Below are 135323 nucleotides of genomic sequence, written 5' to 3' on the forward strand. Positions count from 1 at the left end.
GGCTCCCCCCACGCCCGCCCCACTGAGGCTTCCCAAGACGGTGAAGTCACCTCCCCCGGCGCCCGCCCCCAGCTGCACAGGAAGCCCCTTCACCGGCTGGGGAACAAGGCTGCCCTTCAGGGCTCGCGGGGGCGGCCGAGGACGGAGGGCAGCCAGCCATTAGCTGCCGTGGGGTGAATGGGACCTGGGGGGCGGGGGGCAGGGCGAAGCTGGTTAACGTGGGAATCGATGCTGCAGCCCGGCCGGCTTGGCCATGGGGCTGTTCACTCGGGGAGGCTGGCCCTGATCCAGCCCCATTTGTGTGACGAGTTGGGGGCCCTCAGACCAGGGCCTAGAGATGAAAGTGGATGAAATGCCCTTGATCCGGCCCCCTGAGCGACGGCCACAGAGACTGGGCTGCTTGCAGTGGGGGCTGGCCCTGTTCTCTGTCCCCCAGCTTGGACGCCCCCCACCCAGGCTTGCAGGGACCCGTGGGGCTAGGCCAGGGCTGTCTGCTTCCAGATGCCCTCTACCGACCTTAGCGCAGGGCTGGTGCACAGCAGCGTTCAGGGGCTGCTCGCACGGGTCTCTGAGCTTGTGAACTGGGCACGGTCCTTCCCTGCTGCCCCTCCCTCAGCCCCCTTCTTTCACCCCACCCATTTGGCCTCCCACACGCCATGTCAGGGCACACAGCTCCGGGCTGGCCCCTACGGCTGTGGGCCCACCCTTGCTGCCCGTCCGTTCGCTCACGACTGGAGGAAACCCCGGTGGCCAGAGCTGGGCTCACATGGCCACTCACGGGGGCTGCCTGCCCCCCTGCGTCCCCACGGGGCTCCGACCCAAGCCAGGGCTGGGGAGAAGGGCACCAGTGAGGACAGAGGACAAGCCGAAGGGCTGCTGGGAGCGGGGGCTCCGAGGGCCCAACTCCCCCCGGGAGCCAGCTCTGGACAGGACGCGGCCGGGCTGGGAGTCGTGCAATGGGCAGGCCGCAGCTGATGGGAGAGATGGGGCATTGCCCCGGCTGGGGCATCGGAGGGCAGAGCCCCAGTTGCCAGCCAGGTCCCGGGCAGAGCCAGGCTGGCCCCGGGCAGCTTGGCTCCAGGCTCCTTCCCCAGCTCTGTCCCCAGTGTGTTTGCCTGCCAGGCTGGAGCGAGCGGGAGCAGCCGCTGCCCCGGGGCAGGCAGAGAAGGGCAGTGGGAGCTGAGCACCAGCACCCGTCCATCCTGGGGCAGCCTGGCAGCTGCGCTGGGGCTGTTCTCCTGTAATTACAGGCCCAGCAGACAGGCTGCCTTTGTTGCTTGGGGTTAATTGTCTAATTCTCCTGCCTGGGGGGATGTGGGGGGAGGGAGGAGCATCCGCTGCCCGATCTCCCCGCGCTCCCGGGGATCCCCGTCCGAGGGGCCCTCGATCTGCCCGCCATCGGGGCCTTCACTTTCCAGGGGAGCGCGCTCCCTGCTCGGCTCGTGTCCTGGCCCCCGCCGGCTGGGAGTGTCAGGGGAACTAGATTTGAAATATGAAAATAATCGCCCAAGGAATCCGCGTGTGTGTGGGTGTGTAAGTGGGTGTGTACACGCATGGCTCTGTGTGCATGCTGTGTGTAAGGGGGTGTGCCTCTCGGGGTGTGCATGTTAGTGCCCGGGTGTTCTGCCTGGCAGCGTGAGCAGGCCGGGCTCTGCGTGTGCCCACAGGGGCTGCGTTACACGGGGGTGCCTTGGCCCATCGCCCGGTGGGAGGCGCGTGCTCACACTCACCCAGCTCCCCGGGCCGGGCTGCAGGGCCCGCTCTGCTGGGGCAGTTTCCTCACCCGTCCTGTCCTATCCCCTCAGCACTCGAATTGTGCAAGAGTGTAACGGCCACCACGACAGTTAGAGCAACGCCCAGCCCGTCGGGGCTCCCCAGGTCGCACGCTCGCGTGCTCCTACACACTCCTCTCTCACAGACACGGGCCGGCGCACCCTCCCTCCCCCCATGCTCACACTCACAGCCTGACACACTTGTGTGCTCCTTGACACGCTTGCATTCTTTCACCCTCTTCCCCCGGTTTCTAGCCCCACTCACCCCACTGCCTCGGTGACTCACCAGCCCCAAAGCCCGGGGCTGGGACGTGCCTGGATCAGACTCTGGTTCCCGCCGGGCGCCCTGGGTTGGGACACGATTCCCAGGCAGGTGCCCCCAGCGCAGATGGGGCCCAGCCAAGCAGCGCGGCAGGAGCCTGGCGGCTCACACCACCTCCCGCCCCACGTGAGTCACTGTAGACACCCAGCTCTGGGCGTGTGCGTGTGACTCTCTGAGTGCGTGTCCATGGCGCTGTGTGTGTGTGTACACGTGCGTGTGTGCGCGTGCGACGCACCTGGGCACCAGCTTCCCAGGCTCTGGCCAGCCGCCTGCCATCTCCATCCCCACGGCACCCGGCAGCGTCTCCCATCTCCCCAGGGGTGTCACTCCAGGAGCGCAGCTACCGGGCAGCCCCCTTGCATTCCCCCGGTGCCGGGGCAGATTCCGGGTTAGGACGTCGGAGGGGTCAGAGCAGCCAGAGGGGGACGGGCAGGGCCCTGGTGGTGGTGAAGAACTGAAGGCTCGGTGCTGGCTCTGGCCTGGGAGGAGAACCGGGTCAGATCGGATCGCTGGCCGGGGGCTTCTCTGCCTGGGAGAAAATCGATTGTTATGGGAATTGTACATTTGGTTTGTGTGTTGGGAAAGGGGGCACTGTGGGGGGAGGGGGCACGTGCGGGGCACATGGGGGACAGGGAGCACCGTGTGTGTGTCGTGGGGGTGGGAATATAAGGGTATATGTAACTGGGTGGGCCTGGAGCAGCATCCTTGGCTCCCCCACCCCCCCCGACGAGTCTCAGCCTTGCAGGTCATGTTGTTTCTGGTCCTACAGCTTGGATTTGTAACTGAACAGCTGCCAGAGCGTGGGTGTATGGGGGGCAGGGCTGGGCTAGCGGGGGCCTGCGAGTCAGGAGAGAGGGGCCCTGGCAGAGCTGGGGAGAGGCCAGGGCTGGGCTGGCAGGGGGCTGCGGGTCGGGAGTGAGGGGCACCAGCAGAGCTGGGGTGGGGGGAGCTCACTTGATACCTGCCTGTCACTGCGAAACCTTCGCCGTCCCAAGCCCGTGATCCCTGTGGGCGGGGAGGCCGCTGGCTGTGACTTTGCAGCTAAGCTGCTCCCAAGCCCCTTCCTGCCGCGCCCGGCTCCAGAGAAGCCGAGTCCCCAGAGAAGGGCACTGGACCCGTTCGGAGCGTTCTGCGGAGCCAGCCCGTGGCCCCGAGAGACCTGGGGGGGAGGCTCTTGTCTGGGCCAAGATGTTTCCTTCCCTGCCATGGAAACCCCGAGCGAGGGCAGGGCCCTGCCTGGCAGCGCCGGCTCCCTGCTCTGGCCTGGCCTGCAGCTGCAGAGGGGCCTCGCTGGCTGCCCCGGCGGGTCCCTGGGGTTCTGTGGGGGCCCCGGCTCCGGATAACGCCCCGAGCTGGGCTGGGCCCAGCCAGCTAGGACAGGCCACTTCCCTTCTTAACTGCCCGTCTCTGAGTCTGGCTGCTGCTGGCGATGCTGGGAGCCCAGAGACACCGGTGATGGGCTAGGATGCCCCCAGGTGCCATGGGGAGGGCTCTTGCAGCTTGGGGGGGCAGGTAATTCCCCCCCAGGTTTGTGCTTATCTCTGAGAACAGGGCGCTGGTGGATAAGCCAGACAGCTGCCTCTGTCCCATCCCCGGCACGCACCCATTGTGTGGGGGGGAGCTGTGTCATTTGCACACTTATGCAGACACACCCACATGCGCACACCATGCATACCCTCAGACATGCACACTCACATGCACACACGTGCCACTGGGCTCGTGAGCGCTCATGTGCTCACACACGTGTCACACACTCACACACACGTGTCACACGAGGCTGCTCTGGCGGGGCTGGCTGGGAGCTGAGCAGCATTTTCCTGAGCTCTGGCCGGGGGGGGATTTTTAGGCAGACTACGACGTGCTGCCCCTGCCCCCTGCCCCACGTTACCGCCTTGGCCTTCCCCCGGTTACGCCTGTTTAACCCTCCAGCGCTGTGCTGGGCTCAGCTCGGGCAGCATCCTGGCTCTTGGCTGAGCTGTGGCTCCGTGAAACACCAGGGCCTGGGGGTGTCTGCCCCAGAGAGCTTGGCCGGGGGATGCTCACCCCAGCCCCATGCTCAGCACCCGGAGAGCCAAGACTGGATTTGTGCTGGAAATGGCCCAACTTGATTATCATACACATTGTAAGGAGAGTGATCACTTTAGATAAGCTATTACCAGCAGGAGAGTGGGGTGGGGGGGGAGGTATTTTTTCATGCTTTGTGTGTATAAAAAGATCTTCTACACTTTCCACAGTATGCATCCGATGAAGTGAGCTGTAGCTCACGAAAGCTCATGCTCAAATGAATTGGTTCGTCTCTAAGGTGCCACAAGTCCTCCTTTTCTTTTTGCGAATACAGACTAACACGGCTGCTGCTCTGAAACCTGACATTATAGTCATTTGGGTACCCAGGTCCCCCCCTTAGCACAGACTGCGCCGGGCGCCTGATCCTGCCCCACGGCCCAGCTGGCTCAGCACCGCCCTCCCCCCAGTCTATTTAAACCTTGCGTGAAGTTCGTTAAGTGAGCCGCTCGTCCGGAACGGATCCAATTTGTGCCGTGGCTGCGTGGCTGCCCGCAGGGCTGGTGACGCCTGCCTGGGCCGAGAACAAGGGCTCCCCTGTGCGTGAGAGCCCCACGCTATGGGCAGGGCTGGGCCAGCGTGACCCCTTCGCTGCGTCTCCAGCAGCTGCCTCGCGCAGCCTGGCCTGGCCTTGGGCCCGAGCACTCGGGATTAAGGCTAAAGCAGACCAAAGATAGCCCCTAAAGCCGCGTGGGCCGGGCACGCAGGGGGGGCTGCACCGAGACACCAGGCCGGCCCCACATAAGCTCCGGTGCTCCCTGGGTGCGGGCTGCACACGGCTGAGGACTCGGAGGAGCCTCCATGTCTGGGAAATACCCCCCCGCCCCAGCCCCCATATCCAGCAACCACCTGGAGACCTGAGGGGCTGGCTCCTGGGCCATCTCGCATCCCACTGAAGCTGGGGAAGGGGACTGGGGTCCCTGCCCCACTGCATGCACTGGAGGGGGGGCTACTTAGCCCTGCCCTGACTGCACCCCCACAGCCTGTCCCCTGTGTGTGCTCACTTGCTCCCTTGTGTCTCACCCTAATGCAGAGCTGCTCTGTGTCTGTCCTGGCCAAGGCCTCTGCCCCCAGGGTTCCCACTGTGCCTGGTGCTCGGGGGCAGGAGACATCCCTGGCGCTTGCCAAAGGGGTGCTGGGTAAATGCGCTGGCTCTGTTCTGGGCACTGCTGCCTAGAGCGGAGGTGGGGTGGCACCGGGGTTAGCGCCCTTGCCTGGGACCTGAGCAAGCTCCTCCCCCTGCCTCACGGGATCTCCCAGCTGCCCAGTGGGGCGAACAGCCTCAGTACAGGGGGCCGGATGGATGGATGGGAAAGGGCAGCTCTGGATTATTACAGCCGGGCCCCTGGCGCAAGGTGCTGCACGTATCTCTGTGATGAGTAGACGGTCCCGGGCTGTTCACAGCACACAGAGAAAGGAGAGATCTCCATGCTCAGGCTGGGAGGCTGCAGCGTAACACGACTTTAGTGCTTTGAATTCAGAACAAGGACGCGCGAGAACCCAGGCCAGAGAGAGAAAAAACAGGCTGCTCCACGCCCCCACCTAGCTGTAGGCAGCCTGACTGCTCCACAGCCCCGTAGCCTGCAAGGAGGGCCAGCAACCCCACTCTCCCCCCAAAAAAGCGATAGCAGGTAATTGCAGCACGGTCCAGGGGGGCACCCTAGGTCCCTGCCCTGGAGAACCTGCAATTGGCTGCTGAAGGCAGGATACTGGCTCCGGGCATCTAGATCCTGCCAGGTGCACACAAGTACGGCTGCCAACAGCACGCCAGTGCCATGGCACCTTTCGCACCAGGGCAGCGGGGAATCACCCCACAGCCCCAGCCTCTCTCATTGGGGGGTCCCCCGGTGTCGCTGCATCCCTGACCACATCCCCTCCCCCTGCCGGGCACCTGGCCAGTCTGTCATTGCCTCCAAGGGAGAATTTGCCTCTGTATTTCCTGTGAGGCTCCTCTCTCCATCCCCCTTCTGACAGCTGGGCAGCAGGGTCCGGGGCTGTGTGCTCCCCCACACGTCCTGGCCCGGGGAAGGTTGGCCCCTGGGGGAGAGGGGCCCCTGGGAGGGGGAAGGGCAGGGTCACTGGAGAAAGGGGGGATGCTGGTGTCCTGGGGGGGAGGAATGGTCCTGGTGGGTGCGGAGGGGTCCTTCCCAGAGCTGCCAGGATTTTGCATACTATGCAAATCATGGAATGAGGCTGTTTGTATATATTTGGGTAATTTAATCTGCTGGGGGGGCGGGGGGAGACAACACTGGAGCATGTTGGTGGTGTGGGGAGGGGGGCAGACCAGGAATGTTGGGGGGCTACTGGGGATTGGGTGCTGGGGACCCTAGTGCGGCAGGGGAACCTGGGTGGCAGGTTAGGTGGGTGCAGGTGTTTCTGGGGGGTCACAGTGTGTCTGAGGGGTTGGCTAGAGCTGGAGAGTATGGGGCCCCAGGAGGGGGTCGGTGGGTGCTGGGGTGTCTGGGGGGGTCGGTGGGTGCAGGAGGGGTCGGTGGGTGCAGGAGGGGTTGGGGTGCTGGGGTGCCTGGGGGGGTCGGTGGGTGCAGGAGGGGTTGGGGTGCTGGGGTGCCTGGGGGGGGTCGGTGGGTGCAGGAGGGGTTGGGGTGCTGGGGTGTTTGGGGGGGTCGGTGGGTGCTGGAAGGGGGTCGGTGGGTGCAGGAGGGATCGGGAGGTGCTGGAAGGGGGGCGCTGGGGTCCTTGGGGGGCAGCCTGGCGTAGCTGGTTGCAGGGCTGCGGAGAGATCCTGGGCCGATCTCGGCCGCCCCGATTTTGGCAGCCCCGCCCCGCCCCACCCCGCCCGACGAGCGGCCGAGCCCGGCGCAGGGCAGGGCAGGGCAGGGTTCGCCCCGCTGCGCGCACCGGGGGCCGGGGCCGGGGCCGGAGCCGGGCGCGGAGCCGGGTGCCCCGAGGCCCGGCCGGGCGGGGGGTGCTGGGGGGCCGGGCCAGGCTCGGCTCCTCCCGCCGGGGGCGCAGCTACAGCCCGCGGGAACGGGGGTGACGAATCGCTCCGGCTGCGCCTTGGCCACGTCTCCGCGGCGCGGCCGGCGGGAGGGACCCGGGCTGGAGCCGGAGCCGGAGCCGGAGCCGGAGCCGGGCGCCCCAGCGTGAGTAGCCGGGCGGGGAGCGGCCGGAGCCGGGCGCGCTCCGGGGCTGGGGGTCCGCGGCGGGGCGGGGCGGGGCGCGCTGCCGGGGGGCCTGTGGGGCTGGACCTGCAGCAGCCGCCCCGGGCTCCGCCTGCCCCCTCCGGGGAACCCGCTCCGGAGGGGACATGGCTCCCCAGGCTGGGGGGCGGGCTGGCTGGCTCGGAGGGGAATGGGGTGGGAACGCCCCAGGCTGGGGGGGCCTTTCCCCCCAGCAGGATCTGGAGAATCGTAGCCCAAAGTTGTACCCGTCTAGCCATTTGCTTGGCGCTGGGCGAAGCAACTTTGCAGGGTCTCAACCCCTGGTTCCTCTGGGGCAGTTGCCCACAACCCCCCCCCCCCATTTTCCCGTGGCCATTCCTGCAGCAGGGAGGCTGGGGACTGAACAGCCCCCTCCTTCCCCCCCCGTGTATTTCCAGGTCAGGGGGTGGGACTGTACCAGTTTTCCCAAACCCACAGGGCCCATGAGCCTTACTGCTGGTCAGGGGGATGTTGGCAGCCCCCATCAACACCTGGCAGGAGCTCCCATCACTGAAGCCACACCCCCCCCCATCCCCATGTCATGCCAACCCCCCGGGTGGGGCAGGGCTCTGGGGAGGCTGAGAACACAGGTGAGCCCCTCCTGGTCCAGCAGCTAGGCTCCCCCTCCACCCCCTGCTCTTCTCCTGGAAGTGCCCCCTCTTGGCCTCAGGGCCCCTCCCCCCCCAAGCAGAGCCCTCTCCCCACCGGGACCCGGAGCAGGCCGAGGCCTTGGGGAAGGAACTGGAGCTGCAACCCTTAGAGGAGGAGCTGCTCACAGGCCAGTCCTGGGGCTCCCACCAGGCTCCTTCCCCAGGAGTGCCATTGTACCCCCAGGGCTGCCCCGGCAGAGCTGCTCGCAGGGCACTGGGGTCCGGCATGGAGAGCCCCCTCCATGCAGGCCTCGGTGCAGGGGGAATGGCTGGGCTGGTGCCTTATGTGAGGGGGCAGGAGAACTGGCAGAGAGGAATCTGAGACCTTGACTGGCTCAGGGGAGTGGGGGCAGTGAGTCTGTGGCAGAGACAGGAAAAGAACCCAGGAGTCCTGGCTTCCAGCCCCCTCTGCTCTAACCACTCTACCTCCCTCCTTCATGGTTCAGCTTTAGCACAGGGCATTGGAAAGTGCAGCTGTAGTGTTACCTGGTTCAGGGTTTGGTTCTGAGTCATCTCTGTCCTGCGGTAGACCAGGCCATGCAACCCCCCTTCCCCCCCCGCCCCCCCCCCCGAGCCATATCCTGCCCGTGGGGGCGAAGTGCTTCTCAGCATCCGCTGCAGCCCAGACTGAGATTGATGGTGCCTGTTGATAGCGGGGGGTTTCTGGTGCTGTGCAGCCGGGTTCCGGGCATAGAAACCCTGGGAAACACGCGTTGCTTCTGGGGCCCCCACTGTGCCAGGTCTGGCTGAACCGGAGGAGCTAAAGGGGACGGGGGTAAACCGGCGAGACTTTCTGGGTCCCACCCGCTGGGCTGTTGAGGAGGATGAAAGTCTTGGGGAAGGAGAACGTCCAATTGGAGTGGCGGGACATGATCCCCAGGTGGGAGGTGGTGGTGTCCTCTCGCACCAAGGACACCCCTCCGGCAAGCCATGGAGACAGTTTATGTGCAGAGCTGGGGAGGAGCCAGTGGTCGTGGTACACGTAGGGGTCAGTGACCTAGGGAAGGCCAGGAGAGAGGTCCTGGAGGCCTTTTGGGAAAGGAGGAGCCTAAACAGGCAGGATGGGTTCCACCTAAACCGAAACCGAACCAGATTGGTGGCCTGGAAAATGAAAAAGGTTGTGGAGGAGTTTTTAAGCGAAGCTGGGGGAGAGCCGACGGGCGCAGAGGAGCACGCGGTTGGGACAGAGCCATCCCATAGGGAAGGGTTTCTTGAAGGGGATTCTCTATTTCCTAGTACCGAGGAGAGGATAGAAGTTGATGAAGTGCAGGTAGGAGGAGAAGAGAAACAGTCAAATGAAAACGAGCCCCAGTCGGTTACATCCCGTGAAGGCAGATGCCTTTAGTTAGACTTCTAGCACTTGTACACAAGCGTCTATAAAATGTGTCAATATTCCGGCATCACAGACTCTCGGTGGAACAATGATAATCAGTGGGACATGGGAACACCGGGGTGCCAATAGATAGGAATGACAGAGCAGGCTCAATGTCTAGTTGGCAGCCGCTATCAAGCGGAGTGCCCCAGGGGTCGGTCCTGGGGTTGGTTTTGTTCAACATCTTTATTAACGATCTGGAGGATGGGATGGATTGCACCCTCAGCAAGTTCACGGATGACACTAAGCTGGTGGGAGAGGTAGATACGCTGGAGGGTAGGGATAGGGTCCAGAGAGACCTAGGGAAATTAGAGGATTGGGCCAAAAGAAATCTGAGGAGGTTCAACAAGGACAAGTGCGGAGTCCTGCACTTAGGACGGAAGAATCCCATGCACTGCTACAAACCAGGGACCGAATGGCTTGGCAACAGTTCTGCAGAAAAGGAACTAGGGGTGACAGTGGACGAGAAGCTGGATATGAGTCAGCAGTGTGCCCTTGTTGCCAAGAAGGCTAACGGCATATTGGGCTGTATTAGTAGGAGTGTTGCCAGCAGATAGAGGGACGTGATCATTCCCCTCTATTCGACATTGGTGAGGCCGCATCTGGAGTATTGCGTCCAGTTTTGGGCCCCCACTACAGAAGGGATGTGGACAAATTAGAGCGAGTCCAGCGGAGGGCAATGAAAATGACTCTGGGCTGGGGAGCATGACTTACGAGGGGAGGCTGAGGGAACTGGGCTTGTTTAGTCTTCAGAAGAGAAGAATGAGGGGGGATTTGATAGCAGCCTCCAACTACCTGAAAGGGGGTTCCAAAGAGGATGGATCTAGACTGTTCTCAGTGGTACCAGATGACAGAACGAGGAGTAATGGTCTCAAGTTGCAGTGTGGGAGGTTTAGGTTGGATATTAGGAAAAACTTTTTCACAAGGAGGGTGGTGAAGCACTGGAATGCGTTACCTAGGGAGGTGGTGGAATCTCCTTCCTTAGAAGTTTTTAAGCTCAGGCTTGACAAAGCCCTGGCTGGGATGATTTAGTTGGGGTTGGTCCTGCTTTGAGCAGGGGGTTGCACTAGATGACCTCCTGAGGTCCCTTCCAACCCTAATCTTCTGTGATTCTCTGTGTGGCTCTATATGTGAGCGAAAGCATACAGTCAAATATAGTAAAAATCTTAAATGAATCTAACGGTACCATAGAAAATTGCCTGCTTGAATAATAAGAGTCTAGCAGCAGGAATGTACTTCTGACCCCCGACCAGCATGGCCACGGTGATTGTGAAACAGCAGGGAGAGCAGAGAGGCTACAGAAATAGAAAACTCAGTAATAATGAGGGATTGCAACTATCCCCATATGGACTGGGAACGTCACCTCAGGATGGGATACAGAGATAAAATTTCTAGACCCCATTAATGGCTGCTTCTTGGAGGGGCAATTCTTGTTTTAGTCCTAAGTGGCGAACAGGATCTGGTCCAAGAGGTGAACGTAGCTGAACGGCTCAGTCATAGCAGCCATGATGAATTAAATTTAACATCCTTGCAGTGGGGGAAATACCAAAACAACCCACTGCAGTAGCATTTGACTTCAAAAAGGGGAACTACACATATTTGAAGACACCTGTTAAAAGGAACAGTCCCAAGAGTGAAATGCCTGCAAGCTGCATGGAAACGTCTGAAAATCACCATAATAGAGGCTCAAATGAGCAAGATACAGCCCAAATAAATGCCACCGTGGCTAAACAGCAGAGTAAGAGAGGTGGTTCGAGGTAAAGAGGTGTCCTTTAAAAAGGGGAAGTCAAATCCTACCGAGGAAAATAGAAAGGAGCGTGGCCTCGGGCCCGTCAGCGAGTGCCCAGCTACAATCAGCCAGGCCAAAAAAGAATTTGAAGAGCAACTAGCAAAAGACACAGAAACTGACAGCAAATTTTTTTAAGTGCATCATCAGCAGGAAGCCGCCAAACAGTCAGTGGGGCCCCTGGACGACCGAGGTGCTGAAGGAGCCCTCGAGGAAGCCAGGGCTGTTGCAGAGAAGCAACATGAATTCTTTGCATGGGTCTTCACTGCAGAGGATGTAAGGGAGACTCTCACATCTCAGCCATTCTGGTTAGGTGGCAGATCTGAGGACCTGGCCCAGACTGAGGTGTCAGTAGAGGAGGTTTTGAAACAACTTGATACGTTAAATAGTAATAAGTCACCAGGACCAGATGCATTCGCCCAGGAGTTCCGAGGGAACTCCAGTGTGAAACTGCCGAGCTACTAACAGTGCTGTGTCACCTCTGGCTTAAATCCGCCTCTGGACCAGGTGCCTGGAGGGGAGCTAATGTGATGCGGATTTGTAAAAAAAGGCTCCAGGGGCAATCCTGGCAATTCCAGGCTGGTAAGTCTGACTTCGGTACCAAGCCAATTGGTTGAAACTACAGCAAGGAACCAAATTATGAGGTATAGAGATGAACTCGGTATGTTGGGAAAGAGTTAAGACAGGAAGTCAGGCCTTACCAATCTATTAGAGTTCTTGGAGGGGGTCAACAAATGCGGACAAGGGGGATCCAGTGGATACAGTGTACTTAGATTTTCAGAAAGCCTTTGACAAGGTCCCTCACCAAAGGCTCATAAGCAAAGTCAGCTGTAACGGGATAAGAGGGAAGGCCCTCTCATGGATCAGTAACTGGTTAAAAGACAGGAAACAAAGAGTAGGAATAAGTGGTCAGTTTTCACGGTGGAGAGAGGTAAATAGTGGTGTCCCCCAGGGGTCTGTACTGGGACCAGGGCTGTTCAACATATTCATAAATGATCTGGAAAAAGGAGTAAACAGTGAGTTGGCAAAGTTTGCAGATGATACAAAATTACTCAAGATAGTTAAGTCCAAAGCAGACTGTGAAGAACTACAAAAGGGATCTCACAAAACGGGGTGACTGGTAGATGAGATTCAGGCCTGATAAAAACAACGAGGGGTCCTTGTGGCACCTTAGAGACTAACAAATATATTTGGGCATAAGCTTTCATGAGCTATAACCCACTTGATCAGATGCATGGAGTGGAACATACAGTAGGCAGGTATAAATACACAGCACATGAAAAGATGGAAGTTGCCTTACCAAGTGGGGGGTCAGTTCTAATGAGGCCAATTCAATTAGGGTGCATGTGACCTATTTCCAACAGTTGACAAGAAGGGGTGAATATCAACAGAGGGAAGATTACTTTTTGTAGTGCTAACAAGGCGAATTCAATCATGGAATTGAATTGCACTTGAAAAAGTAATTTTCCCTCTGACTGGGACTATTCAGCTTGGAACAGAGAGAACTAAGGGGGGATCAGAGAGGTCTATAAAATTATGAATGGGGTGGAGAAAGTGAAGAAGGAAGTGTTGTTTACCCCTTCTCGTAACAAAAGAACCAGGAGTCACCCAATGAAATTAATAATCAGCAGGTTTAAAACAAACAAAATGAAGTATTTCTTCACACAATGCAGTCAACCTGTGGAACTCATTGCCAGGGGATGTTGTGAAGGCCAAAAGTATAACTGGGTTCAAAAAAGTATTAACTACATTCCTGGAGGAAAGGTCCATCAATGGCTTTTAGCCAGGATGGACAGGGATGCAACTCCATGCTCTGGGTGTCCCTAGCTTCTGTTTGCCAAAAGCCGGGACTGGATGACATGGGATGGGATACTCTATAATTGCTCTGTTCTGTTCATTCCCTCTGGGGCACCTGGCACCGGCACTGCCCAGAGACAGGACACTGGGCTAGATGGACCATTGCTCTGACCCAGTCTCGCTGTTTTTATGGGCTCTGCCCAGACCCCAGCCGAGATCTGGGCCCCATTGTGCCGGGCGTGCACAGACCCACAGGGAGAGACGACCCCCTGCCCTGAAGAGCTCACACTCTAAGTATATGGGAGGAGGGGAAGAGGTTCAGAGAGGGGCAGGGACCCCCCCAAGGTCAATAGCGGAGCTGGGACTAGAACCCAGGTGTCCTGACTCTCAGCCCATCCCCCCTCCCCTGTCAGATGGAAAGGCTCCTCCCCTCACTGGGGTCACCAGCCCAGCTCTGGTGCAGGGGATGTGATGCTGGTTGACCCCAGCTGAGAGCCTGGCCCCTTACTGAAAGGGAGCAGCGGGGCGTCACTGTGACAGGGGGGGCAGCTCTACCATGGCCCCCCCTCCCCACTCGTGCACGGCTGCTGCAGCTGCCTGGGGCTGGCAGGAGGCCGGGCTGAGTGTAGGGAGTGCAGAGCTGGCTGCCAGATGTGTGCTGGACGGGGCGTCCCTGCTCAGGGGGACGGGACCCGCCCTGGGACAGGAAGCTCCGGTAGCAAAGGCAAACAGGCGTCCCCCGGGGGCGACGGGACAGTCGTTCCGGTCCCAGCCGAATGCCCGGCCCCAGTGCCGGGATGGCAGTGCCGCCTGCGGGAAGATGCACCATGGCTGGGGGGAGAATGTGCCTGGTCCCTCGCGAGCCAGCCGGGCCACTGCCCAGCAGTCGGAGAACTGGGAGGGGTGGGGGTGAAACGAAGGTGGAATGCACTGTACGTGGGGCAAGGAAACTCATGCTACCCAGTGGGCTGTTAACCTGCAGGACTCACCTCCGCAGGGTGACGTTCCTCGGGCGAGGGACTCCGTGAGTTTGGACAGGTGAGGTGTTCCTGTGCCCTCCGCCCCCTTTCCGCGGCTGGCACCCAGCTGGGGCGTGGAGCTGTCGGCAGCGCAGGACGGATGGACGGAGGAGGGAGAGGGAAAGAGATGGGGGGGAGACGGACGGGGAGGAGGCGGCATGCCGGAGGGCAGGATGGCTGGCTGGCTGGAGGACAGCCAGTGGGGGGTCAGTCCCTCCCCTGTTCTTGCTCTTACTGCGCCGCTCATTGTCTCGGAGCCGCTTTGCCCCCCGCCCCAGTCAGCGCTGACGCCGTCTCTGCCTTTGCCTCCAGGTGCACCCGCCCCCAGTGACGATGCCATGGCCTGCGCCCCGTGACGCCGAGCTCTGGGGCCGGGCCGCGCTGTGACCGGGGCGGCCCACGGGCAGCCATGGGGAGCATCTACAAGGATTACTTCAACCCGCTGAAGATCCGGGAGCACTACAACTACACCAAGGGGCTGACCGAGAGCCAGCTGACCCCGGGGCGCGACCCCGTCTCCGTCGCCATTGTCGTCCTGTGCTGCCTGATCGTGCTGGAGAACCTGCTCGTGCTGCTCTCCGTCTACCGCAACAAGAAGTTCCACTCGGCCATGTTCATCTTCATCGGCAACTTGGCCTTCTCCGACCTGCTGGCCGGCCTGGCCTTCATGGCCAACGTCCTGCTCTCGGGGCGCTACACCTTCTCGCTGACGCCGGTCCAGTGGTTCGTGCGGGAGGGCACGGCCTTTGCCACCCTGGCGGCCTCGGTCCTCAGCCTGTTGGCTATCGCCATTGAGCGGCACGTGGCCATCACCAAGGTGAAGCTGTACGGCAGCGACAAGAACTGCCGCATGGTGCTGCTGATCGGGGCCTGCTGGGTGATCTCGGTGGCCATCGGGGGCCTGCCCATCATGGGCTGGAACTGCATGGGGCAGCTGGAGGACTGCTCCACCGTCCTGCCCCTCTACTCCAAGCGCTACATCCTCTTCGTGGTCACCGTCTTCACCGCCATCCTGCTCTCCATCGTGGTGCTGTACGGCCACATCTACTGCATCGTCCGCTCCAGCCACGCCGAGATCGCCAGCACGCAGACCCTGGCCCTGCTCAAGACAGTCACCATTGTGCTGGGGGCCTTCATCATCTGCTGGCTGCCAGCCTTCATCATCCTCCTGCTGGACACCTCGTGCGCCATCAAGGCTTGCCCCGTCCTCTACAAGGCGGACTATTTCTTCAGCTTCGCCGCCCTCAACTCGGCCGTCAACCCCGTGATCTACACGCTGCGCAGCAAGGACATGCGCAAGGAGTTCCTGCGGGTTCTCTGCTGCTGGGGCGGGGCAGGGTGCGGCAAGCCGGCCAAGTGCTGCATGGTGCCACTCCGCAGCTCCAGCTCCCTGGAGCACGGCACCCAGAAGCAAGAGCTGCCCACCTCGCCCATCCTGCGGGAACGCACCACCTCGGTGTGAGGCGCTGCAGAGCCGGCTGATCGGTACGACGGGAGCCGGCCCGGAGCCGGCCGTCCCACGGGCCGTGGGAGGCTGCAGAGCGTGGCTTTGCCGGGGCAAGGGGGGCGGGGACTCTCCGGTTACTGGCAATCTGGTTCGCGCGATGCCGTCTTCCCGAGCGCCGCCCACTCCTGCCGGGATCCCGCCTGCTCCCAGCACGGCCTCACCCAAGCCGCACGCCCACGCTCACTTGGCGCGCGCCCGGGGGCTGGGCGGAGGCTGCCTGGGTCCATGCCCGCTGGCCCAGGGGCCTTTCCGGCGGCTGCCCTGCCCTGCTGGGAGCTCAGCTCCGCCCTGGTCTGCCTGTGGGGTGGAACTGCCACCTGCCCTGCTGGGGAGGAAGCCCTGGGGCGGGAGGAGGGGTTTGCTGCCCTGAGCCCGGCCTGGGGGGCGTGGAGGGGGGGTCTGTGCACAGTCAGGACCAAAGCCTCACTGCACATATTTTCCCTGGCCAGCTGGCAGCATCGCGGCACCAGGTACCCCCGGCATGGCGCCCAGCCCTGTGTGGCGAGCAGTCGCTGTCATGGGCAGGATGAACTGGGGTCCTGCTGCAGCGCTGTCCCCGATGCTCCTCTCCCCCCTGGGACGTGCAATTGAAACCCGTTGGGGTGGCCTCGCCCGCCGACCTGGGGGTGGGATGGGCTCTTGCAGGGGCCAGGAGCGCTGCTGGGCTGTCCATCGGCCCCTCCCCATCTGTCTCTCCCCCTCCCTGCAATCTGTGGGCCTTTCTGTCCCTGGCTGCCTCTCTGTCCCTCCGTCCAGCCCAGACCTCGCTTCGACAACAGGGTCTGTTTGCTGGTTGTCTTCAGGTCTGTGTAGCTGTCTGTCCGTCCCTACAGTACCTAGCCGTCCGCCTGCCTGCCTGCCTGGGGTCCCCTAGGGCCCCGCTCGCCGCAGCCTCGGAGCCCCCAGCTGCAGTCGGAACAGGCTGGGTGGGGAGCGGGGCAAGAACCCTCCAGGGCCCACGCCTGGTTCGAGCGAGTGTGTAGAGTGTGTGTCTGTCTGTCTGTCTGTCTGTCTGTGTGGTGCACTGTCTGTCTGTGTTGTGTGGGTGGGGGGGGGTGTGGGGCGGGGGGGTGTAGCTCTCACGTGCCCCCCGCTAGGCCTGGCCCAGTCTCTGCTCCGCCTGGCGCTGGCAGCCCAGGGGCACAGGCCTCTCCTGGCTTGGGGCTTCGCTGGGTGCCCTCGGCGGGGGCCGCTGGGCGGGCGGGCGGGCGGGCCTGTCCCCGGGCGGGCGGGCGTGTCCCCGGCCTGACTGGGAGAATGAATCACGGCCCGATGTGCAGCAACGTGCCCGTGAGGCGCGGGGGTGTGGGGTTGTTTTGTGAATGAGAATGGAAGGCGGGTGTGGGAACGTCAGCCCTACCCAGCACGTGGGGCGGGGGGGGGGGTTTAAGGTTTTTAAAATAACCCGCTGCCCCCGCCCTGTCCCGGGCACAGCCTGCGCCCCCGGCCCCCTCCGGACGTGGTGCCGGCAGGGACCTGGCCAGTGGGTCTGGGGCGTGCGTCCTTGTGTCCCGGCGTGTCCCCAGGGCTGCTGGAACCGTTTGTGCAGTGGGGGGCTGAGAGCCAGTGAAGTGATCGAAACCGCTGCAAGCCAGGGGTTGCAGGGCCCCCCCCCCATTCCAGCACCTCTGCCTTCCGCTTTCACACCCGTCTGTCCGCTTCTCCGGCCTCGGGGTGCTCTGGCCGAGGGGGAGGCCCAGTGTCACGTGAGTGCGGGGTCGGGTCCTGGTTCTTTAGGGCGCACGCAGCGCCGTTGGGGTGGGGGGCAGGGAGGACGCACCCCGTCCCTGGCAGACACTACAGGAGCCCCCAGGTCTGGGCCGCACGAGCCACCTCTGGACAAATGGCCCTTGGCACCAATGGGATTAAAAGTTTGCTTCTGTAGTGGCCACTTGTCCGTGTGATTCCTCCTCCCACCCCGGCCACGTCATTGCCCCCCACGCGCTGTGGGGTCCGGTGCTCTGAACCCGCCCCCGGGCCGTGAGAGCAGCACCCTGGGGTGGGGAGTGTTCATGGGGATCAAGGAGAGGAGTCGCATTGTAGAACCGGGACCCAAAGGGTGGGGGGAGGGAGGCCCCGGGGGGAGGGGGGTCCTGGGGCAGGGATGGTTCTGGGGGCAGCGGGGTGTTGGGGGGAGTCCAGGGTGTTGGGGGGCAGGGCCCGGGGATGAGTGGGAGGTTGGCTGGCAGGGGCCGCCCATGGCGCGGGGGAATCGGGAACCTGTGGTCAGGCCACTTCCCCTCCCACTTTGTTTCGGGGCTGACAGATGCTGTTCTGCTTGCCATGGGACCTAGTCTCAACCCCCCAGCTGCTGCAGCGAGTTGGGGGGACAGGCTGGGCCCCAAATCCCCTCATGTCAGAAGCCAGGGCTGGGCTAGCAGGGGCTGCGGGTCAGGAGTGAGGGGCACCAGCAGAGCTGTGGGGGGGTGGGGGGGCAGGGCTGGGCTAGCAGGGGCTGCGGGTCAGGAGTGAGGGGCACCGGCAGAGCTGTGGGAGAGTGGGGGGGGGCAGGGCTGGGCTAGCAGGGGCTGCGGGTCAGGAGTGAGGGGCACCGGCAGAGCTGTGGGAGAGTGGGGGGGGGCAGGGCTGGGCTAGCAGGGGCTGCGGGTCAGGAGTGAGGGGCACCAGAAGAGCTGCGGGGGGGTGGGGGCGGCAGGGCCGGGCTAGCAGGGGCTGCGGGTCGGGAGTGAGGGGCACCGGCAGAGCTGTGGGAGAGTGGGGGGGGGCAGGGCTGGGCTAGCAGGGGCTGCGGGTCAGGAGTGAGGGGCACCAGAAGAGCTGCGGGGGGGTGGGGGGGGCAGGGCTGGGCTAGCAGGGGCGGCAGGGCTGGGCTAGCAGGGGCTGCGGGTCGGGAGTGAGGGGCACCGGCAGAGCTGCGGGGGGAGCCCAGGGCTGGGAGAGCAGGGGCTGCAGGTCGGGGGTGGGGGGCTCGTGTTAAGTTGCCCCTTTGGCCACAGCGAGTTTCCAAATAGCGCCCGTGGCTGGAGCCGGCTGAGCCCCTGTCGCTCTGGGTTTCCCGGGGCTCCGGGCAGGGCAGGTTTTCCAGGCCCGGGGCCGGCTCAGCACTTGGCCTGCTCTGGCCTGTCCCGCTCTCATGGCTCCTTTCGCTGCGCCGAGTGGCGGGAGGGGTGGCTGCGTTGCTGGGGCCGTGACCGGGCCGGCTGGGGCTGCTGGCTCCGAGTCCATCCTCTGCTTTCTCAGAACAGGACGTTTCAGACGGAGCATCGCTTCCTGTTGATGCCTCGGGGACCCGCTGGGCAAGGAGCGAGGCAGGGGGAGGTGCAGCTGGGCCGATGGACTCAGCGTCTGCACCCGCTTCCCGGGGCTCTGCATGGCCCCCGGCCCCCTCTGCTCCAGGAACGGCAGCCCGGGCTTCCCCGGCTGGCCCTGCCCCAGAGCTGCTCTCCTCACCCCCGAGTCGCTCCCTCTGCCCTGGGAAAACGCCTCCACCCATCCTGTAGCGCTAGCAGGAGGCTGGGGGCGCCTGGCCAGAGAGGAAAGGGGTATGGGCAGGGCTGGGGGCCCTAGCTGGAGAGGGAGGGGGGCATGGGACAGGGCTCGGGGTGTTAGCGAGGCCAGCCGGGCTCAGCAATTGCTGATGTCTTACGTCGTCTTCTCTCTATGAACAGCCCCCTGCCCCCCTCCCTGGGCCCACGTCGGCTCCTGCCAGGAATCGTGCAGAGCTCCGTGTTTTCCACGCCCCGGGAAGGCTCCGTGGAGCAGCTGGGGCAGGGGAAGGCAGGATTCGCACCGCTGGCTCCACCCTCACTCCTGCTGGGGCGAAGCAGGATTCAAGCCCCTGGGGTCTCATGCTCCCCCTGCCCCCCCCCCCCAAAGTCCATCAGCACCTGATTTACCCAAGACAGGGCTCAGGGAGACGGTGCCTATGGGGCTGGGGTTGTGACCTGGAGGGAGGGACCCCGGGAGCTGCTGGCCAGGAACGGGGGCTCGCAGGACTGGGTGGGGGGAAAGCCAGCGGCTCAGATCCCCGGACACCCCTAGCGTGGCGCAAAGAATCATCCCCTCAAGCCTCCTGGCCTCACTTGCAAGCATCTCTCTGGGGAACGGGGGTCTCCGGCCCCTGTTGCTGGCAGCCCCGGGATGGATTTGGCCCAGGGTGCGAGATGCTGGCACCCTGTCTGGGGGAGAGGGGTGTATGGGAGATGGGGCCGGGGCCCCGGGACCGAGGGTCTTTGCTGTCAGTGACAGGAGCTGGGCCCCTGGGACCGAGGGAAGGTATCTGCAGGGCTTTACCCGGCCCTGGTGTGTCGGCTGCATTAGAGCCCCCAGGGCTGGTGGGTTCCTCCGGCACTGGGGTGGGGGGTGTCACCCTGCTCAGGGCGTCTCTAACCCCCGCCCTCGCCCCCACTCCTAATGCTGCCCTGGCAAGGGGGTCTGGCGTTCCCTCTGCTCGCAGCCAGGCTGCGCCCCCTTGCCCTCAGGACTCTGCTCCCCACCGAAGCCCAGGGCCCTCGCAGCCCGTGGCGGGGTGGGGGGTCAGTTGGAGCCATCAGGGGCCTGGTGCCAGCAGTTCACAGCCGGGTGCAGCTTGTCCCCGGCCAGGCCACTGGCTGTGGTTCACACCCTGGCTTCGCACAAGGGTTAGCGGCTGCAGCTAGAGCCCTTGGCCAGGGGTGTGCCAGGCACTGGTGGGGGGGCATTTCCATGGGTGCTGTGCACCAGACGGGGCCGGGTAGCAGGGAGCCGGGCCCCCAGGGCAGAGGGTCTTTGCTGTCAGCTGGGTCTGCAGGGGCTGGGGGGCTCTGGGGCTGGAGCTGCGACTTCTCCTGCTGCTTTCGTTTCCTCCCAGACTCGTTCCCCAGCCATGGCGTGGCCCAGGGCCCCATGTGCTGAGTGACAGAAACAAGTGGAAACCCCCCCCCCCCCACCAGCCGGTCTCCGGTTCTGGGTGAGCATTGGCGGCTCCAGCCCCAGGCAGCAGGACAGTTGGACCTTGCCAGGTAGCGGGGGGGGGGGCAGGTAGGGGGGTGACAGCCTGGCTTGGGGCTGGCCCTTGGGGGTGGGGGGCAGGCAGGCAGGCAGGTGCCAGCCTGGCTGGGGGTGGCCCTTGGGGGTGGTGCAGAGCCAGGGGAAAAGCAGAGGCTCAGGGAAGCTGCGGACGTGCGTCCTTGCTCCATCTGCCTGCTTTCCCGGGGCTGGGGGACAGCACTGCCTGGAGCCCTGCGAGGAGCCGCTGGCCCTGCCCGTGGCCCTGGGAATGGCTTTCAGTGGGGTTGGGGTCTCGGCTGCTCTCAGCGTCCTCACGCTGAACTTTAAATAACCGCAGGCAGGGCCCTGCTTCCCCTGGCAGGGTCCCCGGCAGCTGCCGGCCTTCGGTGGGGGGCCCGGGCGGGTCTGGCTCCAGACCTGCCTGGGCCCTGCCTGCTCCAGCCTGGGGACGGCCGGGGACGCCGCCCCCGCGTGGGCGTTCGAGCCGCTGGGGCAGCGTTGCCAGCGTGCCCAGCACCCGAGGCCGCTTCTGCCGGCAAATGTGGCCCGTTAGCCCCGGCCACCCTCCTCAGTCTGGTCAGCAGCTGAACCCTGCTGGCAAAAGGCTGGTTCCCCTCCTCGGTTAGAGCCAAGCGTGTGCCAGCCGCCGTCAGGGAAAGGCCAGAGGGTTTTGTCATTGTGTGAAAGCAGCCCGAGGGTGAGATCAGGGCCACGTCATGGCGGGCGCTGTGCAGACCCCACCCGTGGCCAGGCCCCCGCGGGGTCGGGCGCTGCCCAACACACAGGGCGAGATGCTCCCTGTTCCAAAGACCTCCCAGTGTGAATGAAGAAAGGGTGCAGGGGAAAGAAAGGGTGCAGTGTGAATGAAGACAGGGTGCAGAGAGGGACAGGGCCGTGGCAGAGCTCCGACTAGAGAACCAGGTGTCCTGACTCCACCCCAGGGCCCTCCCCACTAGCCCATGCCTCCGGGCGGGAAAGGGCTGTTCCAGCGGGTGGGGTCAGCCCCTGCCAGCGCAGCCTGGTGCTGACTCACAGCAGCGGAGACCCTGGCCCCGCGAGCGTTTCCCTCTGGGGGGTGGCAGGACGCGGACCCCCTCGGGGGGGGGCGTCCCCTGCAGCAAGAGGGAAGCACGCTGAGTGCCTTGGTCACACGGAGTGCAACCCGCCGATGCTACTGAGCCAGCATCCTTCCTGTCTGTGCTGGGGATATTGCGGTGATCCTGATCAGCGTGGGCGGAGGGCGGGGAGCGATCCCTGCCGGGGGCATTAATAACACGCAGAACACGCTTCCCCCGGCTCCTCGCCCTTGGGGAGCTGAAATCCTGGCTCTGGCCCAAGTGTCCCTGAGCTCACAAGGGTTCAGCAAAGCACCATGGCCCAGGGGCTGCGAAAACCTGGGGTCCGTGTCACGGCAGGAGCTGGGCACTTCGGCAGCTGGGAGCTGTTCTAAAATGGCCCCTCCCTGGGGGGCTCTGCCCTGGGCCCCATTTCCCCGGGGTTCAGTTCCCACACGCTCACTCGCCCCAGCGACAGCAAACGGCTCAGCCAGAGAGGAGGTGACAGCGCGGTCCCCACGCTGTGGCAGGAGCCTGCAGCGTGGTACATTTCCTGTTTTCTGCATGGCTGACTGATCTGGGTCCCTCTTTTCTGGGCCTGTGCAGTGCCTCACATCTCACAGCTGGGCCGCGGCAGGGCCACCCGGGGAGCCAGCGCCTGGCGAGACAGACAGTGAAACTCGCTGGAGGGCCTGTGCTCCCGCTATGAGTCGACGCGTGGGCCCGGGGCAGTCTGCCGCGTGGGGTTTGGGTTTGACTCCAGCGGTTAAAGAATTCTCTTTTTAAAACCTGCTATGAACAGTTAATAAAGCTTTTAAGCTGCAGGCCAGAGGATCTGCTGGTCTGAACTCTCCTCGACCCATTTACACCAGACCTGGAGCCTCACCGCCGGTCCGGCTCTTGGCCCTTCCCTGTCCTTGCCCGGGGCTGCCGGGTGATTTGGATTTTTTGTTTTATTCAACCCCGAGTCAAACACAAACTGGGCTCGTTCCACTAAAAGAGGGAACAGCCTGGTGTCTGCCCGGGACACGGAGCGTCTCCTTCACTGCCCTGTCTGTCCAGCCCCCAGAGCAGGGGCTCACGGTCATGGCTGTGAGGGCTGCATTCCAGCTCTGGCTGCGGGGCAGGGCATACACTGAACTTCCATCATCCTCCCTCGCTGCTGCTGGGTTCTGACAGGGAGAACAGACAAGGACGCTTTCAGGCCAGGGTTAGCAGAGGACCTGAGGGGTTCCTTGATTTTCGGTCTCTAGTTCTCTCGGGGCCACCTTTACTCAGGTTTTTCTGCACCTCACACTGCAGAGCAACCCCCCGCCCCCCGTCCCAGGGCCTCAATGCAGGTGCCTAACTCACCTAAGTTCTTTGTAAACCCCACCAGGCGCCTAGCTGCATCTTCAGGCACCTGCTCCCCTTTGCACATCTGGCCCTCTGGCCCCTTCGTGAGCCCCCTTCCCTCCCCCGGGACGTGCAGAAAGCGCAGTTCGGGGACAGCCAGGCAGGCGTCGTTATTCCTGCCCAGTTTGATCCTCCAGCCCGTGGGGCAGGGCTCTCTCCCGGCCCCTGAAATCAGGGCTGCAGGGTGCATGGGCCCAGCAGAACAGCCTTCATCCCCACACCCCGCAACCACATCCGGGAGGGTCCCCAGAAGGAGTGCAAAGCAATTCCTCCCGCCCACACCCCTGCCAGCTCCTGCTGGGCCGGAGAGGGAAGTGGTCGGGGCCTCTTGCTCTGTCAAAGTGCAGCTGGCTGGAGTCTGGACTCGTTTAATAGCGGGAGGCCTTCGCAATGCACCCCTCCCCCCCAGTGTCTTAATTTAAACAGCCGTCACCCCACCCCCCCACCCCTGCTGCAGTCAGCACACAGCTCCAGGAAATTAAAAACCACTCCGCATTCCAGCTCTTGCCACTCATCTCCTGCGCCTGGTCAATGTCGTGAACCTCCCCCCAGAGCGCAGGGCGGGTTTGGGGTACGCAGCTGGTGGTGCCCGGGTCTCGGAAGGGCGTGGAAATCAGGCCCTGTGAGGGCGAAGTGGGTTGGGAGCTTGGAAAAGGAGTCACCCCAAAGCGCCAGGAACTTGGAAACACAGATCTCGAATCTGCAGGCCAGACTCCCCGGGAGGCCACCGGGCAGACGGTCCTGGCTGCTTTCCTTACTTGAGCCTGGCTTTTTGAGCTAATGGGAGAGAAGCAGCTGAATGGAAGGCCAAGCTGTGATGGCGGGGGCTGGGGAAGGGACCAGCTGTTGGAAGAGCAGATGGGACCATGGGCAGGGAACGAGAACCAGGGCATGGAGGAGGGGGTTTGCAAACCCTGGGTTCTGGCTTCTCACTCTCTTCCTCTGCGTTCCTGGATCCGGCCAGGACAAGGCACGGAGCTCCCAGAATAGCCTGAGAAAGGCTATTCTTGGGGCTTGGGCCCGGCACCCCAGGGAAGCAGGAAGTTCTGGGACTCCTGTGGGAAAGGTTGCTCTAATGAGACCTCTTGCTCCAAATCGGAACCCACAGGGTCAAATTCATCCCAGATCCAGCTCCAGAGTGTGACAGACCTGGGGCTGAGTCACCCTGGGAGGAGGTGGCTCTGAACCACCTTTGTGCTCCCTGTGTCCTGACACCACACCGGGGCCTGGTGTCAGAGCAGCCTTGGGGCTGCTCTAACTTACACTCGGCCCTGGGGAGCAGACAATGACCAGGTCCCCCCACCATCACACTTCATACCCCCTTTGTGCAATCCGCCGTGGGCTTACAGCATGTGTACACGCATTGCAGCATAGACAAACCGCGGGGAAGGAGTGATGCTCCCTGCGCCCTGGCCAGCTCGGGAGAAGTCGTTGTCCCTGGTGTGGACGCTGGCCTGTGGGATTGTTCTGAAATCCTGCTGCTCTGACGCACCCCTTGACTTACTGCCTCCCACTGCTGCCTTTTCGGATCCTCCCCCAGCTCCCCAGTCATTCCATCCCTCGCGCCCACATGCAGATTCTGACTGGAAATTACTCATGGCCCTTGCGAGCAGCTGCAGACACGAGTGGTGTGTGTGTGATGCCAGGGTCACGAGGCTGGCTGTGGAAAGTTGGGCAGGCAGCGCCCTTGGGAAGGCTGCTAGCCCAGCCCCCAGCGCTGAGGCAGGGCCAAGTTACACCTAGCCCAGCCCTTGCCAGGCATTTGGCCACCTGCTCTTAAACCCACTGGTGACGGGGATCCCACAACCGCCCCGGGGAGCCTGGCCCACAGCGTCACCACCCTGAGCATTGGATCGTTTCCCCGGATCTCTAACGAACCCTCCCCGGCTGCAGACGGAGCCCCGGACTCCTTGTCCTGCCCCAGTGGCCCTGGAGAACAGCCCCTCTCCCTGCCCCAGCCCTGCGCGTGTGAGGCCAGTTCTCAGGGCCCCCCCAGGCTTCTCCTCTCCGGACTGAACAGGCCCGGGGTTTGTAACGTTCCTCGCACGCGGGTTGGCCGAACCTTCGCTCAGTCCGGCCGCTCTCCTCTGGGCGCTCTCCAGCGTGTGTTAGAATCACAACACATTGAGATACAAGGCCAGAGCCAACAGCCATAACGTCACCTACCCAAACGACACACCCACACAGACAGCATCCTCATACCCAGCAACTCACCACCGCTTCATAGACCCCGCCCGGGACCTCCTTTGCACAAGATTTGGTGCAACTACAGGACCTTGGTTGCAACAATGATCTACACGGTCCCAGTTCATGTCAATAACGTCACACCCTTCCCACGTGCAGGACTCTGCACTGGTCTTTATTGAATTTCAGCTTGTTGATCTCAGACCAATTCTCCAGTTTGTCACGGTCGTTTTGAATCCCAAACCTGCCTCCCGAGTGCTCCCAGCCCCTCCCACCCGGGTGTCATCCGCCCATTTCTAAGCGTGCTCTGCACTCCGCGATCCACGTCGTTAATGAACATATTGGATAGTCCCAGACCCAGGACTGACCCGTGCAGGCCCCCGCTGGATACATCCCCCTGTTTGACAGGGCCCTGTTGAGAACTGCTCCTTGAGAACGTCACACGGGACAGTGTCAGATCCAGATTGTTCCCGTCTGCTGCTCCCCGCTGTCTGCTAGGCCAGGAACCCTGCCCACAGCTAGACCCACTCCCCTCCGTAGTGCAGCCATGTCACGCCAGGGCCAGCCGCACCCTGTGGAGTCCCCGGCAAGCGACTGGCCATGTGGTAAGACAGCGAGGCCTCTTTGATTAACCCTTCCGAGAGCGGAGCGTGGCCCTTTGAGCTCGCTGGGCTAAGATCACTCGCTCCCTGGACTCCGGGGGCAGAGCGAGCACTACGATGAGGGAGAAGAGCTGCTCCCCTCAAAGCGCAACGGGCCGTGTCTGCGGCCAGCCTGGGCTCTGGTCAGTAATAACCCCCTGACGTCAACGGGGCGGTTTGTGGGGCAGAGGAGGGCGGCTGGCCGAAGAAGGGCCCTGCACTGAGACCTGGCCACTTCTGGGGTGGAGCACGGCCACTGAAGAGCGCACCGTGCTGCAGTGGGGGAGGGGGTGACATTTTGCCTGGAGATGCTTGGGCAAAACCTTGACTCTTGAGCAAAAAAACCAAAGCAGGAGCTTGGTTCGAAGGCGTCTCCCAGAGGCCCAGGCATGCTCCAGGGCGTGACCCAGCCTCTAGCTATCCGGGGTCAGGAGGGAACCTCTCCAAGAGGCAGGTTACCCCTTGGCTGCCTCCTGCAGGGCTTCACGCCCCTGCCTCGGAAGCAGCCGGTGCTGCCCCTGCCAGCGATGGGACGCGGGGCTCGATGGGCCCGGACAGTCCCGCATTTGGAGCGCCCGGTGTCGGCATGCGCGTGGCTCTCCCCTCGAGAAGGATGAACACTTGAGCCCCAGAGACCCCCCCCGAGCAGCCGCTGACGGCAAGGTGGAGCCACAGCCCCCAGGGCGGCCCCGGCACGGTCCCTGCAGGGCGCTCGCATCTGGGGCTCTAAGGACGGGGATGGGGCGCGAGCCCTTAGCCGCCGGGACTCAGGCGCTAGTGAACGCAGGGCGCCACCTGGTGCATGCCAGGGAGCACGGCACCAGGGCCCGTCCCTCGTGCAAACCTCCTGCTGGCACAAGGATGCGCCCACCCCCTCATACACCCCAGGCCCATGCCCCCCCCGGGCAGGTTTGTCGGGGGGGGGGACGTTACTTGCTCTCCCTAGTGGCATCGCACGTCGCCCCCCTCCATCTGTTCGCCGCGATGCCCCCAGCCTTCGGGAATTGCGGAGGATCGTGGACAACGAATGTCTCCCCCTCCGCCGGGACCATCACAACAGCCCTCGCCACCGCCAGGAGCCGCGGGAGCCCTTTCGGACACAGGCGTTTCACCTTCCACCCGGCGGATGCTGGGAAAGCCAAGTGGCGTTCACAAGCCGTTGCAAATCAACCCCTCGTGAAAGGCCCCACGCAGAGGATCCCCGGGTTCCATCTCCCACTAATCTCGGCCCTGAACCACAGCCACACGAGCCGTGCCGGATGCGGACGCTTGCTGCACGGAGAGAACATCGGAGACTCCCCAGTGTGCGGCTGTGGCCGCGGAGCACAGAGTGACTCAGCGCCGGGTTCACAAATACGCAGGAGGCGTCCCAGCGCTTCTCTCCGCGGCTCCAGACGCGGGTCCCTGGCTGCGCCACCCCAGGGCAAGGTTAGCTGCTGCTCCCCGCTACGTCCGCCACACGAAGAAGAAGGAGAAGAAGAGGAAGGAGGGTCTAGGCCTCCGTTTCTCCGGGCTTCCAGTCCTACAGCCCGTCCCGGGGTTCAGGTAGCTTGGGGTCTTTCCCAGCTCCAGACGGGTCCAGGTCAGGTCTCTCTGGTTCCCCGCCTCCACCATGGCTGAGGTGCAGGGCTGCCACCTCTGAGGCGCAAAAGAAACAGGACATCAAGGATGGTCCTGGGGCCATAAAATTGTCCAGCCCGCTGTGTGCATTGAGCACCCGGGCAGATTCCTCAACAAAGGGACGCTCCTGGGGAAACCTGGCCTGGTGGCAGCTCCCGGTGGCACAGCCCCTGCGTAGCGGAGCCAGGGCCTTTCCTTCACCCCAGGTTCAAGCCCAGAAATGCTCTCGCTGTGAAGAGGCAGATCCCCGCTCTCAGCATCCTGCTCTGCTCCTGGGGCACTTCGTACAGCCCTCAGCCTCTCCCCAGCTCCACACCAGCCTCCGCCATCCTAGCCCAGGACTCTGTGGTCACAACACCCCCACCCAGCACCTCCTGCCCCCACCCGCTGCACCTTATGGATCTGATCTGGGGCTCATGGGTCCCCTCTTAGTCAGTTGTGCTGGGGTGACACCTGCCACCAGTCCCTCCTGGGACATCAGACCCCCTCCGGAAAGGACTGAGCAGGGCCGTGGGTCTGCGCCCCAGGAACTGGCCTCTAGGGCTTTGTCCAGAGAGAGCCACGTGTAACCATGGCTGCGAAATGTGGCTGCGTTGGAGCCGGGGGCTGTTATCTTTGCCTGTGCGGACAGGAAAAGAAAAATGTTCAAATACATCTGGCCTGACCCTCAGCTACCCCATTCCTGGGCTTCGGGCAGGGCTGCGGGGGCTGTGAGGCCCTGCCTTAGTGTTAGTTAGAGCAGCTGCAGGGCTGCTCTAACACACGCTCTGCCCCCGTGGCCCTTGGGAGGCAGAGAATGGCCACAGAACAGTGGGCTCGGGCCATGCCCCTCATTCAGCCCCTACACCAGGGGCTGGGAGCAGGCCCTTTCTGCCAGCTCCACACCGGCCATGCAGGGGGACCCTTACGGGGTGGTTTGGCCATGCTGAGGCCCCTGTTACATGGCTGGAGTAGCCTGAAGGGGCCTGAGTGTTGCTACGAGCAGGGGCCATGCCAGGTAACCCTGGGAGGGTTGTGCCCCCGTAACATGGTTCTTGTGCCAAGCTAGTGCCCTGAGGGTGACCTCCGTCCTGGGCAGGGCCCCATAGCCCTCCTGACGGCAGGAGGCCTAGGCATCACGTCCGGCCCAGCTTAGGCCTCAGAAGGAAGCCGACTGAGCCCTTCGTTTTCCCTGCAGCCGGCCCAGGTCGTGACGCTCGCCTCCCCGCTGCGCGATGCGTCCGTCAGGGTGCTCCCTGGTCTAAACACAGCAGGTGTCCCAGGAATGCCTCTGCCCTGCCACCAGAGCCGGCCTCTGCCCTAGCTCCGAGGGGCGGGCCGGGGCTGGGGGCTTGTGTCTGCAGCTGGCTCCTGCCCTTGGCGGGCACTGCCTGGGGGGGAACGGGGAGGATGTGCTGGATACAATTGGCCCCTGCTGGGCCTGCGGCCGGAGAAAGCAGCCCGGCTGCTGGCTTTGCCCGCCTAGGGGCACGCCTGGGATTTGGCACCCGCGGCTTGTGTGTCCTGTGATGGAGCTTGTGCTGGGGGACACCGAGGGCTCAGCCCCAGCCCCAGGGTTCGGGGAATTCCACCCCGGCCCCAGAAACCTGCCATCAGTTCGCAGCTTGTGGGAGTGAGTGTGGGCGACCACGAGTCTATCTAAGGGATTTGTATGTGTGGGCGTGTCTGGCGGTGCGTGGGTGTGTCCGTGTGTGAGTGTCACTCTGTGTCACGGTCTGCACGTGTGTCTGGCGGTGCGTGGGTGCGTCCGTGTGTGAGTGTCACTCTGTGTCACGGTCTGCACGCGTGTCTGGCGGTGCGTGGGTGCGTCCGTGTGTGAGTGTCACTCTGTGTCACAGTGTGTGGACGTGTGTGCGCGTGTCTGGCGGTGCGTGTGCGAGCATCACAATGTGTCACGGTCTGCACGTGTGTCTGGCGGTGCGTGTGCGACTGTCACTCTGTGTCACGGTGTGGGTGCGTGTCTGGCGGTGCGTGTGCGAGCGTCACTCTGTGTCACAGTGCGTGGACGTGTGTGCGCGTGTCTGGCGGTGCGTGGGTGCGTCCATGTGTGTCACTCTGTGTGCACGTGTGTGTGTGTGTTTCACAGTGCGTGTCTGCGTCCGTGTGTGAGTGTCACTCTGTGTCACGGTCTGCACGTGTGTCTGGCGGTGCGTGTGCGAGCGTCACTCTGTGTCACGGTGTGGGTGCGTCTGGCGGTGCGTGTGCGAGCGTCACTCTGTGTCACGGTGGGCGCGTGTGTCTGGCGGTGCGTGTGCGAGCGTCACTCTGTGTCACGGTGGGTTCGGGTGTGGGCGCGTGTCTGGCGGTGCGTGTGCGAGTGTCACTCTGTGTCACGGTATGCGCGTGTGTCTGGCGGTGCGTGTGCGAGCGTCACTCTGTGTCACGGTGTGCACGTGTGTCTGGCGGTGCGTGTGCGAGCATCACTCTGTGTCCCGGTGGGTGCGGGTGTCTGGCGGTGCGTGTGTGTGTCCGTGTGCGAGCATCACTCTGTGTCACGGTGTGCGCGTGTGTCTGGCGGTGCGTGTCTGGCGGTGCGTGTGCGAGCGTCACTCTGTGTCACGGTGGGCGCGTGTGTCTGGCGGTGCGTGTGCGAGCGTCACTCTGTGTCACGGTGGGTTCGGGTGTGGGCGCGTGTCTGGCGGTGCGTGTGCGAGCGTCACTCTGTGTCACGGTGTGCGCGTGTGTCTGGCGGTGCGTGTGCGAGCGTCACTCTGTGTCACGGTGTGTGCGTGTGTCTGGCGGTGCGTGTGCGAGCGTCACTCTGTGTCACGGTGTGCACGTGTGTCTGGCGGTGTGTGTGCGAGCGTCACTCTGTGTCACGGTGTGGGTGCGTCTGGCGGTGCGTGTGCGAGCATCACTCTGTGTCCCGGTGGGTGCGGGTGTCTGGCGGTGCGTGTGTGTGTCCGTGTGCGAGCATCACTCTGTGTCACGGTGTGCGCGTGTGTCTGGCGGTGCGTGTCTGGCGGTGCGTGTGCGAGCGTCACTCTGTGTCCCGGTGGGTGCGGGTGTGGGCGCGTGTCTGGCGGTGCGTGTGCGAGCGTCACTCTGTGTCACGGTGTGGGCGTGTCTGGCGGTGCGTGTGCGAGCGTCACTCTGTGTCCCGGTGGGTGCGGGTGTCTGGCGGTGCGTGTGTGTGTCCGTGTACGAGCGTCACTCTGTGTCACGGTGTGCGCGTGTGTCTGGCGGTGCGTGTGCGAGCATCACTCTGTGTCACGGTGTGCGCGTGTGTCTGGCGGTGCGTGTGCGAGCATCACTCTGTGTCACGGTGTGTGCGTGTGTCTGGCGGTGCGTGTGCGAGCATCACTCTGTGTCACGGTGTGGGTGCGTCTGGCGGTGCGTGTGCGAGCATCACTCTGTGTCACGGTGTGGGTGCGGCTGGCGGTGCGTGTGCGAGCGTCACTCTGTGTCACGGTGTGCGCGTGTGTCTGGCGGTGTGTGTGCGAGCGTCACTCTGTGTCACGGTGTGCGCGTGTGTCTGGCGGTGTGTGTGCGAGCGTCACTCTGTGTCACTGTGTGGGTGCGTCTGGCGGTGCGTGTGCGAGCGTCACTCTGTGTCACGGTGGGCGCGTGTGTCTGGCGGTGCGTGTGCGAGCATCACTCTGTGTCACGGTGGGTTCGGGTGTGGGCGCGTGTCTGGCGGTGCGTGTGCGAGCGTCACTCTGTGTCACGGTATGCGCGTGTGTCTGGCGGTGCGTGTGCAAGCATCACTCTGTGTCACGGTGTGCACGTGTGTCTGGCGGTGTGTGTGCGAGCGTCACTCTGTGTCACGGTGTGGGTGCGTCTGGCGGTGCGTGTGCGAGCATCACTCTGTGTCCCGGTGGGTGCGGGTGTCTGGCGGTGCGTGTGTGTGTCCGTGTGCGAGCATCACTCTGTGTCACGGTGGGCGCGTGTGTCTGGCGGTGCGTGTCTGGCGGTGCGTGTGCGTGCGTCACTCTGTGTCCCGGTGGGTGCGGGTGTGGGCGCGTGTCTGGCGGTGCGTGTGCGAGCGTCACTCTGTGTCCCGGTGGGTGCGGGTGTTGGCGCGTGTCTGGCGGTGCGTGTGCGAGCGTCACTCTGTGTCACGGTGTGGGCGTGTCTGGTGGTGCGTGTGCGAGCGTCACTCTGTGTCCCGGTGGGTGCGGGTGTCTGGCGGTGCGTGTGTGTGTCCGTGTGCGAGCGTCACTCTGTGTCCCGGTGGGCGCGTGTGTCTGGCGGTGCGTGTGCGAGCGTCACTCTGTGTCCCGGTGGGTGCGGGTGTCTGGCGGTGCGTGTGTGTGTCCGTGTGCGAGCGTCACTCTGTGTCACGGTGTGGGTGCGTCTGGCGGTGCGTGTGCGAGCATCACTCTGTGTCACGGTGTGGGTGCGTCTGGCGGTGCGTGTGCGAGCATCACTCTGTGTCACGGTGTGGGTGCGTGTCTGGCGGTGCGTGTGCGAGCGTCACTCTGTGTCACGGTGTGCGCGTGTGTCTGGCGGTGCGTGTGCGAGCGTCACTCTGTGTCCCGGTGGGTGCGGGTGTCTGGCGGTGCGTGTGCGAGCGTCACTCTGTGTCCCGGTGTGCGCGGGTGTCTGGCGGTGCGTGTCTGGCGGTGCGTGTCTGGCGGTCCGTGTGCGAGCGTCACTCTGTGTCCCGGTGGGTGCGGGTGTTGGCGCGTGTCTGGCGGTGCGTGTGCGAGCGTCACTCTGTGTCACGGTGTGGGCGTGTCTGGTGGTGCGTGTGCGAGCGTCACTCTGTGTCCCGGTGGGTGCGGGTGTCTGGCGGTGCGTGTGTGTGTCCGTGTGCGAGCATCACTCTGTGTCACGGTGGGCGCGTGTGTCTGGCGGTGCGTGTCTGGCGGTGCGTGTGCGTGCGTCACTCTGTGTCCCGGTGGGTGCGGGTGTGGGCGCGTGTCTGGCGGTGCGTGTGCGAGCGTCACTCTGTGTCCCGGTGGGTGCGGGTGTTGGCGCGTGTCTGGCGGTGCGTGTGCGAGCGTCACTCTGTGTCACGGTGTGGGCGTGTCTGGTGGTGCGTGTGCGAGCGTCACTCTGTGTCCCGGTGGGTGCGGGTGTCTGGCGGTGCGTGTGTGTGTCCGTGTGCGAGCGTCACTCTGTGTCCCGGTGGGCGCGTGTGTCTGGCGGTGCGTGTGCGAGCATCACTCTGTGTCACGGTGTGGGTGCGTCTGGCGGTGCGTGTCTGGCGGTGCGTGTGCGAGCGTCACTCTGTGTCCCGGTGGGTGCGGGTGTCTGGCGGTGCGTGTGTGTGTCCGTGTGCGAGCGTCACTCTGTGTCACGGTGTGGGTGCGTCTGGCGGTGCGTGTGCGAGCATCACTCTGTGTCACGGTGTGGGTGCGTCTGGCGGTGCGTGTGCGAGCATCACTCTGTGTCACGGTGTGGGTGCGTGTCTGGCGGTGCGTGTGCGAGCGTCACTCTGTGTCACGGTGTGCGCGTGTGTCTGGCGGTGCGTGTGCGAGCGTCACTCTGTGTCCCGGTGGGTGCGGGTGTCTGGCGGTGCGTGTGCGAGCGTCACTCTGTGTCCCGGTGTGCGCGGGTGTCTGGCGGTGCGTGTCTGGCGGTGCGTGTCTGGCGGTCCGTGTGCGAGCGTCACTCTGTGTCCCGGTGGGTGCGGGTGTTGGCGCGTGTCTGGCGGTGCGTGTGCGAGCGTCACTCTGTGTCACGGTGTGGGCGTGTCTGGTGGTGCGTGTGCGAGCGTCACTCTGTGTCCCGGTGGGTGCGGGTGTCTGGCGGTGCGTGTGTGTGTCCGTGTGCGAGCGTCACTCTGTGTCCCGGTGGGCGCGTGTGTCTGGCGGTGCGTGTGCGAGCATCACTCTGTGTCACGGTGTGGGTGCGTCTGGCGGTGCGTGTCTGGCGGTGCGTGTGCGAGCGTCACTCTGTGTCCCGGTGGGTGCGGGTGTCTGGCGGTGCGTGTGTGTGTCCGTGTGCGAGCGTCACTCTGTGTCACGGTGTGGGTGCGTCTGGCGGTGCGTGTGCGAGCATCACTCTGTGTCACGGTGTGGGTGCGTGTCTGGCGGTGCGTGTGCGAGCGTCACTCTGTGTCACGGTGTGCACGTGTGTCTGGCGGTGCGTGTGCGAGCGTCACTCTGTGTCCCGGTGGGTGTGGGTGTCTGGCGGTGCGTGTGCGAGCGTCACTCTGTGTCCCGGTGTGCGCGGGTGTCTGGCGGTGCGTGTCTGGCGGTGCGTGTCTGGCGGTCCGTGTGCGAGCGTCACTCTGTGTCCCGGTGTGCGCGGGTGTCTGGCGGTGCGTGTCTGGCGGTGCGTGTCTGGCGGTCCGTGTGCGAGCGTCACTCTGTGTCCCGGTGGGTGCGGGTGTCTGGCGGTGCGTGTCTGGCGGTGCGTGTCTGGCGGTCCGTGTGCGAGCGTCACTCTGTGTCCCGGTGTGGGCGTGTCTGGCGGTGCGTGTCTGGCGGTGCGTGTGCGAGCGTCACTCTGTGTCCCGGTGGGTGCGGGTGTCTGGCGGTGCGTGTCTGGCGGTGCGTGTGTGTGTCCGTGTGCGAGCGTCACTCTGTGTCCCGGTGGGTGCGGGTGTCTGGCGGTGCGTGTCTGGCGGTGCGTGTGCGAGCGTCACTCTGTGTCCCGGTGGGTGCGGGTGTCTGGCGGTGCGTGTCTGGCGGTGCGTGTCTGGCGGTCCGTGTGCGAGCGTCACTCTGTGTCCCGGTGTGGGCGTGTCTGGCGGTGCGTGTCTGGCGGTGCGTGTGCGAGCGTCACTCTGTGTCCCGGTGGGTGCGGGTGTCTGGCGGTGCGTGTCTGGCGGTGCGTGTGTGTGTCCGTGTGCGAGCGTCACTCTGTGTCCCGGTGGGTGCGGGTGTCTGGCGGTGCGTGTCTGGCGGTGCGTGTGCGAGCGTCACTCTGTGTCCCGGTGGGTGCGGGTGTCTGGCGGTGCGTGTCTGGCGGTGCGTGTCTGGCGGTGCGTGTGCGAGCGTCACTCTGTGTCCCGGTGGGTGCGGGTGTCTGGCGGTGCGTGTCTGGCGGTGCGTGTCTGGCGGTCCGTGTGCGAGCGTCACTCTGTGTCCCGGTGGGTGCGGGTGTCTGGCGGTGCGTGTCTGGCAGTGCGTGTGCGAGCGTCACTCTGTGTCCCGGTGGGTGCGGGTGTCTGGCGGTGCGTGTCTGGCGGTGCGTGTCTGGCGGTGCGTGTGCGAGCGTCACTCTGTGTCCCGGTGGGTGCGGGTGTCTGGCGGTGCGTGTCTGGCGGTGCGTGTGCGAGCGTCACTCTGTGTCCCGGTGGGTGCGGGTGTCTGGCGGTGCGTGTCTGGCGGTGCGTGTCTGGCGGTCCGTGTGCGAGCGTCACTCTGTGTCCCGGTGGGTGCGGGTGTCTGGCGGTGCGTGTCTGGCAGTGCGTGTGCGAGCGTCACTCTGTGTCCCGGTGGGTGCGGGTGTCTGGCGGTGCGTGTCTGGCGGTGCGTGTCTGGCGGTGCGTGTGCGAGCGTCACTCTGTGTCCCGGTGGGTGCGGGTGTGGTGGGTGCTGACGCCCAGGGGCAGGGCCATGGTGCAGCCCAGGATCGGGCGCCACCTCCCATCCCGGCCCGGGGGGCAGGAGCCTGGTTCCAGAGGTGGCACCCGCCTGGCCCCTGCCAGGCCCCTCGAGGTGTCGCCAGCCGGGATCCCGCCGACGCCGTGGCCGCCGGCACCCCCAGGCCGCCGGTCTGGGTGTCATTTACCCCCACCCTCCTGTTGCCGAGCAACGGCCTGGGGCCCTGGGAGAGTGGTACCACCCCCCCATCCGCGTGGTACACCCCAAAGGCCTTCCTCTACTATCCCCTTGATGGTATATCCCAGCTCCCCCTCTGCCTCAGTTTACATGGCACATTCCCTCCCCCCCGTAAAGGATGGTACATCCCAACTGTCACCCCTCTGCCGTAAGTGCACTTGGTACCCCCCACTCTCTCAGGTGTGGTACGTCCCGTTTCCCCGCAATATGGTACATCCCGGGTCACACACTTCCCTTCCGCGCATCGTTCTTCCCGCCCCCCGCCCATTATGGAAATTAGGGCGTCCCCTCGCTTTGCCCCCCTCCCCGGGGAGCACGTGTGCCATCCGGGTTCCTGTGGTGCCCCCCATCCCACCTCCAGGATGGTACATCCCGCCACTCACTTCCACCTCCTGCCCTGGGCGAACATGGTACATCCCACCCGCTCTGTCTCCGGGACCCGCCTGCCGAACCCCGGCTCCCCTCCCTCATGGTTTGTCCCACACCCCCCCATAGATGGTACCGCCCCCCCGCAAGTGGTACCTCCCAGCCCCGGTCGGATGGTATGTCCCTGCCCCCGTAAATGGTACCGCCCGCCCCCCTCCCGGATGGTTTGTCCCGCCCCCTCCCCCCCTCCCTCCCCCCGTGGCTGGTTTCCGCGCGAAATCGTCTCCCGGCCCCTGGCTCCCGCCCGCCGCCCCCGATGCCGGCCCGGGCCGCCCCGCTGCCCCCCGCCCCGCTGCCCGCCGAGCTGCGCAGGCGGTGAGTGCCGGCCCCGCCTCCGGTCCGCGTCCGGTCCGAGCCACCCCCCCCTCCGCGCCCCCGCCAGGTCCCCCGGTCCGCGCCCCCCGCCCGGTCCGAGCCGCCCCCCCCCCTCCGCGCCCCCGTCCGGTCCCCCGGTCCGCGCCCGGTCCGAGCCACCCCCCCCTCCGCGCCCCCGTCCGGTCCACCGGTCCGCGCCCCCGTCCGGTCCGCGCCCGGTCCGAGCCACCCCCCCCTCCGCGCCCCCGTCCGGTCCCCCGGTCCGCGCCCGGTCCGAGCCACCCCCCCCTCCGCGCCCCCATCCGGTCCCCCGGTCCGCGCCCCTGTCCGGTCTGAGACACCCCCCCCGCGCGCCCCCGTCCATTCCCCCGGTCCCCGTCCGGTCCGAGACACCCCCCCACCCCGTGCGCCCCCTGTCCGGTCCGAGACACCGCCACCCCGTGCGCCCCCTATCCGGTCCGAGCTGCCCCCTGTCCGGTCCCCGTCCGGTCAGAGACACACAACCCCCCCCCATGCGCCCCCGGTCCGCACCCCCCGTCCGGTCCAAGGCACCCCCCCGCGTCCCCGTCCGGTCCGAGCTGTCCCCTGTCCGGTCCCCGTCCGGTCCGACACACCCTGGTCTGCGCCCCCCGTCCGGTCCGAGCTGCCCCCCGTCCGGTCCCTGTCCGGTCCGAGCCACACACTGTGGGGACCAGACTCCAATGGGGGACCCCCGCACCCCCCCCCGCTCCGAGACTCCCCGCGCCCCCGACTGGTCTCCGTCCGGTCCGAGACACACACACACACACCCCCTGCGCCCCTGTCCAGTCCGAGCCACCCCCCCATGCGCTCCCCGTCTGGTCTGAGCCACCCCCCCCCCGCGCTCGTCCCCCGGTCCAAGCCCCCGTCCGGTCCGAGCCCCCTGCACCCCTGGTCCAGTACCCCCGGTCTGAGCTGGTCCCCCCCCGTCCGGTCCGAGCCCCCTGCACCCCTGGTCCAGTACCCCCGGTCTGAGCTGGTCCCCCCCCGGTCCGGTCCAAGGCCCCCTGCACCCCCATACAGTCCCCGTCTGGTCCGAGGCCCCACATCTGGTCCGAGACACCCCATCCGCACCCGCCATCCTGTCCGCCCGGTCCGTGACCCCACCATGCACCCCCTATCTGGTCCGAGACACCCCCGTCCGGTCCCCCCGGTCCTAGACACCCCCCCAGTGCTCCTGTCCAGTCCCCCCCGTCCGAGACATCCCCTGCACCCCCCTGTCCGGTCCTCCCCCAGTCTAAGTGCCCCCCCGGTCTGAGACCCCTCTCCTCCGGTCCCCGCCCATGCGGCCACCCTAGTCAGGTTCTCCCCCACAGACCCCCCACATTGAGGTCTGATTCCCCCCTCAAGAGGGCAGTGGCCCCCTACAGACCGTTGCTGTGGGGAGGCTATTGGGGGGCTGGGGGTTCCCCCATTGGAGTCTGGTCCCCACAAACTTAGGCCATCCCTTGGGCTAGTGCATGGGGTGAGCCCTGCTGAGCTTTGCCCCCTGCGGCTGACAGACCCCGGGTTGGGGGGCCGGGTCTGTTTGCCCCCAGGGGCTGAGCCCCGGCCTGGGAGGGGGGAGCGGAGGCGGGGAGGGAAGCATGTGTCTCACCCGAACGGGGTCCCCAATCACGTGGGGTGGCACGTCCCCCTGGGCTACGTCAGGGGGTCTTAGGAGTTATTTTATCTGGCCCTGCCTCCCCGCACCTTGTCCTGTGCTCGGGGCCCCCTGTCCTGCTGGGAGCCCCAGAGCCTATAACAGTGGATCCAGGAAATGGGAGGGGGGGTTAGACCCCATCCCGTTTTCCCCACCCCTGTATGGCACCAGGATGCTTTGTCTTTCTCCTTCCCAGCACCGCGTCCCCCGCACACGCAGCTGTTTAGGACAGGAAGTGAAGGAGAGCCCAGCATCCGGTCAGAACGTGGGGGGCATGTGGTTGGGGGGCAGCAGGCAGCTGCCTGTGCTGTGCAGGAGGCCAGGGTAGGTGATCCTCCAGCTGCCCATGGACACCCGTCCTTCTGCAAACAACGTGCCACGGGCCGGGCAGGACCGCCCTGCCCTCCATTACGGCGCCTCTGGGCTGCCTGGGGCTCCCCGCTGCTCTGGCCAGGCCAATCTGCTCCCAAAGGAAATGTACCCTCCTGCCCGTCTGCAATTAACCTTCCTCGTTATTACCACCCTCACCCCTTAGGCAACTGCCTTTGTCTTGGCACGACCCTGATTCAGCAGGGGGCGGATCTGATATATGGGGCAGCCCCTTGGCGCCAGGAACCTGTTTCCTGTTAGCTGTTCGGCCTGACGGGGCAGAAGTCTGCTGGCTCTAGTGTATCCAAGGCCCTATAAAGCTCTTTTTATTTTCCCCAGGCCATTAGGGGAGAGGAGAGGGAACCAAAGAAAGTCCAGAAAACGCTCCCGCTCCCTCTCTGCACCCCCACCAAACAAGTAGGCATGGGGCTGAGTGGTTTAGAATTGCAGGTTGTTACTTCCTGAGATCAGAGACTCTGTTTTCCCCTTTGGGAGGGTCTGCCCGTGTGCAGGATATTAACTGCCCAGGCGGGTGTGTTCTGCTCTGGATCTGGGGTCAGACTGGACGCTCGTTCATTAAAATAAATGACTTCTCTTGATGCTGGTCAGATCCGCTGTGCTTCTCCTAGGCCCCTTAAATCTGCTTCCCTTTGTCACTCTCTGGGGCCCCAATCCTGCTGTCCAATCCACCCCTGCTTGTGTGCGGCTCTGGTTGGAGAATGGAGGGTGTGTGGCTGGGGTACAATATTCTAGTTAGCAAACCAGGCCAGGGATGTGCAATTAACATCAGCGGTGGCTGCAGAAGAGGGAATCTGTTTCCTTCTTAATTTTGCGTCGAGCTGCTTGCGGGCCCGACCTCCTGTCTGGAAGAACGTAACTCTCCTGTTTTCCTCTGCAGCGAGCAGTAGCAGGGCCTGTGGCGGCGATTGTGTGTAGCACGTGGCGTGTGTGCACTTCCTGTGAGAATTTAACCCAGGTCCCTCACTGCTATTGTCCGTTCCGCTCGGCTTCTGTCTCCCCCCTTGTTCTTGCGGTGCCTCGTGCTTAGTAGAAGAGGAGACGGTTCAGAGGACTGCGTATGCTGGTCTTGTTGCTTTGCCAGCAGGCCACAAAGTGATCCAGGTGCACTCGGTGAATTGTGGGGGGGCTGCGCTGGCCCAGTTGTGACTCTTGGGTTAAAGGTTTGCTGCCCAGAGCAAACTGAGCCCGCTGAGCATGGCTGTGCAATCCTGAGAACAACCTTCCCTATCAATAGTGGGAGCAATTTTCCCAAGTACCTGTGAAGGGAGCAGAAATGTTGGAGTCAGACCCTTAACTAAAAAGATGGATCACAGGCAGCCTGAAGCTACTTTCCTCTGTTTAACTACGGTGCCATTGGTCCGTCCTCCCCCCTCCCCTTAAAATACTGGTTAACGAAGCAAAGGGAATCGGGACTAGTTGCCTACAGTTAAGAGAAGCTGCAGGAAGAATGCGTAGTGAGGCTTTGCGGGGTGTGTGGGGGGAAATGAATGGCTTTGATTCCTGGTACTGCTGCTTAGCCTGGCGCTTTCAAAGCCCCTGTGCTTATGAGGCCTTTCGTTTGCATTCTGCTGCGGGGGGGCCTGGGGCACCTTAGTGGGAGCAACAGCCAGCTGGCTTTCTTAGCAACTCAAACCATGGAGCGGGCACTGAGAGAAACTGACAGGCACTCAGTTACTCATGGTCTAGTAACAGTCCCTGTAACTTAAAGAAAACCCTGCCATACAATGCGCCGTGGGTGGGGCGCTGAAGCTCAAACAGTATCCTGAGGGCGCTGGATTGCGAGTCATCCAGAGCTTGCTGTAGGTGCACATGAGGTGAAGTTAGGGAGACAGGCTAGCTGCAGTGTCAGTAAATGCAGGATGGGCTTGAGTGGTGGGACCCAGCCACACGACGTGCCCAGAACCGGGAATAAACGCCCCATGTCTGCGTCTACGGGGTCTTGTCGCTGAGCAGTAGTGTTCTGTAGGACGCGGGCCAGCCCTAGGTAACCAGGGAGTGGCTCTTGGCGGCGGTGCTCTGGGACGCTTCCAAGGGGCGAGATTGTTCCTCAACGGGGTTGGGGAATTATGCCATTCCCTGGTGTAGCTGCCCCTGTCCAGTCGTGTTCTTGCATGTGTATGTGACAGAAGCAATCCAAAGTTCGGGGAGGTTTGCGTGTCCTTCTGCAAGGCCTGTTTGTGCATGTGGAGGGAATGCTGGGGCACTGCTGAATTGCGGCTCCTCTCCTGGAAATGGTCTTTCCTTTGTTTTTGCTAATGGCTCCTGATAAGCCTCTCCCCTGTCTGGGCAGAGACCTGGTGTCTCCATTTCATTTCATTTGAACTCTGTGTGCGCCTGTAATGAGTCATTGACCTTAGTAATTAACTCTTAATTGATGAAAGGACAGCCAATGGCATTGCTTGGCAACTGATGCCTGGGCAGCAGCTAGAGGCGAAACAGGAGAGTTGGGGTTGAAATACACATTGTGCTGAGCCGTCCATTTGAAGGTTGCGAAGAACTGGCTGGGCCAGGGACCGGAGGCTGTTTCTGGCGTCTCTGGTGCGAAGGAATGTCCTGTAGGGTCAGTTGGTGGCTGGTGAGTGTATGGCCAAAGTCATCGCTGTTCTCCCTCCTCTAGAAAGTCACCATTGTTCCGGAAATCCGTGTCTTGTCACGGGCTCCATGCATCGTATTGAGAGAGATCCCTCTCTGCTCTGAAGCACTAAAAGGATTTCTTCTATCCCCAGCTTGGCTCTGGCTCAGACGGAGAGCTTTCCCCAAGGGCCAGACGCTATCCTGCGTCCGTTCTGCTCTGTCCAGGCCCGTATCTGAGCCTCATCGCCACAGCGTCCACACAGCCAGGCTTGCCGAGGCAGGAGGAAGCACTCCGACGGGGTCTCCTGAGTGTGTTCTCTTCTAGAGCATGGCCAAGGGATTTCTGATCCTTTGCCCTTAGCTGTTGGGTTTTGTGCAGTCCTTGGCAAGAGCCGCGATAAGGCGAGGCCTTGGCAGTGAGTCACGGCGTGGTCAGGGACGCAGCGATGTTGTCAGAGCATTGGGACAGCTATGTAAATAGTGAGATATCCATGCAGACCTGGAGCCGAAGCATGGCCCTCCGGTGCAGCATTCCCAGAGCGTTAGAAGAGTATCTCGGGGACAGATGCATATACCTTGTCCGTCGTGGGCCTCACTCGCTGGATGGAAGTCTTGTGGCAGCCTTTGCTGCTTAGAACCAGGTCTGCCACATCTCATAAAGGAGAGGGTGATGAGACACCCCTTGCATTGGAGATTAGCGAGCATCCCGGGAGGCCAAGCCCCTTTCCCTTGCCTTTGTGTGGGCAGCTGAAGGGACCTTTCCATTTGTTGCTTGAGCTGGGATTTTCCCAGAAGCCAAGGGAAGTTAGGCATTGCAATCCCAGCCCTAGAATTTACTATCGCTCTTTGTTTTGCAGGGGAAAAGTTTGAAAAGCGGCTTAGACTCTCTAAGTTGTTCCGAGCCCTAACAGCTTTCCAAGAGATGCTGGCTCCCAAGGGCTCTGAAGTCACGTAGTGGCTTTTGAAAACTGTCCGCAAGCCGGTATCTGTTGAGCTTGCACTTCCAGTGTCACCATCCACTATGCCAGAGACCTTTCCCATCCCTTTCCTGCAGTGGGAGGCCATAGAAACTGTACCTCTTCCCCTGTTTCTAGTTGGGGACGCAAAGGAAATGTCCCAATGGTTACCTTGTTGCGTTGCAAGTGGGGAAAGAAACTATAACAAGTCACAATTCTCTTGCAGGCTCCAAGACTTGGAGAAGGAGGAAGATGGGCTGAGTGAGAAGGTAAGGTTCTCTTTCGATTCTTGGTGCACTACCCATTTCTGCTGATCAACGCGTTTCCAAAGAGGCACCCACACTTTTATGGACTGTCTTGAATTGTAACTTTCATGAAAGGGGCTTTTGGTACTGCGCACACATGGCTTTTATTCTGGTGCTGCTCCCCAGTGCCCTTCTGTACAACAGTACTCCTTCTCTGCAGCCACGCAGTGGGTATTTCATAAGGTGTTTCTGTCCTCCTGAATTTGCCTGTGTATCTGAGTCAGGCCTGCCAAGCAGTGTTAATTTGCAGAAGTGACTTCAGTGGAGTTTAGCTGATTTCTCAGCTGTATCCTGCATACTTGGCCTAAGAGTCATGTCCTCTCTGAAGTCTGGCTTAAAAGTGTGATTCATTGGTGTGGCATGGCAGCTTCTGGGGCCTCAGTTGCATTGTCTGTTTGTATTACAGAAGGTCCCAGAGGCGCAACTGAGGTCAGGCCCTTTGTGCCTGGTGCTGCACAGACATAGTGAGAGAGGGTCCCGGCCCTGGGTCGCAACAAGGGTTTGGCTAGTCAGGCCTAGCGGTCAGGGCTGGTTCCGGAGACCAGGGGCCTATGTCAAGGGTCAGACCCGGGGCTGGCGCCTCAGAGTGCTAGCCGGAGTTCAGGACTGGGGTCAGGGTCCGAGTACTGATGCCAGCGGGTGGCAAGGAAGCCAGAGATGGAGGAGAAAAGTCAGGGTCCGAGTTCAAGTACCAAAACCTGGGGGCAAAGGTGACGTTAGAGTCCAAGTACCAAAGCCAGGGCTCGGGACCGGAGTCCCAAGTTCAGTAGTGGAAGCCGAGGGTCCCGCTCGTTGCACGGCTGCTTCCTGGAACTCCCCCGGACCAATCGGTACTGCAAGGGAAGCTGTCAGTCTGGTCTTCCGAGGCGGTATTTCCTGTAGTCTTCATCTCCGCAAGGTCCATGTGGTCATGTCCACAAGCAGATGGTGGCTGCCAGGTGGTGACATGGAGGCGCTGGCCTTCCTGCATCCCGCAGACCTGGGTTCTAGTCCCATCCCTGCAGAGCCTCGCACCTTGAAGAGCTCAGTCTAAGTAGACAAGGGCTGGGAGGGGAAGAGACTTGCCCAGTGGCACCCAGCAGGTCGGTGGCAGGGCTAGGAAGAGAACCCAGGTGTCCTGAGTCCCCAGCCCATGCCCTCCCAGCTGGGTCGTACTGCTCACCCTGCCCTCATACTGAAAATCAGCGCGATAAATGCCCCATTGCTGGGGGGCTGGCTCTGGAGTCCAACTTAATAAGGAGCTAGGAAAACTTGGTGAGAAGGGAAGCCGCCGATTGCCCCACCGGAGCAGAGCGGTGAACGCTGCAGACTTGTTTCAGTAAGAGCCTCTCTCGCTCATCCGCTCCCGGCTCCTCAGACACATGCTCCTGCAGTGAGGTCATAGCCTGTATTTATTCTATCAGTCCGTTTCCATAGAAACTGCTGTCATGTCACAAACTGGGCTTCGTGACTTCACTACAGAGCTGGGTAAGAGGAGGCTGGAAACTCGGCCTGCACCATTAATCCTGGGGATGCGCCACAGTGGCAAGAAGCTTGTAGGGGGCGGGAGGGTTCCCAGGAGGCTCAGATGAGGGTCGACATGCCCCAGGGCAGGGTGGATTTCGCAAAGGCGTGGCTGAACAGAGAATATGCTGCCCACAGGTTGCGTTTGGAGGCTGCATTGGTAATGATCCCTGCATTAGGGATATTGCAGCTGTAAACCCCTGAGCAAGAGTAAATATTATTGGGATAACCGGGTGTTCTGGAAGGGCCATAAACGCTGCTGCTCAGAGTATAGGTTTGGACCTCTTAACTACTGGGGTCAGGAGGGGAACCCCCCCCCCCCCTTACTGTCTCTCCCAGGGCTTCATGTACCATCTTCTGGCACAGCTGGTGCTGGCCTCTGCTCTGGCCCAGCCTAGCAACTCCTCTGGCAATATTGCTATGAAACACCAAGGCTGCTCTCCGCTATTGTAGTGAAGGAGGGTGTCCCTGCATACGGCAGTAAGGCAGCCCAGTTCTCAGTAATAGGCTGGCTCTTTCTCCTCCACCATGAGCTTCGGGTCGCAGAAGCTGCGTGTGCCCAGAAGGGAAGGCATGGGAGCAACCGGAGTCTGTGCGGCTGGGGGAACTGGCCGCAAGCTGGTTGCTTGTAGCACACGCTCCTGCTCCTTGTCCCCTCAGGAGTGCGTGAAGGAGAAGCTGAGTCTGGTCCATGGCTTCCTACAAGCAGATGCACAGAATCAGCTGAGTGACCTCGAGACCAAGCTGCACAGAGAGGAGCTGTCGGAGGTGGGGCATTGAACACAGCTTCTCTTCCTTCCATGTGTGTGCGTGCGTACACGCACCCCTGCCTGCCTGCATACATGGGAAGGCGGGACCAAGACATAGGCGCTCAAGGTTCCTGCCTGGGGGCCCTGGCTTCTGTAGTCAAGTGATGGCTCAGAATCTCTGATTTTATTTAAAAAAAAAAAAAAAAAAAAAAAGGAAGATAAACCTGAAAATATGAACCGAGTATAACAGATGTCTGTCTGAGTCTGCAGGCAGCCTGAAACAGCCAATAGCTACAAGGAGTGTGAATTGCCCCATTCATCTTAACTCTGAAGCCTGCTGCCACCCAAGCAGGGGCAGGACCGCGGCCTGTGGCCAGGGTGGGGTATGTGTTGGATTCAGCCCTTGGAGGGCCAAAGGGTAACTGGGGAGCTTTGTGGTAGTCCTGTGTTGTAACTGTGCCTTGCTCCTGTAGGAGGGGTACCTGGCCAGGGTGAAAGCCTTGCTCAGCAAAGAGCTGTCCGTGGAGAATGGGGACGCCTCAGCGCTCGGCCAGAAATCCAACGGGTGCTCTGAGAATGGCGCCTACGGCAGTGACGAGGACTCAGAGAGAGCTGGCCACGAGGGGGAAGAGGACAGCGCTATGGAGACGGAGGAAGCTGTGGCATCCTCCTCGTCATCGGCAACCATGTCAAAAACCCGCAAAGCCAGGAGGAGCAAATCCAACGGCGAGAACAAAAGTAATGAGCTGGCATTGTGCTGCCCTAGCAACCGAGACAGGGTCTGCGGGTTCTGCCCCTCGAGCCTTGCTTCGCAGTGGAGTTCCCTTGCTGATTCAGGGCAGCCTTACTGAATCCTTTCTAGACCCTCAGCTGAGATGGGGCTGCCCCTCACCCAACGCTCCTCAGTGCTTCACCTGAGTACGACTGGCTCACCACTTCCCTTGGGGAGGCTTAGGGGGAATGGCTTGGCTAGCAAACTCCCCTTTGTGGCTGCCTGGGCGGGATGGCCAGCTAGTTTGCATGATCGCCGCGCCCCTTGGGAGCTCTTCCTTGGGCTCATGTAAAAGCCTGCTTGGCTGTAGGCACCTCTCAGTGTAGAAGTGGGTACAAATTTCTCCTTGGCATCCAATAGCAACCTCACCCCACTTGCTGTACCCTGCTGCAATGCAGGGGGTCAGACTCCTGGGGGCAAGAGACATGCTGCCCTGTAATGTTTGGTTTCATAACCTCCTGGTCGTGCTCTGTTCACTCCTAAAGCAAATAAAAAATAAGCAGAAATCTCTGTTGCACAGGAGCTTTGGAAGCAAACTGCTCCGATTAAATGCTGGGTGGTATATTGCCAGAGCTCTTCAGCACAGCAGAGGCGCTTATCCCTGCCAGTTAAAGAATGGGAGGCGGGCAGGAGCTGTGCTCGGGTTTGATGTGTCGGAAGGAATGTGGCATAGCCTCATTTCTCCACTTGGGCACAGGGGAGTGCTCGAGCACATGGCGCAGGAATGGCTGGTGTCAGACGTTGATGGCCAAATTCTCAGCTGTGCTGAGGCCCTTCTGTGCGGCTCTGGCTTCAGAGCAGGTGGAAGCAGACCTCTAGTATCCCCCCTGCGCACAGGGTCCTCCTTGGTTGGTGTGGAGCTGGTATCTGTCCAGTTCCCAGAGGTGGGGGCTGGTTGGGGGCATGGCTGGAGTGCACAGCCCTGTGGCTATTCTGTCCATCCCCGGGGCCCGTGGGAAGCAAAGTGTGAGCTAGAACAGCCTCGAGGTGGGGAGTGACCCAAATCTGCTGCTGCCCCATAGGCTGGTATGGAGTAAAGGAAAATCGGGCCCTCAGGGTCGTTGGTGAGTGTGCTTGAGTGACGCAGGGCCTGGGGTTTTCTCGAGCTATGAATGACAACAGTTCTTCTCCCTGCAAAGTAATGATTGCTCTTTTTCTTCGGACAGAATCCCCAGCCAGCTCAAGAGTTACCCGGAGCTCTGGCAGGCAACCAACCATCCTCGCCCTGTTTTCCAAAGGGTCAGTACATCCTGCAGCTCCTGGTTGTGCAATCCTGGTGCAGCTGGACTTTCACAAGCGATTTTTGTTGGTTTTGATATGTATACGTGTTTTTTTAATCTCCTAACAGTTCATTGGCGTTCTCCCTCTTCTTCGTTATTCTCTTTGCATGGTGGCTCATTGAGTAGTTGGTACGAGTTCTTGTGAAAGATTCCCAGTGGGCTAACAAGGTGGATCCTAATATTTGCAGGTCCATGACAATCTAACAGCCTCTAATTTGCACATACTGTAACCATCAGGGGAATGACCTGAAGCTCAGAAAGGGACACCTCACCCAACAGATTCTCAAGATATCTTAGCACAGTGGGGTCCCAGTCCTCGATGGGCACGTCTCTAATACACCCAGTGTGCAGTGCCTGACACCCCAGGGTCCTGGTCCATGGCTGGGGTGACGGTAATATCAGCTGATAAATGTTTCATTTTGATAGACTAAGTTATGTTTATTAGGGTGAGAAGGAAGCTGATGTTCTCTCTATGAAGGTCAGAGGTGTGGTGTGGGCTAGTGGGTAGGTCTCCGGGCTGGGACTTGGCAGAACTGGCTTATGTCCTGGCTCTTCCACTGGCCTGCCTTGTGACTTTGTCAAAGTCACCTCCCCTCTCTGCCTCTTTCCCCTCCTACCCATTGTCTGTGTAGATTGTTGAGTGTGTTTGGGCAGGAATTGTCTCATGTATTTGTGTAGAGCTTGGGCCAGTGCGGCCCCGATTTTAGATGCTACTAAAATGCAAACAGTTAAGAAAACCAAGGTGTAGTGGATCAGAACAGCTTAGCTGTAGCTTGTTCCACGATCAGTTTTGTAACAGCAGCTGCTGCTATTGGCAGTGCCTAGACAGCCCATTAAAGCTCCTTTCACAAACTTTAGGCAGACTGTGCTGTTTGGGTCTATTTTGCCATGGTCTTCTCTGAAAAGCAATTTGCTCCTTTCAAAGAATTGATCTTTCTGTTGGTTTTCACCTTTAAATCCAACAGATCCAACAAACGCAAATCGGATGAGGTGAACGGAGAAGTGAAGCAGGAAACGAATCCAGAAAAGGAGGAAGAAGAGCTAGAAGAGAGGGTACGTCTGGTGCATGTTTGAAAACAAATTCTTAAACAGACATCTCATTAGGCTGTCAAGGAAGAATAGTCAGGCATATTATTTCTGCTGCGACTCCCATTTCCTTAGTTTGTAAAGCTGATGGGCTCTTACATGCATTTCTTTCTTTTACCTCTACTTCAAGGAGCAAGATGAAAAGAGAATTAAAATTGAAACCAAAGAAGGGTAAGAGCAGCTAAAATTTCTTTAATCGGGTGTTAGAATGTTCTGGCTTGTGTGTGCATGGACTAGATGACCTCTCGAGGTCCCTTCCAGTGCTACGATCTGTGTATGTGCGTGTGTGTTTCTCTTTGCAGAAGTTTGTCACGGGGTCTGTTGTGGCAAAAGACCAAACAAAAAATCAAAAAGATTTCTCGCTGAGTTTTCGTGTTCGTGTTGGACTTCATCACCCTAAACGTGGGGAGGCAGAGAAAATGCTAAAGAAATGGAAGCAATTTAGTGTCTGAAAGAAAAAATGTTACTCTGGTAGTTTACTAATTTATAAAGCGTCTGAAAATAGAGATGAGTGATTGGATCTGGCTCCGTGAATCCCTTTTTTGTGCTTCCAGCTGAGAAGTGTTGCTGTGAAAGGGCCTCATGGGGACCGTTTTCAGCAATGCCCAGGTGTCCTGTTAAGCAGGGAACTTCGGGCTTGTCTGTATGCAAAAGTTGTATTTCTTTGTGCCTCAGTTTCCCTGTCTACATACTGATGATGATGAGATTGAGCTGTTTAGTAAAGTGCTTTGAGATCTGCGGATGCAAAGCACTCAAGAAGAGCGAGGGATTATTATTATTTAACTCTACGGGTATAGTTAAAGCGGTACAGCAGCCCCCTCCCCAAGCGTGAATGCGGTATTCTGGCATAGCTTTCCTTGTACGGGGATTGTTTACACTGGTGTAAAGGCTTGCCTGCACTTGGAAACCAGCCGGAACATCTCTCTGTGTGGATGGTTTTATTCCAGAATAAGAGTGCCTTTTTCCGGTTTAATCTGCTTTCAAAGTGGGCTAAGCGGAACCAGAAAAAGGGCTTCTTCTGCTTCCTGGGCCGAGGGCTGGCATGCTAGAATCTGTGAGCGGATGGTGTGTGAGGAGTTCAGTGCTTTCCTGTAGCACAAAACCGCTTCAGCTAGAATGGCACATTTGTTTTGTGGGGCATCGGCAATGAAACATTTGCGTGTATTCAGGTCTCTCGAACAGCTGAGAGCACTAGGTGTGCGGGTGGTGGAATAGCCTCGATTGGCTTTTTTGCCCTATACCTTCATTCCTTGTCTTGATGTATTTTGTGCCCAGGTCTGAGATAAAAGAGGAAGCTACGCAGGTTAAAACCGCACCGCCTGCTAAAGTAAGTGGTTGTCCCTGTTCTTGTCAGCACTTGGGCCCTGTCCGAGCACCGCTGACAGCTTTTCGACTGCCCGGAGTGGCAGTGAGTCCAGAAAAAATACTCCCTAGCGCACATGTCACTCACGGCTCCGCGTGATCTTTAAATGCAGCATTTACAGCACAAACAAAACGTACCAAGAGGGCATGTGTGTGTTGTCGGTGCAGCGAGCCCTTCCTCATGCCACGCCTGGCCAGGTCAGAGAAGTTGCTAAACACCTGGTCCTAGACACCGTGTGAGGCGCTGGGGACTGTTTTACTGCTCCAGATTCCTGGTAGATACAGGACTGGCCGTCAGCGTGGGAACATATAGTGATTCTTACGGAGGGCTGAGGCTGGTAAATGGCAGAACTGTTAATGGGGAAAGCTCCTGATGTCTTGTGGTGTTTCCCTTGCAGACCACTCCTCCCAAGTGTGTTGACTGCAGACAGTACCTGGACGATCCCGATCTCAAGTTCTTCCAGGGGGATCCCGACAATGCGGTAAGCGGCTCGTCGCTTGGGTTTAGAAACGTGGCCATGCCGCTGGGCGTGCGGGTCCAACGTGCCCCTCTCTCTTTCTCAGCTGGAGGAGCCGGAGATGCTGACGGATGAGCGCTTGTCCATTTTCGATGCCAACGAAGACGGGTTTGAAAGTTACGAGGATTTGCCCCAGCACAAAGTGACCTCCTTCAGGTAAAGGCTTCTTGCGCTGATGCACCATCAATAGTTTGGCAGGGCTGCATTTGTAACCCCTGGGGCAAATCAGACCCCTGGGGAGGGGGCGGCGCGCTCCTGCACAACGCGGAGAGGCTTTGTTCTGCCCTGAGCACTACTCTGGACGGTGAGACTGCTTCCCCGGGCATGTAGCCTGGAGCTTGGTTCGCGGGCGAGCAGTTCCTGCTTGGTCAAGGGAAGCGTGTCCGACACAGGATGTGTAAATGCAGAGCTGTTTGCAGGGAGCCCTGGGTGCTGGTTTAGGCTGAATATTAAACGTAACATCCTTGAGGTGTTGAACAGCGAGCAATCGGGAAACCTCCTTTCTCTTCTCTCGCACAGCGTCTACGACAAAAAGGGTCACTTGTGCCCGTTTGACACCGGCCTCATAGAGAGGAATATAGAACTGTACTTCAGTGGTGCTGTGAAACCGATATACGACGACAACCCTTGTCTAGATGGTAAGTGTCTTTCGGCGCAGAGCTGGGGGCAGACACCGGCCTGCCTGGCACCCTGGGGCTTTCTCAGTCTGTGTCCTGAGGATCAGTCCAAAGGCCTTTGTGCTGTCAGTGGAATCCTGGCAGAGCGAGGAACAACCTTTCCTCTCAGGTGACGTTGCTCGCACTGGGTTACTGCCGTGGAGGACGTTGCTCGGTTATGCTTGGGGTGGGGTCCACATGGCAGGGCTGATTCTGAACAGAAGCTCAACAGCCTGTTAATGGCAAGTGTTTTAAAAGCAGCTGTCCTCTGATCTGGGCCAGTAACTCAGTGTGAGGGCCTGGTTCCCCAGGGGTCTGCAGTGGGTGCAGTACGCTCCCACGGTGAGCCGGTCGCACTTCTCACCCACTCTGCTCTGGTGCCAAGGGCTGCACGGTGTGCAGCAATGGAGAATCTGGCCTCTGGGCAGCAAAATCCGAACCCTTGTGGTGTGTTCCTGGGTGGGGGTGGGTGGGTGTATGTGTGAGAGAGAGAGAGAGAAAGAAACATCCTTGCTCTTCCCCGCTCAGGTGGTGTCCGAGCCAAGAAACTGGGTCCCATAAACGCTTGGTGGATCACTGGGTTTGACGGAGGAGAAAGAGCCTTGATTGGCTTCACTACAGGTAGATCCGCAAACTGGGGGTTGTCAGGGGGCTTCTCCCTTGCGGGGCTGGTGGGATCCCTGTGTTCTGAGGGTTAAAGACTCGAGTACCCATGAGGGTACGAAGCTGTGGGGTGGGGAGTGGGAGCCAAGGCACTCGATAACCACCGAAGCGGGTTGCTGCAAATTAATTGCTGATGCTGGGGGGTCCCTCCTGTTACGCGAGCCACGCAATGCTGATTTTACTCTGGGCTTGTCCATACGCAGCTGCCCCAGTGTAACTTGAGAGGGGTTTTTAACTCTTGCCAAAGATCATGTGGATGCTCCCGATTAGGAACAGGGTGATGCTAAACAGAGCTAAGCCACTCTTGAATTGAAGTGTGCATAGATGCTTGCGGGACCGACAGGACTCTGCTCCTGAGAGTCCTTTACACTTTTCCCGTCGCACGTTCCTTAGCTTATTTGGGCCTTTCAGCTGTTTGCTAACCTGTTCCGTAAAGCCCCTGCGGTCACTGTCTCTGGCAATCTCTCTCTGCTTCAGCCTTTGCGGATTACATTCTCATGGATCCCAGCGAGGAATACGCTCCCACCTTTGCGTTAATGCAGGAGAAGATCTACATGAGTAAAATCGTTGTGGAATTCCTCCAGAACAATCCCGATGTCAGCTATGAGGACTTGCTGAACAAGATCGAGGTGAGACAGGGCGTGCCCGTCCTCTGACTCGCAGGGTCTCACCGTTAGGTTCCCAGCCCCCGGGGCATTGCGGACAGGAGCCGAGGGGTCACGGCCGTGTAAATGGCTGGGGGCGCTTGGCGAAGTGACAGAAAGATTCCAGGATGCTATGGGAACTGCTGGACTAGTTGACTCTGAACTCTTGGGCCTTTGACACTGTCTGTCCTAGGGTGTGTCCATCTGCTCCTCCCCCTTGAACGGGGTGTGGGTGAGAGGCAAGGAGATCGACTTTTATTCTACTTGTGGTTTGTCTCAAGCCACATTGTAGGTTGTTCCTCTTTACTAACCCCTCTGGCGGGTGGAGCTCTGCCTCCGGTTCTTACCCTCTGCTCCACCGTACGGTGAAGGTGAATGCCGCTTGTCCGCACAGCTCTCCTACAAGGCCTCGGCCGTGCTCAGGCCTAGTCTGAGAGCTGATGTGACCTGTGGTGTTGCACTAGCCCCACTGCATGAGGGTGACACTGGGCCTCGCGGAGAGCGTGAGAGGCCTGCCTTTTCAGTCGCTATTGGCGAGTTTGGGGGTCCGCCCTGAGTGGCCTGCGGCCCTGCGTCTGAGAACCAGGGACCCGAGACGCTGGCTACCTGTGAAAACGTCCGTGCCGTTGCGCGTAGAGCTGCAGTGCTCTCGGGTGCTGTATGTGGGAATGTCCCATGACCCTCCGCTGCGTCTCTCCAGACAACGGTGCCGCCCGCTGGGCTGAACTTCAACCGCTTCACGGAGGACTCTCTGCTGCGGCATGCCCAGTTTGTGGTGGAGCAGGTGGAGAGCTACGACGAGGCCGGAGACAGCGACGAGCCGCCTGTCCTCATCACGCCCTGCATGAGAGACCTGATTAAACTTGCGGGGGTCACCCTGGGGAAGAGGTAGGCGGGTGGGAGCACAGCGAGGCGTCCTCCAGCTGCTGCCACCCTTGGCCCATGCTCTGTTGGGGCTTATGCAGGCACGGCATCTCAGGCCTTGCCTCGGCCCAGCACTATTCCACTTTGAATTCACGCCCTACCTTGTTCCGGGGTAACTTCCCTGTCTCTAGACAGACCCTCAGGGATCTATATGCCTGCACTGGGTGAGTTGCCGTAAGGGGCTTGGTTAGAAATGAGAAATGCTCCTGAACTCAGCTTCCTAAGCCAGTCTAGTCTGGTGCAGAGAAAATCCCCTCTGCGTTGCTGTTTAGGGAGCCAGGGCGGTCTGGTGGTTAAAACAGTGGGCCGGGACCCAGGAGTCCTGGTGTCCATTCCCAGCCCTGCCACCGGCCCCCCATGCAACCTTGAGTGAGTCCCTGCATCTCTGGGCCTCAGTTCCCCATGCGATCCTTCTGTCATCGGTCTGGATTGTGCAGACCCTCTCTTATGAGTGCGTTTTCAGTGCCTGTTAGGGGCTTTTACTGCCAAGCCAACAGTTACAACACGGTTTATCACGAGATGCTGTAGCATGTATTGTGCCGGCTTGCTGCAGCTGGCAGAAGTGTGCGGGAGTGTGTGTGTGTGAGGAGACTGGTCAGTGGCGTTGCACGTAGCCAGAATTTTTCTGTCCCGGTCTGTGGCGGGAGGGGGTAATGCCACCAGTGTGGGACCCTGCTGCAGAGGATAGTGTTTGAGCTGCTCTCCGTTCCAGGCGAGCCGCGAGGAGACAGGCCATTCGGCATCCCACCAAGATAGACAAGGACAAAGGGCCCACCAAGGCCACCACAACCAAGCTGGTGTACCTGATCTTCGACACCTTCTTCTCGGAGCAGATCGAGAAGAACGAGAGAGAGGAAGACAAGGAGAACACCATGAAGCGCCGGCGTTGCGGCGTGTGTGAGGTAACCAGCAGGTTGGGCCAGAGCTGAGCTGTGTCTGACCCCTGGCTTTGGGGCTCTGGATGCTGGGAATCAGTCTTGTCTAGCTCTGGGGAGAGTGCTGGGGAATGGGCAAGGCTGGCTGGCTTCCCTCTGCCCCTTGGGCTGTGTGGCTGGCTGGAAGTGGTGCCCCGAGGGGAAAGGCTTAGCGGGGTGAAGTTCCCCTTTCTGGGGGCAAAGCGTCCATTTCCCTGCAGCCTGAGAAATGGCTGCATGCTAAGGGCGAGAATTGTCTGGGGAAAGGAAGGAAGCTGTGCTGTGTCAGGGCAGGCTCTGCTGCACTTTCAGGGTGGCCAAGCAATTTTCCTTCAGGCCTGGTTCTCCCGGAGGCCCCTTTGGCACCTCCTAAGCCAGACAGGGCTGCTCCGTGGCAGGAGGATGCTAAGGAGCAACATGTGGCTCTCCCTCTTGGCTCCAAAGCCTCTTCTAGTCAATGTGAGTCTTTCCACGGGTTTTGCTCATGCCCACAGTCTCCTGTTGGCTGCGGTCAGGAGCAAGCCCTGATGGAGCTGAGCTCCTGCTTCCTCTTGAGAGCGCCACGTCCTCGGGGACAAGTTACTCCTACGGCTCCTCCACCGTTCACAGGCACTCAGCCTTCTCCTTTCTCTCCTCCTCCTGCAGGTTTGTCAGCAGCCCGAGTGTGGGAAGTGCAAAGCCTGCCAGAACATGATCAAGTTTGGCGGTAGTGGCCGGAGCAAACAGGCCTGCCTGCAGAGGAGGTAACTGTCCCAGAAGGTGGTTCTGAGCGCCTGGGGGCAGTGCAGAGCCCAGGGGTATGGGTGCTTGGGGCCAAGCAGGGGGTTCCTCTACTCCTGGGGACAGTGGACTTGACTGTGCAGGGAGTCAGCAGTCTCCTGGCAGGAAAGAATCAAGAGCTGATACTACCCGGGATTGGAATGACCAGACAGGATCAGAGGAGGGGCCCGTCTGGTCTGGTCTCCTGTCTCCAGCAGGGCCAGCACCGGCTGTGTCAGACAATAGTGCAAGATCCCCTGCAGCAGACAGCGATGGGATAACCTGCCCCTGGGGGAAATTCCCTCCCGACCCCCAGTCACTAGAGTTCAGCTCATGCCCTGAATCACTAGAGTTTATGGCCCTTCCAAAATGCTCGGTAGTTTGAGAGCTTTCCCGGTGTAAGTCTGGATACTCGTTAGCCATTCAAATGTGCTCTCATTACGTTGAACCCGCTGTGCTCTGTGTCGATGTGACGAAGGGATGTAATACGCACGCTAATCTCGGTGACAGGTCCTTTCTGTATCAAGCCAGACCAGACCCAGATAGTGATGTGTATGTAAAACCGGAACAGAAGGGAGTGAAATTCCCTCCTCTCCCACTTCAGAACTGGCAGTGGACTGAGTGGGGCAGGGAGGGGACAATCTGCCCGTCTCCAAAGGGGGTGAGCGTGGAGGACGCAGCAGACTTGCTTCGGCAGCGTGTCACAGTGCGGGCTGGGCTGGAGCTGGGAATGATGGTCGGAGTCTCGGGGTGCGGGGGGTGGAATCTGGGGCTGCAGCAGCATCTCTGACGGGAGACGGTGGAAGCCCCGGTGTTGGGATGGGCTGGACAAAGCACTGGGGAGCCTGTTGAAGGAGCCGACCCTGCCCTGGCGAGCCGTGAGGACCGAGTGTGTGGCCCAAGAAGGCCCTGTCAGTCACCAGGTGCACGAACTGTCACTCCCACCCTAGGTGCCCCAATCTGGCCGTCCGAGAAGCAGATGAAGACGAGGAGGTGGACGATAACATTCCCGAAATGCCGTCACCTAAAAAAATGCTACAGGGAAGGAAGAAGAAGCAGAATAAAAGCAGGATTTCCTGGGTGGGCGAGCCAATCAAGGTAGGGCTGGAGGAGATGTCTCACTGGCAATGCATGTTCCCACCCTAGTAACAGGGCTCGTTGTCTGGCATCGATGTCGTGAGCAGATCTCCCCAGCGGGTGTATCCTAGGCTTGTGGTAACCTGCCAGCTGGGAAACTGCAGGGTTCTCGCTGGTGCCCCATTGCTGGGCCTTTAACTCAGCACTGACAAACAGCCTTCACTTTCCTGCTTTCCTTGATCGACGTGGATCTGCTGCCCTGTGTGTTTGCGCAGCTAACGCCACTTGCATGCTGCTTAGGGGAGGTGCAGAGAGAGCCGACGTGCAGGTCTAATGCCTTTTCTCTGTGACGAGCGCGAGAGCGTTTGCGATGTACGGGCCGCCTGGGGGAGTTGTGGCTTTTTAGCTGCACCTCTTTTGTCCACGCTAGTATGTTTGTTTTGCCAGCACACTGTACTGGGAGCAGATTTGAGTGGGAGTTTGTGGGCCTGTCAAGGTTAACCCTAAATCTGAACCTTTCCTTGTCTCTGCGAGGCTCAAGGCCTTTAAAACCTAGCGTCACGCAGGAAGTGTCGAGTCCCTGTTGTTTGCCGGCTGGGGTGGTGGCTTGCGTGATGGTTGGGCTGTAGCCAAGGAGTAGCTACAATGCGGGGCCCAGAACCCCCTGTCTCTGGGAACAGATGAGGCTCAGGGTTCACGGCTTCTCCAGCCCCACCAGCCAGGAGCTCTGCTGCGGTCATGGCGGGGATGCTCAGTGAGGCTGCCTAGAGCGGAAGGCTAATGAAAGCCCTCCACCTCCCTCGAACGGGCATGCGATGGCTGCCCTCATGGCCAGCACACCAGGGACTGAGCCAGGGACCTCTATAGCTAAAAGCAGGAGTTGCTGGAGCCAGAGCGCTAAGGCTCCTTAGCCGGGGCTGTCCACTCGTAGGCTCTGTGGGAGGGCATGGAGAGGGACCCGTAGCACGCTCACCCGTGGGTTCCAGGTGCTGTCCAGCAGGGAGGGGGAGGGTCTCTAGCTACGTGCCACGAGAGAAATGAGAAAACACTGGGTAATGGGGTTTCTGCCGGTTTTAATAACCAGCCTTTGTCCGCAGCGCGACGGGAAGAAGGACTATTATCAGAAGGTGTGCATTGACTCTGAGACCCTGGAGGTGGGGGACTGTGTGTCCGTCAGCCCCGACGAGCCCTCCAAGCCTCTGTACCTAGCCAGGTTTGTGGCGGTCCGGGGATGAACGCGCAGTGTGTGCCAGAGGGGTTCTGGGAAGGGGCTGGTGCGTGTCCTGCAGCAATCACACAGGGGCGTTTCCTGCATTGACTTTGGGGGGTCCCTGTCTGAGTGGGGCTGTGTTTCTGCTGTTACTGATTTGTGCGATGGTGGGTCCTAGAGGCCCCAGCCTAGAACAGGGTCCCCTTGTTCTGGCAGCTGCACGTATGGACATGTGGGAAGAGACCTGCCCCGAGGAGCTCGGTCTAAATACACGGGACAGACAGGTGGGAGGGGAAACCCAGGCTCTGAGAAGGGAGGTGACTTGCCCACGGTCATCCAGCAGGGCAGTGGCAGAGTTGGGAAGAGAGCCCAGGTCTCCGGAGTCCCAGTCCAGAGCTCTCCCCTGAACCTTCTCTGCCTGGGGTCTTGTTAGCCCCGGCCTGCTCAGGGTGAAGCTTTTGTAGTCCGTCCAGCGATGAGGAAAGCATCTTTCCCTTGGAAGCCTGGGGGTGGTGCTAAAACATAAGCCCTTCCCTTGCAGAGTCACTGCGCTGTGGGAAGACAGCAGTGGGCAAATGTTCCACGCCCACTGGTTCTGCCAGGGCATCGACACTGTCCTGGGAAAGACCTCGGACTCATTGGAGCTCTTCCTGGTGGACGAGTGCGAAGACATGCAGCTGTCCTACATCCACGGCAAAGTGAACGTCGTCTACAAGGCTCCCTCAGAGAACTGGGCCTTGGAGGTGGGTGGTGCCGTCCTCTTGGCGGGCCTCCTGTGGGAAAGCTAGCCTAGCGGGAGAGCTCTGCGTGGATCGGTACCGAATGTAGGCAAGCAGGGCCTAGTTTGTTTATCTTGGAGCATCTGCAAGTGGCAAATGCTTCAAGTGCACTGCTGATCATTGAGCTAGTGTCCCCTTGTATAATTCCTGCTTGGAGAAAACAGCTGTCTGATGAAACTGACTAGATTGCTTGTGTCCTAGTGGCTCTCAGTGGCCCCAGATGAGGTCAGGGCCCCGTTGCACGAGGTGCTGTATGCCCAGCCAGTGAGAGATGGTCCCTCTTCTGAGGAGCTTGCAGTGTAAACGGATGAGAGAGATGAAGGGTAGGAGGGGAAACAGAGGCACAGAGAGAGGAAGTGCCTTGCCGAATGGCACGCAGCAGGGAATAGAACCCAGGCGTCCTGGCTCCTCTCGTTCTCGGAATTCTACACAGGCTCCGTTTGTGTAACTTCCTTCAGAGAAGTTTGCAAGGGGAAAGGTTCTTCCCTTCTCCCACGTGTGATGCTACTTTTGGTTGTTAAGTATCCTGGGTATGTCACAAGGTTCTGTCTGGCAGCGGGATCCGGCCAGCTGCTCGACCCCTGGCTGCGGGGCCCCTACAGTTTGTCTTTCCCCACAGGGGGGGCTGGACATGGAGATTAAGATGGTGGAAGACGACGGCAGAACCTATTTCTACCAAATGTGGTATGATCAAGAGTATGCCAGGTTCGAGTCTCCTCCAAAGACCCAGCCCTCGGAAGACAACAAGTACAAGTGAGTGCGTGAGGCTGGCTGGCTGGCGGGAGCTTCTAGCTGGGCCGGAGCAAAAGGCTCCATCTTCTCTCTGGAGATGGGTTTAGATTCGCCTGAGCTCTGGTTTATCTGTACTCGGTTTATTGCCCAGCTCAAGGCAGGCAGATTTTGCTCATGGAGAGTAGCTTCAAAAGAACTGGGGTGAACTGGCTGGTTCCTGTTTTCTCTGCTCAGCTCAGCGGTCTGGGGGACTGTGCTAACAGTAACTTGGGGTTTATTGGAAGAATGTTGTGGGCTAATACACAGGGAAAGAATGATTTTATCTAGTAGTATTTTCAACTTCTCTCTTGGCTCAAATAGGAGTGCTGATTAAATCACTCTCCCTCTCCCCCTCCCCCCCACTCCCCCAACAACTCTCCCCCACAGCAGTTTGTTTAAGCCCGTGGGGGATATGTGTGAAAACCAGCAGGTGTGGTGCTTGTCTTGCAGGAATCAGGCCCCCATTGTGTTAGGTGCTGTGTATACAACAGAGGCAGCCCCTGCCCCCAAGAGCGTGGAGGCCAAACAAATGGCAATTTACAGCAGATGGGCCCATGCAACCTCTACTCGTGGTCCAGCCGCCTTTTGCATCCAGCTCCAAGCGCTCTCCTTTCCCCACAGGTTCTGTATGAGCTGCGCTCGCTTGGACGAGGTGAGGCAGAAGGAAATACTCAAAGTCATGGAGCCTCAAGAAGAGGTGGACGGGAAGATGTTTTACGGCCTGGCGACAAAGAACGGAGTGCAGTACAGGATAGGAGATGGCGTCTTCCTGCTGCCAGAGGCTTTCTCCTTCAGGTTGGTTCTTGCCAAGTGGGCAGGGGGTGTCCCTTCTCAGCAGGGTTTATTCACAGCCCCCATGGCAGAGTCATCTTCAGTATCTCCCATAACGGAGAACACGCCAGTCTGCTTCAGCTATAAATTAAGTACCAAACAAGCCAGTTGTAAATGGATTCCTAGATTTTTAAGACCAGAATGGACTGTGATGATCATCTGGTCCGACCTCCCGCAGAGATCCTTCCCTGAGTTTGGGCTAGAGCAGTCTCTACAGAAAGAAACTTGGTCTTGATTTAAGAGCATATGTGATGGAGTATCCACCCTGTCCTTGGGCAAGTTGTTCCCATGGTTAATCGCCCTCCCTGTTTAAAAAACAAATTTGCACCTTAGTTCTAGTCTGACTTTTGTCTGGATTCAACTTTTGGCCGCTGGGTCTCATTCTGCCTTTTTTTACTAGACTAAGGAGCCCTCCACTGTCCTAATCTCTCCCCAAGTAGCCACTTGTAGCCTGGGATCAGGTCACCTCTTAATCTTTTCTTGGGTAAACTCCATAGATTGAGCTTCTTTAGTTGGCTTATGGATGTATAAACCCACTACAATTACAGGGTGAGTTGGAATAAAATTTCTTTTGGGGGCGGGGGGATATAGTAGCCAGACACGGTGCTGGTTTGGCTGACACTCAGGTAACCTGGTTCTGTAGACTGACTGGCACGCGGCTCGTCAGTAGCAGAGGAGGAAATTCTCACGGATGTGTATCAGCCTCCATCAGGGAGTGGCTGCACCGAATCACTAGCCATAATAAAGGCCAGACCTAAACGTCATGCAGCTGCCTACAGGAGGGTGTTGTCTTTGTATTTGGGTAGCGCCGAGGAGTCCAGCCTGGAGCAGGACCCATTGCGCTGAGTTCTGCACGAACACCCAACAGTTCCTGCCCCGAAGAGCTTCCTGCCAAAGTGAATCTAAGTCTTGCACCTTCCTCTGAAGCAACTGGTCAGAGACGGGACGCTGGGCTAGAGAGCGCACTGCACCTGAGACACGCTGGCAATTCAGGAGACGCGTATCCCGGCAGCATCGGGGCTTTGCCGTGCCTCAGAAAACGCAGGGGCCGCACATGCAGGGGATCGCGTACCTCCCTGCTGCAGGCAGGCTCTCTGCCTTGTCGGAGGGGCTCCTGAATTGGAGAACAGCCCCTGGTTCAGAAAGCAGAGTCGCTGCCAGGCCGGGGGCGCTTCGGGGGGTTGCGTTGGGTTGTCCCCTGAAGGGTGGGTCGGTGGGCAGCCCGGGCGTCCGTGTTAGCACCTCTTACCCCCTGCTCTGCTCCCCCCCACCCCAGCATGAAGCTGGCCAGCCCAGCCAAGCGCCCCAAGAAGGAGGCGGTGGATGAGGAGCTGTACCCAGAGCACTACCGCAAGTCCTCCGAGTACATCAAGGGCAGCAACCAGGACGCCCCGGAGCCATACCGCGTGGGCCGCATCAAGGAGATCTTTTGCAGCATGCGCAGCAACGGCAAGCCCAACGAAGCCGACATCAAGCTGCGGCTCTACAAGTTCTACAGGTGAGCTGGGGCTGGGCGCGGGCGGAGCCTCCGTAAGGTCCGTTTGGGGAGGAGGAGCAGGGGCCTTCTCCACCCTGTCCCCAAAGCAAAGCCAGTGTGCCGCGCAGACAAAGGGGAACTTTCCCTGGGGTCCGTCCACACTCAGCTAGGAGGCTGCTCCCTAGCTCGGCCAGACAGACGCGCGAGCTCTGCGGCCAGGGATAGCTTGGGCGGGCGGCTGCCCGCGTCCAAACCTCCCCGGGGCACGTACTCCAGTGGCTAGCCCGAGCCGCTCCTATGCTACGCCCAGCTACGCGGCTGTTTTTAGCATGCTAGTCTGAGCAAAGCTAGCGCCTGTCTGTCCGTCTGTCTGTCGGAGGTGGGAAGCACACTCCCAGCTGCAGTGTAGACATACCCTAACCCGATGCTCCATTCAGGCCTACCCAGCTCTGCAGTGTTCCTCGCTTTCCTCTCAGCCCACACTCTGGTCATCCATCAAGAGCTACTCCCACCTCCTTGTGTGTCCTGCTGGGATAACAAACCAGCTGCTTTGTTTATCAGAACGAATCTAACTTCTCCAGCAGGGTGAGCTACGGGGTAGGAGAGATTTGGGTGAGCGTTCCTGTCTGTCTTCTCTAAGGGGACAGGCTTAACGCGGTGGATGTTGGGATGCAGGCAGTGTGCGGGGGGGAAGCAAGGGTATAATGCACAGTCTCTTTCCTATTCCCCCCCCCCCCCGACCCCCCCAAGCATGCTCCCTAGTGAAAGTGATCTGTCTGCTGCAGGCCTGAGAACACCCACAAGTCCATGAAAGCAAGTTACCACTCGGACATCAACCTGCTATACTGGAGTGATGAGGAAGTGACACTGGACTTCAAGGCCGTGCAGGGACGCTGTGCGGTGGAGTACGGAGAGGACCTGACGGAATGTATTCAGGACTATTCTGCCAGCGGGTCGGACCGTTTCTACTTCCTTGAGGTAACCGCTCGTGGTGGGCACAGCTCTGCTTGGAGACGCACTGGGGCGGGGTGGGTGGCTGTGGCTAACCAAGCAGGTGACGTGAGGCGTTGCTAGAACTGACTTGCACGTCATAAACATCAGTATCCAAGTTCTGGGACACATGCTCCAAATCATTCTTCATCACAAGTCTCAGGAACTCTTTCTACCTGCCAGGGGAGCGTGGTGCTGGGTACAATGAGCGTCTCTTGCAGTGGTGACAGGCGCTTACCAAACACTGCGCTGCTTGACTCTGCCAAGCTTTTCTGAAAGGGAAGCGGCCCCGTCTGTCCTGAGCAGGCCAGCGAGGCACGTGAGCTGTTCTCAGGGGAGTCTAGAGAGAAGCATAAGAGAGCCCTCTCTCCAAGAGCCGGCAGAAGCGCGTCACAGTTCCCGAAGAGGATTGCTTCGCTGTGGAGATGAGGGCCCGATCTGCTTACAGTGGGCAGTTTGCAGGATCACATGGGGGCTTGCGACCACCAGGTTTTGACAAAGGGGGTGGGTGGATTCTGGCTCTGCCCTACATGAAGTGAAGCAACGTAGTCCTCACGAAGGCAGCGTCCCCTGAAACTCGCGAACACCAGCTGTACCCGTGGCCTATAGGGCACGTGGGAGCCTTACGTCCGTGTGCCGGATTAACCCCTTCTCTTTGCAGGCTTACAATGCAAAAACCAAGAGCTTTGAAGACCCTCCGAACCATGCCCGTAGATCTGGGAATAAGGGCAAGGGGAAAGGGAAAGGCAAAGGTAAGTCTAAATCCTGGTGCTTTTGTCTCTTGCAAATTTGGTAGCTGCTTCTGCTCCATATTATCCCCCAGCTTGCCCGGAACTTTGCAGGGAAAACAGAGCATTGGCCTGTTGTGAAAGCTGCATTGTACATTAACCAGACACTGGAAATGCCGGTTTGAACTAAGCCATACAGGGTACAGGTGTGTCTCCCACAGCATTTTAAAGGGCCAGCGATGTGAAACCGTAACCCAGTTCCCAAAGCTTAGAGAAGTTTCCTGTATCAGACGCCCGCGTCATGGCCCAGGCCCCCCGGGGCTGGGCACTGCGCAGACTCTGAGTCGAGGCGCTGTCTGCCCCAAGGAGCTCAGCCTGGCATCTGCCCAAGCTGTTGTGCTGGTTTCGTGTTTCTTCTCTCCCCTGTTGCGGCTTGGGTGCCAGCCCGCCCTTTAGAGAGAAGCCCCTTAACCCTTTCTGCTCGTCTTAAGATCCACGCGTGCCTGCTAGAGAGTGACTGACCCGGAGTTCTTGCCCCCTCCTGACTGCGGCTGGAGAGGCTGCCGGGTGCCGGCACAAACGGTCTCTCCTTTCTCCACACAGGCAAAGGGAAGTCGGTGTCTGCCTTGGAGCAAAGCAAACAGGAGGCTGCCGAGGTGAAGCTGCCCAAACTGCGCACCCTCGATGTGTTCTCGGGCTGCGGGGGCCTGTCTGAGGGATTCCACCAAGCAGGCAAGGAGAGGGGGTGGGGGCAGCTCCAGGGGTAGAGCCAGGGCACTGGGGGACCCTTCGTTCTTGCGTCTCTTTGGTGTGAATTATTTGTAGTACTGTGGTGCCTGGAGGTCCCGGCACGGGTGAGTCCCAGAGGGGCCCCCTGTTCCTTGGCTTTTGCAGGTGGGCAGCCCCTTATTTGAAAGCAAAATGTGTCTCACCTCCTTAAGTTTATAGTGGCAAGTAACCGATGGCATGTATGTGCATTTTCCGAGGGTGGCGGAGAATACGGGACCTCGAAGCAGGGGGAGGGAACGGGATGGGCAAGATTTGCTTTACTTTATAGTAGATTGTAGCACTCACTGACCACGACCACCTGGGGGTCACAACCCACCAGTCTAGGCTGCCCTCCTGTGAGCAGGCCCTGGAGTGCCATGGCTGATTTCCTGCCTCCGGACACAACCCCCACGCTCTCCTGCTGGGCGCTGCACAGATGCTCGTATGAATCAGTCCCTGGCCAAAGAGCTCACAGCCTAGATAGACCCGGGGGCTGGAGGGAAACTGAGGCACAAGGGAGGGAAAGGGACTTGCCCAAGGTCAGTGGCAGAGGCGGGAATAGAACTCAGGTGTCCTGAGTCCCTGTCCAATGCTCCTCTCACTAGACCACACCACCTCTCGCAGCCACACACACGCTCCCTGAAAATGACAGAGCTGAGTTGGGTGGAACTGGTGAGAGGCGCCTGCCGGGTCTAACGCCCTCTGCTCCCCCTCCGTCCCCAGGGATCTCGGAGACGCTGTGGGCCATCGAGATGTGGGAGCCAGCCGCCCAGGCCTTCCGCCTCAATAACCCCGGCACCACGGTGTTCACTGAGGACTGCAACGTGCTGCTGAAGCTGGTCATGTCTGGCGAGAAGACCAACTCGCTGGGCCAGAAGCTCCCGCAGAAGGGGGACGTGGAGATGCTGTGTGGTGGCCCGCCCTGCCAGGGCTTCAGTGGCATGAACCGCTTCAACTCCCGCACCTACTCCAAGTTCAAGAACTCCCTGGTGGTCTCCTTTCTCAGGTGAGGGGCCAGGCCTTCCCGCTGGCTGCCCGTCCCCTGATGCCTGGGTGCTGCTGGCGCACCTGAGAAGCCCCCTGCGTATGTTTATCGGAGCAGGTGGGCTCTGGCCAGGCGTGCCCCGCCAGGGAAATGCAAACTGGGTCTGCAGGTGCTGCCAGGGCTCTGGGCCCCACCTCTCCTCCCAAGGAGGCTTCCCGGGGCCACGTGTGACCTGTGCTTGGCGGGCTCTGACCTTAGGGTAAGGGCTAGACATTCATGGGAAACTAAGGCACAACAGTGTGGGGCTGGTTCTTGCCCCAAGCTCAAAGAGCCCAGGAACCCTAGCCCTCTGCTCTAATGACTGAACTGTCCACCAGGAGGGAGTGAGGGTAGAAGGGGCTGCTGAGGACTCTCAACGGCCATGTAACCATCAGTGGGGTAGGGCGGGAGGAGTAGGGGTAGGGCACTGGACTGGGATTCAGCAGACCCAGGCTGGTCGCTTCGTCTCCCTGTGGACTCGACTCTCTCTTTCCCCCACCCCCCCCGAACCTCGGGAGACTCGCATGGCCCTGTGCCCTCCCTCTGAGAGGGGCTTGAAAGCTCTGGGCGTTTTGGCATGAGAGAGTCACCAGAATTGTGCCAAACCTCCAGTGGGGGAGGGTTAGTTTGTGGCACTGGCTCCAGGGGTCTGTCTGCTAGCCCGGCAGGAGCCCCGTCTCTAATCTCGCTTGTCCCCCGCCCCGTGCAGTTACTGTGACTACTACAGGCCCAGGTTTTTCCTCCTGGAGAACGTGAGGAACTTTGTCTCCTTCAAGCGCTCCATGGTGCTGAAGCTCACCCTGCGGTGCCTTGTGCGAATGGGCTACCAGTGCACCTTCGGGGTGCTGCAGGTAGGAGCCAGGTGCCGGCCGGGATCTGGGGGGGGGGTGCCCCACTCCGATGGCCAGAGACTTTGCCGAGCTAACCCCCCCTCCCCCCGCCAAACTCATTCCCCTCTGGGCCAGAATTGCAGCAGGGACTCCACGGCTGGAACACTGCCCCACTGAGCCCTTTGGCTCTGCTCCCCAGCGGCTGTTCCCACCCTGCCGCTCTCCTGGCAGCTGGTGCGTTCAGGCTCAGGATGCCATGGTCGTGTCTGGGCTGCAGGGGACGCAAGCCCACGTTCACGTTTGCTCAGGACACTCTCCCTCGGTCCAGGCGGGCCAGTACGGCGTGGCCCAGACACGCCGAAGGGCCATCGTCCTCGCTGCGGCTCCTGGAGAGAAGCTGCCCATGTTCCCTGAGCCCCTGCACGTGTTCGCGCCCCGGGCCTGCCAGCTGAGCGTCGTGGTGGACGACAAGAAGTTTGTCAGCAATATAACCAGGTGAGTGCGTCCTTGGCAGTGCCGCACCCAGGCCTGGAGTGTGGATGGGGCCCCCGGAGCGACAGCTCTAAACGCCCGGGAGAGGAACAAGCTGCTCTGAGACATGCCAGGTGTTCCCCTGTGTGAAGTGGGTTGGTCAGTGAGAAGGGGCGGGGGCAGTGCCGCGAGGGGCGAGCTGTGACTGGCTAGGTGACAGCTTCCTTTATTCCTCCTAGAACGTACTCGGGGCCCTTCCGAACCATCACGGTCCGGGACACCATGTCCGACCTGCCGGAGATCAGGAACGGCGCCTCGGCCCTCGAGATCTCTTACAACGGGGAGCCCCAGTCCTGGTTCCAGAGGCAGATCAGGGGCTCGCAGTATCAGCCCATCCTCAGGGATCACATCTGCAAGGTGAGGGCTTTCGCGGTGGTGCAGTGTCACCCAGACGCCCCAACAGGGATCAAGCCCCTGTTGGGCCGGGCCCTCACAGACAGCGCGAGGGACCAGCCCTGCCCGCAGCCACGGGTGGAGTTATTACCCCTTCTTACCGACGGGGGACCTGAGACCCAGAGAGATGCCGTGACAGAGGAGAGCATGGAACCCAGGGCCTCGTGTCCTGGCCCCCAGCTTTTACCCCAGGCTAACCTGCCTCTACCTGCCCCTGAGTACCCAGCAGCAGCAGTGCCCTGCGTGCTGAGACCCGGCCGTGGGGCGGCATCGGGTGAGCTGCGGTGGAAGGGTAATGCTGGATGCCGGGCTTGACCTTGCAGGATATGAGCGCGCTGGTAGCTGCTCGGATGAGACACATTCCCCTGGCCCCGGGCTCGGACTGGCGCGACCTGCCCAACATCGAGGTGCGGCTGTCGGACGGCCCCGCCACCCGGAAGCTGCGGTACACTCACCACGAGAAGAAGAACGGGCGCAGCAGCACCGGAGCGTTGCGGGGGGTGTGCTCCTGCGCGGAAGGTACAGGGGGGTGCCCGCAGGGAGCTGGGGGCTGCTGCAGGGTCTGTCACCCTGTGGGTGCTGCAGAGGGGAGGGCACTGGAACTGGCTGGCGGGAGAGGGGGGCTGCTAATTAGTTCCTCCCTCGAAGTCTGAGAGCCCTCCTCATTCTAAGGAGCACAGACTGCAGCTGCTCTTCTCAGACCCATGTCTTGTCCTTGTTCTCAGTTTCCATCTTGTGGCAATGAGTTCCACAGGATAAACACTGGGGATGGAAAATGTATCAATTCTGTGCTGCTTAAATTCATAGGGCCCATTGCATTGGGTACTGGGATGGGACGTAAGGGAACCAGGCTATCCGCCCAGCTTCCTAGCCATCCTCCCCTCGAGTCTGCTCCTTGGCCCGTAGCTCAGAGGAAATCCCTGTGCTCTGTTCCCTCCCGCAGGTAAACCGTGCGACCCTGCAGACCGACAGTTCAACACCCTCATCCCCTGGTGCCTGCCCCACACCGGCAACCGGCACAACCACTGGGCCGGGCTGTACGGCAGGCTAGAGTGGGATGGCTTCTTCAGCACCACCGTCACCAACCCAGAGCCCATGGGCAAACAGGTGCGTGAGCGTGTCCCTGACAGCAGCTGGTAAGCCCTGTGGGTGGGCTGGGGCTCAGCCGTGGCTGCCGCTGCATTTTGGGAGGGGCATGAACGTGGGGGCTCCGTTGTTCGGGTGCAGAGAGGGGGCAGGGAGATGTCTGCACAGCTGGTCGCTGTGGGTTAAATCACCTGTGAGCCAGATCCACTCTTGCGCTGAGTCTAAACTCAATGGCCCTTGGGGGCGTGTGCAGCACCTACCGCAGCACCCCTTCTCGCTGCCGTCCAACCGACCTTTGGCCTTCGCGGGCTGGGAACTCACAGCTGCCTCAGTGTCCCCGTTCCCTTTCCCAGGGCCGAGTGCTTCATCCGGAGCAGCACCGGGTGGTGAGCGTGCGGGAGTGCGCGCGATCCCAGGGCTTCCCGGACACCTACAGGCTCTTCGGCAACGTCCTGGACAAACACAGACAGGTGGGTGACTGCGGAGCAAGGTGCTGGGCGAGCCCGGTTTCCCCTGCACCTGGTGGGTATGGTGCAGCAGGGCCAGTCCTCCATCCCCACTCCTCTGTTCACATCGGCTTGTAGACGTGCTCCCATGGGGCCAGTGTGAATTACGGCACAAAGTGCAGTCTGATGGAGGGTCAGAGCCCCGGCCTTTAACGCAAGGCTGAGGTAAGGACCTTTCGCCAGGGAATCGGCAGCTACTCTGGGTTCCTGTTTGCAAGCAGGATGCCCAGATAAGGAAGGAGAGGCTGGCTCAGAATGGGGTCATTGGGCGGGTGATTGCAGCGGAGGCCGTGAAAGCCGTGCTGCTCTTTCCCGATGTAACGTGGCCCGGAACTGCACAGAGCTCATGGCTCCCCTGCCTCTCTTCTCAGGTCGGTAACGCCGTGCCTCCGCCTCTGGCGAAATCCATCGGGCTGGAGATCAAGTCGTGTGTGTTGGCGAAAGTGAAAGAGGAGGCCACAGGTATCTCGGGGCACGTGGACTCCTAGCTGGTGTGTGCTCACTACTATACGCTCCAGTGCAGCTGCCCTCCTGCGGGCCCAAACCAGCCAGGGCATGAGCCACTTTGCCTGGCGCATCTCGGTTATCGAGGGGAGCTTCAGTTCTGTAACTTACAGCTGACTGCTCTCAGTAACTACTGCCCCCTTTGTGTTCAAGGCACGCTGGGCTTTGACGCCGTACCAAGCTGGAATTGCCTTTTAATAACAGGCCCTTTTTGGGACCATTTCATTCCTGGGATCAAGTCTTACTCTCCAGCTGGTGCTGGCGTTTGCCCCTCGTGTCCATCAGAGCAGCTCTAGGTGGGGAGGTCACGTTGGTGGCAACTTTTGGAAGGCAGGGGATGAACATCCCTTAGCGTGACTGGCTGAATGTAACAGGAGGGGCTGCTAGGCCAATGGTGTCTCTTGTTCCTTCACAGATAACAGCAAACCAGAAAAGATGGAAATTATGGACTAGCGTGTAAATCTCCCACCTGGCCCCTGGACTCCCAAACATGCACTGATTTTTGTTTGTTTTGTTTGATGACATGATGAGGTCTGTCTCCGTTCAGCTGCACTCATGACCAGTCTTCATCTCCTTGGCTGACCTTGGAAGCTGTATGTGATGGTCAAATTATCAACTAATAATCATTTTAGTGATCGGCTGTGCAGTGCCCCCACCGTGCATTCTGGATTTTAAGGATGATGTTTTTATTATGCATTGTATTGAAAATAATCAACCACTTTATACAAGTGGAAATTAATACTTTATGTAGTTTTTATATGTTGTAATATTTCTTCAAATAAATCTCTCCTATAAATTATACCCTGGGTGTCTCTCCTGCTTCCCCTTCCTGGCATCGGAGGCTGTGCAGCGAGGGGCAGCCTTGGCTCTGTGCGTGTTAAGAACCAGGAGAGCCTAGGTAGTGACTAGAAGCTGCTGCTTGGCTGGAGTGTGCGTGGCTGAGGAGCCCCTCCTTCACGACTTCCACGCCGCCACCTCTCCTCCAGACACGCCTGCGTGCGACCGTCCGTGAGTAATGCCCCGCCTCTGCCCCACGCAGCGCTGAGGTTCCCGACAGGTGGCGTTCCTGGGGATGAGGTCCCCACGGTGTCTGTGTGGCGCGTGGGGGCTGCTCCTGGGAGAAGGGGCCTGACCATGTAGGACATCCCATAGAATGCTGGGGAGGGAAGCCTCTGAGCAGCGAGATGTGCCTGTAAGGAGACCAGGCGCTGTAAATCTCCAGTTCGTGTCTCTAAAGCTTTCCAGTGGACTCCAGCGGGACTGCTTGCTCGTGGGGCTGTCTACGCAGGTGAGGGTGGGAGATAGTCGGCCCTTGGCTGGGCGCTCGCTAGGCCTCCCACATGGACACAGAGAAGAGCCCCAGGGTCAAGGGGATATGTGGTTTAACAGGAGCAAAGTCCAGCACCGTTTGCTACGGGTCTGGCAGACTCTCAGGACTGATGTCTGACTAGCTCCTCTTGGGGGTTGGTCACACACACGTAGCATTCACCTGTTGTTTGCCACCCGGAGGCTGTGCTGTGTCCACAAAGGGAGGAATGACGGGGTTTGGCTAACTGAAGCTGGCTGTTGCCGTGGCGTTGTGCATCCTTAAACCACGTCTCACGTGCACAATGTGCTGAGACACACCGGTGAGTGTGGGGTGCACGTCCCCACGCCTGTGCTGGCCTGCGTCTGTTCCGGCCGGACTCTTGTGCACACTATAGCAGCTCCTGCTTCTTGCTCTCCGGCTCCTCCGCTGTGTTGGCCACAAAGGCGGCTGTCAGAGCGGCACAGTCAGAAAAACTTCCCTTTACACCCGATCCACTTTACCACTTTACCCCCGCTGACCCCCCCATGTCCTGGGATGATTGAATCCTTGTATCCTAGCTACATTACACGATCTGTAGGATTGTGGTGCATTTCTTAATAGCTGCCGAAAGGAAACTGGACACTAACCTGCTTCAGAACATGGGAGCAGGGCTCCCTGGATCTTCCTCATTTAGAAACATCCCTCGAGTGTTTGTTCAAACAACGCTCTTGTCTGTCTTAGTCTCTTCAATAAACCTGCCCAGTGGGATGCTAGGGTTACAGAGCCTGGTTAGCTACAGGGGGAAATGTAGTGTCCTTTTATTTCCAAGGGACATTGCAGATCAGCACTCAGCTGTCCCAGAGAGCTTCAGAGTTTGACATCCAGACAAATCCAGACTGGAAATAAGATGTACATTTTTCACAATGAGTAATTAACCCCGGACCAACTTCCCAAGGTTTGGGGTGGACTCTCCATCACCGACCGCTTTTTTAAAATCAGGACCGCCTGGTTTTCTAAAAGCTCTGCTGGAGAAAATGCCCTGCACAGGGTGGTTCAGGCTCCTTAGATGATCACAGTGATCCGTTTGGGCCTTGCAAGCGATTAATCCAGAACTCTCATGGTGCCTTCTATGCAAGTCTTGATCCAAAAGGGGTCAGGAGCGAAGGGCAGACTCTGCTGTGTGTTAGGTAGCTTGTGGGTGTGGTGTGGGCAGTATAGGCCACGCAGGCTGGGATTCTCAGAGGGGCTCTGCTGGGTGTGAAGGACTCATCCCAGTGAAAATCAGTGGGAAGTGGGTGCCTCACTCTTCAGTTCCCTTTCAAACTCCCCATCGGTGCAGAAGGAAAGGTTCTGCTCTTTTCCACGCCGCTTCAGCGAGTCCCAGAAAGCAGCAGACGCTCCGCACGGCAGCATGACGACTTACGCATGTTCTGCTGCCATCTACCCTTCAAAGGAAAGAGAAAAATAGTTACATTCGTGTTGTAAAGAGAGAAAGTATCCTGGTCCAAGAGAGGCTGGTCACACCTCCATTTGCTTCCCGCTTCCCAGGGGGAAGGAGCGGGTGGGTGGAGGTCAGTGGGTGGCTGGGCTCTAAACGCTTAATGAGAGTCGGAGAGACTCATCCAGCTTCCTGCAGTGAATTGACAAAAGCTAGCGCTCCTGCTCGCGCTGCCTGTGTAACGTTGTGTGTGGTAGGACAGGTTATCAACTGCCTCAGTGACGGAAAGCTCCCCTAAGGCCTATTCTCAGCCTGGGGCAGAGCTGTCCCTGCACTAGACTAGTACCCCTGGGGAGGGGTTGCAGGTGCAGCACCAGGCTGCAGCTAGGCAGCTCCCGAGGGGTCTCAGCAAAGTTGTTTTTCAGCTGCTCACTTTCTTTCAGACGCATTTTCCCTGCCCCTGGGTTCCCAGCGGTTCTCGTGTCCCGTTTCTGCCCCTGCTGGGAGAACTCCTGGGGCTGCGGGGCCTGTGTGCTGGAGTGATGACGGCCCTAGAGCAGCCTGGGCCGCGCGTCAGGGCTCGGCTCTAGCACCCCCAGCCCGCGTCCCTACTGCCCTGGCTATGCGCCGCACGGTCGAGGCTGGATCCAGGGGTGCCAACCCCCCGGGACTGTCCTGGACTCTCCACGAATTAGCGACTGTGGGGATGAAACCTCCAGGAATGCGTCCAGCCGAAGCTGGCACCCCAAGTGGGATCCAGCCAGGAGCCCTTCCCGGGGCGTCTCCCCATTTTGGCTGGGGGGCTGCGGGGCGGGGGGCTGAGGGCTGGAAGTGCCCAGACCAGCCGCATGGCAGCACAGGCCCAGCTCTGCAGGGGGCGCCCCACCTGTGCTCCCTCCCCTCCCCCCGGCCAGGTGCGGCTCCCAGCATGCAGTGCGGCTCCCTCTCCCCTCCCCCGGCCAGGTGCGGCTCCCAGCATGCAGTGCAGCTCCCTCCCCCTCAGGTGCGGCTCCCAGCATGCAGTGTGGCTCCCTCTCCCCTCCCCCCGGCCAGGTGCGGCTCCCAGCATGCAGTGCGGCTCCCTCTCCCCTCCCCCGCGGCCAGGTGCGGCTCCCAGCATGCAGTGCGGCTCCCTCTCTCCTCCCCCCGGCCAGGTGCGGCTCCCAGCATGCAGTGCGGCTCCCTCTCCCCTCCCCCGCGGCCAGGTGCGGCTCCCAGCATGCAGTGCGGCTCCCTCTCCCCTCCCCCCGGCCAGGTGCGGCTCCCAGCATGCAGTGCGGCTCCCTCTCCCCTCCCCCGCGGCCAGGTGCGGCTCCCAGCATGCAGTGCGGCTCCCTCTCCCCTCCCCCCGGCCAGGTGCGGCTCCCAGCATGCAGTGCGGCTCCCTCTCTCCTCCCCCCGTCCAGGTGCGGCTCCCAGCATGCAGTGCGGCTCCCTCTCCCCTCCCCCGGCCAGGTGCGGCTCCCAGCATGCAGTGCGGCTCCCTCTCCCCTCCCCCGGCCAGGTGCGGCTCCCAGCATGCAGTGCGGCTCCCTCTCCCCTCCCCCCTCGCCATGTGCGGCTCCCAGCATGCAGTGCGGCTCCCTTCCCCCCCTTGGGAGCTAGGTGCGGCTCCCAGCATGCAGTGCGCCCCGGTGCCGGGCTAACGGCCCGCGGGACTCCATGTCCCAGCAGGCGCCGCGGCTCACGCCGTGCGTCGCGGCCACCCCGCTCCCAGCATGCACCGCGGCGATTCCCCTTCCGGTCGCCAGGGCGGCTCTCTGGGCCCGGTTTCCGGCGACGCTCTAGCCTGGGACTTGCTGCCCCACGCGCCCTTCCGCTTCCGGTCTGCGCGAGCGAACCAAGTCGGGTCCTACTGCGCGAGGCGCCGCGATGCCGACGGGGGACTACGAGTGAGGGGGGGGCCCGGGGGGCGGGGTGAGGAGGGGGTCGAGGGGCCCCGGGGGGGGACTTGGGGGGTAGGGTGAGGAGGGGGGCTCCGGGGGGGCCTGGGGGGCGGGGTGAGGAGGGGGTCGGGGGGGGCCCGGGGGCCGGGGGGGCTCCGGGGGGGCCTGGGGGGCGGGGTGAGGAGGGGGTCGGGGGGGGCCCCGGGGGGCAGGGTGAGGAGGGGGTCGGGGGGGGGCCCCGGGGGCCGGGGTGAGGAGGGGGTCCGGGGGGGCCCCCGGGGGGCAGGGTGAGGAGGGGGTCGGGGGGGCTCCGGGGGGGGCCTGGGGGGCGGGGTGAGGAGGGGGCTGGCGGCCTCTGACTCTCTCTGTCTCCGCAGCTCGAAGCCCAGCTGGGCCGACCAGGTGGAGGAGGAGGGAGACGACGGTGAGAAGCCCCGAAGCCCCGCCCCCAGCACAAGCCCCGCCCCCAGCTCGGAGACCCCGGCCCAGGCCTTGGTGCCCCCCCACGCCCCCATCACATTGTTCTGCCCCCCGCCCCGGCTCTAGTGCTGGGGTGGAGCCGGTAAATCACTGGGGGAGGCTGGGCCCCCCGTCCACCCCCATTAACACTTCACTTGTTGGCCTGTTTAACCCTAAGTTTCCTTTAAGTTGCGTGGCCCCGGAGAGGCGCCTCGGCCCCAGGCTGCTGCGGGGAGAGAGCTGGGGAGGGGGTCCAGTCTCCCTGCCAAAGCCCTGGGGCAGCCTGCACCCCAAAACTCTCTTCCCTCCCCCGCCCAGAGCCCACCCCCACCCAAACCCTCTGGCTCTGAGCCCCCGCCACACCCCGAACCCCTCAACCGTGCCCCCACCTGACCCTTCTCCCCTAGCCAGAGCCATCACCCCACCCAAGCCTCTACCCCAGCCCTGAGGTCCCCCCACACTCTGAACCCATGGGCCCCACCCCTGCCACACATCACCTCCATATTGGTGCACGTAACACAATTCATTTCGCACGTGGATGTAAAAAAATTAGAGAGGAACATTGGTTTAACCTGGGGGGGGCGGGGATTAGACACGTTGCTGGTTACGCTGAGATGCTGTAGGGATGAGTGCAAGGTCAGCGCCTGCTCAGGGGGCTTTCCCCCACCCCCCAGGGCAGCTCTGCTCCTTGGTCCCCCCTCATGGGGACCTGATGATTCCCCATTGGCCCCCCACACCCTGTTGGGATGTGAGATTCATGCCCATGCAGTCCCCCAGGGGCTCTGTTGCAGGACTTGAGTGTGCCCTGTACCAGGATGGCAGTGCAGCCTCTCCGATCCCCAGCCCCCAGGGTGGGGGGGGACTTCATTCCCAGCCCTCCACCCCTATTGTTAGCTCAGCTCTGAGACCGTGCAGTGGCATAACAGCCGCTTCCCCTCCTCAGACAAATGCATCACCAGCGAGCTGCTGAAGGACCTCCCCTTGAGCGGCGGGCTGAAGGACACCCCCTTGAGCGGCGGGCTGAAGGACACCCCCTTGAGCGGGGGGCTGAAGGACACCCTCCTGAGCGGGGACCTGAGTGCAGATGTTGAGCTGCTGAAAGCAGGTAAGAGTCGGGACGTGGGACCCTATGCTGGGAACACCCAGTCACGCAGCTGTCTCACCAGCCTCCCCACTTCCCTCTGCAGGTCCCCTCCCATCCCCAAAAGAGCTCATCAACGGGAACATCAAAACCATCACAGAGTACCGGGAGGAGGAGGATGGGCGCAAGGTGAAGGTAAGTGGTGGGACTGGGGAGCGGGCCCCACAGTGCACCGGGCTTCAGGCTGGAATCCTCCCCAGCTCCCGCTGGAAAATCCACTTGGTCCAAGCCAGCCTGTTCCCGTCCTGGGGGCAGGATCGCTCCCCACAGCCCCTTCCCCGGGGCAGGGCCGTATATCTTAAGCAGTGGAGCTCCCCTGACTGGGTGGCTTTGTCTGCTTTTCCCTTCCCCTCCGCTTTCTCCTAATTGCAAGGCCTAGCCCCCAAGGAATACCCCAATTGCAGAGCACCCACGTGTGGTGTTCCACCCCATTGGAATGCAGGCGCGGCTGGAGCCGGAGCGAAGCAGCCAAGCATGTCTCCAACTGGAGCATCTGGTTGCGGGCCCAGCTTCAGCACCACTCCCCTTGGCACGCCATGACCCCGCCTGCCCCCATGGCACTCAGCGACTGGTACTGTTGTTCCTCTGCAGATCATCCGCACCTTCCGAATTGAGACCAGGAAGGCCTCCAAGGCTGTGGCGCGGCGGAAGGTGAGTGGGCTCCGCACTGGGATAGCAGGGCCACAAGGCGTTAATCCGCATAGGCTGTTCGCCTGGGGGGTAGCTTAGCAGATGTCTATGCAGGGAGCTGGGAAATCCTTCCCAGCCCTGCCAGCTCACCCCAGGGCTCTGCCTCATCCCTCATCTTGCTGCCAGGTCTCCCTTGTCCCTCCAGTTCTGTGTCCCTCCTTCCATCCCCACTGTGCTCCTGGAAGCCTTTTGCCCTTACCCTGGCTTAACCCTCTGCTGGGCAGTGGGGGCTGCTGAGCCGGGGCAGGGGGTCAGAGACAGTGGGGCTTTCCTGGGGCTACTAGGGGCTGGCCTTGCTGGGGCTCCCATGCCTGCTGGGCACTTGGTGTCAGGTCCTGCGAGAGGGGGCAAGGCCCAGGGAAGTGTGTGTGTGTGCGGGGGGGGAGAGCATGGCCCCATCAGCTCCTCAACACCCACTGTGACCATTGGCTCTCGCCCAGAACTGGAAGAAATTCGGCAACTCTGAGTTTGATGCTCCGGGCCCCAATGTGGCCACAACCACAGTGAGCGATGATGTCTTCATGACCTTCATCACCAGCAAGGAGGTGAGTGCGGGGGTGGGGGCTGGGCTGGCCAGGGGTCTGGGGGGTGAAGTAGGTCTCTGGGTGGCTAATGGGATCTCGAGGGGACCCAGCGGGGGTGAGGGGCACAGGGCTCTGACAGCATCCGACAGGTCTGTCTGCCCTGGGCTACTCTGAGACGGGGGGGGAGCCTTGGCTCGCCGGCTTTGGGGTAGTGGGGTGGGGAATGGGCAGGAGGATGTGGGAGTCCCAGGTGGGGAGGGCTTCCTGGGGCTGATGGCCCTGCCCCGTCTGCTGCAGGACCTGAACTGCCAGGAGGAGGAGGACCCCATGAACAAGCTGAAGGGGCAGAAGATCGTGTCGTGCCGGATCTGCAAGGGTGACCACTGGACGACGCGCTGCCCCTACAAGGACACGCTGGGCCCCATGCAGAAGGAGCTGGCTGAGCAGCTGGGCCTGTCCACGGGCGAGAAGGAGAAGCTTCCAGGAGGTGCGGGTGGACCCATGCCCCGGGGAGGGCAGAGTCCCTGCACGGGGGTTGAACAGGGCAGGTGGGAGCCCGGGAGTACAGTGGGGGCACTCTGGATTAATCAAGGGGATGGGCAGGGGGAGCAGCAGGGTCTCCCCAATGGAGGCTGAGGGGTAGGCAGGTCCCTGGAGGAGGGGGATGGGTGGGGAGAGCCGGTGGAGGGGGGCGCAGCGGGGGCGTGACTCTGCCCCTTTGACTGTCTCTTGGTTAAATCGCCCGCCCTACGCACGCTCTGACTCAGCTGGGGCTTTGGGGGGTTTGGAGTCTGTTGGAGATCTCGGCTCATGCGTGTATTTCAAAGCCTGTCTGCGCCCTCTCGCTAAGTACACCAAATGGGTCACCCAGCGTGGGGACTCCCTTGTGCTGGATTCTCAGTATCAGAAGGGCTGATGGATTCTTCTAACCCCCCCGCCCGGTTCCAGTTTGGTCCACTGGGGCGTGCCATGGGGATAGGGAATACCTGGGAGCCGTGCCCCCTCGTTCAGCTTGGCTGCCTTTCCTTCTCTGGGGCTGCTGCTGCTTGCAGTCCATAGTTCGCTGGTGGGCAGCTGTTTCCTGCCTCCCCGGCTCTGCTCTCCTTTCAGCTCCTGCAGCCCCCGCCTCTGTGCAGCCCCCGCCTGGCCAGCTCCAGCTTTGGGGCAGTTTCGCCGCTGCTCGTTTTTATACTTTTTTCGTTTTACTGCCTCACCCAAAATCACCAGAAACCCCCAAGCTGAGGCCAGCTCTGCTCTGAGTCACTTCAAAGCCAGTGCTTGAAGCGTGAGCCCCAGCCCCAGGTGTGTAAATCCTGCGACGGCAGCATGCCGCTCTCCTTGGGGAGCCCAGACCCAGACGCCCTGTGTTACCCCGCAGCTAGAGTGCAGAGGCTCCCTGCTGCCCCAGCCCGCCTGCCTCTCCAGCAGACGTCCTATTCTGCCACTCCAAACCTTGCCTGCCCGGAAGCATTCACTGCAGCCAAGGATCCAGGTGTTGCAGAGCCAGAGGGTGCTGACCCCTTTGTCCCCTTGGATGGATGCTGCGGGGCCCCCCTTGTCCCCTTCCGTCATCCCGAAAACCTCTGAAAAGTGAACCCAGGCAAAGCCCCTCTGCCAGCTGCTTATCCTTTGGGGGCAAGCCCCAAGCCTTGGGTTCCTTTGCCCTCTCCGCTGGCTTGGTTACTTCGGTTGCCTTCGAGGCACAGATCCTTCTGTTGTCCTTTGCTTGTCAGCAAGCTATGGAGCTTTCTCTTCCGCTTGTTAGCCTGGTCCCTGCAGACAGGGCAGTGCCCATCCCTTGGCCTCGGGCAGGCGGGTTGATCTGCTGCCTCCACAGGAGATTTTAAGAACGTCTTTTCAGTGCACACAACTCATCCTATGCAGCCCGACCAGCCGGCGGGTCGCTGGTGATTGTAGAGGTTACAAATGCCGTTTGGGTGCTCCTCTGCCAACTGGCTTCAAGGGCTCTTAGTAGGGTGACCAGATAGCAACTTTGAAAAAACGGGACAGGGGGTGGGGGGTAATAGGTGCCTATGTAAGTCCAAAAGAACGAGACTGTCCCTATAAAAACGGGACATCTGGTCGGTCTTAGGGTCACAGGGTGTGTACAGCAGGGCCACCCAGTGGTGGCTGAGGGGCAGGCAGGTCCCCAGGGAGGGGGTGCAGTGGGGGCTCCCCAGTGGTGGCTGAGGGGCGGGCAGGTCCCTGGGGAGAGGGTGCAGTGGGGGCTCCCCAGTGGTGACTGAGGGGCGGGCAGGTCCCTGGGGAGGGGGTGCAGTGGGGGCTCCCCAGTGGGGTCTGAGGGGCAGGCAGGTCCCTGGGGAGGGGGTGCAGTGGGGGCTCCCCAGTGGGGTCTGAGGGGCAGGCAGGTCTCCGGAGGTGGGGGATGGGTGGGGTCTGGGCACTGCTCAAAGCCCCATGTTTCCGGCTTTCCCAGAACCGGAGCCGGTCCAGGCCCAGCAGAGCAAGACTGGGAAGTACGTCCCGCCCAGTCTGCGGGATGGAGCCAGCCGCCGCGGGGAATCCATGCAGCCTAACCGCAGGGGTAAGTGCTGGGGCCTGGCACCCACCATGGGGCAGGGCTGAGCTGCAGACCAGCGGCCTTTTCGCTTCTCACTGCTAGCTTGGAGGGCAGCCTGGACTCAAGGTCCCACCCCCAGCTCTGTGCCTCAGTTTCCCCATGTGCAGTGGGGCCGACGGCACCTCCTGCACGGTGCGTGTGACTCGTGCCGGACAGTTCCCCGCTTGCCCAGCCTGTGGTCCCCAGGGCTCTGGGAGCACCACCCTGCTGGCTGACCTGACCTGCCCCCCTCTCCCCAGCCGATGACAATGCCACCATCCGGGTCACCAACCTGTCAGAGGACACGCGGGAGACCGACCTGCAGGAGCTGTTCCGCCCCTTCGGCTCCATCTCCAGGATCTACCTGGCCAAGGACAAGACCACGGGGCAGTCCAAGGTGAGGGCGAGGGGGGAGAACCAGGCCGTGCCAGGCACTGTCCCACAGTCCCTTATTTCTGGGGGTCCCAGGGACTGGAGTGAGCCCCCACCCTGATCTCACCACCTGCTTCCTCCCCCAGGGCTTTGCCTTCATCAGCTTCCACCGGCGCGAGGATGCTGCCCGTGCCATTGCTGGTGTCTCCGGCTTTGGCTACGACCACCTCATCCTCAACGTGGAGTGGGCCAAGTGAGTGCCAGGCCTGGGGCGGATGCCGGGGGTCCCCTTGTCGCTACCCCCCTCGGGATCCTCTCTGGCTGCTGCCCCATCTGGGGCGGGGCGGAGGGAGGTTGGAGGGCGTGGGGAGGGGGAGGTTAGAACTGACCCCTGGCTTCATTCCCATTCTAACCCCGCTCTTCCCCACACAGACCCTCCACCAACTGAGGCCGGCGCCCTGCCAGCTGCTGCTCCAGGAATGGCTGCTGCTGTTGAGAGACTTGGTCGTTAATAAAGGTTCATCCCCGCCGGGCGTGTGGCGGTCTCACTTCCTCCCCCGCCTGGGAGGGGCTGGCAGGAAGCTTGGGGTTGCAGGGGCTGCGCTGAGCTGCACGGCTTTATGCGATGCAGCTGGCGGGAGTGGGGGCTGGGCCGGGCCCTTGTCCTGACTCAGCCTCCAGCACCCTGTGGCCATGTGATGGGAGCAGAGCAGCGGGGGGGGGCGTGGTGACATACACAGGAACCAGGCAGCTCTGGGCCTGCTTCCCAGCCCTTGCAGGGGGGTTGCGGCTGCAGCCGGCCCCAGGACCTATAAGAGAGTGACAGGACACGGAGCAGGGGGCTCAGACTCTGCTTTAATGGCTGATCTCAAAGGAGCCCAGCCCCCCCTCGTGGGGGCAGGGTGCGTCTGCCAGGCTGGAGCAGCTGCTGTTACCCCGCTGCTCTGCATGGTCGGCTGGCCCCGGGGGGGCAAAGCTCGTCCCGTGGGCCTGCAGCACAACGGTGGGGGGCTGGTTCCATCCCCGGGGTCAGCCACAGGCCTTTAGCGCCATGTTCTCTGTGGGCTGGGCCCTGTCCTGCCCGCGGGGGGCCCTGCACCAGGCCCGCATGCTGTCGGCCAGGGCGGCGTAGAGCAGCGGGTGGGTGCAGATGTTGAGGGTGACCAGGAGCTTGCTGAGCTGGTAGGCGGAGTGGATGAGCAGCACGTGCTGCTTGTCCTGCCCCTCGGCCTGCCGCTGCCGCAGGCCCAGGTTGAGGTTGCGCAGGGTGTGGTAGGGCAGGTAGGAGACAGCGTAGAGAGCCACCCCCACGCTCACCAGCCACCCCACCTGGCGCTTCTCCAGCGGCGTCAGGTGGGGGTTGCGGCAGACGGTGCGGAAGATGGCCCCGTAGGAGAAGAGCGTGAGCAGGAAGGGCAGCCCGCAGCCGAAGGCCGCCAGGAAGAGGCTGTAGGGCAGGTAGCGGGGCAGCTGCTCGTCCGTGGCGCTGCCCAGGCACTCGGTGCAGTTCCCCTGGGGCTGCAGCTCCGAGAAGTAGAGGGTGGGGGCGGAGAGGCCGGCCACCAGCAGCCAGCCGGCGCCGCTCAGGAGCTTGGCGTGGCGGGGCTCCAGCCGGCCGCGCACCAGGAAGGGGTGCACCACGCCCAGGTAGCGGTTGAGGCTGATGCAGGTGAGGAAGAAGATGCTGCCGTACAGGTTGCAGCTGAAGAGGAAGCGCTCGAGCTTGCAGAGGGCCAGGCCGTAGGACCAGTGCTTGGGCGGGTAGTAGTAGGCGGCCAGGAAGGGCAGGGAGAGGGCGTAGAGCAGGTCGCTGACGGCCAGGTTGAAGGAGTACACGATGCCCGGCTGCCAGGTGCGCTCGTGGGCCACAAAGCGGTAGATGGCGAAGGCGTTGCCGGCGAAGGCCAGGAAGAACTCGACCACCAGCGCAGGCCACATCTGCTGCTGGAACGTACTGAGGGAAGCATTGCAGGGCCCCGGCCCGTGGTGGCCTGGTGCTGCCATCCTGGGGCAGAGGAAGCGGGAGGCTGAGTTTGAGGCTCCCTGCCTGCCTCCCCTCCCCCCTTCAGGCCGGATGCTGGTGCAGTGTGGTGTGAAGTGGCCCTAGGGTCCCAGCCTAGGCTGGGAGAGGGGGGAATTTCACAGCTGGGGGGTGAGACCAGGCTGCACCTGCCACATCTGTTCCCCTGCTTGCTGCTGCTGGGGGGCCCTGGACCTCCTGCCCCCTGGCAGCCAGTACAGCTTGAACAAAGGTGGTGGGACTGGCCACATGGTGCACCCAGCGCAGCTGCCGTAGCCGGCCCCCCGGATCGTGTTCCCTACCCCCAGGCTGCTGCAGGGCTACTGGGAGCAGGAGCCAACTGCCCCCCCTGGTTTTCTCTGCCCATGCCCCTGGGGGAGAGACGCTGTCATGGTTGAGAACCCCTTCCCAGCATGTGCTTCCCTGGGCCTGCTGCCTGCCACAGAGCCAGAATTGCTCCCCCCACCCCCAAGAAGGCAACTCTGGGCCACCAGCCCAGGGGCCAGTGCCCCCGGCTGCTACACGGCCAGCCCCTGTGAAGTGTCTCCACGCCCACCCCAGCATCCTGCTTTGCTTCCCCCACAGCTGGTCGCTCATGCTGCAACAGAGGGCTCAGCTCTGCCCGGGGATGAGGGTTTAGGGACAGAACCATTCCCCCTCCCGCCCCTGACCCCACACGCTGTGCTATGAATTGCAACCGTGGCTAGTTGCCTCCCCCTGCCCGCACCTCACCTGGCACTGCCCTGGCCCAGCTCGGTGCTGCTGCCCAGCTGGGGGCAGGAAGCAGTGGCAAGTTCCTTCCTGCTCACAGCTGGCCGCAGAAGCTGCTCCTCCCCTTCCCCCACAGCAGGAGGGTGGCGGGAGGGCCTTGCACCACCCTTTTGGGGAGGGGCAGGGAGGGTGGGGTAACCGCCCACAGATCCCATCCTGCCCCCAGAGAAGCTCCGAGGTTGGCAGCACTAGGCTTGTGCCTGAGTGGGGTCCATAAGAGATCAGGCTGGGAGGGGAGGGCACCCGCATCTTGGCTCAGAGCAGGGGGCCCCCCCAAACACAGGACCAGCACAGACAGACGAGAGGAATGCAGTGGTGTATTGCCCAGCCAGCCAGCACAGGGCCAAGAGCCCAGGAAATCCAGCACCCACCCACCCCTTCCCCCAGTCTATGCACAAGGTTGAGAGTCCTGGAGGAGCTAGTGCCACCCCTTTTTGGGGGCCCTGGGCCTCTGGAGCACCCCCTTCCCCCGGGCTGCCTGCTTCCTCTGCAGTCCCGGCTTCCCTGGCCCTTTGAACTTGGAGCCAGGGACCCTAAGGCCCCGCTTGGTTCCCTGCTGCGTGGGTCCTTTTGGCTTCAGACTCCGTGCTCCTTCCTGCCGCCTGTGGGCCTTGGGGCTCCGTGGGTCCTTCTGCTGGCCAGGCCTCTGTGAGATCCCCGGCTCCCTGGGGCTGCGCTCACCCCTCTGCTGCTGGCCAGGGAGTCTCCTGTGCTTCGCCTTGCGGCTGGCTCTGCTTGGCTGGGGGCTAGCAGGCTGCCCCCCAGCCTGGCTGGTTCGGAGTCTCTTGCTGGGCTGGGGGGAGCGCTGGGGCCCATGTTTCCTCTTAGCACTTTTGGGGAACAGATCTAGAGCCAGGGGAGAACCAGAGAGGAGAGTCACAATCCAGGACCAGCAAGGCCCCTTGGGTGGGGAATGGGAACAGCCATAGGGCAGGGGAGATAGGGCGCCGGGGCTGTGAGATGGCCCCAGGCTGGGTTACCAGAACCACCCACCAAGGGATCCGTGCTCCAGAGGTCAGAGCTGGCTGAAGATGGGACCCCAAAACTAGGCTTCAATACTAGCTTAGGCTTCAATACCAGCCTAAGCTAGACCCAATGCAAGGCCACTGCTGCCAGGGGCCAGGCACTGCAAGGCCGGGGGGCTAGGCGCAGTCCATGCGGCAGGGCTGGGGCTCTGCTGGGGGCCGGGTGCATCAGTGCGTTTACTTTGAACTGAAATCACAGCACACGCTCAGGAAGATTCACATCATCAGCTGCTCCCGGCATGGAGACTCGGGGGCCCTGGCTCCCCCGTCCCGGGGCCGGTGCCAGCAGCCCAGCTCTGAGCACAGATCATCTGGGGTCACGACTCACCTTGGTCGGGCTCCGAGCCCACCTCCTGCCGGTAATATTCCGCGTCGTCATCTGATTGGTCAGCCAGGTCCTGGTCCTCCGGCATCCCAGGATCCTCAGCACCGCTGTCGCCATCCTCCCCCTGCTGCTGCTGCTGCTTCCTCTTGATCCCTGCCAGGCTCTGCTTCCTGCACCCCAAAGCACCAGCGTCGGGCCCCGAGGGGACTACAACTCCCAGCATGCACCGCACCGTGGGGAACAGAGCTGGGCTCAGGGGCCGTGCAGGCTCCGGGGCTGCAGCCGGCCCAGACCCATGCTGGGGTTCCTGGCCCGTCTCCCTCAAGCCCACCCCCATCCCCCAGCGATGGGGGGCCTCCCGCTCACCTGTGGGCCTCCCGCTGCGCCTCCTTGCGCTGCACATCGGCCTCCTGCCGGCGGCGCCGCTCTGCCTTCAGCCGCAGCCGCTCCTCCCTCCGGGCCAGGGCCGCCTGGAGCTGCTCCTCCGTCTTGAGAACTGGGGGGGAGGGGGAGGAGCTCAGTGGGGATGGACCCCAGGGATTCGAACTCGCCACTCAAGGGCAGGAACGGGAGTCACGTGGGGCCTGGAGCCTGCGGACCCGGAGGGGGGCCGGGTCGGGCAGGGCACTTACTGAAGCTGTGGTAAAGCACGTTGCCCTGGCTCAACCCTTCCTCCACCTTGATGAGCTGCAGGGTCATTCGGGGACCAATCTGCGAGGAAGGTGACAGAACCCATCAGACCAGGGCCGGCCCCAGGCCCCTGCCCGGTTACAGCTGGGGGCAGAGCAGGCAGGGGGTGTGGAGCCCTCCCAGCCTCCCACGCAGCCCCATGGCCGGATCAGAACGTTTACTTTGAAGATCACGGTTCTATCAAGGTCTCTGTGTTCATCACGCCCTGCCAGCCGGCTCCACCCCCTGCCCCTGGCTGCAGCACATACCTCAGTGAGACGCACGGCACTCTGCTGGGCCTTCATGTTCCCTCGGCCCGCGTAGGCCTGGGGCAGCTCCAGGATATTGTGGGTCCCGTCCTGCTCGGCCTCACTCTCCGACAGGTTAATGTCCCTGCAGAGAAAACCCAGCCGGTCACAGGACACAACGTGGCAGAGCCCTGCACTGACCCACTAGACACCGCTCCCCTCCCAGAGCCGGGGAGAGAACCCAGGAGTCCTGGCTCCCAGCATCCCCTACTCTCACCACTAGACTCCCACTCCCCGCCCAGAGCTGGAACAGAACCCAGGAGTCCTGGCTCCCAACTGCCCACCCCGGCTCTAAGCCAATCTCTGCTCCATTGCAGAAGTGCAGCCTCAGAGGCCCCTCCCCTAGTTCCGGCCCGGTGGGCAAGTCCCCAAGCCCCGGGCACTCAGCTCCTGGTCCCAAGCTCAAGAAGGGCGACGTGGGGTGAGCTGCCAGTGGGAGCAGTGGGCAGGGCCGACTCCGAGCCGCCAAGCACTGCACGCAGCTGCAGTGTCTCAGATCCCAGCCCGGCCCCCGGCGCGCAGGGCCCAGCGCTCACTTGGCCAGCAGCTCACTGATGTCCTCCAGCCGGCTCATGTTGGGGAACTTCTCCTGCAGCAGCTTCTTGAGGCCTTTGCTCGCCCCTACAGGCACCACCTTCAGGCTGCTGGGGGAGAGGAGACGGGAGGGGTCATGCACCAGTTCAGCAGGCAGGGGGTCTCTGGGAGCAGGAGGGGCCGAGAGGGACCCAGCTCGTGCACCAGAAGGGGCTCAGGAAGGAATCACGGAGCTCAAGGGCAGACGGGACTGAGCAGCTTCGCTGGTCTGCCAGCCGGGGTAGCCTGGCAATGGCAGGGAACTGACTGAGGGAGACAGCGCCAGAGGAACTGCAGTGGGATTCGAACCCAGCGCTCCGCAGCTGCTCCCGGGCTGGCACTTCGCCACACGCTGCACGGCTCCGGTCAGGCCGTAGAGATGAGGGGTTGGAGCCAGCAGAGCAAGAAGCACAGCCCACCCCCACACACCCTGCTCTCCCCCGCTGCTGGGACGGGGCCGAGTTCTACGCCAGGCGCTCAGCACCATGCTCTGAGCTGCTGGGGATGCAGGTGACCCCCGGGAAGGAGGAGGTACCACTGTCTGTCAGCCATCCCTGCCGGTTCCCGCTCGCTGGATGCCTCAGAGCGTTTACTGTAGGATGAAATCACCGAACCATCAGCAGACTATACCCTCATTGCCAGCATCCAGAGGCGTAGGGGTCACCTGCCGAGACAGAGCCTCCCTTCCCCTCTCACACAGCCCAGTTGATCTCCCTTGGTGCCCAGCCATGGAACCAGGGAGCCCGGAGAAGCCGTGGTGCTTGGCCCCTGACGGTCCCCAGCGCAGACCCTTACTAGTGCCGGAAGTCCAGGAGCTGGGTGTCCACGTCGTAGCTGATCAGCAGGCACCGCTTGATGGTGTTGAGGTTGACCTGGGGGCAGAGCCGCACGGCGGTGAGCACCAGAGATGAGCACTAGCCACAGCGGGGCTTCCCCCTACCCCTGCCAGCCCCCAGGGAACCCCATGCTTCCTGCAGCACGGGCTGGGGGGCCTCAATCCTGCTCCCCAGGTGCCTCCTCCCCCCACGCACCCACCTTGTGCACGTTGATGGAGGGGAACATGTTCTGGAACATGGTGGCCATCAGCTTGACGTGCATCTGCTGCAGCCCGAAGCTGTTGAGCACCAGGAGCGGGTGGTGTGTGAACTGCTGCTCGTGCGTGCGGTGGCGCTTGAGTGACGACACCACGTCCTTGATGAGCGAGTACTGGAGGGCGGAGGGAGCGGGAGGTTGGGGCGCTGGCGAGAGGCAAGGGGGGCTCTGTGCTGACTAGCTGGACCAGGGAGGGGGCCTCACCTCTCCAGGTGCCAGCGACCCTTGGCATCCCCGGCTTGTGCTCAACAGCGCACGGGGAAGCCAGGGCAGCAGCGTGATCGCTGTGCGGGTAACATATCCCCCCCCCCCGCCCCCAGAGGGGACACACGCCCAGCTCTGGCCAGGGACAGACTTGGACACCCACAACCCACACAAGTTGAGCTGGCCTGGGATTTAAGGAGGCAGGAGTAACTGGCCCGCGCTAATCCCAAACTAACGGGCGGGGGCAGCTCCGGACCCCCGGCCCAACGTGCCCAGCACCCACCTGCGTGACTTTGAAGGTCAGTGTTGGGCCTCCGGGGAGACGGACAAGTTTCTGCGGGAGAGAGACAGAGAGACACAAGAGTCAGGGCTGGGCACGGTCAGCACCTGCCCACCAGGGCAGTGCCAGGCCCGGTGCTGAGCAGGCTGCCGTGTCTGCTCCTCTCGCTCTGCCCAGCGGGACGGATGCATCAGTGCGTTTACTTTGGAACTGAAATCACAGAGCATGCTCAGTAAGATTTGCTTCATCAGCTGCATCCGCCATAGGAGACCCCAGGAGAAGGAACGTCACTGGAACTAGAAAGAGGGGCACCCAGCCAGGCACAAGCCTCCCTGCACCCCAGCTTGGTGCAGTGCCGGACAGTGCCGGCTCTGTGCTCTGGACCGGGCTGTAGGGGAAGGTGGTGGCAGGCACAAAGAGGCTCAAGCAATCAGCAAAGGCCCCAGTAAGACCCTTCCTAGCCATGGGGAGAGGCCTGCCCCTTACTGAACCCAGAGAGGTGTTCCAGCCTGACCAGGCACGGAGCTGGGGGACTGAGGGCTTTCCCTCCGGCCCCCATTGCACCACTTACGAAGTTGACATTGGTGGGGGATTTGGTGAAGACCAGGAAGTGTGTCACGCCCAGAGGCCCCGCCACCGCCACAAAATCCTTCAGGGAGTTCTTCTTCCGCACCTGGAAGACAGCAAGTGTCGCACTACGCTCACCTCGGGGCTTGCGGCCTGCACTTGGGGGGCTAAAAAGGGGTGTTCCCAGAGACTCTGCTCCCCTCCCAGAGCCAGGAGAGAACCCCGGGGTCCTGGCTCCCACCCCACCTCCTCTCTAACACACTAGACCCCGCGGCCCTCCTGGAGCCGGGACAGAACCCAAGCGTCCTGCCCGCACAGCCTTGAATTCAAAGCCCAGCCTCCGTGGACCGGCAGGCTTCACGGGACCCCGGGGCGGGGGGCGGCCGGGACCCCGGGGCGGGGGACTCACCTTTAGGGTGCTGGCTGTGAACGGCTCCATCACCCGCCGCACGTCCAGGATGAGCTGCTGCAGGCTCCGGCCCACGCGCCCCGCGGTGGAAGACGAAGGAGTGAGGGACGGAGGCGAACTGGTCCTGAGCCCGCTGCTGGGCGGCCCGCCCGCGCCCGCTTCTGGTTCTTGGTCTGCGGGGGAGGGGCAGGGGGTCAGCAGGGCCCCCCACGTCCAGCCCCCCCACCTTCCCCCCTCGCTCCCCTCCCTCCCACGTCCCGCCCGCCCCACGCTCCCCTCCCCCCACGTCCCGCCCGCCCCACGCTCCCCTCCCCCCCACGTCCCGCCCCCCCACGCTCCCCTCCCCTGCCCCTCACGTCCAGCCCGCCCCACGCTCCCCTCCCCCCACCCTGCCACCCACGTCCAGCCCCCCACGCTCCCCTCCCCACGTCCAGCCCCCCCCACGCTCCCCTCCCCCCCCGTCCAGCTCCCCCCCACCTTCCCCCCTCGCTCCCCTCCCTCCCACGTCCCGCCCGCCCGCCCCACGCTCCTCCCCCCCCACGTCCAGCCCCCCCACGCTCCCCTGCCCTGGCCCTCACGTCCAGCCCGCCCCACGCTCCCCTCCCCCAACCCTGCCACCCACGTCCAGCCCCCCCACGCTCCCCTCCCCACGTCCAGCCCCCCCACGCTCCCCTCCCCCCACGTCCAGCCCCCCCACGCTCCCCTCCCCTGCCCCCCACATCCAGCCCCCTCACGCTCCCCTCCCCTGCCCCCCACATCCAGCCCCCCCACGCTCCCCTCCCCACGTCCCTTCCCCCCATCCAAGCCCCTGGTGCTCCCCGCCCCCCGCGGCCCCCCGCACCTTGCCCTCGCGCCCCATGCCTCCGCCGCCGCGTCCCCGTCCCCACGTGGACACGACACTTCCGGTCCAGCCCGTGCGGCAACCTCTGCGCGCCGGGCACTTCCGGCCGGTGCCGCCCTCTAAAGGGTCCGGGCGCTTCCGGTAGCTCAAGGGGGGCGGGGCTGACCGCCCTGTGCCCCACCCCCCATGTATCCCCTGTGCCCCCCACATACACTGCACCCCCCACACCTAACCCCCGTGCCCCATACACCCCTGTGCCCCCCACATACACTGCACCCCCCACACCTAACCCCCGTGCCCCATACCCCCCTGTGCCCCCCACATACACTGCACCCCCCACATCTAACCCCCGTGCCCCTTACACCCCCTGTCCCCCACATACACTGCACCCCCTACACCTAACCCCCGTGTCCCATACACCCCCTGTCCCCCACATACACTGCACCCCCTACAACTAACCCCCGTGCCCCATACACCCCCTGTCCCCCACATACACTGCACCCCCTACACCTAACCCCCGTGTCCCATACACCCCCCCGTCCCCCCACATACACTGCACCCCCCCACACCTAACCCCCATGCCCCATACACCCCCTGTCCCCCACATACACTGCACCCCCCACACCTAACCCCCATGCCCCATACACCCCCTGTCCCCCCACATACACTGCACCCCCCACACCTAACCCCCGTGCCCCATACACCCCCTGTCCCCCCACATACACTGCACCCCTACACCTAACCCCCGTGCCCCATACACCCCCTGTCCCCCACATACACTGCACCCCCCACACCTAACCCCCGTGTCCCATACACCCCCTGTCCCCCCCACATACACTGCACCCCCTACACCTAACCCCCCGTGCCCCATACACCCCCTGTCCCCCCACATACACTGCACCCCCCACACCTAACCCCCGTGCCCCATACACCCCCTGTCCCCCACATACACTGCACCCCCCACACCTAACCCCCGTGTCCCATACACCCCCTGTCCCCCCCACATACACTGCACCCCCTACACCTAACCCCCGTGCCCCATACACCCCCTGTGTCCCCCACATACACTGCACCCCTACACCTAACCCCCGTGTCCCATACACCCCCTGTCCCCCACATACACTGCACCCCCTACACCTAACCCCCGTGCCCCATACACCCCCTGTGTCCCCCACATACACTGCACCCCTACACCTAACCCCCGTGTCCCATACACCCCCTGCCCCCCACATACACTGCACCCCCTACACCTAACCCCCGTGCCCCATACACCCCTTGTGTCCCCCACATACACTGCACCCCTACACCTAAGCCCCGTGTCCCATACACCCCCTGTCCCCCACATACACTGCACCCCCTACACCTAACCCCCGTGCCCCATACACCCCCTGTCCCCCACATACACTGCACCCCCTACACCTAACCCCCGTGCCCCATACACCCCCTGTCCTCCCACATACACTGCACCCCCCACACCTAACCCCCGTGCCCCATACACCCCCTGTCCCCCACATACACTGCACCCCCCACACCTAACCCCCGTGTCCCATACACCCCCTGTCCCCCCCACATACACTGCACCCCCTACACCTAACCCCCGTGCCCCATACACCCCTGTGTCCCCCACATACACTGCACCCCTACACCTAATCCCCGTGTCCCATACACCCCCTGTCCCCCACATACACTGCACCCCCTACACCTAACCCCCGTGCCCCATACACCCCTGTGTCCCCCACATACACTGCACCCCTACACCTAACCCCCGTGTCCCATACACCCCCTGTCCCCCACATACACTGCACCCCCTACACCTAACCCCCGTGCCCCATACACCCCCTGTGTCCCCCACATACACTGCACCCCTACACCTAACCCCCGTGTCCCATACACCCCCTGTCCCCCACATACACTGCACCCCCTACACCTAACCCCCGTGCCCCATACACCCCCTGTCCCCCCACATACACTGCACCCCCCACACCTAACCCCCGTGCCCCATGCACCCCCTGTCCCCCACATACACTGCACCCCCCACACCTAACCCCCGTGCCCCATACACCCCCTGTCCCCCACATACACTGCACCCCCACACCTAACCCCCGTGCCCCATACACCCCCTGTGCCCCCCACATACACTGCACCCCTACCCCTAACCCCCGTGCCCCATACACCCCCTGTCCCCCCACATACACTGCACCCCCACACCTAACCCCCGTGCCCCATACACCCCCTGTGCCCCCCACATACACTGCACCCCTACACCTAACCCCCGTGCCCCATACACCCCTGTGCCCCCCACATACACTGCACCCCCCACACCTAACCCCCGTGCCCCATACACCCCCTGTGCCCCACATACATTGCACCCCCCACACCTAACCCCCGTGCCCCATACACCCCCTGTGCCCCCCACATACACTGCACCCCCACACCTAACCCCCGTGCCCCATACACCCCCTGTCCCCCACATACACTGCACCCCTACACCTAACCCCCGTGTCCCATACACCCCCTGTCCCCCCACATACACTGCACCCCCCACACCTAACCCCCGTGCCCCATACACCCCTGTGCCCCCCACATACACTGCACCCCTACACCTAACCCCCGTGCCCCATACCCCCCCTGTCCCCCCACATACACTGCACCCCTACACCTAACCCCCGTGCCCCATACCCCCCCTGTCCCCCCACATACACTGCACCCCTACACCTAACCCCCGTGCCCCATACCCCCCCTGTCCCCCCACATACACTGCACCCCTACACCTAACCCCCGTGCCCCATACACCCCCTGTCCCCCCACATACACTGCACCCCTACACCTAACCCCCGTACCCCATACACCCCCTGTCCCCCCACACACACTGCACCCCCTACACCTAACCCCCCGTGCCCCATACACCCCTGTGCCCCCCACATACACTGCACCCCCCACACCTAACCCCCGTGCCCCATACACCCCGTCCCCCACATACACTGCACCCCCCACACCTAACCCCCGTGTCCCATACACCCCCTGTCCCCCACATACACTGCACCCCCCACACCTAACCCCCGTGCCCCATACACCCCTGTGCCCCCCACATACACTGCACCCCCCACACCTAACCCCCGTGCCCCATACACCCCGTCCCCCACATACACTGCACCCCCCACACCTAACCCCCGTGCCCCATACACCCCCCCGTGCCCCCCACATACACTGCACCCCCCACACCTAACCCCCGTGCCCCATACCCCCCTGTGCCCCCCACATACACTGCACCCCCCACACCTAACCCCCGTGCCCCATACACCCCCTTGCCCCCCACATACACTGCACCCCCTACACCTAACCCCCGTGTCCCATACACCCCCTGTCCCCCACATACACTGCACCCCCCACACCTAACCCCCGTGTCCCATACACCCCCTGTCCCCCACATACACTGCACCCCCTACACCTAACCCCCGTGTCCCATACACCCCCTGTCCCCCACATACACTGCACCCCCCACACCTAACCCCCGTGCCCCATACACCCCTGTCCCCCACATACACTGCACCCCCCACACCTAACCCCCGTGCCCCATACACCCCCTGTCCCCCACATACACTGCACCCCCTACAACTAACCCCCGTGCCCCATACACCCCCTGTCCCCCACATACACTGCACCCCCCACACCTAACCCCCGTGCCCCATACACCCCTGTCCCCCACATACACTGCACCCCCTACACCTAACCCCCGTGCCCCATACACCCCCTGTCCCCCACATACACTGCACCCCCACACCTAACCCCCGTGCCCCATACACCCCCTGTCCCCCACATACACTGCACCCCCACACCTAACCCCCGTGCCCCATACACCCCCTGTCCCCCACATACACTGCACCCCCCACACCTAACCCCCGTGTCCCATACCCCCCTGTGCCCCCCACATACACTGCACCCCCCACACCTAACCCCCGTGCCCCATACACCCCCTGTGCCCCACATACACTGCACCCCCTACACCTAACCCCCGTGCCCCATACACCCCCTGTCCCCCACATACACTGCACCCCCCACACCTAACCCCCGTGCCCCATACACCCCTGTCCCCCACATACACTGCACCCCCTACACCTAACCCCCGTGCCCCATACACCCCCTGTCCCCCACATACACTGCACCCCCCACACCTAACCCCCGTGCCCCATACACCCCCTGTCCCCCACATACACTGCACCCCCCACACCTAACCCCCGTGCCCCATACACCCCCTGTCCCCCACATACACTGCACCCCCACACCTAACCCCCGTGCCCCATACACCCCCTGTCCCCCACATACACTGCACCCCCCACATCTAACCCCCGTGCCCCATGTGCCCCCTGTGCCCCCCGACCCATCTCCCTGTGCTGCACGCAGCTCCCATTGTACGTTCTCATCTTCTCGTCCACACACTGCACCTGTCCCCCAGGTATCCCGTGTATCCCCACTTGCCCACTGACTATCCCCTGAGTGCCCCTCCGCTGTCTCCAGCCCCTGGGGGCCCCTCGTATTATCCACACCCAGTGAAACCTTTGCAGAGACGCTTGCAGGCCCCATCGTGCCTCAGGTTGGCCGGTGCCCAGAACGTAAAGCCACCGCTGAGCGGGCCGTTAAGAGTCCGGCCGGCGGTGCAGCGGGGGCCCGGAGCTAAGACAGGCTCCCTGCCTGCCCTGGCTCCACGTGGCTACCGGAAGCGGCCGCCAGGTCCCTGCAGCCCCTCGGCACATGGGTGGCCAGGTAGGCTCCGCACACTGCCCCTGCCCCGAGGGCCGGCTCCGCAGCTCCCATCGGCCGGGGACCACCGTGTGCCTAGGGGCTGCAGGGACCTGGCGACCGCTTCTGGGATCCAAGGTACGCCACTGGGACCCCACACCCCGAGGCCCCTCCCACAGCCCAACCCCCTGTCCCAGCCCAGAGTCCCCTGCCGCACCCAAACTCCCTTCCGGAGCCTCCAATACCCCAGCCCTCTCCTGCACCCCAAACTCCCCATCCCTGGCCCCACCCCAAAGCCCACACCCCCTCCCACACTCTGAGCCCCTCAGCTCCAGCCCCGGAGCCCCCTCCTGCATCCCAAACCCCTCATCTCCAGCCCCACCCCAGAACCTGCACCCCAGCCGGAGTCCTCACCCCCCTCCTGCACCCCAACCCCTGCCCCAGCCCGCTGAAAGTGAGGGTTGGGGAGAGCAAGCGAAGGAGGGAGGGGGATGGAGCGAGTGGGCGGGGGGGGGCGGGGCAGGGGCATTCGGTTTTGTGCGATTAGAAAGTTGGCCACCCTAATGTCCGGTCAGATGTACTGCCCAGCCCCTGCTCAGCTGGGACCACTGACCAGTGGGCAGCGGTCCCAGCCCGGCCCCAGAGAAGAGGGAGCCATGGGCGGGGAGACAATCCAGCCAGTGAGGGGAACAGAGGTGGAAGAGCGAGCGATGGGGGCGGGGCCTTGGGGAAAGGGGCAGAACCTCGGGGGGCAACCCTAAGGTGCCCCCCATGCCCAGGGCTGGAGGGAAACAAAGGCGCCAAGAGGGGGGTGATTTACTGGGCCAGGACGAGAACCCAGCCCGGCGCCCACCCGGGCCGTCTCCTCTTTGGGCCCGGCATTGCCAGGGGTCCCCAACGCGCAGGTCCCCTCGCAGTGGGGAGCCCAGCCTGGCCGGATCCCCCCGTCCTGGGAGCTCTGTTCTCCCCTCCACGGATCCCGGCCCCCCCGACCTGCCTCGCGCTCTGCTGGGCCCGCGCCTGGCTCTCCGGAGTGTGTCTTGGCCGGGCTACAAAGGCCAGGAAATTAAAAGCAGATTGTCCCCTTCCCTGCTTTGGAATGAGGTGGTTGGGGCCCTGGGCTCAGCTCCGCCCCGAGATCTGGCACAGCACCGTGGGGGGCTTCCCCTTTCCAGGGTGCCTGCAGGGGCCTCGGTGGACACCAGCCCTCGCTTCCCCATACCCACCCTGCCGGGAGAGCCCCCATTCCCCTAATTCCCAGGATCTCTGTGCTGCTCGCAAGGCCCCTTAACCCTTTGTTTAATGGGTGGGCTCCATGCCCAGCCAGACGGCCCAGCGCTGAGGTGTCTGTGCCCGGCACTCCAGCCGCCTGTCCTGACAAACTTCGCCTGCCTTGTAACCAGCGTCCCAGCCCCCCCCCAGGCCATGCAGGGGCTGGGCAGAGGCCCGATGCTAAGCAGCAGCCGGATACGCTGCGTCCTGAGAGGCTCCATCGCAGCCCAGGGGATTGGCGAATCCTCCCCGGGGGCTCAGCCCCACCCACACTTGGCTTCCCTGATGTCCCCAGGGCTGCTACAGGCCAGGCCCGCACTCGGAATCGCCCCGCTAAACCTCAGTGGGCTCTGTGGGTGCAAACCCCAGCTCGGCCATGTCTCGCTTAGGGGGCACTGCCCCACACCAGTGTGAGCACCCTGAGAGCACCAGCCCAGGGGCCCAAACCCGGCAGCCAGCTGCTACCACCAGTACAGCTGGGCGGGTTCTCCCCAGGGACGTGGGACCCCCAGGTTCAAGTCCCTGAGGATCCCAATCAGGCAGAGCAGGGACCTGACCTGGGTCTCCCAGGTGAGCGCCCACACCATGGCCTATCCTGGGTGCCCCATGCTGGTCCCGAGAGCCTTTCCCGCACAATGTCCTGGTGCCACGGAATCATTTTCCTCCAAAAAACATTTAGCTGAAAAATTCCCGCCTGTCTGGGCCTGTGGAACGTGCCGGGGCCGCCCGCTCTCCGGCGTCCGCCAGCCCAGCACGTGGCCCGCGCCGGGGCCGCCCGGGGCGGAGAGGCGTGTGGCACGGGGGGGGCACCAGACAAGCCTTGGGGGTTCTCTGTGCACTGCCCTGCTGGGCTGGCGCTCCGGGGATGGGCCTGGCATCTGCAGAGGGGTGTGTCTGCCTGGAATGCCAGCCCCGAATCCCACTGCTCGGCCTGCATGTGCATTGCTCGTTTAAAGCGGGCAGCGTTGGCAGAGCAGGGCTGGCTCAGCGGAGCCGGCACCGGGCACCAGGTGCCCTGGGGGCCCTGATCTCGGTCAGATACCGTAATAGAAAGCATACCCGGGCTGTGCCCTGCGCTGCCAGGGCTCCGGGGTGTCCCGTGTGGTGACCCCCCACCCCTTGGTCCCTGCCCTCTGGGCCGCTGCCAGGCACCATGCAGGGCTGTGACCAGGAGCCGGAATCTGCTCCCCCAGGTGCCACCCGCGGCCGGCCTGGGCTGGGCCCTGCTCGGAGCTGGGAGGGGAGGCGGAGGAGGCGGGGAGCAGTAGCTGCAGCTGCCACTGGCTGCCTGCCTGTCCGGGAGCGAGCGGCATTCCTAGGCAGGCGGCTGCAGAGCTCAGCCGGGGCCTGCAGCTGTCACTGGCATCTGCACCCTGGGCAGGGACCGGGGCTGGCCAGCGGCTCGTCTGCCCCATCCGCTGGCTGGGCAGAGGTGCCAGGGCGTTGGCATTCCACTGACCTGCCCTGGGGCCGGCAGCTGTGCGCTGTGGAGCTGGGGGATTGGACCCTTCTCCTGGGGGACAGATGGGGGTCAAGGTGGGTCCCAGGGGCCTGGAGGGGAACGCGCTGGGTCGGGACGACTGCTTGGGAGACTTTGGGGGAGTTTGTCCCAGCTCCTAGCTGCTGGGAGGGGCGTGGGGAGCAACAGCCCAGGGGGTGCCTGGCAGGATGGGGGGCGGGTGGGGTGAGCAGGCACAGAGCGGAGGAATGAGCAGGATGTAAATATTTACAGCTGGGCTCGGAGTGCTGCCCTCAGACCTGATTGCAGGGCCGGGGGTCAGGAAAGGCATTCCCATGCCCTGCTCCTGCTTGGCATCACGGGCCTTCTGCTGGGAGAGCCCTGCCCACACGGACGGCCTGGGCATGGGCTCTGGGCAGGCAGAGGGGCTGGGAGCCAGGACTCCTGGGGTCTATCCCAGCTCTGGGACGGGAGTGGGGGGCTAGTGGTTAGAGCTGGGGGCTGGGAGCCAGGACTCCTGGGTTCTGTTACTGGGTTGGGGACAGGAGTGGGGTTTAGGTGGTTGCTAACTGGGCTCTTCCACATCTAATGCGTCTGCTCCTACTTTGTCCCTTGCCCGGCGTGCGGGTCGGCGGTGGCCACCTCCTGCCCGCCCCAGCACTGACCGCACCGGAGCACCCTCTGCGGCCGAGGGAGATGCGCCAGGAGGTAACTGGTAAGTGGAGGCAGCCAAGCGGTGACCCCAGGGGCCAGGCCTGCCCCTCTGAGAGGGGACCTGCAAACCCAGGGGGGGCAGCTGCACATGGCAGCCTCCCTGCCCACAGGGGCTGCAGCAAACAGGGGGCTTGTGGGGGGGGCATAGGACTGGGCCCTAGGAGCTCTGGGTTCAATTCCTGGCTCTGCCACTGAGTCCCTGTGTGCCCGGTGGCAGGTGTCCGCATCTCTCTGGGGCTGACACTCTGACGGGCAGCGCCTCAGGCCTCCACGAAGCGCCCCGCTCTCCTCTGGGACACTCGTAGCCCCGTGGGGGTTCCCGAGCCTCTGGCCGGGGGGGTGCCCCCCGGTGACGGGCACTGCCATCGCCCATCCTCTGCTGTTTGGCCGTGCCCAGGGCCGCATTACCCTGCTGGAAGTGCCCTGCTCGTAGCCAGGCTGTCCAGCTGCCTGTGGGGCAAGAGGTCAGCCTCGGCAATCCCGACCCACGGGGGGCCTCAGTACCCCCCACCCCCGAGAGCTGCCAGGCTCTCAGCAGGGACCCTGGGGGGCTCTGGGACGGGTGGGTGTAGGCCAGGGTACCAACGCTGCGGGGTGCTGCAGGACTGTCCCCCCGTCAGGTCTGTGGGGCCCTGATCTCAGCAGGGGTCTGGGCAGCATCCGGCACTTGGGGTGACCCTGGTGCCCACCTGCCGGCTTCACCCCCCAGCCTGTGAGCCGTACGTGCAGCGGGGACATTTCCTCCCTCCGCTCTGCCCGGGACAGCCACGCTGCTGGGCTCCGCTCCGCACCGGCCTGGCCGCGGGAGGCAGCCTGCCTCGCTCAGACCCAGGCACCGGGGTGCCCCGAGCCGCCCTGCTCTGGAGAGGGGCCAGCTAAGGGGGCTCTGGTGGGGGCAGGCGGGTGGAGCTTTGCGGTGCCGAGGGCCCGATTCCGCGCCCCCGGCATGTGGCTCCGCGGGGCTGGCTCGCGCTGTGTCCCTGCGATAAACAGCCCTGGGAAAAGCCTTCGCTGGCAGCTGGAATAGTCACCTGATGCGCTGGGGGTTTGGCACCAGGGCCGGTCCCCTCCTTCCCGGCACTGGCTCTGCATGTGTGAGGCGGGGGGGGGGCGAACGGCCCAGCTCCTGCCGCGTCTGCATGCCAGGGAGCGGCTGGAGAAGGGTTTCTGTGCTGGGGGACGCGGGGTTGGGTATTAAGACTGCTGGGTCCTGTCCCTAGCTCTGCCAGAGGAGTGGGGGCTAGTGGTTAGAGCTGGGGGGACGGGCTGGGAGCCAGGACGCTATCCCCACCTTCACCCGATTTGTGCAACTTGGGAGCAAAGCCTGTCCTCATTCTGTGCCTCAGTTTCCCCACTGGCAAATGGGGCTCGCACTGGTGCTGTGTGCAGGGGGGGCAGGGCTCAGTTCTCTGTGGTGCTTGGAGCTCTTTGCACAGCCATGCCACTGACGGGCAGAGCCCAGCCCTCGTTGCAGCCAGGCTCTGTGCCCAGATCTAGCCAGGGAATGCCCCTTGTCCCATGGGGGGGCTGGGGCTGGAGCTGGAGCTGGGTCAGCTTCTCCCCCCCAGGAATCCAGGCATCCTCCACATTCCCCCAGTGGGTGGGGCTCCGCTGCCCCGGGGGCAGCGTGGGAACGGGGTCAGGGGCCAGCCTTGTTTAGAGGCAGGGATAAGCCCAGCACAGGCCTGAGATGGGGCGGGTGGGGAGCAGCTGCCCAGGGGCTGCCAGGGCCATGAGCCCAGGGAGCTGGTATCCAGGGACCCCCCTCTCCCGCCAGGGAACTAACAGAGCCTGGTGCTGGGGGGGTGAGGGGCAGCCGTCTCCAACAGAGATTACTTCACCAGGAAGCATTGGGGGTTAGAGCAGGGGGCTGGGAGCCAGGACTCCTGGGTTCTCCCCCCAGCTCTGGGAGCTGAGTGGGGTCTGGTGGTGAGAGCAAGGGGGTGCGTCCTGCCCCCACACAAGGGGGTTCGGTTAAGGTAGGACCCTGTTCTATTAATTCTAGACCAGCAGCACCCAGCGGCGCTCCCCCGCCGCGCAGGCAGCCCCGGGGTGGGTGAGGAAACTGAGTCACGCAGAGGGGAAGGGACTTGCCCAAGGTCAGCCGGCAGGGCAGAGGTGGGAACCGCTCCCAGGACCCCGGCTCCCAGCACGGAGCCCCCCCCTCAGCTCCGCTCTCCCCCCAGAGCCCGGCGCCGTGGCCCCCTGGCCCGTGGCCCTGCTGCTCCTGAGCCTGGCGGGGCTGGCGCACTCGGAGAGCCGTGCGGAGGAGCCGGGGCGGAGCCGGGGGGGGCGGGCGGCCGAGCCCCCGCCCGGGGCCAAGTGCACCTACACCTTCGTCGTGCCGCGGCAGCAGTTCACGGGGGCCGTGTGCTGGAGCAGCGGGCGGGCTGCCCCCGCGCCGCCGGGGCCCGCTGGCGGCGAGACGCGGGCGCTGCAGGCAGAGCTGGGCCGGCAGCAGGCGGAGCTGCAGCGGCTGCGGGGGCTGGCGGCGGTGGACGGCGCCCTGGTGAGCGAGGCGAAGGCCCTGCGCAAGGAGAGCCGCGCCCTGAACGCCCGCGTGGGCCAGCTCTACGCCCAGCTGCTGCACGAGATCCTGCCGCGGCGCCAGGGGCCCGGGCTGCGGGCCCAGCTCGAGGGGCGCGTGGCCGACGCCTCGGCCCAGGCCCTGCGGCTGGCCGCCGGCTACCGCCAGCTGGAGCTGCGCTACCAGGGGCTGGCCGCCCTCGTCAACGGCCAGAGCGCCCTCATCGCGCGGCTGGAGCGGCGGTGCCCGGGGGGCGCCGGGCCAGCCCCCCTGCAGGTAACGCCAGGGCAGGGGGGCATGGGGCAGGGCGGGGGTGCCCCTCGCTGGGCTGTGGGGGGGCGGCGGTACCCGGGGGGGTGCCCGGCTCAGGGCCCCGTCTCGTCTCCTCGCAGCCCCCCCTGGTGCCGGTGGTGCCCCTCCGCCCGTCCGGCGTCGCCAACGAGAGCCGGGCGCATTTCGACGCTGCCGCCGAGCTGCAGATGGACCAGACGGAGCCGGCGCCCCCCACGCTGCCCCCCAGGGCCCCGGGTGAGTCGGGCGGCCGGAGCCGCGGGGGGAGGGGGGACACCCAGATTGCAGCCCCCCCCCCCCCCCCCGGGCCTGTTCCCTGCTGTGGCCACGGTGCTGGCAGCAGCGTCTGCAGCCCGAGCCAGGCGGGGGGAAGGGGGGCCTGGCCCACGGCCTCCCCCTCCACGCCTGGGACGTGCCACCGCCCCCCACCGGCTTTGGCTGAACATCCATGGGTCGGGGGAGTGGGGCCAGGTTTCACCGCAGGCTTTACAGGCTGACAGGGCCATAAAATAAAGTTCACGCTCACCCCTAACCCACCACCTCACCCCCCCCCCAGCCTGGGGTGCCCTCCCCACCCAGGGCCTCCCACCCCCTACCTCTCCCCCTCCCCAATGCACCACCTTGCCCCCCTCAGCCTCCTGGCAGGGGTCTCTCCCCGCCCCGATCCACCCCATCCCCCCCCCCACAGATGGGTTAGGAGGTTCACGACCGGGAGGGGGGAAAACCACCCATTCCGCTCGCCTCTCCCCCCATCCCAGCCCCAGGGACCAAAGGGCATCTCTGGCTGGGGTGGCCAGCAGCAAAGGGGGCAGGAAAGGGGGAGCCCAGAGGGGGCAGTGCCCCCAGACATCCCCACCCGGGGGGGTATGGTGGGCAGGGGCGGCCTGCCTGGCCCGGCCCCCCCTGTCCCTCTGACGCGGCTCCCGGGGCGCAGGGCCCTGGCGCGGCTGCCTGGAGGCGCGGCACAGCGGGCACCGGGCCAGCGGGGTCTATGTGCTGCAGCCGGCGGGCGCAGGACAGTCCCTGCAGGTCTGGTGCGAGCAGGAGCTCGAGGGCGGGGGCTGGACCGTGATCCAGCGGCGCCAGGACGGCTCCGTCAGCTTCTTCACCACCTGGCACCACTACAAGGTATGGGGGGCCGCCCTGGGTAGCCTGGGGTTCCACCCCCAGGGGTGGGGCGGGGGCTCCAAGGCCCTGGGGGCCCGAGGGGGTGCCAGGTCCCGGTTAGGCCTGGGGGTGGGGGGGCAGCTTAGAAGCAGGGGAGGGGGTCAGACCCCACGAAGGGGATGATGCAGCGATGGGGCTGGTGGTGAGGGGGGTGGGTGGGGCCTGGGCTCCAAACGGCCCCACGGGACCCCACAGCAGGGGGCCGAGGGCTGAACTGGCCATGGAGCCCAGGGGGGTGGGGGAAGGGGATTTGAGGGAGGGTCCCCACTCACCTTCCTGGGGCCAGAGACTGTCCCCCTTCCCTAGGAGCCCCTGGCCATTACCCACCCCCCACTCACCTCCCAGGGCCCCCCAGCCCTGTCTCTTCCCTCACTCCCCCTGCACCCCCCCAGCACGGCTTCGGGACGCTGGACGGCGAGCACTGGCTGGGGCTGGAGAACACCCGCCAGGTGACGGGGCAGGGCCCGGGGCCCTACGCGCTGCGGGTGCTGCTGGAGGACTGGGCGGGGCGCCAGGCGTACGCCCACTACGACCGCTTCGCCCTGGAGCCCGAGAGCGACTCCTACCGGCTGCGGCTGGGCCGGTACCAGCGGCAGCGCCGGGGACTCGCTGGCCTGGCACGACGGCTGCCCCTTCAGCACCCTGGACCGGGACCACGACGCCTACAGCGGTGAGGGGGCTGCAGGGGGCGGGGGGCACCAGGGACCACAACTGGGTAAGCAGCGGGCAGGTTCTGCCCCGTTCCCTCTTACCCACCACGGCTCCAGAGAAAGGGGGCTGGTGGGGGGGCTGGTGGGGGGGCTGGCTGACTCCCGGGCCTAGGGGGGCCATGGGGGTTGGCGCCGCCCCCGCCCCCGCGGGACCCTCCCGGCCCTGACGCCGTCTCCCCTCCCCGCAGGGAGCTGTGCCCAGGACCAGAGGGGCGGCTGGTGGTACAACGCCTGCGCCCACGCCAACCTCAACGGGGTGTGGTACCAGGGCGGGCCCTACCGCAGCCGCTACCAGGACGGCGTCTACTGGGCCGAGTTCCACGGCGGCACCTACTCCCTGCGCAAGGTGGTGATGATGGTCCGGCCCGCGCCGCCCGCCCCCGACGCCCTGCAGCCGCCCGCCCCCGACACCCCAGAGCCGCCCGCCCCCGACGCCCCGGAGCCGCCTGCCCCCGACGCCGCCTGAACCCCTGGAGCCGCCCGCCCCCGACGCCCCGGAGCCGCCCGCCCCCGACACCCCAGAGCCGCCCGCCCCCGACGCCGCCTGAACCCCCGGAGCCGCCCGCCCCGGAGCCGCCCGCCCCCGACACCCCAGAGCCGCCCGCCCCCGACGCCGCCTGAACCCCCGCAGCCGCCCGCCCCGGAGCCGCCCGCCCCCGACGCCCCGGAGCTGCCCGCCCCCGACGCCCCGGAGCCGCCCGCCCCCGACGCCCCAGAGCCTCCCGCCCCCGACGCCCCGCAGCCGCCTGCCTCCGACGCCGCCTGAACCCCCGGAGCCGCCCGCCCCCGACGCCGCCTGAACCCCTGGAGCCGCCCGAACCCCAGGAGCCGCCCGCCCCCGACACCCCGGAGCCGCCCGCCCCCGACGCCGCCTGAACCCCCGGAGCCGCCCGCCCCCGACGCCGCCTGAATCCCTGGAGCCGCCCGAACCCCAGGAGCCGCCCGCCCCCGACACCCCGGAGCCGCCCGCCCCCGACGCCCCGCAGCCGCCTGCCCCCGACGCCGCCTGAACCCCGGAGCTGCCCGCCCCGGAGCCGCCCGCCCCCGACACCCCAGAGCCGCCCGCGCCCCGACGCCGCCTGAACCCCCGCAGCCGCCCGCCCCGGAGCCGCCCGCCCCCGACGCCCCGGAGCCGCCCGCCCCCGACGCCGCCTGAACCCCCGCAGCCGCCCGCCCCGGAGCCGCCCGCCCCCGACGCCCCGGAGCCGCCCGCCCCCGACACCCCAGAGCCGCCCGCCCCCGACGCCCCGCAGCCGCCTGCCTCCGACGCCGCCTGAACCCCCGGAGCCGCCCGCCCCCGACGCCGCCTGAACCCCTGGAGCCGCCCGAACCCCAGGAGCCGCCCGCCCCCGACGCCGCCTGAACCCCCGGAGCCGCCCGCCCCCGACGCCGCCTGAATCCCTGGAGCCGCCCGCCCCCGACACCCCGGAGCCGCCCGCCCCCGACGCCCCGCAGCCGCCTGCCCCCGACGCCGCCTGAACCCCGGAGCCGCCCGCCCCGGAGCCGCCCGCCCCCGACACCCCAGAGCCGCCCGCCCCCGATGCCGCCTGAACCCCCGCAGCCGCCCGCCCCGGAGCCGCCCGCCCCCGACGCCCCGGAGCCGCCCGCCCCCGACGCCACCTGAACCCCCGCAGCCGCCCGAACCCCAGGAACCGCCGGCCCCCGACGCCCCGCAGCCGCCTGCCCCCGACGCCGCCTGAACCCCCGGAGCCGCCCGCCCCCGACGCCGCCTGAACCCCTGGAGCCGCCCGAACCCCAGGAGCCGCCCGCCCCCGACACCCCGGAGCCGCCCGCCCCCGACGCCGCCTGAACCCCCGGAGCCGCCCGCCCCGGAGCCGCCCGCCCCCGACACCCCAGAGCCGCCCGCCCCCGACGCCGCCTGAAGCCCCGCAGCCGCCCGCCCCGGAGCCGCCCGCCCCCGACGCCCCGGAGCCGCCCGCCCCCGACGCCGCCTGAACCCCCGCATCCGCCCGCCCCCGACGTCGCCTGAATCCCCGGAGCCGCCTGCCCCGGAGCTGCCCGAACCCCCGATGCCCCAGAGCCGCCCGCCCCCGACGCCGCCTGAACCCCCGGAGCCGCCCGCCCCTGACGCCCCAGAGCCACCTGAACCCCCGACGCCCTGCAGCTGCCCGCCCCCGACACCGCCTGAACCCCCGCAGCCGCCCGCCCCTGACACCGCCTGAACCCCCGGAGCCGCCCGCCCCCGACGCCCCAGAGCCGCCTGCCCCCGACGCCGCTGAACCTCCGGAACCGCCCGCCCCTGACACCGCCGGAACCCCCGCAGCCGCCCGCCCCTGACGCCCCGCAGCCGCCCGCCCCCGACGCCGCCCGAACCCCCGGAACTGCCCGCCCCGGAGCTGCCCGAACCCCCGTGTGACGAAGTGGGACTGTTCTTGATGTTTCCTCCGAGTGGTGTGGGGGTGCCTCGGTTTCCCCTGGGCAGTTCTTGGGTGTCTAGGGGGTGGGGTAAGGGTGTATGATCATTGCAGAGCCCTAGAGGGCAGGTGTGTGCAGGGGTCTGGACACAGAGAATGGCCGACACCCTGTTTCCTGGCCACTGATGGCCTGGGCCCTTCCCCCCTGCAAGGTGAGAGCTAAAGGGTTGGAGAACAAAGGAATCCGGTGACCTCCTGGCCCGGGAAATGGACAAAGCTCAGAGGAGGAGGGGCTGGAGGAAGTTTCAGTTTGGGGCTGGCTGGGACATGGAGTGAAGGGCAGACGTGGTTGTCTGGCTCACTGCCCCCCAAAATGGACCCAGCTGAGGGGTCCTGTTCTCTGCACCTGCAAGCTCTGTTTTAGACCATGTTCCTGTCGTCTAATAAACCTCTGTTTTACTGGCTGGCTGAGAGTCCCGTCTGACTGCGGAGTTGGGGTGCAGGACCCTCTGGCTTCCCCAGGAGGCCCGCCTGAGCGGACTCACTGGGGGGAAGCGCACGGAGGGGCAGAGGAGGCTGAATGCTCCAAGGTCAGACCCAGGAAGGTGGAAGCTGTGTGAGCTGTGTGTCCTGAAGACAGGCTGCTCCCAGAGAGGAGACTCCCCCAGAGTCCTGACTGGCTTCATGGGGAGCAGTTCCAGAGCATCGCCCAGGGACTCTGTGACAACTGGTGGCAGAGGTGGGATGTACTGCACCCCGTGGATGGCACTTCCTGCAGTAAGTGACTGGGGAGCAGTAACACGAAGGGGGATTGCCGAGGACCAGGCGTGCTGAAGGCTCAGAGAAGAGCGGTTTCGGGGGGCGGTTAACCCCTGGGAGTGTGTGACCAGCGAGAAGGACTGGGCAGTAATGGGGTCCCCCTGGGGACTGCAGTGAGCAGTCTCAGGGTCGGAGGAGCCTGCAGCTTGGCCCAGGGAGAGAGAAGGACTTTTGCAGTAACAGGGTCCCCCTGGGGATGGCAGCGAGCGGTCCAAGGGGCGGAGGAGTCTGCGGCTCGACCCTGGCAAAGAGGTGGTGACCTCGAGAAGGGCTGGCACACTAGGGGTTCTCCCTGGAAACCGTGGGGAGCTGAGAACACACGGGCCTGTGAGTCCACAGCAACTTGGGAGGAGCGGAGTGATGGCCTGTCACCGTCTCCTTAAGAAGGACATTGTAACCCTGTGCAGAAAGAGAGGGTTGAGCATTGGAAAGTTCACCAAAGCAGAGTTAATCGTGCAGCTGGAGGAGGATGACCGCTCTAAGGAACAGATTCCTGACCCCAAATGGGGCTATAGCAGGATCTGGGAGCAGCTGGAGTGGCAGCCAGGCATCGCCAGGACTCCTGCCCCTGACCAGACGAGGGTCTTCATGATCGGGTTCCCCATCGGGGGATCGGAGACGGACGGGATTGGAGCTGAGTCCGAGAGAGCAAGAGGACTGTGGGAGACAGCGAGAGCCCGAGAAAGAGCTGCAGAAGCAGCAGCAGCATGAACTGGCGGTGGGGGAGCGGAGAGGCCTAGGGGACCCCCCAGGGGTGAGTGGGGATAGACCCCGGGGGGCCAGTTCCGCAGGGAACCTCGAGACTAAATTGCTGCCCCTGGTTAAGGAGGGGGGGTGTGGATGCCACCTCACTGCCTTTGAGCAGGCTGGCGATTTGAACCAAGGGGACCCTGCGGAAAAGCCCCGATGTCTAGCTCCCTTGCTGGGTCCCAAGGCCGTAGACTCCATCAGCCAGATGGGTGGGGAGGTGGACAGGCTCCCACTCCTGACCCCAACCTATATGTCTGTGTGGAGTTTCCTGGGGCCAGGCCCCTCAGACCACCAGTGGGAGCAGAAGGTGATGGTCAATGGGGAGACATTCCTGGGGTGGCGAGATCCTGGGACAGAGAGAACTGGTGTCAGGCCCTGGGTGGTGCAGCCTCAGATGCTGAGGGGCTGTGTGAGCTGGGTGAGGGTCCCAGGGACGAAGCCCCAGATCCCTGTGCAGACCCAGGAGGGGTGGAGCTGGCTGGTCATTGGGGTTCTCCGGGACACCAGCTGCAAGACCCTGTTGTGGGGTGACTGTGTCTCCTTGGGACAGGATCCAGGCCCTGCTCCTGTAACGGCCAAGGGTTTGAATTTGAATCCAGGGAACCGGCCAAGGGTTTGAATTTGAATCCAGGGAACCAATCGGTGGAGAGGGAAATGGTCAGTGAAAATGCAGATGACCTGGCTGGCAGGGGGGAGGAGAGGCTAGACTCAGGCTACCTGCCTGCCTGTAACCAGCCCCCTGGGGCTGGGTGGGACAGAGAGATGCTCCCTGCCCCCTTGCACACTGGGGAAGGGGCTCACGCTGGCTCTGATGCAGTGAGGAAAGCAGCGAGCTCGCTGCCTACCCCCACTGGGACAGCAAGGGCAGTGCTGAGCAAGGGGGGAGATAAGACCCCAGCTGAGTGGGGGGAGACACAGGCAGAGCAGGGGATCTGTGGGGAGTGCCAAGGTGCTTGGTAAGGAAAGTTTGGATGAGCCTAGGCAGCCTTGTGAGCTGATGGCTGTGTCTAGTCAGCAGGGCGGGAAGGCGAGGAGAGTGGAAGATGAGAGTCCCTGGACCTTACCTGTTAGCTGGGTGGAGAAGTGGGACAGTGAAGGAAATATTCCTGTGTCTGTCAGGGGTATTGACTTGCCTATGGAGGGAGCTACCCCGGTCTCCAAGCAGCTGTCTGTGACCAGCCTTGTGTGCTGGGCCAAGGGGAATGAGATCCCAAGCTGCGTATCTGGGAAAGGAGAAAGTGTGTCCGGCTCTTCTTTGTCTGTGGAGCAGACAGAAGGGGCCTTTCAGCCTGTGATGGTTGAGGGTCGTGCAGTTGTCTCAGAGTTTGTTCTCGATTCAGCTAAAGCCCAGGAAGGGAAGGGTCCTAAGTTTCTGTCTGCTCGGGAGAATGGCCCTGTAACTAGGTAGCATCTAGTTAGTGTCTATGCAAAATCCAGAGACCAGACAATTCTGGTGCTTGTATTTTGCCTGTTGCTAGTGGGTTGCTGGAAAGGGTGTCGCAACTCTGTCTAATCAGGGTGAGATCCTAGCCAGGGCACAAGGAGAACATGAAGGTGATGTGATTGTGTTACCTACTGAGGGTGTGGAACCTGTAGCAAGAAGAAAAGGAGTCCTTGTGGCACCTTAGAGACTAACCAATTTAGTAGCAAGAAGGAAAAGATTCCTGAACTTGTGTGTGGCAAAGGGAAGGAGAATGCTTCTGACCTTTTATCTAAGAAGTCTGTAAGTTTGCCTGAAAGGGGATTGTGTAGGAATCCGCCGGATGGGCCAGAGGTAATTCTGGATGTTAGGGAGACCCAGAAAGAGTCTGTTGTTGCTCAGGAAAGTGTTCCTCTAGAGCAAGCCCTAGGTAAAGAGGGTAAGAGCAGAATTTCTGGGAGGGGTGAATTGTTGCATAGAAAAGCCCTAGGGAAAGGAATCCTCATGGAGTCTTTGCAAGCAGTTTACTGCAACTGAAGGGTGTGAAAGTGATTTAATCAACAAAGTTTCAATTCCTGACAGCCAGAAATTTTCTGTTGTCAATGGATCCAGTGACTGTCCTGTTGAAAGACCCAGTGTGGAGAGCTTTGAGAAGGTCTCAGATGAAGTGAAAGCTGTTAAGGAAGTTAAACAGTCCTATAACCAAGTGGCTCTGTTTGGCCAGCTTGTTGGGGAGAAGACCCAATCCCAGTTTGACCCCCTGGGGTTTTGGGGGTGGCCAAAGGGCACAGGCTGCATAAACCTTCCCACATGCGGCCTGTGAGTGCTATTGACCACCCCCGACCTAAGGGAGGGCGTGAAACTGGAAGGGCCTGGTGTAACTCCCACCAAGGAATGGGAGAGATGCTGGGGCATCCATGGGAACGTTGGTGGCTTCGAACTTCCCCAGGTCACCGGGTAGAGTGACCCCGCTCAGTTCGATCTCGAAGGGGGGAGAGATGTGACGAAGTGGGACTGTTCTTGATGTTTCCTCCAAGTGGTATGGGGGTGCCTCGGTTTCCCCTGGGCAGTTCTTGGGTGTCTAGGGGGTGGGATAAGGGTGTATGATCATTGCAGAGCCCTAGAGGGCAGGTGTGTGCAGGGGTCTGGACACAGAGAATGGCCGACACCCTGTTTCCTGGCAACGGATGGCCTGGGCCCTTCCCCCCTGCAAGGTGAGAGCTAAAGTGTTGGAGAACAAAGGAATCCGGTGACCTCCTGGCCTGGGAAAGGGACAAAGCGCAGAGGAGGAGGGGCTGGAGGGAGTTTCAGTTTGGGGCTGGCTGGGACATGGAGTGAAGTGCAGACGTGGTTGTCTGGCTCACTGCCCCCCAAAATGGACCCAGCTGAGGGGTCCTGTTCTCTGCACCTGCAAGCTCTGTGTTAGACCATGTTCCTGTCATCTAATAAACCTCTGTTTTACTGGCTGGCTGAGAGTCACGTCTGACTGCGGAGTTGGGGGGCAGGACCCTCTGGCTTCCCCAGGAGCCCTGCCTGGGCGGACTCGCTGTGGGAAGCGCATGGGGGGCAGAGGAGGCTGAATGCTCCGAGGTCAGACCCAGGAAGGTGGAGCCGGGGGAGCTGTGTGTCCTGCAGACAGGCTGCTCACAGAAAGGCGACTGCCCCAGAGTCCTGACTGGCTTCATGGGGAGCAGTTCCAGAGCATCGCCCGGGGACTCCGTGACACCCCGACGCCCCAGAGCCGCCCACCCCCGACGCCGCCTGAACCCCCGGAGCCGCCCGCCCCTGACACCCCGGAGCCGCCTGAACCCCCGACGCCCTGCAGCCACCCGCCCCCGACACCGCCTGAACCCCCGCAGCCGCCCGCCCCCGACACCGCCTGAACCCCCGGAGCCACCTGCCCCGGAGCCGCCCGAACCCCCGATGCCCCAGAGCCGCCCACCCCAACGCCGCCTGAACCCCCGGAGCCACCCGCCCCCGACGCCGCCAGAACCCCCGGAGCCGCCTGATGCCCGAGTCCCCGGAGCTGCCCCCCCGGACGCCCAAGCCCCCTGCCCCTGACGCATGAGCACCCAGGCCCACCAGCCCACGCCTGAGCCCCCGGGGCTGCTGGAGGGAGGGATCCTGCCCAGCTTCCTCCCAGGCACCGGGAAGGGCAGGGCATCGCCACAGGACAGAGGGCAGCACCGCGGTCCCTGGGCAGGGCTCCCCGCGCCCGGCCCTGCCAGCCCAGCAGCGCCCGGGACGCCGGCTGTGACAAACCTTCTTTATTCTGAATCAATTTAAAAAACGGTGGCTGCTAAGAAACTGTAACCACGGTGATGGGCGTCTCCCAGCAACCCCCAGGCCCAGGGTGGCAGGAGGGGATGGGCACTTCGGGGTTAAAGCTCGGGACTTGCCCCCGGTGCAGACAGACACAGGACAGAAGGGCTGGCCCAGCCGAGCCTGCCGTGGAAAGGGGCGAGGGCAGTGGCTCTGGCAGGGCCATGGGGAGAATTGCCCCCCGCGCCCGCCCTGGTTTGGTCCCAGGGGCAGCTGGCTTTGCCCCGTCCAGCCGCTCGGCTTTGGTCAATGCTGCAAGCCCAGGGCCTGAGCCAGCAAAGAGAGAAACAAAAGAGCCGGAATTCAGCCTGAAATCCAGGCCCTGACTCCATCCCCACAGCCCCCCCGGATCGGGGAGGGGACCCCGGGGCCCTCCAGACCCTGGTTCTGTAAGAGTTACGTGGAATAATTGAGGGGGAGGCAAAGATCCAGTGCCAGGCCCAGCGCCCGCAGGGCCCCAGCAGTACCAGGCCGGCTTGCGGCTTCCACCAGGGCTGGGCAGAGACGGGCCCCAGCCCTGCCCCAGAGAGGACCCCCACCTGCTCCGAGGAGCGGGGTCGGCCTGGCCAGGCGAGAAAAGCCGAGAGAAGGATAAAGTGCAAACAGAGCCCTGGGCGCAGGGGCCCCAGGGCCAGCAGGGGCGCTAGTCCCCGGAGCCCTCGCTCTCCTCCGCCAGGTCGTCGAGGAGGAGCTCGTCCAGGTCGCAGTGGGCCAGGCTGCCCTGGCTCAGGCAGGTGGCCACGGTGGAGCCGGTGCTCTGGTGCTCCAGGCTGGCGAACAGCACCTTGGGCAGCCTGTTCTTGGAGCGGCTGCGGGGGTGGACGCAGTGGGTGCCGGGCACATGGGGCTCTGTGGGGGGGGGAGGGAGCAGTGTCAAATGGGGCAGTAGCCGGGGCTCGCAGGGCGCTGCTCCCAAGTTACCAAGGGGAAACTGAGGCACAGAGCAAGGAAGGGACTTGAGTCAGTGGCAAAGCCAGGGATGGTGGGACGCAGCAGGGAGGGGGGAGTGTTGACCTGGGAATGTGGCAGGGGAGTTTCCCTGGGAGACCTGAGATGGGAGACCTGAGAGCCTGTCACCTGAGCCGGGAGGGGGAGGGGGAGGTGACACCTCTGCCCAGGAATGTGGACAGAGGCTGCAGGAGGGAGCCTGCTGGTGGTGGGGGGTTAGTTTCAGTTTGGAGCTGGGGGGAGGAATGCAGGGAACCCCAGGGCTGGGGTCTAAGCTCTCTGCTCCCCCAGAAGGACTTGACTGAGGGGTCCTGGTTGTACCCACAAGCTCTGTTTTGGACTGTGCTCCTGTGGTCCAATAAACCTTCCGTTTTCCTGGCTGGCTGAGAGTCTCAGTGAATCCCAGGAAGAGGGGTGCAGGCCCCGGACTCCCCCCCACGCCGTGACAGATGGAAACCACGTGTCCGAACTCCCAGCTCCCCCCTGCTCTGACCCACCAGACCCCACTGCCCTCCCCGAGCTGGGGATAGAACCCAGGAGTCCTGGCTCCCAGCCCCCCTCCCCAAACAGCCCCTCACCTCGGCGGTTGTAGCAGTCCTCAGCGTAGCAGGAGTGGGGGTTACGGCTCCGGGACCCTGCGACCTGGCGCGGCGAGAGGATGCGGCTGGGCAGCACGCGGGTGCCGCAGATGAAGCAGGGAGAGGCCATGCCCATCTGTGCTGAGCCCCTGGCAGGAGGAGAGAGGGTGGCTGTGAGTCACGCTCCCCCCCGCCCCCAGCCGCTGGCTGGAGCCTGCCTGTGCTCCCCCTCCCTCCCCCCCCATGGCAGGGGCAGGCCGTGGGGAGACCCCCCCTCACCTGAAGCTGCGGTTGCAGGCGGGGCAGAGGAACTCGGCCGTGCCCCACATCCTGTCGTAGGGCACCGGGTCATAGCGCTTCCCACACAGCCGGCACCGGGACACCTGTGGGGGGCACCAGGGAGCGTGAGTGTCCTGGGCCACGGCCACGGCCGCCCGCCCCACCGCCAGCCCCGGCGGACGCACCTGCTTTCTCTCGGGCACGCGGCGCCACCAGGCACTGTCGCAGGGCTGGCAGGCGAACTGCCGCTCGGCCGAGGGGATGAGGTTGCGGCTGGCGTGCTCGAACATGCGGAGGTTCCGCTCCGTCAGGGGCAGCACCCGCAGCTGCTGGGCGATGGCCTGGGGGGCGGCACGGGGGCCTGGGGCTCAGGTCACCTGCGTCCTCCTCCCTCCTCTGCTGCTGAGGTGCTGGGCGAGCACGTCCCGCCCCCCCTCGGTGCCTCCTTCCCCTTCCCCCGGCCTGTGGTTAGATGGGGAGTTGCCCGGGGCCCTGGTCTTGGGGGGGGTCTGGGCGGCGCCCGGCGCGACGGGGCCCTGGTCTCGGCCGGGGTGTGGGCAGCACCCGGCGCGACGGGGCCCTGGTCTCGGGGGGGGTCTGGGCGACGCCCGGCGCGACGGGGCCCTGGTCTTGGGGGGGGTCTGGGCGGCGCCCGGCGCGACGGGGCCCCGGTCTCGGGGGGGGTCTGGGCGGCGCCCGGCGCGACGGGGCCCCGGTCTCGGGGGGGGTCTGGGCGGCGCCCGGCGCGACGGGGGCCCCGGTCTCGGGGGGGGTCTGGGCGGCGCCCGGCGCGACGGGGCCCTGGTCTCGGGGGGGGTCTGGGCGGCGCCCCGCGCGACGGGGCCCTGGTCTCGGGGGGGGGTCTGGGCGGCGCCCGGTGCGACGGGGCCCTGGTCTCGGGGGGGGTCTGGGCGGCGCCCGGCGCGACGGGGCCCTGGTCTCGGGGGGGGTCTGGGCGGCGCCCGGCGCGACGGGGCCCTGGTCTCGGGGGGGGTCTGGGCGGCGCCCGGCGCGACGGGGCCCTGGTCTCGGGGGGGGTCTGGAGGCGCCCGGCGCGACGGGGCCCTGGTCTCGGGGGGGGTCTGGGCGGCGCCCGGCGCGACGGGGCCCCGGTCTCGGGGGGGGTCTGGAGGCGCCTGGCGCGACGGGGCCCTGGTCTCGGGGGGGGTCCGGGCAGCGCCCGGCGCGACGGGGCCCTGGTCTCAGGGGGGGTCTGGGCGGCGCCCGGCGAGACGGGGCCCTGGTCTCGGGGGGGTCTGGGCGGCGCCCGGCGCGACGGGGCCCTGGTCTCGGGGGGGGTCTGGGCAGCGCCCGGCGCGACGGGGCCCTGGTCTCGGGGGGGGTCTGGGCAGCGCCCGGCGCGACGGGGCCTCATCTCAAGCTAGGGCCTCTATTCGCCACGGTAGTAACAGCGAAGGGAAAGATCTGCCAGGAGCAGGGAAGCAAAGTCTCCGTCCCTGTGGGTCCCATGGGCCCGGCCCCCCTCACCTCGATGTCCTTGTCGTTCTCACAGTCGAGGCTGGGTTTCTGCACCGGTGGGGGCGAGAGTGGGGAGAGAAGAAATAAAAGTCAAATGCAAATAACCAGGTGTGTGTGAACAGTGACCCCAGTGCCAAGACAGGGGTGCATCCCCCTCCCCTGCCGGGCACCTCCCCTCCAGCCAGGGACACGGACACGTGCAGACACGCACAGATCCACCGGCACACCTGTGCACACGCACAGAGCGATCGGCACACACACCTGTTTCTGTTGCTCCTCTTCTTGCTTCAGTTTCTCCACCACTTTCTAGACGGGAAGCGAGAGGAGCCTGGCATGAGGGGACGGCTCAGCGAGACCCGGGGCTCCCCACCGGCTGGATGACCCAGCCCAGCCCCGGGCCCCAGGCTGCACAGACGCCCCCCTGCTCTCCGCCCGGCCAGCAGTGGGCCCCGTGCAGCCTGGCTGGCCACCCCGTGAGACAGAGCCCAAGCAGTGTCCGGTCCAGTCTGCACCTCGGCCCAGGGTCTCCCAAATGCCGACCACAGCCCCCCCCCCCCCCACGTCCCCCCTCCTATGGTGGGACGAGAATGGAGAGTGAACTACCTTCACCACCGGGTCGTGCTCCAGAGTCCGGCGCTCCTCGGGGTCTGCGTCTAGGGCAGGACAGACCATGGTTACCCCCCGCCTGCCTCGCCGGGCCCGGCTCCTCTGCCCCCCACCCCGAGCCTGCCTCGCCGGGCCGGCTCCTCTGCCCCCCCCCCCCGAGCCTGCCTCGCCGGGCCTGGCTCCTCTGCCCCCCCCCCCCCCAGCCTGCCTCGCCGGGCCTGGCTCCTCTGCCCCCCACCCCGAGCCTGCCTCGCCGGGCCCGGTTCCTCTGCCCCCCCCACCAGCCTGCCTCGCCGGGCCCGGCTCCTCTGCCCCCCACCCCGAGCCTGCCTCGCCGGGCCTGGCTCCTCTGCCCCCCCCCCCCAGCCTGCCTCGCCGGGCCTGGCTCCTCTGCCCCCCCCCCAGCCTGCCTCGCCGGGCCCGGTTCCTCTGCCCCCCCACCAGCCTGCCTCGCCGGGCCGGCTCCTCTGCCCCCCCCCCCCGAGCCTGCCTCGCCGGGCCCGGCTCCTCTGCCCCCCCCCCCCAGCCTGCCTCGCTGGGCCGGCTCCTCTGCCCCCCCAGCCTGCCTCGCCGGGCCCGGCTCCTCTGCCCCCCCCGCAGCCTGCCTCGCCGGGCCCGGCTCCTCTGCCCCCCCCCCAGCCTGCCTCGCCGGGCCCGGCTCCTCTGCCCCCCCCCCCCCGAGCCTGCCTCGCCGGGCCCGGCTCATGCAGCCCTCACATGCCCCCCCGCCCCCGCACTCACCCCCCAGCTGCTCCCGGCACAGCACGATGACCTTGCAGACCATGGCATGGTTGTTCTGGTAGCGGCACATGAGCAGCGCGGCCTCCTCCACGCTCACCCGCCCGTAGAACTTCTCCCGCAGCCGCCGCACGCTCTTCTCCAGCTGCCAGAGACGGGCCCTTACCGCGGCCGGCAGGGCACGGCCCCCCCCCCCGGGCCCCCCACCGCGGCCGGCAGGGCACGGCCCCCCCCAGGCCCGCTCACCGCGGCCGGCAGGGCACGGCCCCCCCCAGGCCCGCTCACCGCGGCCGGCAGGGCACGGCCCCCCCCCCCGGGCCCCCCTCACCGCGGCCGGCAGGGCACGGCCCCCCCCCCGGGCCCCCCTCACCGCGGCCGGCAGGGCACGGCCCCCCCCCCCGGGCCCCCCTCACCGCGGCCGGCAGGGCACGGCCCCCCCCCCCGGGCCCCCCTCACCGCGGCCGGCAGGGCACGGCCCCCCCCCCCGGGCCCCCCTCACCGCGGCCGGCAGGGCACGGCCCCCCCCCAGGCCCGCTCACCGCGGCCGGCAGGGCACGGCCCCCCCCCCGGACCCCTCACCGCGGCCGGCAGGGCACGGCTCCCCCCCCGGACCCCTCACCGTGGCCGGCAGGGCACGGCTCCCCCCCCCCGGGCCCCCCACCGCGGCCGGCACGGGCACGGCCCCCCCCCCCCGGGCCCCCTTACCGCGGCCGGCAGGGCACGGCTCCCCCCCCCGGGCCCCTCACCGCGGCCGGCAGGGCACGGCTCCCCCCCCGGACCCCTCACCGCGGCCGGCAGGGCACGGCCCCCCCCGGGCCCCCCACCGCGGCCGGCAGGGCACGGCCCCCCCCCCCCGGGCCCCCCACCGCGGCCGGCACGGGCACGGCCCCCCCCCCGGGCCCCCCACCGCAGCTGGCACGGGCACGCCCCCCCCCCCCCCCGGGGCCCCCTCACCGCGGCTGGCCCCAGGCCCTTTCCCTGCCGGGGCCACCCATCTGCAGGTTTGAGTGGTTTGTTCTCTCCACCCCCGGGAGGCCTGGCAGTGCCACACGGTGGCTTGTTTGGGGAGTCCCTGCCAGGGGGAGCGCGCCCCATTGGCTCAGCTCCCAGGCCTCTGCTCCCCAAGGGGGGCTCCATTCGCCGAGCACAAGGGGGGGGGGCTGAGCTCATATGCCGGCCTCTGCCCCCCGCCCACCTGGCCGGGGAGGTGACTGCCCTCGAGGGCCTTCCCCGCCTGGCTCGCAGCGCGGGGCCAGAGCGGACACCAGCAGCGAGCCCTTCTGGGGGTGCGGGCGGGAGCAGGGGGGAGCTGAAACCACTTTGTCATCGCCCCCAGTTCCTCTTTTCCTGCCAGATCCCGCCAGCTGGGCACTGCCTGGCTCATGTCTTCGCCCACCGCGCCCCGAGCTTCTTCCGGCCAGCACAGGCCCCCTGCCCCCGGCAGACCCGCTGCGATCCAAAGCGCAGGGCCCGCTGGCTCTCTGCCCTGCTCCCTGCACGGGGCTGGCACCAGGCCGCAGGGTGAGGGGCACCAGAGCCCAGGGGAGCCAGCTCTGCGGCTCTCGCATGCCCAGCACCAGGGGCCCTCATGCAAACACCCCGCCGGGATGAGGCTCCTGCCTGCTTGGGTGTCCCAGAGGGGCCGGGCTCCCCCCGCCTGCTGCCATGCCGGGGGGCAGGCTGCCCTCCAGCCGGGGACCCCCTCTAAAGATTCCCCTTGCCCCCGAAGCCCTGGGCTCTCCTGGCGCCCCCCACAGCCCCTGGCAGGGATCCTCCCCTGAGGCCCGCAGAAGCCCAGAGGCGTGAGAGGGCGAAGACCCCCAGCGGGCCCGGCAGCGCCGAGCCCCACACGCTCCCCGGGGCCTGCCGGGGAAGGGGGAGGCCAAACCGGGTCCGGGGTGCCCCGCAGCGGCTCGAGGCCCGGCAGAGGCTTCGGGGCCCATGGGGCTGCGGGTCACACGCCGCGGGGAGCCCCTGGGGGCCCCTTGGAGCGTGGGGCGGGTGGGGCAGCAAACCCTGCCCTCCATGGATCGGCCCCTGCCTCCCTAGCGCACCCCACACTGCCCCCCAGCGTGTGCCCCAGGCCCCCCCGAGATGCACGCGCCCCCCCCCGGCCCCAAGCCGCGCCCCCCGGCCCCGGCCCCTCGCTCGGCGGCGGTACCTCCACCTCCTCCCCGCGGCGCTCCATGGTGCTGCCGGGCGGCTCCGCGGCGCGCAGCGACCGACCCGGCCGGGGCCTCCTGCGCCCGGACCCGCCCCCGCCCGGAGCCGCTTTCGCTTTCGATCGGCGCGGCCGGCGGGTGGGGGCAGCGCCCCGGAGCGCCCGGACCCCCACAGCGCCCGGGGCACCCGGGCTCCTCCCCACTCCAGCGCCGGGCGCCCGGACCCCCACAGCGCCCGGGGCACCCGGGCTCCTCCCCCCTCCAGCGCCGGGCGCCCGGACCCCCACAGCGCCCGGGGCACCCGGGCTCCTCCCCCCTCCAGCGCCGGGCGCCCGGACCCCCACAGCGCCCAGGGACACCCGGGCTCCTCCCCCCTCCAGCGCCGGGCGCCCGGACCCCCACAGCGCCCGGGGCACCCGGGCTCCTCCCCCCTCCAGCGCCGGGCGCCCGGACCCCCACAGCGCCCAGGGACACCCGGGCTCCTCCCCCCTCCAGCCCCGGAGCGCCCGGACCCCCACAGCGCCCAGGGACACCCGGGCTCCTCCCCCCTCCAGCGCCGGGCGCCCGGACCCCCACAGCGCCCAGGGGCACCCGGGCTCCTCCCCCCCTCCAGCGCCGGGCGCCCGGACCCCCACAGCGCCCGGGGGCACCCGGGCTCCTCCCCCCTCCAGCGCCGGGCGCCCGGACCCCCACAGCGCCCGGGGCACCCGGGCTCCTCCCCACTCCAGCGCCGGGCGCCCGGACCCCCACAGCGCCCGGGGGCACCCGGGCTCCTCCCCCCTCCAGCGCCGGGCGCCCGGACCCCCACAGCGCCCGGGGCACCCGGGCTCCTCCCCCCTCCAGCGCCGGGCGCCCGGACCCCCACAGCGCCCAGGGGCACCCGGGCTCCTCCCCCCTCCAGCGCCGGGCGCCCGGACCCCCACAGCGCCCGGGGGCACCCGGGCTCCTCCCCACTCCAGCGCCGGGCGCCCGGACCCCCACAGCGCCCGGGGGCACCCGGGCTCCTCCCCACTCCAGCTCCGGGCGCCCGGACCCCCACAGCGCCCGGGGGCACCCGGGCTCCTCCCCCCTCCAGCGCCGGGCGCCCGGACCCCCACAGCGCCCGGGGGCACCCGGGCTCCTCCCCACTCCAGCGCCGGGCGCCCGGACCCCCACAGCGCCCGGGGGCACCCGGGCTCCTCCCCACTCCAGCGCCGGGCGCCCGGACCCCCACAGCGCCCGGGGGCACCCGGGCTCCTCCCCACTCCAGCGCCGGGCGCCCGGACCCCCACAGCGCCCGGGGGCACCCGGGCTCCTCCCCCCTCCAGCGCCGGGCGCCCGGACCCCCACAGCGCCCGGGGGCACCCGGGCTCCTCCCCCCTCCAGCGCCGGGCGCCCGGACCCCCACAGCGCCCGGGGGCACCCGGGCTCCTCCCCCCTCCAGCGCCGGGCGCCCGGACCCCCACAGCGCTCAGGGCACCCGGGCTCCTCCCCCCTCCAGCGCCGGGCGCCCGGACCCCCACAGCGCCCGGGGGCACCCGGGCTCCTCCCCCCTCCAGCGCCGGGCGCCCGGACCCCCACAGCGCTCAGGGCACCCGGGCTCCTCCCCCCTCCAGCGCCGGGCGCCCGGACCCCCACAGCGCCCAGGGGTACCCGGGCTCCTCCCCCCTCCAGCGCCGGGCGCCCGGACCCCCACAGCGCCCAGGGCACCCGGGCTCCTCCCCCCTCCAGCGCCGGGCGCCCGGACCCCCACAGCGCTCAGGGCACCCGGGCTCCTCCCCCCTCCAGCGCCGGGCGCCCGGACCCCCACAGCGCTCAGGGCACCCGGGCTCCTCCCCCCTCCAGCGCCGGGCGCCCGGACCCCCACAGCGCTCAGGGCACCCGGGCTCCTCCCCCCTCCAGCGCCGGGCGCCCGGACCCCCACAGCGCCCAGGGCACCCGGGCTCCTCCCCCCTCCAGCGCCGGGCGCCCGGACCCCCACAGCGCTCAGGGCACCCGGGCTCCTCCCCCCTCCAGCGCCGGGCGCCCGGACCCCCACAGCGCCCAGGGGCACCCGGGCTCCTCCCCCCTCCAGCGCCGGGCGCCCGGACCCCCACAGCGCCCAGGGCACCCGGGCTCCTCCCCCCTCCAGCGCCGGGCGCCCGGACCCCCACAGCGCCCAGGGGCACCTGGGCTCCTCCCCCCTCCAGCCCCCGGGGAGCGTCTCTCCTATTCCCTGCTGGGCTCTGCCCGGTGTCTGAGACCTGATGGGGGGTCGGGCTGCTTTGCGGTGGGAGGAAGGCCCCTGGAAACGCCTTTGGCCCCAGAGGGGGCTCGTCCCGACCCCCAGCAGGGTCCCCAGCCCTTCGTCTGGGGTGCTGTTCCTGCCGGAGGCAGGGTACCAGGCTAGATGGGTCCTCGCCTGGCTGGTCCAAGGAGCCAAACCCCTGCCCCAGGCCTGACCCTGACCCTTCCCCTTTGCCTTCTCAAAACGGGGTAGGTGTGAAAACGGAGGTGTAACACGCCTGCCTCAATCCTGGGGTGCCCCAGAGTAGCCTTCACCCCCCAATGCAGGCCGGGCACCTGGCCGACCTCTCTGCAGTGCCAGCAGCTCCAACCCTCTTTGGAGGGAGCTGGGGCTTGATGGGGCAAGGGGGCGCCTATGAGGACAGCAGGGAGTGGGGAGTGTTGACCTGGGAATGTGGCAGGGGAGTTTCCCTGGGAGACCTGAGAGCCGGTAACCTGAGCCAGGAGGGAGAGGGGGAGGTAACACCTCTGCCTGGGAACGTGAACAGAGGCTGCAGAAGGGAACCTGCTGGGGGGGTTTAGTTTCAGTTTGGGGCTGGGGGGAGGAACGCAGGGAACCCCAGGGCTGGGGTCTAAGCTCCCTGCTCCCCAGAAGGACTTGACTGAGGGGTCCTGGTTGTACCCACAACCTCTGTTTTGGACTGTGTTCCTGTTGTCCAATAAACCTTCCATTTTACTGGCTGGCTGAGCGTCTCAGTGAATCCCAGGAAGAGGGGTGCAGGCCCCGGACTCCCCCCCACTCCGTGACAACTGCCCAGGCCTGTGAGTGGCCAGCAGGGAGATGTACGCTAAACGCCTTAAGAGCGACCTGGTGGAGCTGTGCAGGCAGAGGGGGCTGCGCATTGGGAGGTCCACCAAGGAACAGCTGATTGCCCAGTTGGAGGAGGGGGATCGCTGATCCCTGTCCCGCAGGGAAGCTGCCCGGCGGACGCAGCATGGGCCCTGGGGCCTGACCGGGCTGGGAGGGGTCAGACTGCTGCCGAGGACATCCCGAGACCCTTCCTACCTAGGCCTGGGGGAGGGGTTGGGGGAAGCCCGGCGAATACCGAGGGCACCCTGACCCCGGCAGCCAGCAGGGGATCCTCCCGGCGGAGCTCCCCATCCCTGGAGTGGAGGTGGCTGGAATGGGAGAGGGAGATGAAAATGAGGGAGCTGGAGGATCCTGAAAAGCAGCGTCAGCATGAGCGGGAAGAGAAGGAGAGACAACGCCAGCATGAGCAGGAGGAGGAGAAACAGAGACAGCATGAAGAGAAGCAGAGACAGCATGAGCTGGAGCTGGCCAGGCTGAGGAGCAGTGGGGTCCCGGCTGCGGTGAATGAGGGGGGACCCCAGACTGCAAGGAGCTTTGATAAGTGCTTCCTGGCCCAGTGTAAGGAGGGGGAGGACATAGATTGTCTGCGAGATGCACAGGGTTGACCCTGCCGACAGGCTCCAGTTTCTCACCCCCTTACTGGACCCCAAAGCCGTGGAGGTGTACAGCCGAATAACAGGGGCGGAGGCAGGGGACTACGAACTGTTCAAACAGGCCCTGCTCCGTGAGTTTGGGCTGACCCCCGAGATGTACCGGAGAAGGTTCCGGAGTCAGCGTAAAATGCCTGAGGTCACCTACCTACAACTGGCCAACCGGATGCAGGGATATGCCCGCAAGTGGACAGCTGGGGCCCAAGCTAAAGAGGACCTGCTTGACCTAATTGTACTGGAGCAACTGTATGAACAGTGCCCTTCCGACCTGAGGCTGTGGCTGGTGGACAAAAAGCTCGAGAACCCCCAGCACGCAGGGCAGCTGGCCGACGAGTTTGTGAACAGTCGGTCAGGGGGTAGCCGGGAGGAGTCACAAAAGAACAGGCCCCCCCCGATGCAGAGAGAGAGTCACCATGGGACCTCCCAGCGGGGAAATAGGGAGAGGCCCCTCCCAGAGGGAACGCCTGGCATCGGGCCCCTCCGACCCGCTCGAGGGGACCAACGTGACCTGAGCTGCTATCACTGTGGCCAGAGAGGCCACGTACAGACCCAGTGCCCCGGGCTCAGGGACAGACTGGGCAGAGCTGACAGAGAGGGCACCTACTCAGGAACCCAGCGGGACGAGGGGCAGATGGCCCAGGCAAGGGGGGCTGCCAGCTTACCACCTGACGGGGGTGGGCGGGACCCCATTCAAGGTGCCCGTGGCAAGGGTACACCTGAAATGGGGGGCCAAGGAGGGCCCCAAGGACGTGGGGGTACACCACCATTTGCCCACTGAGGTTTTGATGGGGGGAGACCTAGAGGACTGGTCAAGCAACCCCCAGACTGCCCTGGTTGTGACCCGTAGCCAGAGCCGGCGAGGGGCACTGCTCTCTGGCCTCGGGGAGGGTACCACACTGGGGGCGCAGGACCCTACCCTGGTGGGGAGGGAGCGCCAAGGGGCATGGCTCAGAGAGGCTGTGGCCTCAGGCTTGGCCAGTGACAGGGAACCGGGCCCCATCCCTTCCCCAGCCGCTGAGTTCCAGGCCGAGTTGAGGAAAGATCCCTCCTTGCGGAAGCTCAGGGACCTGGCCAACCTCGGTGTGGTACGCACCATGAGGAGAGGCTGCCAGGAGAGGCTCCTGTGGGAGAAGGGGTTCCTGTACCGAGAATGGGCTCCCGCAGGGGAAGTGGAGTCCTGTGGGATCAGGAGGCAGCTGATGGTCCCCCAGAAGTATCGCCGCAAGCTCCTGTACCTGGCCCAAGACATCCCCCTCGCAGGGCACCAGGGAATCCGGCGCACCCGGCAGAGGTTGCTACAGAACTTTTACTGGCCCGGGGTCTTTACCACGGTCCGGCAGTATTGCCGATCCTGTGACCCCTGTCAGAGGGTGGGGAAGGCCCAGGACAAGGAGAAAGTGGCTTTGAGACCTTTGCCCATCATAGAGGAGCCTTTCCAGAAGGTGGCCATGGACATCGTGGGGCCTCTCAGCAAGATGACCCAGTCGGGGAAGAAATACATTTTGGTGGTGGTAGATTTCGCCACCCGCTACCCCGAGGCAGTGCCCTTAGCTTCCATTGAAGCAGACACCGTGGCCGATGCACTCCTGACCATTTTCAGCCGAGTGGGGTTCCCCAAGGAAGTCTTGACAGACCAAGGATCCAACTTCATGTCGGCCCTGCTCCGGTGCTTGTGGGAGAAATGTGGGGTCCGGCACGACTGGGCCTCAGCTTATCACCCCCAGTCCAATGGGCTGGTGGAGAGGTTTAACGGGACGCTAAAGATGATGCTGAAAACCTTTATGAACCAGCACCCGCAGGATTGGGACAAGTACTTACCTCACCTGCTGTTCGCGTACAGGGAGGTGCCCCAGGAGTCGACCGGATTTTCGCCTTTCGAACTGTTATATGGCAGGAGGGTGAGGGGCCCCCTGGACCTGATGAGAGACGAGTGGGAGGGGAAGGCCACTCCCGATGGAGAGTCAGTGGTGGAGTATGTCCTGATCTTCCGAGAGAGACTGGCTGAACTCTTGGGCCTGGCCAGGGAGAATCTGGCCAGAGCCCAGAAGAAGCAGAAGGTCTGGTATGACCGCACGGCGCGGGCCCGGGCCTACGCCACCGGGGATCCGGTGATGGTTCTCATCCCCGTGAGAAAGAACAAACTACAGGCCGCCTGGGAGGGCCCTTTCAAGGTCGTCAAGCAGCTAAACGAGGTAAACTATGTGGTGGAGCTGTCGGACCGGGCGCACCACCGCCGGGTGTACCATGTGAATATGATGAAGCCATATTATGCCAGGGGGAATGTGGTGTTGGCCGTGTGTGGACAGTGGGAGGAGCAGGGAGATGACCCTTTAGTAGATCTATTCCCTGAGACCAGAGCTGGTTCCCCCCTGGAAACAATTCCCCTCTCGGATCAGCTAACCCCTGCCCAGCAAGCTGAGGTCGGGGGGTGCTTCATCCGTCCCGACAGCTGTTTTCCAACCAGCCTGGACGCACTAATCTGACTGTCCACCGGGTGCAGACGGGGTCGCACCCACCGATAAGATGCTCCCCCTTCCGAGTCACAGGGAAAACTGCTCAGGACCTGGAAAGAGAAGTCCGGGACATGCTGGCTTTGGGGGTGATCCAGCCCTTGGGCCTTGCCAGTGATGCTGGTCCCCAAAAAGGACGGGTCGGTCCGGTTCTGTGTGGACGATCGGAAGCTCAATGCCATCACTGTATCTGATGCCTACCCCATGCCCAGGCCTGACGAGCTCCTAGACAAGCTGGGAGGAGCTCGGTACCTTACCACCATGGACCTTATTAAGGGCTACTGGCAAGTGCCGCTGGATGCAGATGCCCGGCTGAAATCAGCCTTTATCACCCCTCTGGGGCTCTGAGTTCCTGACCCTGCCTTTCGGCCTCAAGGGAGCGCCGGCCACCTTCCAGCGCCTAATGGACCAGCTACTGAGGGGGATGGAGAGTTTTGCCGTGGCGTATATTGATGTCATCTGTGTCTTTAGCCAGACATGGGAGGACCATGTGTCCCAGGTTAGACAAGTGCTGGACCGACTCCAGGGGGCTGGGCTGACTGTAAAAGCGGAGAAGTGCAAGGTGGGGATGGCGAAAGTATCTTACCTGGGCCATCGGGTGGGGAGCCGCCGCCTAAAGCCGGAACCAGCCAAGGTGGAGGTGATCAGAGACTGGCCCGCTCCCCACACCAAAAAGCAGGTCCAAGCCTTTATTGGGATGGCAGGATACTACCGAAGATTTGTGCCCCACTTTAGCGCCATAGCCGCCCCCATCACTGAGCTATGCAAGAAGGGGAAGCCAGACAAGGTGGTCTGGACCGAGCAGTGCCAGGAGGCTTTCCGGGCGCTGAAGGAGGCTCTGGTCAGTGGCCCAATTCTGGCAAACCCAGACTTTGATAAGCCCTTTGTGGTGTTCACCGACGCCTCCGACATGGGACTGGGGGCAGGGTTAATGCAGGAGGATGAAAAGTGGGAGAGACACCCCATCGTGTACCTGAGCAAGAAGTTGCTACCCCGGGAGCAACACTACGCGGCCATCGAGAAGGAGTGCCTGGCCATGGTGTGGGCCCTCAAGAAACTAGAGCCCTATCTCTTCGGGCGACACTTCACCGTCTACACCGACCACTCTCCCCTGACCTGGCTGCCCCAGATGAAAGGAGCCAACGCCAAGCTCCTGAGGTGGAGCCTGCTCCTGCAGGATTACGACATGGACATGGTCCACGTGAAGGGAAGTGCCAACCTGATAGCGGATGCGCTGTCCCGGAGAGGGGGCCCGAACTTCCCCAGGTCACTGGTCACAGTGACCCCGCTCAGTTCAGTCTCGAAGGGGGGAGAGATGGGACACAGCAGGGAGGGGGGAGTGTTGACCTGGGAATGTGCCCTGGGGAGGGGAGACCTGAGAGCCTGTCACCTGAGCCAGGACGGGGCGGGGAGGTGACACCTCTGCCCAGGAATGTGATCAGAGGCTGCAGAAGGGAGCCTGCTGGGGGGGGTTTAGTTTCAGTTTGGGGCTGGGTGGAGAAACGCAGGGAACCCCAGGGCTGGGGTCTAAGCTCCCTGCTCCCCCAGAAGGACTTGACTGAGGGGTCCTGGTTGTACCCACAAGCTCTGTTTGGGACTGTTCCTGTGGTCCAATAAACCTTCCACTTTACTGGCTGGCTGAGAGTCTCAGTGAATCCCAGGAAGAGGGGTGCAGGCCCTGGACACCCCCACACTCCATGACAGTGCCTCACTCCCTCAGCACCCTGTTACTGACCCCGCCCTGGGCAGCTTCAGGCGTGTTTCTATTTGCAGCTACTAGAGGCCTGATGTGATCACAGCCCCATCGTGCCAGGCGCTGCACAGACCCCGACCGAGATCAGGGCCCCATCATGCCAGGTGCTGCACAGACAGACAGTCCCTGCCCAAAGAGCTCACAGTCAAACTAGATGGGAGGGGAAACTGATGCCCAGGGCGGGGAAGGGACTCAACACAACACGCTAGGAGGGTCTCAGGCCTCACTCTGAAGGGCCCCACTGCCCTGTCCAGCAGTGTGAGAGAACATAAGAGGGGCCATACTGGGTCAGACCAAAGGTCCATCCAGCCCAGTATCCTGTCTACCGACAGTGGCCAATGTCAGGTGCCCCAGAGGGAGTGAACCTAACAGGTAATGATCAAGTGATCTCTCTCCTGCCATCCATCTCCACCCTCTGACAAACAGGGGCTAGGGACGCCCTTCCTTACCCATCCTGGCTAATAGCCATTAATGGACTTAACCTCCATGAATTTATCCAGTTCTCTTTTAAACCCTGTTATAGTCCTCGCCTTCACAACCTCCTCAGGCAAGGAGTTCCATAGGTTGACTGTGTGCTGAGTGAAGAGGAACTTTAAACCTGCTGCCCATTAATTTCATTTGGTGGCCCCTAGTTCTTATATTATGGGAACAAGTAAATAACTTTTCCTTATTCACTTTCTCCAACCACTCATGATTTTATAGACCTCTATCGTACCCCCCCTTAGTCTCCTCTTTTCCAAGCTGAAAAGTCCTAGCCTCTTTAATCTCTCCTCATATGGGACCTGTTCCAACCCCCGAATCATTTTACTTGCCCTTTTCTGAACCTTTTCTAATGCCAGTCTATCTTTTTTGAGACGAGGGGGACCACATCTGTACGCAGTGTTCAAGATGTGGGCGCACCATGGATTTATATAAGGGCAATAAGATATTCTTTGTCTTATTCTCTATTCCTTTTTAAATGATTCCTAACATCCCGTTTGCTTTTTTGACGGCCGCTGCACACTGCCTGGACGTCTTCAGAGGACTATCCACGATGACTCCAAGATCTTTCTCCTGATTAGTTGTAGCTAAATTAGCCCCCATCATATTGTATGTATAGTTGAGGTTATTTTTTCCAGTGTGCATTACTTGACATTTATCCACATTAAATGGAGACGGCGCAGTGGGAGAATCTTTCTCTGCACCCAGAGCAGCTGTGGCTGAAGCGGAGCCTGGTGCCCTGTGCAGGGTCCTGGGGGCGGCTCTCCGGCCGGTGCTAGGCAGGGGGCCGACTGGGTGACCCTAACCATCCCTTTGTCATGGCGTTCCCGAGCGATGCTCTGGAACTGCTCCATCTGAAGCCAGGCAGGACTCTGGGGAAGTCTCCTCTCGGGGAGCAGCCTGTCTGCAGGACACACAGCTCACCTGGCTCCACCTTCCTGGGTCTGACCTCGGAGCATTCAGCCTCCTCTGCCCCTCTGTGCACCTCCCCCAGTGAGTCCGCTCAGGCGGGGTCCTGGGGGGGGCCAGAGGGTCCTGCCCCCCAACTCCGCAATCAGACGTGTCTCTCAACCAGCTGGGAAAACAGAAGGTTTATTAGACAACAGGGACATGGTCTAACACAGAGCTTGTAGGTGCAGAGAACAGGACCCCTCAGCTGGGTCCATTTTGGGGGGCAGTGAGCCAGACCACCACTTCTCTCTTCACTCCATGTCCCAGCTAGCCCCCAAACTGAAACTCTCCACAGCCCCTCCTCCTCTGGGCTTTGTCCCTTTCCCGGGCCAGGAGGTCACCGGATTCCTTTGTTCTCCAACCCTTTAGCTCTCACCTTGCAGGGGGGAAGGGCCCAGGCCATCAGTGGCCAGAAAACAGGGTGTCGGCCATTCTCTGTGTCCAGACTCCTGCCCACACCTGCCCTCTAGGGGTCTGCAATGATCATACACCCTTATCCCACCACCTAGATACTTAAGAACTGCATTGGGGAAACTGAGGCTCCCCCACACTATTCAGAGGAAACATTAAGAACAGTCCCACTTCGTCACACCCCCCTTGCCTATGATGACTGGCTTATACACTGCAGCAGCGGGTCCAAGCTTCCTGCCTGCAACTGCACAGGTGAGGAGAGTCCGGGGTGGGAGCACCATGGCAGAGGGAATGGGGGGGGGTCCTGCAGGAACAGTGGGGGCAGGGGGAAGAGCCCTGCAGGGTGTGTGGCAGCAGCTGTGGGGATGGGGGTGGTGGTCCTGCAGGGACCGTGGGGGTGGGGTTGGGGGTCCTGCAGGATCTAGGTGTCACAGCCCTCAAAGTTGGCGAAGTTTTCCAGGGTTTGCAGGAACCTTCTCATTCTCCTGTCGGTTCCGGCTTCCTCTGGGCTCAGCCAGGGCACGATGAAGCTCGTCTTGCCCAGGACGTAGGTGTAGCTGGTTACAAGGATGGGAGAAGGTGCCTGTCAGTGCCGGGGGGCGCAGAACACGGGAACGGGCCCACATGCCCCTGTCCTGGCCGGGTGCCCCCCTAGCTGGCCACGTACCAGCCAAGAGACCAGGGAGCCTCAGCCGGGGGCGGGGGGGGGCTGGGGCTGCTTTGAGCCCATTCTGGCCGAGGGAGCAGGGACAGCTGGGCCCAGCACCAAGCGGGCAGAGCTCTCTGCTCCCCATCAGCCCTGCTGGAAGTGTGTGACCCCCAGGCGTGCAGAGCTGGGCACGTGCCGGGGCTCCAGCACATCGAGCCAGGGCCCGTCCAGAGCCGACCTCCAGACCCCGCAGCTTCGTGCGGCCAGTCGCCCCCAGCGGATCAGCCCCTTACGGCTGCCTAGGGGCTCCTTGGCTCTGGCCAGGGCTGCCCCTGGCGCTGCAAACGGCCTCCTGCTCGGTCGGGCACACCAGGGAGCTCCCAGCTGCCGAGACCCCCTGTGGCGCCAACCCCCAGCTGGGCTCATGCTGAGCCATGCCACAGCCCCCGGCTCCGGTACGCGCCAGCCACAGGGGAGGGGACACGCACCTGTCTTTGGACAGCCAGAGATCCCGCGTCCGGCCCATCACCAGGTACTGACCCTGCTCTCGCAGGTCCAGGGCGGCCTCGCAGGTCGCGTGGGAGACAAATCTCCTCACTTTCCCGTTCACCTCCGCGTCTGTCCCTGGGGGAAGGGATCGTGGGTCAGGCTAACGGTGGGGGGCACCTCCCTGCCGGCGGGGCACTGCCCACAGCAAGGGAAGGGCACCCCTTTCCCCCAGGGCATCCGCTTCCCAGCTGGAAACGGCTCAGGACAGTGGCAAGAACTCCTGGCATCCCTGAGGGGCCTGTGCCCCCAAGTGACCCCCCCCCCAGCTCCCTAGAGGGCAGAGGGGGCGGGACCCCTGCCCAGGCTGCTCGTCAGCTCCCACTCCATAGGGCAGGGGAGGAATTGGCAAAATGAAACCCATTGACCCTGCCGGGAAATGTCGGGGGGGTGGAGTGTAACTACCCTGGGGGGTCTGGCCAGGCCGGGGGACCCCACTAGTCCTGCAAAGACCCACAGCAGGTTTCCATGGGTGCCAGGGGGCAGGGCCCCACAGTTTGACTTTGAACCTGAAAGAAGTTTGAGCAGCACAGCGCCCCCTAGCGCCACACTGGGCCCAGCACTGACTGAGGGGAGCGTGCCCCCCGCTGAGCCCCTGCCCCGCTCCCTCCAGCGCCCCCTGCCGAGCCCCCCATTCCCTGCAGCCCAGGCCCCAGCACCGCACTGGGGCAGTGGGGCCAGCACTGACAGAGGGAAAAGCCCCCTGCTGTGCCCTCCCCCGTGGACCCTCGGGGGTCTCCGCTCGCAGCCCAGCCTGCCCGCGGCGCTCACCAGACTTGATGACGGCCAGGACCCTCATGCTGTAAAAGACGGTGCTGTTGAACGGCTCCCGCTGCTCCAGCTGCAGCTTGTAGACTGAGGCAGAGGAGAGGAGCCAGCGGTGAGCCGTGTCCCAGGGACCCCGCGTGCCGCGCAGGCCCGGACCTTTCAGCCAAGGGGGCGAGGGCAGAGCCAGAACCCCCTGCTCCAGGGGCCCCCTGCTCGTCTCCAGGGTCTGTTACGTCCATGCATTGCCCTGGCCCCGGAACCGCCTGCCGCGTTTACACCTCACACTGCAGGGCTGAGCAGGCAAGGAGCAGGGTGGCCCCAGCTCGGCCTGGCAGAGAGGGGCCGTTCAGCCGGGCTACGAGGGGGCCGAAGGCAAGGGGGGCAGACTGCCAGGGGTGGGAGCCAGCAGATGGGTTCTGACCCGAGCCCCATCCAGCCTGGTGTCCCGGGCCCAGCAGCAGCTGCTTCAGGAAGGGGCAAAACACCCGCAGGGCAGGAGGACGAGCTGCCCCCAGGAAGGTCTCGTCCTGACCCCGAGTAGTCAGAGGTTGGTTTAAGCCAGAAGCAGGTTTTCTCCCCCTCCCAAACTCTGTTCACAGTAACTGCCTGCTCCAGCTCTCCACTGAACGTCCGGTCACCCTGTGCCCCTTCGTGAGCTTTTGGGCCGATCCCATCCTGTGGCAGTGGGTTCCACAGGCTAACGACACCGCATGTCACTGGCTGGTTTGGAATTGCTGCCTTTCAACGTCATTGGCTGGCGCCTTGTCAGGTGTGAGGAACTGGGGGATTTTCTTAGAATTTTGCAAGAACACTGTGTGTGCCTCAGTTTCCCTGTGTGCTGCATGTGTAATGAGGGGGTGGGAGAAGGAGTTTGTTGGTGCAGGGCACGAGGTGTGACCTCACCTAGCAGCCAGGACCCCAGATAGCTGCCTGGAGATGGGGGACCCTAGTGAGCGGTGACCTGGTGACCAGGAGGCCCACCCCAGCTCCGGAGTCTCAGCCGGGTCTGGCCAGTGGGAGGACAAAGGGCTGAGGAGGGAGGACACTGGTGACCTGACCAGCCGGTCCCAGCCAGAGGGGCCAGAGGACAGAGGCGAGGGGGCCCAGGCGGCCTGTTTACCTGGCAGGGAGGACAAAGGACAGGGGAGGTGCTGGTGGGGGAGGTGATATAGGATGATCGGCTGGAAGTGGGGGCTCGGGGTTGGAGGGAGGGGGCAGGCAGAGCCCCCCTGGGTGCAGGGGAGGCTGGGATGTGCTGTGTTGAGGGAGGCCAGGCCTGAGGCTGGAGAGTTTCCTGTGCTGGGTTCAGATGCTCAGTAAACCCTCCTGTGTTACGCTGGCCGAGAGTCGCTCTGGTCTAGAGAACAGGGGGCATCATCCCCTTCGGGGGGTGGAGGCCCCGGGGACCCAGAGCGAGGGGACTCCCTGAGGGCCCACAGCAGAGACAGGCGGGCTGAGGCTCCGCGAGATTCGGCTCCAGAAGGTGGAGGGGCTGAACCCCCGAGAGGGGGATCCCCCAAGAAGGGCTGTCACACTGAAGGGGGTCCCGCCCAGGGGCCGGAGAGCCGGAGCCTGTGACAACTGGGACACATGCCGCAAGGTAACGCCCTCGATGGCAGCAGAGCAGCCCGAGCGCTCTCAGCCCCCTCGTGAGCCCACCCGGGGCTTACCGTAGTCCATGCCAGTGTCGCAGGCTTTCTCGTAGAGACTGTCCTCCGTCAGGCCGTGGGGAGGGGTCAGCTGAAGGCAGTTGTCTAAGTGCATGGAAAGGGGAGAGGTCTGAGGGGGTCCCGGCCTGCCCAGTAGCCCACAGGGACGTGGTGAGAGCCTCCCACGGCACATGGGGGCTCACGGTCTTGGTCCGAAGCCCAACAGACACCGAGGGGACGTGGGGCTCAGGGTCCGGCTCAGCCGGTGTGTTTCCGGGCACCGCTCAGCGACCGTTAGCCCCAATGAGTTCTCGGCCCCGCAGGTGGCCCGGGCAGCGGGGAACGAGCCACAGCACAGAGCCCGGCCGCGGGTAACTCCGCGGGGAAGGGCGAGGCCCGCACGCTGGCGGGTGACTGTCACGCCGAGCCGGCCGCTGTGGCCCGTCCCTGACGCCCAGCACCAGCGTCCCCCTCCCGGGGCGGCTGCGCCGTGAGCAGCCGGGCAGCGAGAGGGGCCGGCGAGGCCATGGACCGGGCGGGGCGGGGCTTTACCTTGGGCGCATTTGCACACCTCCTCCTGGCAGATCTTCCGCAGCAGGGCGCTCTGCGAGGGCATGTTGTAGAAGCGGCTGCATCGCCGGGCTGCGGAGGGGAAGAGACCCGGAGGCCGTGTTCTCCCCAGGCCGGCTGCTGAGGGGCAGCTCCCGCCCCTAGAGACCCCCCCCGCCCCCAGGCTGCTCCACGTCCGTCCGTTCCTCATGGCGCAGGGCACCCGGACACCCGCCGAGCGCCCCTCCCCCGGGTGCCAAGCCAGCGGGGTGGGCGCAGCTCTCCGGGGGGCTGAGGCCTGGGGAGACTCCATTCTCTGTCTCTCGCTCCGGCCTGGAGCCAGACCCCCACCCTGTGCCTGCGGGTAACCCTCCCCTCGCACCCTGCCCTGCAGCCACGGGCCCCCCGTCGCCCAGCCTCTGCGCAGCTGCTGCCCTGGCTCCAGGGCAGGGCGTGGCGCTGGCCCTGTGCCCCTCGACCACTGCTCTCACCCGCCCTCTGCCCCCTTGGGCCCCCCCTGAGCAGGGAGCAGCCGGAGCGCCCCCCGACCCCCCACGCTGAGGCAGGGCCCTTCCGCCCACCCCGCGCCAGCCTGGGTGAGCAGGGAGGGGATGCTGGGGGAGGCGCAGCCTGGGCGTCACAGCAAATCTGGCCCATCAATCTCGGCCCTCCCGCGCTCGGGCCCACGATCGGGGCCGGCTCTACCCTGGTGGGCACCCGAATGAGGGGCAGGTTTGCAAAGCTGCCCTGCAGCCCCTCGGGCGCCTCCGTAGGGGCAGATTCCTAGGCCAGTGACCGGCCCCGAGCCCGTGTCCCCTCCCTCCCCCCGGAGCTTCCCACCGGCAGCCACCTGGCCTCCGAGTGGCGCTGGTCCCCCATGTGCCCATCAGCCTATGGGCAGCTCTGCCTTGGGGCCCGGTTCGCCCCGACGCCCACCCGCCTGTGAGCTGTGCTCTGGGGGCACCGAGCGGTGCAGGGCCCCTGGCCCGCACTTGGCCCCGTGCCCTGGTATCGGCTCTTCCCCTTGCCAGGCATCGGGCAAGCCCCTTCGCAGCGGGGGCTCTGCGTCCACACAAGGGGGGCAGTGCGGTGGGAGAAAGCCCCCAGGGGCTGCGCGGACCGGCCCAGGCCCCCTGCCCCGGCTGAGCCCCCCGCCCCGGCCCTCTCCCTCTCCCCCCGCGGGGAACTCCCAGACGTGGAAACGGGGTTCCAGTGCAGACGCTGATGCAGGGGCCTTCCCGGCAGCGTCGGTCGCCCCCGCGCCCGGCCCGCTGGAGAGGCAGGGCCGGTGCCCGCAGTGCCTCTGCATGGACCTCTAAGGCAGCCGCTCACCGGGCTCGTAATACTCATAGATGGTGGCCACGGCTGGCTGCAGCAGCCCCAGCTCCAGGCGCTGGTGAATCCGGAACCCGACTTCCGTGTCCGTCTGATTGGAAACCTGCAGAGCACGGGGAGAGACTGGCCGGCTCGGCCCTGGGCCCATCCAGCCTGGGGCGGGCCACAGGGCACCCGGCAGCAGCTGCTGGGGGGTAACCTGCCCCCTTGTGCCCCAGGCTGGCTGCAGCCCGGGACGGTCCTGCCCCAGACCTCTGCATGTGCCCCCCATGGACAGACCCAGGTCCCTTTGAATCGCCGCAGCCCTGCTGAACCCCAGTGCCAGGCCAGACCCGCTCTGTCTGTGCCTCGCTGCCCAGCACGTGGGGAACCCCCTCCCCGAGCCGAGAAATCCCTGCGGGAAGCGCTGCCAGGGCTCAGGGATGGGCGCCGGGGAAAAGCCCATTGGCCCAGCGGGGCTGCGGTGAGGGCAGGACACAGCCAGGGGCCAGCCTCTGACCAACCCCCTCGGGGCAGCTCCGGGGCCCCCTGCTCTGGGCACCGCTCAGCCCAGCTGGGCACGTGCTGGCTTGAGCCGTCTCAGCTGACCCCTGCGTGTGGGGCTGGGCCCGGCCCCGGTGAGAGGCCAGCAGGAAGCACTGGGCGCTCGCCCAGGGGGCCGGGGGGTGGGCGCTCAGGCAGCCCCGATCCTGGCATTGGCTCCCGCGCTCTTACCACAGGGTTGCGTGGCGCGGCAGGGCCCTTCCCGGGCGTCTCCGAGGTCAACGCGGGCGCTGCCGGCATGGGGTGAACAGCCCCAGGTCTGCGCTGCACCCCCCGGGCAGGCTGCACCATCCCCTCCTGGCTGCCTCCCTGGACTGCCAGGCAGCCGTGCCCTCAGACACCCTCGTGGGAACCCCATTCTCTGTCACGCTGGGGGGCCAACACCCCTCAGTACAGCCTGCAGGGTCCCCAGTGCCCCCAGTCACCCGGGGCTGCACCGTGAGAGGCCTTGGTTGGAGCATCTCAGGGGGAAGCAGACTTGTGGGGTAGGGGTACTGTGGTGAGGGGCAGGGTCCCTGGGTTGGGGAGGGGCAGGGTCCGACACAGGGAGGGAGGGGCAGGGTCGGACGGCGGGGGGGAAGGAAGGAGAGGGTCCCACGTTGTGGGGGAGGGACAAGAGGCGGGGGGGGCAGGGTCCCACATTGAGGGGGAGGGACGAGGGTCAGGGTCCCGGGGGGTGGGGGAGGAGCAGGGTCTCACAAGGGGAGGGTCCCACATTGAGGGGATGAGGGGCAGGGTCACACATGCGGGGGAGGGACGAGGGGCAGGGTCCCGGGGCGCAGGGCAGGCGGGCGGCTGGGCCGGGCCCCTCACCTGGCAGAAGTAAAGGAGGATGGAGTGGTGGGGGGGACGAGGGGCTGGGTCCCACGTTGGGGGGGACGAGGGGCAGGGTCCCGGGGCGCAGGGCAGGCAGGCGGCTGGGCCAGGCCCCTCACCTGGCGGAAGTAGAGGAGAACGGAGTGGTGGGGGGGACGAGGGGCAGGGTCCTACGTTGGGCGGCACGAGGGGCAGGGTCCCAGGGCGGAGGGCAGGCAGGCGGCTGGGCCAGGCCCCTCACCTGGCGGAAGTAGAGGAGGACGGAGTGGTGGGGGGGACGAGGGGCTGGGTCCCACGTTGGGGGGCACGAGGGGCAGGGTCCCGGGGCGCAGGGCAGGCGGGTGGCTGGGCCAGGCCCCTCACCTGGTGGAAGTAGAGGAGGACGGAGTGGTGGGGGGGACGAGGGGCAGGGTCCCACGTTGGGGGGCACGAGGGGCAGGGTCCCGGGGCGCAGGGCAGGCGGGCGGCTGGGCCAGGCCCCTCACCTGGCGGAAGTAGAGGAGGACGGAGTGGTTGCTGAACGTGGCCTTGCTCTCGAAGAGGAAGATGTACTGCTCCACGCTGTTGGTGAGCTGTGGGGCCAGGCAGACACGGCTGAGCTGGGGCTCTGGGGCTGCCCTGCCCCTGACAGGCCCAGCTGCCCCCTCAGCCAGCAGCACCCCCCAAGCTGCCCCCAGCTCCCAGGAGCCCGGCTGCGGGTCCGGTCCGTGGGGTGCCCCTGTCTCCACCCCCTCCCCTGCCAAGCCATGGGGTGGGCGCTGCAGGGACCCTGTCTCTGACCCCCAGGGCTAACAGGGCCACGCGCGGGGCTGGCTCCCCATGGGTGGGTCTAGCCTGGCTGAGCCCCATGGCAGCCCCACAGAGCCTCAGGCCCGGGACCAGCAACCCTCTCGCCATGGGGCCTGGAGCCCCGGGCCAGCCCGTTACCCCGAGTCACCTGCTTCAGATCCTCCAGGTCGGGCTCGAAGCCCGTCAGCAAGGAGACGTCGATGATGGTCATTGTGGCATCCCGCAGCCCCAGGGACCTAGGGACCAGAGAGTGGCCTTCAGGTATGGGCAGGGGCAGGCCCCATGGGGCACAGGGAAGGGGCAGGGCTGTGAGGGCAGGGCCCATGGGGAACAGGGAACAAGCAGGGAGCAGGGCTGGTGGGTCAGGACCCCATCGGTCTCATGGTGCAGGCAGGGGGCAGGCCCCATGGGACACAGGGAAGGGGCAGGGCTGTGAGGGCAGGGCTCTATGGGGCACAGGGGAGGGGCAGGGCTGTGAGGGCAGGCCCCATGGGGAAGAGGGAACAAGCAGGGATCAGGGCTGGTGGGTCAGGGCCCCATCGGTCTCACAGAGCAGGCAGGGGGCAGGCCCCATGGGGCACAGGGAAGGGGCAGGGTTGTGAGGGCAAGGCCCCATGGGGCACACCCTGCCTTTCTCTGCTCATGTTCTTTGTACAGGGCTGTGAAGCAGAGTGGAGGGACCCGGGGGGCCGGACCCACGGCGGGGGCAGAATCTCCGCGGGGGACGGCTGGGGCTGACTCCCCGCCCTGCCAGGCAGCGGGAGGCGTGAAGGCACTGCCCTGGAAGTGCCCTACCCCGCAGGGACCCTGGAGCAAGCCCCCTGCCCCGGGCGTGACACAAGACTCAGCCAGCCCTGGCTCAGCCGTCGCCCGGGTTCTGCCCTCGCCAGGGCCGGGTCGTTACCTGGCCTGGAGCCGGAGCCGGAAGGTGTCGATGTATTCGTGCTTCTTCTTGTCTGCGAACCCAAAGGGCAGGATTAGGGCAGGGCCGAGCTATGGGGCTGGGCCCCAGGGGGCGTCTCCTCCTGTCAGGCAGAGGGGCCCCGTTTCTGTCAACCCGGGGCTCGGGGACATGGACTGGGGCCGGCTCCCAGGGGAGCAGACGACAGCCCCGCTGTACCTTCGGGGACGTCCTCCACGGTCACAGCCAGCTGGAAGGCCTGGCACTCGTGCTCGCGGGCCGGCGGCAGCGTGTGGTACACGGTCAGGAGCTGGGAATGAAGCCGAGCGCGTGCGTGAGGGGGTCACCCCCGCCAGCCAGCCTGTGGGCAAGGTGCACCATGGCACAGCAAGGCGGGGCCAGCATCAGGAGCAGAACCCAGGAGTCCTCCTGGCTCCCAGCCCCCCCCTGCTCTAACCACTAACCCCACTCCCCTCCTAGAGCCAGGGAGAGAACCCAGGAGTCCTGGCTCCCAGCCCCCCTAGTCTCACCACTAACCCCCACTCCCCTTCTAGAGCTGGGGAGAGAACCCAGGAGTCCTGGCTCCCAGCCCCCCCGCTCTAACCACTAACCCCCACTCCCCTCCTAGAGCTGGGGAGAGAACCCAGGAGTCCAGGCTCCCAGCCCCCCTGCTCTAACCACTAACCCCACTCCCCTCCTAGAGCCGGGGAGAGAACCCAGGAGTCCTGGCTCCCAGCCCCCCCGCTCTAACCACTAACCCCCACTCCCCTCCTAGAGCCAGGGAGAGAACCCAGGAGTCCTGGCCCCTGCTCCTCTCTAGTCTAGCCCACTGATGGGCACAGCCCCGGTCCCCGTGTTCCCCAGGAGGTGCAGGGCTGGGTTGGGCTGTGGGTGACCAGCCGGGCCCAGGCTTCACACTCACTGTCACCGTGCCGGTGCCCCTCCCATGGGCGGTGATGTTCAAAGTGTCCTGGGCGTAGAACTGCAGGGGAAAGGGGGGAGATGCTGAGGAGCTGTTAGGCTCTGCAGCACCCCGGAGCCCGCAGCCGCCTGCCCTGGCCGTGGAGCACAGGGTCCTTGGCGGGAGCTCTGCTCAGGTCTGCGAGCCCTGTACGCCAGGTGTGTTCCCAGGGGGTGTGGCTTTGTGCCATGGGCGTGGCTGCATGCCAGGGGGTGGGGCCCAAGGGCAGGGGGCGGGACCTGAGGGGAGGGGGCGGAGATCAAGGGCAGGGGGTGGGGCTGCATGCTAGGGGCGGGGCCTGAGCGCAGAGTCCAAGGGCAGGGGGCGGGACCCGAGGGGAAGAGGCGGGGCTGCGTGCCAGGGGCGGGGCAGGGGCGGAGCCTGAGGCCAGGGGGCGGGGCTGACCTTTTTGGAGTTGGACCGCTGCAGGTAGGCGTTGTTGTTGTTGATGTCCCAGAGCTCGGCCAGGTTGCGCGTGGGCGCAGTGACCCGCACCTTCAGGTCGATGACCTTCTCCGTGGGGACGGTGGCCCGGTACTGCGCCAGGGCCTCCATGCCGATCACCGTGGTCTGGGGAGCAGGCAGAGGCTGGCAGCAGGGGCCACGAGGGGCCGGGCCGTGGCTGCGGGGGGAGCGCGCTGGGGAAGGTCCCGCCCGGGCGAGGGGCACGGAGGCACCAGTTCAGCGAAGCTCCGGAGCACGTGCTCGAGCCCCGTGTGCGGAGAGGCACCAGCCGCGGCGGGCGCCTGGCCAGGGGGAGGCTGCTCCAAAGCCCCTCACGCGCCACAGCCAGTCTGGTGGGCAGGGCAGCCCCGCGAGCACCCCCGGGCAGGGCAGGAGGAGCGGGTCCGGCTCCCGTCGCGCCAGGTTGCTGCTGGCTGGGTGCACTGGGACTGGCTCCCTCCCGTCGCCACCCCAAGGGGCAGTGCGGGCAGGGCCTGCCTAGGACCTCCACCCCTGGCCAGCCCCTCCCCACCCCACCCCCACAGGGACTGCTAGGGACGTGGCACCAGCTCTGAGTCTCCCCGGTGGAGACCTCTGGGTCTGGGGATGGTGGACACAGGCTTGTGATGTGCGGCGGGGTGTGTTCACTTGCAGCGTGGGGGGTCGTGGAGGCGGTCAGTCGGCAGCCAGCCAGCCAGGGGCAGTTGGGCCTCCCTGCCACAGGGAGCAGCCTGCTTTGTCTCTCTCTGGTTTGGGTTCCTGCATGTTCTCGGGCACTAAAGCCGTGGCATGTGGCGGCCTCCCAGCAGACGGATCCATGTTTTCATCCAGCGGCTCTGTGTGCTGTGAGCATGCCAAGGCCGAGATCCCAGGGGGGCATTGACTGGCCACCAGCTGGGAACCAAGCCCCCGAAGCGGTGGGAGGGACCCCCATGTGGGGCAGGAGGGAGGGCTGGCCATGCTCAGGCCCATGCACGATCCCGCCTCCTGGTGCTCAGGGCCCCCACGCCAGCTCTCACCTGGGTGCTCTCATACCCCCCGCCGAACCCCCTGCTCTCGACCAGCCACCGCACAATGGGGTGGGTCTCCTCAAAGTGCCCGAGTGTCAGCTTCTGCAGGAGGCCGTAGGCCGTGGCTTCGATGCTGTACAGAGCACGGTCCGTGTGCTGGTCCACGGGCCAGTGTGTCTTGTCTGTGGAGAGCGGCGCTACCGTCAGCAGGGGACCAACGGGACACAGCACACGCATCACACACGCAGCTCACATGCATTGCACACACATCGCACACGCAGCTCACACGCATCGCACATGCATCGCACACGCAGCTCACATGCATTGCACACACATTGCACACGCAGCTCACACACATCACACACGCATCACACACAGAGCTCACATGCATCACACACTCATCGCACACGCAGCTCACATGCATTGCACACGCATCGCACACGCAGCTCACACGCATCGCACACGCATCGCACACGCAGCTCACATGCATCGCACACACATCGCACATGCAGCTCACATGCATTGCACATGCATCGCACACGCAGCTCACATGCATTGCACACGCATCGCACACGCAGCTCACAGGCATCGCACACGCATCACACATGCAGCTCACATGCATCACACACACATCGCACACACAGCTCACATGCATCGCACACGCATCGCACACGCAGCTCACATGCATTGCACATGCATCGCACACACAGCTCACCCAGGCAGAGCCCACCGCACGGACACACAGGTGCAGAGTCACTTGCCATTGCATGCACACGGCACACACATAGTCACGTGTGCCCCCCCT

The 135323-nt window shown here is 63.9% G+C and overlaps 6 protein-coding genes across 12 annotated transcripts; 4 read left to right on the forward strand and 2 right to left on the reverse strand.

The window, feature by feature from the left end:
• Positions 1 to 14289: 14289 nt before the first annotated feature.
• Positions 14290 to 15758, forward strand: S1PR2 (sphingosine-1-phosphate receptor 2). The gene has a single exon (XM_077838480.1). The coding sequence runs from the start codon at positions 14350 to 14352 to the stop codon at positions 15400 to 15402; it is 1053 nt and encodes a 350-aa protein (XP_077694606.1). The 5' UTR covers positions 14290 to 14349; the 3' UTR covers positions 15403 to 15758.
• A 19890-nt stretch (positions 15759 to 35648) lies between these two features.
• On the forward strand, positions 35649 to 67733 carry DNMT1 (DNA methyltransferase 1). 3 transcript variants are annotated; one of them, XM_077838534.1, is made up of 34 exons: positions 35649 to 35712; positions 41519 to 41561; positions 43761 to 43868; positions 44323 to 44587; positions 45788 to 45860; positions 46867 to 46954; positions 47118 to 47158; positions 48263 to 48314; positions 48748 to 48831; positions 48914 to 49023; positions 49387 to 49505; positions 50052 to 50144; positions 50664 to 50815; positions 51531 to 51718; positions 52467 to 52656; positions 53314 to 53411; positions 54378 to 54525; positions 55602 to 55717; positions 56256 to 56457; positions 57113 to 57246; positions 57886 to 58059; positions 59372 to 59593; positions 60358 to 60550; positions 61224 to 61314; positions 61894 to 62022; positions 62782 to 63064; positions 63792 to 63933; positions 64241 to 64407; positions 64623 to 64800; positions 65160 to 65355; positions 65780 to 65943; positions 66276 to 66392; positions 66800 to 66890; positions 67348 to 67733. In XM_077838534.1, the coding sequence occupies exons 1-34, from the start codon at positions 35654 to 35656 to the stop codon at positions 67383 to 67385; spliced, it is 4548 nt and encodes a 1515-aa protein (XP_077694660.1). In that variant the 5' UTR covers positions 35649 to 35653; the 3' UTR covers positions 67386 to 67733. The 3 variants fall into 3 exon arrangements, with proteins under 3 accessions (XP_077694660.1, XP_077694659.1, XP_077694661.1); XM_077838533.1 differs by lacking the exons at positions 35649 to 35712; positions 41519 to 41561 and having other exon boundaries at positions 43500 to 43868; XM_077838535.1 differs by lacking the exons at positions 35649 to 35712; positions 41519 to 41561 and having other exon boundaries at positions 43730 to 44232.
• A 3683-nt stretch (positions 67734 to 71416) lies between these two features.
• EIF3G (eukaryotic translation initiation factor 3 subunit G) lies at positions 71417 to 77820 on the forward strand. The gene is made up of 11 exons (XM_077838757.1): positions 71417 to 71550; positions 71922 to 71968; positions 72947 to 73108; positions 73191 to 73279; positions 73736 to 73795; positions 74275 to 74379; positions 74656 to 74845; positions 76796 to 76903; positions 77179 to 77315; positions 77437 to 77543; positions 77723 to 77820. The coding sequence occupies exons 1-11, from the start codon at positions 71531 to 71533 to the stop codon at positions 77736 to 77738; spliced, it is 1041 nt and encodes a 346-aa protein (XP_077694883.1). The 5' UTR covers positions 71417 to 71530; the 3' UTR covers positions 77739 to 77820.
• Positions 77821 to 78125: 305 nt separating this feature from the next.
• On the reverse strand, positions 78126 to 86392 carry P2RY11 (purinergic receptor P2Y11). The gene is given in 16 exon segments (XM_077838937.1): positions 78126 to 79295; positions 80043 to 80252; positions 80501 to 80927; positions 81435 to 81601; positions 81798 to 81927; positions 82064 to 82142; positions 82370 to 82493; positions 82945 to 83052; positions 83777 to 83853; positions 84017 to 84187; positions 84561 to 84611; positions 85129 to 85230; positions 85534 to 85608; positions 85610 to 85678; positions 85680 to 85706; positions 86375 to 86392. Coding segments are annotated over 16 exon segments (2811 nt in total). The 3' UTR covers positions 78126 to 78319.
• Positions 86393 to 94430: 8038 nt separating this feature from the next.
• ANGPTL6 (angiopoietin like 6) lies at positions 94431 to 99717 on the forward strand. Its single transcript, XM_077838938.1, is given in 7 exon segments — positions 94431 to 94557; positions 96743 to 97343; positions 97451 to 97611; positions 98309 to 98502; positions 98934 to 99131; positions 99133 to 99211; positions 99440 to 99717. Coding segments are annotated over 7 exon segments (1638 nt in total).
• Positions 99718 to 106867: 7150 nt separating this feature from the next.
• Positions 106868 to 113875, reverse strand: SHFL (shiftless antiviral inhibitor of ribosomal frameshifting). 5 transcript variants are annotated; one of them, XM_077838753.1, is made up of 9 exons: positions 113727 to 113875; positions 111569 to 111710; positions 110825 to 110874; positions 110483 to 110527; positions 110231 to 110284; positions 108928 to 109083; positions 108743 to 108846; positions 108464 to 108612; positions 106868 to 107786 (listed from the first exon to the last, which is right to left on the reverse strand). In XM_077838753.1, the coding sequence occupies exons 1-9, from the start codon at positions 113751 to 113753 to the stop codon at positions 107581 to 107583; spliced, it is 933 nt and encodes a 310-aa protein (XP_077694879.1). In that variant the 5' UTR covers positions 113754 to 113875; the 3' UTR covers positions 106868 to 107580. The 5 variants fall into 5 exon arrangements, with proteins under 5 accessions (XP_077694879.1, XP_077694880.1, XP_077694882.1 ...); XM_077838754.1 differs by lacking the exon at positions 110483 to 110527 and having other exon boundaries at positions 110231 to 110269; XM_077838756.1 differs by lacking the exon at positions 108928 to 109083 and having other exon boundaries at positions 110231 to 110269.
• Positions 113876 to 135323: the final 21448 nt, after the last annotated feature.

This window comes from Eretmochelys imbricata, chromosome 20 (assembly GCF_965152235.1).
Source record: "Eretmochelys imbricata isolate rEreImb1 chromosome 20, rEreImb1.hap1, whole genome shotgun sequence".
NCBI lineage: Eukaryota > Metazoa > Chordata > Testudines > Cheloniidae > Eretmochelys > Eretmochelys imbricata.

Excerpts from the sequence above, each read along its gene's own strand:
- S1PR2 (XM_077838480.1), top strand. The coding sequence starts at position 14,350 with ATGGGGAGCATCTACAAGGATTACTTCAACCCGCTGAAGATCCGGGAG.
- DNMT1 (XM_077838533.1), top strand. The coding sequence starts at position 43,629 with ATGAGCTTCGGGTCGCAGAAGCTGCGTGTGCCCAGAAGGGAAGGCATG. Across the intron at positions 43,869-44,322 it reads ACAGAGAGGAGCTGTCGGAG|GAGGGGTACCTGGCCAGGGT; the intron begins GTGGGGCATTGA and ends TTGCTCCTGTAG. Across the intron at positions 44,588-45,787 it reads ATCCAACGGCGAGAACAAAA|AATCCCCAGCCAGCTCAAGA; the intron begins GTAATGAGCTGG and ends TTCTTCGGACAG.
- EIF3G (XM_077838757.1), top strand. The coding sequence starts at position 71,531 with ATGCCGACGGGGGACTACGA. Across the intron at positions 73,109-73,190 it reads TGTTGAGCTGCTGAAAGCAG|GTCCCCTCCCATCCCCAAAA; the intron begins GTAAGAGTCGGG and ends TTCCCTCTGCAG. Across the intron at positions 74,380-74,655 it reads CCTTCATCACCAGCAAGGAG|GACCTGAACTGCCAGGAGGA; the intron begins GTGAGTGCGGGG and ends CGTCTGCTGCAG.
- SHFL (XM_077838752.1), bottom strand. The coding sequence starts at position 113,753 with ATGGAGCGCCGCGGGGAGGAGGTGGAG. Across the intron at positions 110,875-111,568 it reads GTGCCGGGAGCAGCTGGGGG|ACGCAGACCCCGAGGAGCGC; the intron begins GTGAGTGCGGGG and ends GTCCTGCCCTAG. Across the intron at positions 110,270-110,482 it reads AAGAGGAGCAACAGAAACAG|AAACCCAGCCTCGACTGTGA; the intron begins GTGTGTGTGCCG and ends CCACCGGTGCAG.